The 144,179-nt window shown below is 40.1% G+C and overlaps 2 protein-coding genes across 4 annotated transcripts; one reads left to right on the plus strand and one right to left on the minus strand.

The window, feature by feature from the left end:
• Positions 1–5,675: 5,675 nt before the first annotated feature.
• On the plus strand, positions 5,676–89,760 carry LIN28B (lin-28 homolog B). 2 transcript variants are annotated; one of them, XM_062488700.1, is made up of 4 exons: positions 5,676–5,709; positions 12,570–12,757; positions 52,093–52,277; positions 88,894–89,760. In XM_062488700.1, exons 1-4 carry the CDS (start codon positions 5,676–5,678, stop codon positions 89,264–89,266), a joined length of 780 nt encoding a protein of 259 aa, XP_062344684.1. In that variant the 3' UTR covers positions 89,267–89,760. The 2 variants fall into 2 exon arrangements, with proteins under 2 accessions (XP_062344684.1, XP_062344683.1); XM_062488699.1 differs by lacking the exon at positions 5,676–5,709 and adding an exon at positions 12,222–12,300.
• Positions 89,761–109,578: 19,818 nt separating this feature from the next.
• Positions 109,579–131,122, minus strand: BVES (blood vessel epicardial substance). Of its 2 annotated transcripts, none has more exons than XM_062488702.1 (7): positions 130,900–131,122; positions 128,610–128,734; positions 122,747–122,934; positions 121,729–121,837; positions 119,568–119,735; positions 117,319–117,460; positions 109,579–109,697 (listed from the first exon to the last, which is right to left on the minus strand). In XM_062488702.1, the coding sequence occupies exons 1-7, from the start codon at positions 131,120–131,122 to the stop codon at positions 109,579–109,581; spliced, it is 1,074 nt and encodes a 357-aa protein (XP_062344686.1). The 2 variants fall into 2 exon arrangements, with proteins under 2 accessions (XP_062344686.1, XP_062344685.1); XM_062488701.1 differs by having other exon boundaries at positions 109,579–109,703.
• Positions 131,123–144,179: the final 13,057 nt, after the last annotated feature.

The raw sequence follows: 144,179 nt of genomic DNA on the forward strand, positions 1-144,179 counted from the left end.
TCCATATGCAGTAATTAGACAGACCTAACACCTGACAGTTTAACTAATATGTGTATATTACTTCTATTATATGCACCAAAATTCAGTGTTCTAACAGTATGAAGGTTGATTCACTTTTTATATCAATAATATCACATTTAGAATAAACCGAGATTTCATAAATATTCAGAAGGTATTTAATAAATATTCTATAGGCTGCTCATATGCAGTAATGAAATAACTAAGGATAGCTACTAAAAGTTCAGCAGTTAAAATTTGTATACTTATTCACTAGTAATTTTGTATCACATATGAGGTTTTTGCTTTTCTTTCAGGTACTGTATGTCCTGTACCTACTTCAGCTACTGATGTAAAATTTCCATCTTTTCTTTTAGAGATTGTGGCTTTTTATTTATGTATCACTGATGTTCTTGTTTAATTTTTTTTTATGGTTTGAATGAATGACCTATCTCCACTAAAGTTTGTAAAAAATTACCGTTGCATTACTTTATTTTTTTGTTTGTTTTAAACAATGGCTCAGTCAGAAGCCATTGACATACAGGACTGATGTCCACTGCAGTTGAAATGGGAAAGATGTGCCCTGTACTATCCAATCCTCTAGGAAAGTGAATATTGGTGTTTAAAATACAGACACTCATCAGCTCTGTAACCTCTACAATGTTTGATTTGATTATTTTAATGGATAATATCCATATCAGTACTTAATAAGCATATTAAAAATATAAATGGTGATAAAATCCATCATTAGTAGTGCTCTCAAGTAATAATTCAGTGATTTAAGAAACCCAACAAAAATAAAGAAAGAAGCTTCTGTGGTTTGTAGGCAAATAGCACATGCAAATAAGACAAAAGTTCTGTACAAAGGACAAGATATGTGAAGGGTGTGTAAATTTCATCAAAACAAGTGTTAATGTAAAACGTCTCAGGAAGGTGGTCTGAACAAACCATAATAAAGTTGTTATAAAAGTAAGTAAAAATTATTCACTTTTAAAAATAAAACTTGTAGTGCAATCACTTTTGAGGGGATGATATTAAAATCCTACTTGGCTGCAGTATTTTTATAAAAGTTGTAAGTTATACTGAATTCAGCTTGTCATAATATTCGTTCTTAATTTGACCTTTAGCAGGTATTCTTTTCAGTACATCATTTGGCATTGTTTTGTTTGCAAATAGTTATCAAGTGGGGAAAAAAAAATCTTATGTTCTGTAGGTAGTTTCTCACAGAAATAGACAACAAAATAACTCAGTGATCAAGCACTGAAAAACGTTACTTACCTATGACTTGAGAGCTAATGCTTTTAAAGCTCTTTTCCTTACAAAGTACTGATATGAAGTAATTTAAGAAGTACAAATAAAAATCCATCTGAAAACATGTAATAAGACCACAAGATAGTTTTCTCATTGTTTCATCTGCTGTATAGCAAATCCATGTGTGGCAATTTCAAATACCCTTGCTAACAGTAAACTGGAAACAAAATACTTTAAATATGTAGGAAGTAGAACAGTACTGATCCATTTTAATATTGTGTGTTTAAAAAATTCATATTTGAATCACAAAATCTTGTTTGAAACATCTGGTTTACATTGCTTTTTAATTAAATAATTACGATCACTGTTTAGTATATGTATATTCAAATGCAGACCATAAGAAATTGCAGATTTTACTAAATCAAATACACTAAATATGAGAATTGTATGCAAGTAATTTCAATCCTTTAAACAAAAATAACCTTGTTGGGCATATTCCTTTGTTATATATTATCAGTGTTTTGAACTAAATAAATGCTAAATAATTTTTATTGCTAAAACAGTTGTCACTATAGTAGTAGCGCTTAATTTTGAGGAGAAACTCTGATCCTAGAGTTGTCAGACTTTACTGATTCCCATTCTGATATTGTGGAGTTCATTACCTTTTTTATTGCCAAAAAAATCGGATTCCTAACAATGGTGGAAGCATATTTTACCTTTCTTTGTTCCTGTTGTCACTGTAGTCGAATGCCATTCTTACACAAAATTAAAAGGTGCATAACTTCCTAAAATTTCCTAAAACCTAAGGTATGCTTAGCCTTTTTTATATCAGGAATAAAGCATATCTGGGCTGTTGCCCAGGTGTATTATTTACTTGAAGCTGTAATTACCCTCCTTCAGATCAGTGACAAAAGTTAGTGAAATTAGTAAAGAAAGACTAAGTTTTAATTTGCTAGTTTTTCAATTTATTTTCTTAAGTCAGCACTGTAAAAATATTTTTTAAGATTTCACACTTGCTTGCTTTCATCTTCACATGTTAGATAAACAGTGTAATGTTTTATAAAGGATGGAGGAAAAGCAAAGAAAATTATGGCTAAACAAAGAATAAAATTGTGAGAGCTTTCAACTTTATCCACCCTGTAATTACATAAGGACATTAACACTTGAGTGTACCTTTTCAGGAAATCTTAATTTTTATTATTTATGCATTTCAAAGTAACTATATTGAATGAATGAAATTAAAAGGAAACTGAATGAAATGAAAAGGAAAAAAAAAGTTTTAACAATGAAAACATCTCAGGATGAAATCCATTATTTAGAATTGCATATTGAGGAGTCTCAAATAAAGCAAGTAAATTCAGAGTGTCAGTCAACTCTCATTTGAGATGTTTGAAATCAAAATACTGTGTGCATAATGCTTCTATCAGCAGTATCAAGAACAGTAAATAAGGTCAGTTTCTACTGACTGGTTCAAATGACAGCAAAGTTTGTTAATGTATCTGACTGGTGTGTGTGTATGTGTGTGTATGTGTATATAGATACATTTTAAAAGCTCATGTTTTATGCTCTTGCTGTGCTTGGGTTCTGTCCACAGAGTTAAAATGTGTATACTTTGCAGCATTCATCCATGTAAGACTTTACTCCTGATGAGTTAACCAAAAGAGGATCCTTTCAACACTGGAATGTTTTCCCCTGTTCCTTTGCATCACCATTTTCCTTGTTTGTTATAAAATAAAGGATTGCTGGGTTTTGTTTTCTAGTTCTTCTACTCTCTAATCATACTTACAGTACCCAGCATTCTTTAAAAAAATACTGCTGGCTTTACTCTGGAAGAAAACAGTCCCCTGGCTACCACTGTGAAAGAAACAAGTTTAGCATATTAATTTTTCTTTTCAACTTAGTTTTGGAAGAAATCGTGTATCTTACTTAAGTGGAGAAACTATTTATGTCTGCTTTACTTTCTTCCGAACAAATTATGTTTCTAAAACCATTGGCAGCAAACCTGTTTAAGCTAATGAATTCAAAACAATGCATTTCTCAGGGAATTCCTTTTAAATTGGTATAAGCTTGCTATTATTTTTTACTGATCAATAAGTTGTCAAGAAATAGACTACCTAGGCTGTTAAGTCAGTTGAATTACAAAATGTGCTACTTGTAAGGGAAAGTGGATTACTTTTGTTGGGTGTCTGTCAGTGTGCCTTTAACTGATACTGCACTTTTCATGGCATTTCCTATCCAGCAATAATTCCATATGGTGTTCTCTTACATTATTTTTCATGCTTACTGTTACAGTGTCCTGCTGTGAATGCCTAGTTAAAATAAGGATTGCTTTCAAAGGTAGTAACTTCTTCTCTGAAAACATCTTGCTGTCTAGTACAGTTTCTCAGCAGCATTTATTTACTTACTTGCAGTTACAAAGTTCATGTAAATGCCAAGATAGTTTCAGAAGTAAAGTACCAAAACGCTTTTTTGGTTTGTACAGCCTGAGCAGGCACAGAAGAGTTCACTGTGAGCCATTTCAGAGCCCAAACCTTTTTTCATTTAAATTCCATTTCCATTTAAATCAGGGGCTGATTTTTATGTCTTTCAGTAGGATATGGTAAAATACGTGCCAGAATAGTTTCTCATTTAAACTGTCTATTTAAATGAGTTCATATAATTGAAATGCCCAGGCTCTTCTACACTAACCCATCTTATACCAACCAAGCTTTAGGTATTGTATCAGGAAGCTTTTTGTAATAACTATAAAAAAACCCCAGATACCTGTTTTTTCTGCTTAATAATCTACTATGTGACCCTCTAGAATATGTGATGCTTAAAAATGAAGAATACTGGAAACAATAAAAATTTGTGCTGTTTTCTGCTACAGTTTTTAAGAACTGTACTTTCCTCCTCTGAATCCCAACACCACTCCCCCAAATACTTATTTTTAATCCCTCCATAAACTGAAGCAGGCTATGTTCCAAAGCCAAGAACGGATCCTTTACTGTATGCTTGCATATTTCATTATGTTGCATAAATAATGGAGGTAAATCTGAAAGGCACAAAAGCCACATAGCCACAGGTTGGCAGAACAAAGAAGCAGATACAAGAGACTGGGCTTCAGTGCTTGAAGGTGTAAAAGCAGAGTTAGGTTTAAAACTAGACAAAAATCCACACAATCCCAGTGGAAAACTCAGTTACTACAGAGGAACTGAATCAGTTTGCCAGTGTTGTTGCACTGAAAAGAAAGATTGTACCACCCCCTTTTCCAATTTCAGGCATTGGAAAGGATTCGGGGTATTTGTAAGAGAAAAAAGTTAGAGAAAATTGGTTCTTACTTGTCTTTGTTCATTTTCTGACTTTGCTTACTCCTAGTAGGATAGCAAATTTTATTATTTTTCGTAAGAGAGTAGGACAGCTGTCCAGATGTTCTCTTAAATTGGAAAAAAAAAGAAAGCTCAGATTAATCTGAAACAGGTTGATACTGCAATTCCTCGTTTGTTTTTGACGGGTTTTAGTTAACATAGATTATTCAAAAAAGCAGTAGAGGGTGACAAGAGGACAGGTTTGTGGCAGGTGAGTTTGTGCATGCTCCTATCTAATCATCCTTCATTTATTAAGCAAAGTGGACAACCTAAGTAACAACAAAAACAAGGTGCTTTCCTTAATGCTTCATGCCATCTGCAGCGGGTTTTTTTTTCTGTGATATATTTATTGACATTATACAAAATAAGCCAGAGCTTTTTCAACTAGAGCAAAAGTAAAACTTTCATGAATTTTCATGAAATTTTCAAGTCACACATCAGTATTTCTATGACTGATTCTGTTTAGATTGAGACCTAGAATTTAATATCATTGCATACTATGCTCTGCAGTTTTATCAGTCATAACTAAAAGCATTTTTCTGTTGATATTCATAAGTTGACACTGAGTTACTATTTTGACCATGAAACGATCCTGGAGAATTGTTTTATTGGCTTTTCTTAAATCATACACAAAGTATGACTTGATTGTTTAATATGTACAATTTTAGCATAGTAAAGACAACTCACTAGTTCTTAGGTTACCTACTGCAATTAAATATTGATAAAGGAAAAAACCACCTTCCAGTATTCTGCAAATCTCTGTCTTTTTCCTCCGTTGTCATCAACCGTGTAGCTTTCATTAGAAAGGCGCAATGCTTTTACTGGTGCTGGGGGGCGGGGGGGGGGAAAGCAGCACTTGATTTTTTTTCTCTTATGCCTTGGTTATCTCATTGTGGTTCTGATGAGCTAGGTTAGTCTCAAACAGTAGGTTTACAGGTCACTTCATAGAGTCAGTGCCCTGGCATTTTATGGCCTCCTAATGAGCCGTTAAACTGCAGATGAGGTAATTAAATACGGTATTCTGGGACAGTGTACTCGGTACTGACTCCAGCTCTCTGATTTTAGGTTCCTCAGAAGACGATGAGGTCATTCAAGAAGGTCTCCTCAGGCTCAGGTCAGTCTTCTCTACAGCGTCTTACGTGGCTGACTGTGTGTCTATAAAACTGAGGTACTTCAGCATTTCTGTTCCGCTGACTCTCACTAATGTAGTCGTTGGGTGGGATGGGGAAGAATCGCAAATTTTGTGCACAGGGCTTCAGAGTTCTTGTTGGATGCAGTCTTGAGTGTTCTGCTTCTGTAAGAAAAATAAACAATTACATAAGGAAAGTTTATTTACAATAACCCCATGTCACATACCTGTCGCAAATTATGGGAGCCCACGGGTTTTGTATGAGCGCTGCCGCACCACCACGCCGGCAGACGCGCCGGCGGGCGCACACACCTCAATCACTGACTAACTAAAATTCATACTCGTGGAGTTATTTCAGTGCCGCTGTCACGCTAACCGCCACGCACCTCCTCCGATCGCGACGCCTCAGCAGTTCCGCCCGTCCAGCCCCCCTGCCCGCCCGTCCAGCCCTTCTATCCAGCCCCTCTGCCCGCCCATCCAGCCCCCCCTGCCCGGGCACCCGCCGTGCCCTCCCGGTGGGCGGACATCCCCGCGGAGCGGCGCTCCGCCCCCGAGGGAGGGACGCGCGTCTCGGGACCCCCGGGAGCCGCCCGCCCCGCGGGACGCGCTCCCTGCAGCGGTGGGCGGCCCGGGGCGGGCGGTGGCAGGCGCCGGGTGTTGCCTGTTTACAGGGGCGGGAGGAACTGCCCGTGTCACCGCTGGGTTGCCGCAGGTCACAGCGCCTCGGCACTTGCCCGTCGGGGAGGGTGCGCTCCCGGCTGGGACGCGCGTAGACCGGGGTGCGTCTGACCCGCTCCCGGCTGGAGCGAAAGCGCCCGAGGCTCGGACCCGCCCGTTCATCGTCCTGCGCCTGCCGAGCGGGAGGAGAAGCAGTGACACTGAGCCGTGCGGCCGGTCCCTCCTTGAGGGCCGGTCTTCCCTGCGGGGCGTTAGCCCTTGTCAGACGGTCTCCCGCAAGGACTTCCAGAGCCTCCTTAAATCCCCCTGGGAAGCGGCCGCTCTCAGTTGCAAATCGGCAGCTGAAAGACGGTTAATGTACGTGAGACCACATCCTGCATCCGAGCTCTCCCAGTGAATGCCTCCCGCGTCCTCCTGGCCGCGGATCCCGAGCGGGGTCCCAGCAATTGACAGTATTTTCGGAGTCCCCCTGAGGCGCACGGACGGCAGGGCGGGCAGTTTCAACACAAAGTCTTCGCAAAGCTCGTGCTTGAAACCGCGCTCCGACCCCGGTTCGAGCAGGGGCGGCTGCCAGCCTCAGCGAGAGCTGCCCCGTTCCATGAGGGAGCAGGGGCGGGCTCCGGGGCATCCAGGAGCGCCCGCCTTGAGTGTGACGGCTGAGGGGCGCCGGGGAAACTAAAAAACAGAGCTCCTGCGGCTGGCGGGAGTGAGGGGAGAGAGGCGCTTTCTGCGGCCTGAAACTGCATTTCCCGAAAAGAGCCGCGGTTCGGGACGGGCGCGGTGCGAAGGCGCCTCTGTAAAGCCTGTAACATCATACCCCGCAGTCGCACGTCGGGCAAATCCCGTCCCTGCTCAATCTGAGCCGTGGCAGCGCGCAGTTGGGCCGGCGCTGTGTTTTGCTAAAATAAAAAATTACAAATTGCATGTTTGCTACTATTAATGGTCGCGATTTAAAGCGAGGGTAGTAAGCCGAACCAGGGGAGCTGACAGTGTCCTGAGCGCGTCCGACCCCGATCTCCCGAAGGCGGGGGAAGGCACGCCGCCACGTCCCCGATGGGAAGGAGTCGCATTTTCTGGGAAGTGTTAAACAAAAGCCCGGCTTTAGGGTAGGGTTGCGGGGACAGATCCGCCGCCTCCCGGGCCCTGACGGAGCGCGGCCGCTGGACGGGCGGCGGACGCGCAGCGGTGGGAAGCGTCCTCTGCTCCCCGCCGAGCGGCACCCGCCGCGATGCTGGCCACCCCAGCCCTGCCGCTGGCCACCCCGCCCTCGGCCCCGGCGCTGAGCGGCAGCGGAAAGGGAAAGCGGCTTTGGCGCCCAAAATGTAGGTGAGAGGGTTTTGGCGGGAACCACCGCAAAAACCACGGCACAGCCTCCCGGCCGTAGGACCAGCAGGACAGGCCCCCCACCCTCGGACCACACATCTAGGAAGAGCTGGTTTCGCTGGAGACCGTGTAGAAAAAACACGACGGGCATCTCATTCGGTCCCAACATCGGCGGGGCGGCGCCGAGCAGCCCAGCCCGGGCCGCGGAGGAGAGGGGGCAGGGGCGCCGCGGCGCCGTCCCTGCCCCTCCCGCCTGCCCGTCGGCGAGGAGCGCTGGCTGTGCTTTGAAATGGGAAGTGGTGGCAGCACCCCGAGCTCTGCTTTCAAGTGTAAAACACGCGTTTTGTTTGGATTTTTGTGCTTTCAATCCGTCGTTTGCTTGGAATTTTGTGCTTTATTTTTTTCCCAGTTTCTTTATTTTTTTTTTTGAGGTGGGGGTCTTTTTTGAGAGGGCGAATAGTGTGTTTGGGTGGGGGGGGGAGTTGTGCGGATTTTGTCTTGTTTTGGTTTTGTTTAGGGGAATAGAATATACCGAAGTTATGACTTTAAAAGCTTTAGGAAGGTGACAAATAGGAAATCAAACACCACTGGTTTTGGTTACATAGTTTCAAGAGAGCTCTTGCTGTGCATGTAGAAAGACAATGATTCTAGCTTCCTATAATTGTCCTTACCAAAATTAGCATCTGTTTAGCGAAATGTAAGGATAGAAATAGATTTTTTTAATACATGTAAACTATTACCATTAAACAAATTTTTTACACAAATTGACTTGTTCCATGGGCTTTTTTTTTTTTAACTCTTTCCCCCCCTCCTTTCAGAATGAATTTTGGAAGGGTGTAGGTTGGAATTCCTTTTTTCTTTCTTTTTAATTTTTTTTCTTTTACCCGGAGAGTTCCCAGCTGGCAACAGCTCTCTACCTTCCACAAAACTTGAAAGGCTGATGTCCCTTGCAGGAAATGAATGAGTCGATAACATCTGACACCAGTGACCAGTCCAGTGACCCCAACCTTAATTCCACTAATACTGGAGGCCTGAAAATCTCAGTAAAGACACATTGCAAATCCCACCCCCTCTCCATTTTATAAAATCTGCACTTATTTTGCCACCTAAGAAAAACTTTGCAACCAATATATTTACATTCATTTATTTACGAAGTTTGTAGTCTTTCATTTATTCGTCGAAGAACATATAGTGAATTTTCTTTTCACTGAAATTTGCTTACAAGGCATTTTGTCCATTTAATGAAGTCAGTGTACTTTAATGAAACTTGTCTGTTTAACCAATATTGTACCCTCTAAGGAGTTTTTTTCTTACAGGGAATATCGGCAAAATGAATCAATATTTTAAAATAAAGGCTTCAAAAACTTTACAAACCGGTATTTTCTGTCTTTTCGAGGGGAAGGGCAGATGAATCTTGTATTTCATAAATGTGCCACCCTGCCACAAGATATGTAGTCTTGGGCAGTTCAAGAGGTGCAAGGATTGTTTTATTCCGGTAACCTTAATTTCTTGTTCATAACTGAGGTTTCACGTGTATCAAAATCTCGTACATTTATTATATAGTAGATATCATCGGGGTCATAAGATCCAAGCATATTAAATGACTGGATATTTAATATTGTAAAATAATCGCTACTGTAAGGAGGAAAAGGAGGTTATGAGCCAAAAGCAGTGGTATGTTGCACAAATGCGTAAGGCAGGTCAGTGTCGACCTCACTGTTGAAATAACCGATAGGAAATTTACGGTTGGAGACTGCAAAGGAATTCCAGGATTTAAAGCTTCTGCTCCACTTGCCAGGGTGCTTGTATTTGTACACTCTTGCCCACCCTCGCCTCTTTCTTGCAAACGATCACACGGAGCCTCCACCTTGGTGTTTCACACAGAAATGAGGCGCTAGCAGGGGAATTGACGCTTTCCTGGAAGGCAACAAAAGGAGTAAACAGGCCCGTGGGGGCAAAGGCGTTCCCCTTAATTGGGCAGACTGATCGACGCCACTTCCCAAACAACAGCAAGTGCTTTGCAAATGCATAAGCCCCTTGCATTCAGGTTCTGCACGGATCAGTTTGTTGCCTTGGCTTTTGTTTGTGTGTCCTTGGGATAAGAGAGGATGCTGGGGGAGGAGGGGGAAGGTTAAAAAGAAAGTCAGAGTCCAGGTTTTTACAAGATAGGGGCAACGTTTAGAGCACACACACACACACACTCACACACACACACACACACACACACACACACGCATATATATATATATCGCATGGAAAGACAGGTTAATGCGAGTAGGTAGTGATGAGGACAGAACACTTTCATCTATAACGTTACAAAAAGAGATGGACAGATGGAAAACAAAACTATTTCTCCCCTAATTGTTCGTTTTTCACGTTTCTAAAGTATTATTTTAAAAGCGCTTCCCGTGCGTACAGCAGCGGGAAGGGCTGGAGGGCAGGGCCATGGCTGTGTACCTGTGAGCGCGGAAGGGGAGTGCCTTTGCAAAAGGGCTGTTACCAAGCCCGTTACACATCACACATTTCTTCTCCGAATTGGATCCCCCCCTCCCCCTGGCAGTGAAGACTTAAAACAGCAACCCCCGAGTACTGTTACTTCTCCCCTCTTTGTCCTCTTCCCCGAGGCTGCTTTTTTTTTTTTTTTTTTTTTTTTTTTTTTTTTTTTTTTTTCCGCCCTCTTCTCCAGTAAATCCCAGTCTCTGTCAGTCCTCACCCAACTGCTGGTTGAGGTTCACTCCAGTTCTCGGCTTGAAAACTGGGTTCTTATTTAGGAAGTCATTAATCACATCCCCTCCCCCGGAAAGAGATGGCGGAGAAACCTGTGAAGTACAATTCCTCGCCCCATCCCCCCTCCAAAAATGTTGTGAAACGCTAGATCTCCGCACATTCTGTGGCATATTAAGGTGACACCGCGTTTCCGGCGCGCTTCTGATTTGAATGCGAAATTAGTAACGATCCCGTTGCGGATCTGCCCGCGTTGTGCGCAGGGGGTGCCACAGGCGCCTGCCGGCGCTCGCCCTGCGTGTTTGCACACACGTGTGTCCCTGTCCGCGTTTGCACACACGTGTGTCCCGGTCCACGTTTGCACACACGTGTGCCCCGGTCCATGTTTGCACACACGTGTGTCCCCGTCCGTGCCTGCACATGTGTGTCCCTGTCCATGTTTGCACACACGTGTGCCCCTGTCCGTGTTTGCACACACGTGTGTCCCCGTTTGCACACACGTGTGTCCCTGTCCACGTTTGCACACACGTGTGCCCCTGTCCGGGAGCATCTCCTCTTGCTGTGCGTACGCGGAGCCCGCCTGCGGCGGGCACAGACACCCCCAGTCTCCTCCGCCCGGCCGCCCCTGCGTGCAGCTGTTATTCAGCGGGCTGTATCCAGAAACACACGGATTTCTGCATGCACGGGAGGGCAGAAACCCCAGAATAATACGTCATCTCGATTTCCCGTAAAGAAGCGTGCAGATTAGCTGTCCGAAAAGGAAGGGGAAAAAAAAAAGAAAGAAAAAGAAAAAAAAAAAAAAGAAAAAAAAAAAAGCGCGCCGTGTTGGAAATTTCTTGTTCATTCATAAATTATTTTGGTGTGTCAGGCTACTTGAAATGGCGATTGGCTGCTCCTGCCTCCTGCCAACCCCTTAAGGATCCGATGCGAAATTAGTAGCAAGAAAGCATGTAATTGACCGAGTCACGTGTGCGCAGGGGGCCAGAAACGGAGCGAGAGAGACGGGGAAAAATCAAAAGAGGGAAAGCACATTAGACCATGCGAGCTAAATTTGCGATCGTTCAAAATCAGGATGTTAGATTAATGCAGAAGACCACTTCGATCCACAGGGAAAGTTTTCATCTCACGAGTTTGGAGCAGAGGGCCCGTGGGGCAACATGGCCGAAGGTTAATTTTCTTTTTCTATTGTTTTACTCTGATTTTCGCTCGCTCGCTCGCTCGCTCGCTCTCTCCCCCTGTCCCCCCTCCCCCCACCCCTTTTTAACCCAACTATGCATTACCCTTTTTTAGCAGCTCGCGCAAGGGGGCTTTCTCCAAACCCATTGTTACCCAGCTCAGAAACTGTTCCGTACCGCCCACACCGATTCACAACTTGAAAAGCTTTCAGGGGGCTATTGTTTGAATTGTTCCTGTTTGATTAAGCACAGTTGCAGTGGTGGGATGAGAAAACGGCCGTACACCTGTCCCAACTTTAATCGAAAGTTTATTCCAAGGAGGGATGGATACACGTCGGAAAATAGTGGTTTCGGCGCTGCATGTGCAATAACCAGTTGTGCAATCTACCCAATTTTGCTTATTCTCTCTCCTCCACCCCTCCTCGGCCGGCCTCCCCCCTCGCCCCCCCGGTCCTGCGCCTTGCGAGGAGAGACTAATTGGGCTGAGAATTTCTGTTGAGAAATGGGATCGGTCTTAAACCAGCAATATTCAAGTAAAGTATCGCGTTCCGTGCTGTAATGTGGCTGAAAGATGGAGTTAAATGGAAAAATACACGTATGTACAGAAACGTGGGCTGCCCTGGGCTCGGAGAGAGGGAGAGCCTCCGTGCGCAGTGTTTCCTCTCTGTAACCTCCGGTGATTTTATTTTTTTATGTATTTTGGGGAGAAGGTTGTTTATTTTAGTATTTAGGGAAAGAACGCACTTTTCACCGTTTGCTTTTTGATTTTGTTTTGTTCACCCCCTTCCCCCCCCCCCATTCCGTTTGTAGTAACTCCTTTATACAGCGGCAAAAGGATGTTACCAGAATTTAACTCTTTGCTTTGCATCTTGTCCCTATCTTCCTTCTTTTTCTCCCCCCTTCCCCCTCACACCCCCGCACCCCCCGCCTTTCCCTCTTCCTCAGCAGGGGCGAGTAAAGGTGGAGACGAGCCCGGGAAGTTGCCGGAGCAGGAAGAAGAAGAGGAATCCCAGGTTTTGCACGGAACCGGCCATTGCAAATGGTTCAATGTGAGAATGGGATTCGGGTTCATCTCCATGAGCAACCGAGAGGGAAGCCCCTTGGAGTCTCCAGTTGATGTCTTTGTACACCAAGTAAGACCCGTTTTTGTCTTCTATCTCAGCCTGCCACAATTGTTTGAGCTCAGTTGGACTCCGGTTTTATGTGAAGTAACCTATTTTTTCTAGGTATTTAAGTACATCTGTAGTTAAAGAGTTGCCTTAGGTAGTGGTTTTGTTGGCAGTGTACAATTTGAGTTAGATTTTGCTTAGTCTCTGTGGCTGGTGATTTGTGCAAAGGTATAATGTTTCTTCGTATCTTCCTCCTTGGTTAGAAAAGTCTCCTGTGGTTTTTATTTATTTTCAAATGTCACACTTTTTAACAAGGTTTATCATTTGTCACCAGACTGATCGGGAGCAGATATGCCTTTCCTTGGAAACTGTTTAAAATTAAGCTGGGAAAAAGATAAATTAATGTCGGGTTTCATTCAGATAACATTTGAGTACAGTTTTAAACGGTTTACTTGTAAACCTCGAATTACTCTTTAAAAGCTCATCTGAGATTAGTTAGTGAAATTAAGACATAATTATAGTGTTATTTTGCAGTAATTCAGGCCTGCGAGTGTCCCTGTGGTGATACTCTGAAGCGTGTATGTGGTTTGGTTGGTTGATTTTTAATTATTCCTTTCTAGAGAAAAAAAAAAAAAGTAATGATTAAGTATTCAGACCAAAAGCAGGGTCTCCGTAAGGCTGTTGAGGAGACAAGGGGTGTATGGCCCATGGTCTTAATTTTAAGCACAGCAGCATTTATGTTTTCGTGTTTTGAACGTGGAAACTGGTATTAATGCCTTAATGTAAGAGTTACAGATGCAAAATAGGTACAAAATAATAGGAGAACTTTTTACGAGATCTGTACTGTGGTTTGTGAAGAAGACCTCTGGTCCTTCTCTAAGTCTCCAATTGTAACAACGCTATTTTAAATTTCACCCATTCTTCTGTGATCAGAGCAGAGAAGAGAGGTATCAGGTAAAGAGACCATTTTGGGGTTGGCTAGGGCCATGTTAGGGAGGCAGAAGGCATCTTTTTAAGTGGCTGTCCGTTTTCTATGACGTTTGCAATGACGGTGAAGGGGGTGTTCCATCATTATATAGTGACTGCCTTTTAATGTTGCTCTTGGTGGCCCGGCTTTATTCTGCAGTAACTTTATCAGGCTTTTTTAAAGCATATACCTTTGATTAGGTTAGTAAAAAGGTGGATGAAACTTCTAAAGAAACTGCTGCTGTGGCCTGTTCCCTTGCAATGCAGGGTGGGGTGGAATTCTGGTTTTGCTGCCTTACATGTGCCCTTGCACCTAAGGGCCTACACTTCAACAGAGCAGCTTGCATTTGAAATTATGTACGAAGCATAGAATCCAGTAGTGAACTCACTAAATTCCTACACTTCCTGCTTTGTACTGGCATATAAGCTGCCCACTCTTTGCTGCTGCTTGTTCTCTTTAGAATTGAATGAATGAAACATTTATCAAAGAAGGAGCAGTCTTCCTCCTTTCCCCCTTTTCTTCCCTTCTTTGTATCTTAAGTCACAAAGTTGCTCTTTACACTTTTATAAATTTACTTTAAAGATAAAACCCCCTCTTTCTTAATGTAATTTTGTGTTAATGTATGTAATTTTTTTTTTTTGCTTCCTGAATAGTAGAAGACAAATATTTGAAACATAGCAGTGCTGTTAATAAAAAACACATTTGGAAACAAAGATATTCTTAGAGCTGTGGAAATAGAGAAGTATTGAACTGCATGATAACCTGATACATTTAAGTAATACTAGACAAGGTTTTTGGTTTCATAATGGAAAGTAGTCATAGAAAATAATAAAGTTGTAGTAAATTTGGAAGTCTCTATTGAGTTGTGTCCCCTAAAGGAGGGGAAGAGAAGGAAATGTTAGACAAGTTTGTTAATTACAGTTTAATAATCTACAACTTATCCACACCCTTGGGTTTCTAAGATAATCATAGTGTAAAATGAGTGAAAAATGCCATGTTTCATTGCATGTCAACTGTGCGCCTCAGTCATTTTGAGTTTACTTAGAGATATGTCTTACCGAGTGAAGTTATTATTAGTATTATGCAGTGAATTTGCTCTTGCAGCAAAGAAAGTACATTTCTCATACTTTTCATCCTGATGAAATCTAAACTTCATGGTGACATTAATCTTCTTTCGTTTTCTTCTTCAGTTTTCTCTGTCATTTAACAGGGAAAACTACTATCTATTCAGATATCTATTCTGTTTCAGAGTACACTTTGGATAATTGATTTTGCTACATAGAATGCTTTGTTACCTAACTAGCTGACCAGTTCTAGCAGTAGCAGCCAGAGCATAAAAATGCCTTTAAATCTGTAATGTTATTTAGCACTGCTGCTTGTACAACAGAGTCTGTTGCCTAAGCAGTGATTGAACCCTATTCCTGTTAGTTTCATTAATTTGAAAAAATTTGTCATGCGAAGGGTCCTTTTCAAGGTGAAGATATTAGTTTATTTATCTGCTGGAACAAAATACTACTGTTCAAAACTGCCTTGAAAACATTTCATCATTTAAGTGTGTGCACGTAGTGTTGCCTGTATTCATTCACTCATTCTGCAGTAGTTGTAGCTACTAGTATAATTTTGTAGAATTTGGCAGTTGAGCAGGGGAGAGAAGCTTCTAGTTTACTTAGTCAAAGTCCTGTCAAAGCTAGCTTGAGCCCTGTAACAGCATTTTTACTTTCGTATCTTACCCTTTCTTGGTGAGGTTGTGCCCAGTTTAAGAGATCATGCTATGAGCAAAAACTTACTGTATGTCAAGTCAAAATTCCTGTAATAGTTTAAGCTCATTATACCTAGCCTTTTGAGCTTGCAGTAAATAATTTTGCTTTCTTCTTGGAGTTCTCCCTTAGCTATGTGTGGATTGTAGTCACCTTTTTCTGAAGTCAGTGCTTTGTTAATTGTATATATTGGTAAAGTTTTAGAGGACTGTGCTTTTGTTTGGACTTTTCTTCCCCTCCACCCAATGAAAGTACTGTTCATGGAACAGCTGCAGTACTGAGTTTTTAACCCTGCCTTTTAAGTCCCTCCTTTGGTGTTAATCATTTTGATTGATCTCCTCTGAACTACCTTCAGACTGTTGTTACCCTTCTGGTAATGAAGTACCTAGAGCTGGATGCATTATTTAAGGTAGAAACACGTCAGCCATTATATATGTGCATCTGTGTGTCTACAGTGTAATTTGGTACACTTACACACGTCCACAGTCTTCTCCTTTTTAGCTGTATTTTGATAAAGCTTATATCTTTAAGTCTTGTGTTTGAGTCATTCAGGGTCATATAAAAATTATGAGTCCTAAAAACTATTTGATTTTTTGAGCAGAAGCAGTGCTCAGTGCAGCAATGTCCCAAGCCAACTCTGTTTCTTCTGAAAAAGAATGGAAAGAGTAGCAACGGTAGTCCTTTGTAACATTTTTAAATCCAAGGAATGTGCACCTTACTGAATTTAGCTCAGTATTGTCCTATGTTCTCTTTATAAGTTACCATGGAATGAATTATACAGCTTGTTTCTCTTTTGTGATGTGAATTCTGGACCTAGTTTTGTGCGAGTGGCTCTTATTAAATTTTAGAAGAAGATCTATTTGTCAAAGGGTAAAGCAGACTGGAGAGGTGAAGTGAGGGAAACCTTTTGTGGTGCACATGAATAAAGGTCTTCAGTGCAAAGAACTCAGAGGAACTGAAGTTCTCATAGAATTAGAAAAGGATGATTTGTTAAGACTTTTTTGCACATTCAAAATTAGACACAAATATATAACACATTCTTTTGGATGCTGGCAGTAAGGCAAAAATGCTGTATATTCTTTTTCATGCATACTTTGTACAGGCTAAGTTAGAAATATGTCTCTTTTCCTTTGCTTAGTGTGAGGCACAGATGTTAAAGATGATAATGAGCTGTAGGGTGCTGAATGTAAACAGTTGCAATTACATGCATGTTTGTGAGTATCGAGGGTTAAAAATTTATTTCTGTTTCTCGACAATGTGTTTTTTCAGGATGGGATGTATTGTTCTGTTTAGATGGAGTTTGTTTGGACCTGGCTCTTTAATCCAAAATTCTTACCATAGTAAGGGATTGATGCAAGATTTCTGAACCTTAAACACAGTCATTCTTTGGGATCCTCTTTTATGAGATGGGGAGAGGAAGGAAGGGAGGAGCAGCATGTAGGAGCTGGTGTATTTTGTCTTCTCATTAAAAGGAACATAGTTGGCTTGAAATTTTTCACTTTCATCTGAACTTTCTTACTGTTACCGTTACTACAAAAAATGGAAAACAACCTTTTTTCTTGCATTGAGTCCTTCTGTACTGCGCTATCATTTGTGTGTTATAAAGATTGCTCTTAGTGTTCCAAGTACCTATAACAAAAGGAGGAAAAATTACTGAGATTGTTTTGACTGTAAACAGAAGAATAAATGGAAAATGATATACATAAGCAGCATCTGAATAGTCTTTTCCCTTAATGTGACCAACTATACTTTTCAGTGATGAATCAGATACCTGTTCTTTGAACTCCTAGTTTTTAGGCACAGTTGAACTACTTTTTTATGACAGGGCATTATGTGTGTATGGCATTATGCACTCAATGCTGACTTTCTTATATTGTGAGTGCACATGATCCTGTGCTTTTTCAGGGATGCATCTTGGGGATCCTTTAAAAACTACTTAATTGCTCAGGATAACTGGAAGTCCTGGGCAAGCAAGTGGGATCGGTATTCCATTGCTCCTTATGTTTAATATGACATAGGTATGCCCATTTGGAGTATGGAAGTCCCCATGCAGAGTACTCTTTTACAGACTTGTCATCTTTGACTTCTGCTGGGGTCCAGGCAAGCCCAGTCCTAATCAAAACAAAAGTGGCTAGCAGGATTTAGGGAGGGAGGCTGAGGAAGGAAGCGAATGAGGAGTGGGGAGTAAACGTGTGTCTGCAGTGAGCATGTGTGTGGAAGATCCGGCAGGGATCAGACCAGGGTGTCAAAGTCTGCTCAGCAGCCTCGGCGCGTGTGGCATCCGTAATGGGATGGAGCTGCTGGAGACATGGAGCCAAGCTTTGGCACTCACCAGCTGTGCTGCAGCACGCAGAGAAGTGATGGGGACCACTGATTGTGATGTGAAGTGCTACAGCATTGGGATTTTTTTATATATTTATATTTTTTTTAAAAATTAGTTTTGGCTACTAATTGGTGTATAAATTAGCACAGTGTGTAGACACACAGACAGATGACAAAATAGTTCACTGACAGCTTGATGGTTTAAGATGAATGTCTGAAGAAATTTATAATTTGGTTAGTTGAGTTATGGAGCCGCCATCTTAATCTTCCATGTTTCATATTTCATCTATTTGCATCTAACCCAAACACTGTAGTCAATTGTTATTGTCAAACCTATATCGTATTTAAGTGAATGGCAGCACCATTATAACTAAGTGGTGTTGAATCAGATCGGACTTTGCTGAAGAGTTTTAAACCTTGCATGTTGACAAGTAGAAATCACAAGTGACTCAAAGGTAGAGGGCTGTAGTGGGACAATTTTGTTTTAAGAGGTATTTCCCTCTTTGGCAAAGCAGTAAGTGCACCCTTTCCAGAGCATGCTATTCTCCTTTTCTCCAAGACTGAGGAAGTTGTGCACAAGGGTTGGGATACTGGAAGGAAGAGGATATTTTGTCTGGGGCACAAACACAAGATATCAAAGCAGATATATGAACCAAAGCTAAAAGGAAATGAATTGTCAAATTGGGAAAAATGTTATTGTTGCTTGTTCTGGTTTGCAACTACATTACGGAGGTAGTAGGTACATTTAGAACCATCCAGAGTTTTGTTTCACAAAGTATACTCCCATGTAAATATTTTTCGATTAATCTTCCTTAAGTAACCCATTGCAGTAAAGGCCTGCCTTATTTCCCCACTAATTCTCAACAGAAGCAAAAATTAGGACCACGAGTTTCTACAAAGGTGTATAAAAGTGACTGTAAAAGTGTCATTTAAGAATGATCCCACGAACTAAAAACTAGGGGGTAAGGACCATTTATAATGCTTTTTAAAACCAACACAAATTAATAAGGAGACGCTGTTTAAATGTTTAATTCCCTGTATGTAGGAGTGCTTTTTTTTCCCTTTTGGAAATCAGCTGAAAGTAACCAGGACTGTTACAGAGGTACTATGTGATGCTTGGCTCCTTTTAAAGGACAGTTCTTCAGGACAGATATGGACTGGCTTTTGCCTGATGGATATCACTGGTGAAAGCAGTGATCCTTAAATTGCTTTTACATCAGCAGAGTATCACTAAACACCTCTGAATGGAAGGTGGGGAAGTGTTTCTTATTGCTTAAGCCTATTCAGTTGAGGAAACTGGTGCCCATGCTTTTCCTCAGACTAGTCTGGCTGGTTCTGACTTAAAAAGGAGGGGGGTTAACTACTTGGGAGATGGCTAAAGGGAATTCCAGATCCTCACTCCAGAGATGGTTTGGCTGCTTGTGGTGTGGCTGTGGACCTTGCTGCAAGCTTCACAATCTCCTGTATTATTGAAAACTGGCACTGAATGTGATTTTCTCCTGAACATGCAAAGATGTAACATGCAGCAATTCAGCAGCTGCTGTGCAAGCAGCCATATAAGGCTTTGCAGTATCAGTGTGGGGTGGAGGCTTAAACTTTTACAGCCACCCTTCTCGATGGGAATCCTATGGAGATGACTTGACTTTTACATTTGGCAGCAGTGCTGCTGCCTCAGTAAGTTTCTAGAGCTTTCGTATCACTCTTGGTGTTAGACTAGGATAAGTGGTTGTGGGGCTGCATTGCAAACTCAGCTGGGGAAGTCTTCAGGCTTGTATCTTATCTTTGTATATTTTTTCATTGAGAATCCCCATGTTCCCCACAAATAAGGGTGGGCAGTGTTATCACCACGGAAGGGTGGCCAAGGGTGCAAGCAAGCAGCAGCCATGGTGAGGTGAAAGGTATTGGAGGAAAGAGGTGGAAGCTGTTGTCACAGAAATGTGATGAATGAAACTGCACTCTCCTGGTGCAAAATAGCAGAGTTCTCACGTTGCTGCCTTCAGCTGGGGATGGAGAAACAATGAAATGATAATGACTTTTCAAGGAAAAGGACACTCCAGTGCATGAGTACAAGCATCTGAGCTCTCTCTGGAAGTGAAATGTTTCAGGAATCTTTGTGTCACACTTCAATCTTCCAGTTTCTCCTTTTCTTGTTTAGTGATTACAGTTCAGTGGTGGCACTGAAGTATATTGATTGCTCTTTTTAAAAAGCACAGTTTATAAGGTAGACAAAAAAAAATAATCAGGGAAATTTTGACTCATATAAATATATGGGTTTTTTCTTCTACAGAAAAGAAATAAGCATATTTACAGGGCATCTTCATGATTATTTGGATAGCTCTTTTTAGCAGATAGATGAGTCTTAGTGAAATTAGTGGGTAATCTGCAAAGTACAGCTCCTTAATTATTCCATATGTATGGAATTTCAGCTTTGAAAATTAAATGCATCAAAGCATTTGAGATTATTTTTCTGAGAGTTTGTAGAATATTTTTATTCTATTATCAGTGCAGGAGCCAAGAAAATCACACAGTTTCTATTCCAAAATGCTGATCTGGCACTAGAATTGCGTTTTTTGGAAGGAGGAAGGCTGAAAAGGCTGGATTCATTTTTTAGCATCATAAGTTAGCATTTTCACTGGTTAAAATTGTTTAGCACTTAAAATCAGAGTAAAGGCATATGTAATCAATATTTGGAGTGTATGACTTTATCTACAAAATTGAAGTAGTATTTCGTGACTATACCAGTTCTTGTTCACTGCCAGAAAATGCTAATGTTATTACATTCATAAATGTGTAATTCTCATCAATTTAGCTGATAGTGGCTTTCCCATCAAGGAGAAGAGAGACCTTCTTTTAATTAGTCATGTTAATTTATAGGTATGTAGTGTTGAGAGAATTTCTTTTTCTTGATTGTTTTTTATTACCGTGCCACATGAGGCTACTTTAACGTTTGTGTTACAATTCTCTGTTTATGGTCATATAAATACACAGACCAAAATAAACCCGGGTCTGAAACTGAGAGTAAAACTGGTAGCCATTGTGTATTTTAAGGAGACCAGAATAAGCATCATTTAGTATATTTTTCAAAGTACAGGTGCCTTTAAAATCCCTTAATTGTGCACATATGCTATAATATATATTTTTTTAAATTTCATTTTATAACTGTGTTTTGCAAGGTAGTAATCAAAATCTTTGTTAGTTTTATGAGCCATTTGTAATAATACAATCTTAGAGGAAATCGGGGGGTTAAAAAGCCTCTGCTGACCACGTGTAGTAATTTCTGAATATTCTTAGACTCATTATACTGGAAATACTGGAAATATATAAAATTAGTAGTATCAAACATGCCTAATAGACCCAAGCTGACTTCTCCAGATGTTGGATTTGACCCCCAACTGCATCCAGTATTCAAAATACATATCATTATCTCACCCAGTTTAATTACCTGGTCTAAGACATGCAGATGATACATCCTGAGAATCAGCCATTTTTGACACTGAAGTGGAATAAGATCCAAGAATTATTCACTAACTTGTTTGCTGCCCTCTTCCCCAGGTATTAAACACAATAGTACATCAAGTGGATGGAAATTTGAGAATTGTTTCAATAGTGAAAAAAACCTCTCCCTTAATGCAATGAAATTATGATATCCCACAGACCTGGTGGGCCAAATTCTGCTCAGTATTCTCACATGAAGTAGTCCTACTGACCTGTGAAACTTAGAAGTGTATGTTAAGACTCTTACACGAGCGTTTTTACTGAAACTATGTGGTTCACAGGCTTTTGTTTTCATAAGGCTGTAAGAGTGCATTTTGTGCTCAAAAATGATCTGAGCTGTTCCCAGTACAGCACCTAAAACGTAGGGTAGCAAACGTAGGGGTCGGGTCACTGCTGCTTAATTTAAAGTTGACTAACAGTGATAGAACTTGTCAAGATCATGCATACATATTATGTTATGTATGTAATTTGTATATACTTTTCACAGTGTCCTACTTTTTTCCTCCTGTGAATAGGTAATATTTAATGTCTTACCTAAATTCACCTGGCCACTCATCTAGCAGTCTGTTCTGATGCTAAGGTATCAGGTTGAAAATGTGTCTTTCTTCCATTTTCCTGTTGAAAAATAAGTTTCTCACAGTAGGAGGAAGTGGGAGAAATATGTGCAATGCTCCTGGTGTGGGAAAGAACCCTCGCTGTGGGCACAGGCAGGTTCTGTTGGAGGTGAATGTAGTTCACCCTTGCAGTGAAAGTGCCTTTGGGGTGCTGAACAGTACCTGAGTCCTGTGCAGGGCCTTTGATGTCTGGCAGGGCTGATGGGATGCAGTAGGTATTGGGAATTTTTTTTAAAAAAACCTTGTAACTTGCAGTATTGCATATCTGTGTTGATGAGGAGGAGGATGGGAGTCCTACTGGCTGGATCCTTCAGGATCTGTCTTATTCCCAGCCCCTGGTGTTAGGGATGCAGAGGTAGCACTCAGAGACAAGGGAGAACACTGACTGGTGAGGAGCAGAAGTGGCTGAACCTTCTGCTTAGGCAGGAGAAGGTGGACGGTTCACGGATTTGGAAGCACAGCATAGTCCTCAAATATTTGTAAATGCAGTTAGTCAAAAAGTTTCCTTTTCACCACAGTGCTCAACAGGTCTCCACTGCAGTGAATGCAATCTCATTTGGCTGTGCCAAATCGGCTTTGTTCGCCTGCTTTGCTGTTTAGTTTTGGATGTTTGTGTGCCTGTGTGTGCGTGTGTTAATTAAAGAAATCACATTACATCTGTAATAGCCGTTTTACATGAGTCAAAATCGCATTTGTTCAAGGTTTTCGCGTAGCATGTTTTGCAGAAATTGTTTGTTGGATGGGAAAGGTAGGGTAGAAGTGAACCCTGTAAGGAATGCTTGTTTTCTTGTGTAGGGGTCAGTGTGGCTCTGGCATGCAGGCTGATCTTAGGGCATCCTGCTTGTTGTGTGTGATTCTGGTTTAGAAACTACTGCAACCTGGGGGAAAAAAAAAAAGATAAAATAATTTTTACAAGTGTGTTTAATTGGCTTCAGGAATTAGTGATAATTGTTAAAAACAGGTATTACTTGAGGGTGATTGATCTAGATGTGAAGGAGATGCATTAACAAATCAAGAAACTCTTAATTTCTGATACTGTAGAGAACTTTACTTGTCGCCATTGACTTTACAGCACTAGTCACAAAGATGGGATAGTGAGATTGAACGGTAGAGGATAAGAGAGCAAAAGATTTTAAAGGTGCATTGTTAAGATGAAAACAATATTCAAGAGTTTTTTAGGCAGAAATATAGTATGTCTGAAGATAAAATGTTTGCTTAGATTTGCAGGAATAAGATTTTGTTAGTGTTAGTTCCTGCTTCTGCAAACATTGAATGGAGCAGTAACTACCATATCTTTCACTAAGGAGTGCTTAATTATCCTGGACTATAGTCTATTATCTACACTAAGGAAGTAGGTTATCAGATTCTCCTCTTAGCAATGCCTTCTCTTCCTCAGGAATTAAAAAAAAGAAGTTTACAATATTCCAAAATACAGTCTATTCGTTTTGAAAATGTTTAAAATTATATAAATTCAAGACACTGATTGGGAAGGTTCCTTAAATTTGATCTGTGCCTACATGGTGTTCAGTAGAAATTATTAAAGACTTTTATAAAAAATAGAAATGCATATTCGATTTTATATGCATTTACATTCAATAACTACATTTTTCAAGAACGCAGATTTTTTAAAATTAATCTGCAGTCTGTTTTGAGCAACATCTTTGTGTGTTTAATAATGTAATTGGTAGATCCAGATTCTCTGAAGAATTTTCACAGTAATGTTCATTAATTTATTTTAATTGAGCAATTACAATTTCTTTTCAAATGGCAAATTAATTAATTTTTGTAGTACAGTTTCTTTTTTACTGACAATAATCATCAGGAGTTTATTGGGAAATGATAGCCCATTCCATGCTTGTGTGGGTTTATTGTTAATCTTCACACAGTACTTCTTTGGATGATCATTCTTTAATTGGTGACAGCTGTAAATGGACTAAGATTTAGACTGCTGAAGTGGCTACAGCTGGAGCATTTGGTGAAAGATGAATTATTTTTCATATTCATTATTAGATAGTATAATCAATGTTAACATTTTCTGTGATCCACCTATTAATATATTTTTATTGGGATACAGTATATTAAGAAATATAGATAAAATGTTACTATGTTTTTATAGTTATAATTTGATTTCTTTTTATCTGAATTTCTGAATATTATCTCAATTACAAGGCATCTGAGGCAACATGACCACAATAGGTGTCATGAAATGCACCTATAGTATATTATATTCTCTTGAGTGAGCTAATGGCATAAAATGGTTGATTTTTGTGGCAGTATTTCTGGTTTTAGGATGGTAATCTATTTGTTAAATACTTAAAAACTGGTAAACCTTAGCTTAGTTTCTGTTTTCTCCCTCTATCTAATGTCCATTTTGAAATTTCAGGATGTTTTATCTACATTTCAAGGTCCACATTTTAGTAAGAGATGAAATGTTGAACTGGATGAAGTCAGTGAAATAGTTGTCAAGGAGTTCCAGTGCATATGCACAGTTTGTCTCAAGGATTTGTTTTCTGATAGCTTCAGTTGGGAGCTTATATACTTAAACCAGAAAAGCTTGATTAAATAAATGAAATGGAGTTTTGTGTGTATAAACTATCATTCAGTGTACTTGTTTTTTACTATGTTTGTGACAGCTTTGCAATCTTTAAAATGCCCCCAAAACTAATTATGTAACAGTATTATTTGTATGAACTTATCATGCAAGAATGTTCATCTGAATGTCTTGCAGCACATTCAGCAGGATCTTCATTAATTTAAGTGTAGCTGTGCCACTTTGTGGACAAGTTTGAAATTCCTGTCATTTCAGCTCTGAAAGAGGATTTGGCAGATAATTATTTATTGATAGTCTGTGAGAAAATAAAAATGTGTACTGATCAACTATTTTCCCCACTTAAGTGAATATCCTGAACATTTAGTACAGGGGGTTTTTTACTGTTAAATTCCAGGGATTTAACAAAGTTGATGTGAATTTGTGTGTCTTGTGAGCGCATTGTTCTGGCTACACTAACATCTCACTGCCAAATCTTTAAAGATGATGGACAGAAAAGCAAATCGCTACCTTTTATTAAATCTGTTTGGAAGTAAATTATCCAACATGCTAAATACAGAAGAAAGATATTAATCCTTTCTTCCTTTAAGAATTGGTTCGTTGAAAAACACTGATTACATTATTATAACATAATTTTTGCACATTTGCTAAACAAAATGCTGTTGTGTCAAAAGCAGCTGTTAAGATTTTGAAATGTCAAGTTTCCATTAATTTAACAAGTTTTATCAAAAGCTTTCTGGTAGCAACGTTGCTACTAAAATGTTACTATTAAAAAGGTACATTCAAGCGTTAAGTAACCAAATCAGAAATAATAATTTAGACAGTATGCGAAAAAACCCGCAGTGAAATCATTAATAGAATAGGAAAGGCAAGATCCCCGAGATGTCTGCGTACATGCTTTGTTTCATCTTCCACGGCATTCCTGCGTGTTTCAGGAAACAGGTTTAAGAACGTGGGTCAGTTTGGACCGTGCTGCGCGGAGGAATGGCAGAGAGCGATGCGGGCTTGAACCGCGGCTTTTGTATTTGCCCGTCCCCTTCCGCATCAGCGCAGCGGCATCTGGAAGGGGCCGAAGGAAAAAAGATTCCGCGCCTTAATCATCCTGCTGGCCGGCAAGATTTGCCGGTCAGCTGTTGCGTTCCCTGGCGCTCTGCAGCTGGCGGAGATCCCCGGGCGTGGCAGGGGAGGGAGCCGCGGCTCGGCGCGGGCGCGGTGTTAACCGCGCGGTCAGCCGGGAGCGCTGCAGGCAGGGCGGGCTGCTCCGGCCACGGAGGGAGGCACTGCGGGATGGAGACGGGAGTTCGTGTGGGCAGGGGGTGCTCGGGGCCGCGGCGGCGCCGAGGAGGGGCCGGGGCCTCCCTTGCGGCGCCCTGCTCGGCCCTGCCCGGCCGCGGCGGGAGCGGCAGGAATTTGCCCCTTCCCGGCTCAGGTTGCGAGCCCCGACCGAACCGGGGAAGCGAGGGTCAGGGCTATTCATTGCCTATCGCTTCCTCGGGCCGTTTATAAACTGGTCCTCCCCGGGCAGCTGACTGTGGTCCAAGGAAGTGATTGATATGAGAGGTTCAAAGATTTTGTTGCTCTGGATACAGTTTATTTATTTATTTATTTATTTATTTATTTAAATAAGAAGCTAATTTGGCAGAACGATGCAGAACTGCAAATGCTGATTAATATCTTTGAGGATCAAAATAATGATAGATAAAACTGTCCGAGGGGCAGCACTGCTGGAACTGATGGGTTTAGTGCTGCACGCGCCCCATCACCCCGGCAGTAAGACACAGCCGTGCCCTGCACTGGGGTGAGCACGGACGATCGCAGCTCCCCGTGCTGAAGGACAGGAACCACAGAATAGTCTGAGTTGCCAGGGATTCACAAGGATTGAGTCCAGCTTTTAGTTTTGCACAGGACATCCCCAAGAGTCTCGCCATGTGCTCGAGAGCTTTGTTCAAACACTTCTTGAACTCTGTCAGGCTTGGTGCTGTGACCAGTTCCCTGGGGAGCCTGTTCCGGTGCCAAAGCACTCTCTGGGTGAAGAACCTCTTTCTAATATCAAACCTAAACCTCCCCTGGCACAACTTCAGGCCATTCCATCAGGTTCTGTCCCTGGGTATCAGAGAGAAAAGATCAGTGCCACTGATCTCTGGGTCAGGGATGGGTATTACATCAGCCATGGCCAGTCTACCATCAGCCGCAGGGCGCACTGATATACAGGCAATGTGAATAAAAGCACTATGGAGCAAGTGCTGTTCCCTGGAGCTTTGCTATGGTTTGTGGCAGCACTGTTCATACTGGGGTGTGGAAGAAGCTTAGCTGGGGTTCCCTGAGCCCCCACACCCTGCTCTCCCGTGCCCGGCCCGGCCGTGGCGGGAGCGGGATGCACCGAGATGGCAGCAGGGGCGACATCGAGAACGACTTTGAAAAGAAATGCAGCCTCCCTTTAAGGAACCATTTGTTTCCTTCACTGATGCTCGGAGGAAGAATTGAACTTGAGTAATCACAGACTATTCTGAGTCAGCAGGGACCCACAGGTATGATCGAATCCAGCTCTTCAGTGAATGGCCTTTGGTCTTATCACCACCCTGCTCTGACCAACTCAGCAAAGATGATAAAAAATTGGGCACATCACTACTTTCCATGACCTCTCGGGCTTGCCCTCCTAATGATCAAGCAAATCATGCTACTAAAAAACACACCAGCTTGAAGCAGTCATATTTACAGAAATTAAAGGAAATAATTTTAAAAATTTCATGTAAATATTAAATTTCTTAGAACTTTTCAGGGGTGTTTTACCTCACATCTTACAATTTCTTTTTAACTTCTCAATGCTGTAATGTGACAAGACAGAACTTTTGAAAAATATTCAGTAGAATTATCTGCTTTTGTTTATTTGGAAGGACAGCAAAGTCGTTCATGCTAAAAAGTCTTTCAACAAGATTAATGATTGCGGGATTCCAATCTTGCAAGCACTTGTTCTTTAAAGTGAGACCTGTTCATGTAAATAAAAGTTTCAAGATTAGGACCTTAAATATGCCGCTTTTATATATAACTAAATGGTCTTCTGCTTGTCTGTCCTTGGGTGAGGTTCTACATGGACTTGGCAGGATATTTTTTCCTTGTGTTATGACTATAGGTTTACTACTTAAAATACTATTTTGAAAAAAAAAAAGATACTCTATAGATTTTATATTTGTAAAAAACACAAAAAGTAGTGCATATACATACTTTATATACTATAGACAAAATACATGTACTTCTTCACAACAACAGTTTTGATCTAATGGAAAGAAAGTCAAGCAATCTTTCCCAACACAGGTGACAATATGTTGGTATTTCAGTCCCTGTGGGTGAGTTACGCAAAGCTTTTACAAGTTTTTTTGGCTGTAGTTTATAACAGCATAATTGAAACCAGTATTTTTTACATTCCTAAATATAGAATGTACTTCCAGGCTGTCAGCAGTATTTAATGATTCACCCCTCTGAGACAGTCTCTCCTAGGGGATGGGCTTGGTGTAATGGCATGGACTATGATACATTTGTGTCAGTTGCTCCTTCCTCCCCCATCAGCGTCCTGCTTGCTGGAATCTCATGGTTTTTTTCCGATAACATTTTTTACTTCCAAACGATTTTTTTTAGGTGGATGCTAAGAAAAGAATTTTTACAGATGGAACCCTAAGGTTGCTTTGGTTGTTTCAAAATAGTACAGGGATTAAAGGCTGCTTTACTTTTATTGCTGCCTTCAAATAGGTGTTATGTGCTTTTTGAAAGTGCTTTCCAAGCAGAAGTATTTAATGTTTCCAGTACAAAGTATGTTGGTTTTCTGTAGCTTTAATTAATCGGTGTGTGCCTTATAATTACATATTTTCAGCTAAACATGGGGTTGTTTTACAAAATGTACATGTTTTTTTAATATACACATTAGATAATTGGAATATTTAAATTATTATTTGTATGAAGTTAGCTATTTATTTTAACCTTTATATGTAAAATTCTTTGTCTGTTTTTAACATATCTGTTAATGTTACATATTGTTTTTTCAATGCCACATGGGAGAAATGCTTTTCACAAATCTCAAATCTTGGAGATCCCAGTAATTGTCATTCTATACACCAGTGCATAATTACATTTGGATGATAGATGTTAAACTTTTCATTGCTGTTGCTGTGAGCCCCTGAATTATTCTGCATGGTTATTTTTAAATTTAGCAAGCATCTCTATTAATCTTGAAGAAAAAACTGCTGAAGATATGATCCATGCTAGGCTTTTGCAATTGTTTGGTTAAATTTCTTTTGTTGTTGTTGGTTCTGTGCTGGCTTGTTTGGTTTGTGTTTTGTTTTTGTTTTTTCTACTCCTGGATGAAATCCTTGCTTGTTACAGCCCTGCAGTTTCATTAGTGCCTTAAGCTAGTAACTGAAGACTTATTCTAGGAGAGGCAATCCTTCTCACCCCTTCATCCACCCTGGCTTCATGCTCCCACCCAGACTCCCATGTCAATTCCACTGCTTTGTAACTGCAGGACTTACAATACTTTGCCCCTTAAGCTGAAAACTAGTAATTTATTTTCTGTGTTTGGGTTTCATTTGTATCATGAAACTCATAGAATTATGGCTTTTCTCCATGAAAAATTGAGCTAACTTGAGGAAAGCAGTAGAGGCGTGCAGCCTGAGGAAATGCAGAATACACCATTCCATTTGGTATCAGTACAGTTGAGGAGTGTAATTTTTGAGAAACTGAGCCAAAATAAAATGGGAGGTTTTGTTTCCCAAACTTCTTGTTGCTCTCATTGATTTAACATGCTAGCTAGGAGAAAAATGGCAGAGAGAGACTTCTCATGGAGCTGCCACCTCTGGCATTCATTCCTCAGAAAGAGATGCTAAGAGTCCAGTCCTGCAAATAGTGCACATGTCTATTTCTTTAACTTAAAAAAAAAAAATAGAGCGAGTTTCCTGCATATTTAATTTGTGACTGCCCTTCTGGTGTGTAACTAGAAGGTATAACCAAACTGTCTGCTTTTCTGGGCACAGGAGGATCATGTTAAGTTTCCTGGAAGTATCTCTATGATTTGAACTTTTCTTAGGGGACTCAATGTAATGTTTATTAACTGATCTCAGTGGCTGCTTCAACTAAGGTTCAGTCATGAACAGCTTCTCTCCTGACATCCAAACTGCTTCAAAGCAAACTGTAGCAGTAATTTTCATTTTTCTTGTAAGGACATTTGAAAAATATTTTCACTGAAACAAACCCCTGAACTGTCCTGAATGAACTTAAAAATGTTTTTAAAGAAATATTTCTCATGTGCATGCACATGTTTGTCATTCACAGTGTAAATTCAGTGCTGTATAGCACTGTGCCACACTTACAAAGTCTCTTGGATTTCATTGGATTTGGCTGCTGAGAGTGAAGTCTAGAACTAAGCTCTGTGCAGGACTCCCTTGCGTGACAAGCTGCAGGATGGGTCCTCAGTTTGTCTGAGAGCAAGTGGGACTGAGTTTTGTCTGTGTAGGGACAATGAAATTATGCTGGGTGCTGCATGCATGTAATGTGGGCAAACTTAGTAGATACATTAAAACATTGAATGCTGCTTGCTGCTAATTTAACATGAAGTCAGAAGCATGGTGTATTTAATGAAAAGCAAGAATGGTTGTCTTGAGATTGTTTATTGGCACAAGTTGTGCTGTGACTGGCTAAGGTGCGCTGTACTACAGATAGAGAGTGTAGTTCTGCTTATTGTATGCTAGTGTTCTCCCCTGTCCCCAAGGAGATTGGTGAGGAGGCAATACAGATGTAAATAAATTGAAGGAGCCTTTATTTATATACATATATTCTCCGTTGTATGTGTGTGATTTATACATACACACACACACACACACACACACACACACACATATGTAATTTCTGTCAAAGTGAGTGGCCTCAGGCAGCTGGGATGGACAGCGTAGGAGCTGTTTTTAACTGAGCAAAATGTATGTTCTGACATTTTAGGAAATATTTCTCTTCTACAGAGAGAGATTGCCACTGATGAATGGAGCCTGTCTAATGGCAAATCTCTGTGTAATCACATTTGATCAGGATCCTCACAATGAGGTTGCCTTTCATCCATAAAATTTCAGATGGTTTGAATTCATAGCTACTTTTTTATAAATGCACCTAGGTATTTATTTTAGAAAGAAAAACTGCTAAACTAAAAAAATCCTGTTCAAGTGCAATGAGTAACTGAGAAGATCATTACACTTTTTAGTAAGCTTCATTTATTGTGTGGATTAATGGTTGAATAAAGTAATTTGTCACTTCCTCTTGCAGACAATAATCTGTGTGCCTTGTGCACTGATATTACATGAGCAGTCTAAGATGATCACAAGTTGCCTTAATATAAGGCTGGCCCAAGTAGATATGGATGTTTCTGGTACACAGATAAGAATCAGGAGAATATCAATATTGGGCATATTGTAACAAATTAAATTATTTGGCAAATGATTCCAGCAAAGAGTGAGTTCAGTAAACAAAATATCATTTATCTTTATTTGCAGGTTGTTCTTTGAATCATTATTGATTACCAAATTTCAGATAGTTATAATAATTTACAACACTGACATGAGAAGTAAGCATTTGTTTTTTCTCCCAGGGCTTGGGGGAGGGTATGTTGCAAATAATTGGAAAATTTAATGTAAGAAAGAATAAGGTGTATGTGAGAAAACATTTTTGAAAGGACCATCAGTTGTGAAAGTAATATTTGAAATACTACTGTGAAGTGTAAATTTATTTCCATTTGAAGGTATTTGCATAGCACAGTTTTTTTATTTAACAAAATGAAACAATGTCTACCCTTTCTGAGCAAACATGTATAAACCACTAATTGCAAGAAGAAGCTGTCAAAACTTATTTTCTGTCTCATCATCTTAGCATTTGGGAGTCAGCATTTTACAATAAACTCTAGATTTCTTTACAAGTCAGATATAACCCACAATAAATAAATAATTTCCAATTTGTTGCTGTAAATTCGTGAAGGTTGGCCAAGGAAGAGATTTTCTTTAATATCTTCTTTTTTTTTAAAGTTCTCAGGTAGTGATAAGGACATGCTATTTCATGAGGACTGAGAAAAATGCTATTCTACACTGTAGACATTTCTGCTGGCTTTCCTTCATCTCCTGCGGGTGCCCCTCCTCCATTTTGTTTTCCTTTTTCACACGTTTTCTGGTTGTGCTCTCTCTTGACCTCACTGTGTGAGTTTGTAGCCACACAGGACACTGGCAAGATCAGAAAACAACTGTTGGATTAAAACAAGAGTGCACCAGTCAGGAAAGAGTCTGCAAAGGCAGAAAAAAGGAAAGTGGAGGTGTGTAGATTTTTTCTATAAAATAATGCAGTAGTCTTAAAGCAGGGCTTGAGTTTTGTACAGATTGTTTGACATTTGATTTTGAAAGATAGCACAGATATTTGTGAAAAATCCCTAAATAGATTTCGTTAAGATCTGGTTTTTCTCTTGTGATTTGTTATTACAATTCAGAAAATATAAGACTAGAGAAATAACAGTCTTAAAAGGCAAGCAAGCACCAAATAGAAAGATTATTTTCTTTGTATTTTTTTGCATTGCAAACAAGTTTCCTCCAATATAGACCTTTGAAAATGATGTGACACAATTTAAATATTAATTCGTCCTTGCAAAATAATGTATTTTATTTATTCCTCAAATATGACATCTCTGATCTGTGTATAAATATGCTTTTTTTATTCAGAAATTGACCATTTGTAATAATGATATTTTAGAAGCTTATATTAATATATTTGACCTATTTCTTGGCATTAGTATTCTAGGTTCCATGTATTGTAGAATAGTGGTGTGTCCAAATACAGAATGTAAGCAGAAGGTACTTGTACTTTTGTAATAAAGTGTGCTTATTCCTGCCTGGTGAGTACATGATTAAGCTCTTCAAAAGTGTTTAGAAAGTGCTTTTTGAGACAAACATAAGAAACTTTCATTCCTCTTGTCCTTACGTCTCCAAAGTCATTACCCATCTTTAGTTTGATTTACATCTTTCCTTTGATAGGATTTTAACACTACCATTTGTTAACCTTGTCATACACCTGGACACCAGGAACGTGTTCTGCAGTTGGTACTTCATTTCCATGTTTATCAGTCACGATTCTCTGCTCACAGTGAGGAGAGTCATTCACAAGTTTTGTGAATATCTGATAACAGAATTTCCTTAATACTGTGTTCAGTGGCTCCGAGCAAGTTTTGTAAGAGAAAGGACGTGTTGCATTACTTTATTTTGCTGTACCTGTGGGTCTGATTTGTACATATCTGACTACAGATTCAGTTTCTTGGCAACTGATTGTCAGTTATATTAAAAAGTAGTGCAGAGATTTCTCTCAGGATCCAGAGATGAGCAAGGAGCACTGCTGAGCTGTGCTAACAGATACCAGGGTATAGGTTTTTGCTTAAATTAAGGCATAGGCCAGCTATATGTAATTTCTGCAAGCACCTGCCCGACCAGTAACATAAACTCTCCCAGTTAAGAAACCAGTATTGCTCACCCTGTGGACTTTTAAGACTGCATCTAGTGATAAATGACCCCGGGTCAGGAGCAGGCTGAAGAAGTGGAGTGTGATCCTCCATCATCGTGGGAGAGGTTACACATTGTTTTTCCCTCTGTTGGTTTCTTCCCCTCCCCACAGCAGCATTTGGCACACAGAGGAAGGCATTGCTCCCATCAGCAGTCAGAGCACAGCCACCCTCTCTTTTGGGAATGGGGCAGAAGTGAAGAAGGAAAGAATGTTGCCAGATCAATGTTAAATTATGCTGTGCCACCTTGCTTCAGTACTGGGAAATGATGCCCAAGCTGTTAATTAGAGGCACGTATGTAGCCTGAGACCGCAGAGACTTGAGATGGGTGTGCATGTTTCTGCCAGCAGATGCTGGCAGGAGCCAATGAATCACCATGTTTGTGGTAATGGTAACATCTTTGTAACCCACACATGTTCGTTGATTTATTAAAATTTATTTATCACTGTTAATGTTCTCCTCGCCTTTAAATTTAATAATAACAGATTGCAAAGATGGGTGGTTTTGTTCCCTTTCCAAAAGGAGTTGGACGTAGTAAATTTTAGAAGATGAAAGGCACACAATGGGTAGGTAAACCCACACAGTGGTTAGTCTGTACCTGGTTAAAAGGTGGGATAGAGGCATTTGATGGCAGTGTGGTGGCTGGAACTGCAGGTGAAAGTGTCCTGAGCTGTGTCCTCTTTAATGTGATTGAGCAAAGTACTTGTGCCATGTGGGAGGTAACAGCAATTCACTCAGCACACGTGCAAATGCCATGTGTGGATGCACTGACTCATGTTAATGTAATTACCTCACTGTAATTGAGTTAAGTACAATTGATTTAACAGTAGTGAAGATGAGCCCACAGCTACAGTCTAAAATGTGAGTACATATTTGATTGTCAGGTTTACTCTTTCTTGCAGGAGGCTGAAATTTTTCTTCATAATATAGTGAATGAAGAAAGTGCTTAACTTTAGCCCCATCCACAGTGTGAGTGGAACTTAGAATGGTAGTTTTTGTTTTCTTGCATGTATTTTCCAAATGCTGTGTGAGCTATCGATAGTACATCTCTTGCAGAGCAGGAGGAATCAGCACAGTGTGCTCAGCACCATTTTATTTATCAGCTGCTCTCTAGGCTGGGTTCTGATACTGAAGTAGGATGTCTTTTCTTGTCACTTAATTGCTTTTTGGGGTATCTCATGGCAAATGTTTTAAAACCCTGTGGTTCGCTGCTCCACAAATTTGGTCTTTTCTCAGAAATGTTTTTAATTCCTGCTGTATATTAGTTCTTAGCTGCAAAGAAGCTCAACTATTTACTCTGACTTAATCCAACAGTTCTTGCCATCTCTAGTTCAGTATTTTAGCACTTACTAATCCATGATTTTAGAGGCAATAGAAGTGTGAAGATAATATGAGAAAAGGTTTGAAAAAAAATAGTATTTTGATTGGCTCATTAGTTACTAAGCTTACAAGATCTTAATTGCACAGATTCAGTATATTATGTTACTACAAACATATTTACTTCCAATGAAGTTCAAAGTAAAATTTGAAATTTTTTTAAGATGTCCTGAATTGGTCTTTGCAATTATTGATAGAAAGGCTTTGTGACAAATTCTAAATTTTCCATGAAGAGTTCATCTGTGTCCCTCTGAGTTACAACCACAGCATGTGAATACCTAAATGAAACATCCCACAAAGAAAAATATTTCAAAATTGCTCTTAAATACTGAGCTTTATTTATCTTTTAAAGCTAAATTTAGCTGACACTCTAATTGTCTGATTTGACATAATTTAGCACATTTAGATTTGCTGCATCAAAAGGAGCCGTCTTACTTTCTTTGCTCTTTCTGTGCTGGCCCAGGCTCCAGCATCAAGCAGTTCAGCAAGCTAAACTTGTTTTAAAAACAAAATACAACCCCACCTTTTTTTTTTAAAATTAAATTTGTGTGTACATTGCTACCTAAGTCAGTGATGACTCAGATGATTCCCAAACCTGGTACGGTGGGTAGAAGAAAGAATCTGCATCTCCAGCAGGGATGAGCACAAGGGAGCTTCTCTTTTTTTTCATGAAAAGGCCACTGTTTAAATTTAAAATTACATTAATGAGTTTATATAGTTTTAGTTGTGTTGTCATTTCAGAAATAGTGTCTGGAAACCGGATATTCTGAAAATAGGGTAGTCTGTATCTATCTACACATAGATACATCAGTTTCCCTGTCTTTGTCTACACATACTGATGGAATTATATAAGATATTATAGATTCATAGGCCACTGTTTAAAGAGAGAACTATTTTTATTTTATGATCAGTTCATTTGCAATTGGGTGGTTGGTTTGTTTTTAAGAACCAAAATGTCATATTTGGCCAAAAAACTTGCCTGGATGGCTTCTTATATTAACTTTATTGGAGCAGAAAAATATCAGCGACTAACCCACAATATTCCATACAGTTGTGATTAGAGGTTGTTACAGCATAAAATACAGTTAGTATATCTTATAAATCTGAGCACATTGCTAAGCATACTAGCATTTCTTTATTAGAAATTCCAGTTAAACCCTGAAGTGGAAGCATGTTAAGGAAGCTAAAAATAGTCTTGGTGTTTAGATGATTGAGTCAGAAGGTTTTCAAGACTTGGGAGTAGGCTGTATCAGAAATAATGCAGTGCTACTATTTGACATAGAAAAGCACAAAACAGGTACGGCAAATATTTTTTTAGTATATCACAACATTAATAACTCATTCTGGTGGGTGAGAGTTCTTCAGATTTCAGAAAAACACTGTGGATGGCCATCTATCTAGTAGTGATAGTTTACAATCTGAGATTTGGTGAGTGAAGCTCCTGTTGGCCCCTCTGAGTTTTATCCTGGTTTGAAGCATAGAGCTGTTTTGACCAGACAAAAAAATACCTTTTCTATGAATTTAAGGGCTCAGATAGTTGTTCAAACACCATTAACTTTAATTGAGACCAAGCCCTGTGTGAATCTTTGTATAAACAAAACCAATGTTTTTGGCTTTATGTCCTACTGGGGTTTGAAGGCAGAAAACCCAAGGCACCAATGCAAGGAAAGGGACTTTGTGTGTGACATTTGAAGTGCAAGCAATCCAGACCTTCAGCAAGCAAGCTCTGCACTCTGTATTTACAAAAACCTTTATCAAGATGTAAGAGCCAGTACCTTCAGCAAAACTTTTTCTCCCTAAACAGGGAAGAATTATGTGTTAGCAAGCACGGAGGCAGGCTGCTTTGGTAACCTGGCCACCCTCTCCCAGGCTGAATCCATGACCCAGCTGCTTCCTGGTCCTGAGCTATCCTGTCTCTCATAAAAGGACCCTGTGATGTTCCTGCTCAGCAAGTGCAACTGGGCTCATAGCTGCCACTTTTTCCCTTTAGAGCAGTGATGTGTTAATCAGTGACCAGAAATTACCTTCAAACAGACGTATAATTTTTATAGAACTAAAAGCAACAGAGGGAAAAGCATCTTAAAATCACAAGCCACAGAGTGCGAAGGCTTGACCTTCATGTGACTGAAGGGCTGTGCTATGTAATTTCCTGGGCTAAGTAACACCCATTTTCTCTGGATGGCTGCGATGGAGTCTCTTTGGAGTCTCTCAGAATCTTTCTTGTTTCTGAGCAGGGGCCCTGCCCTTTCCTTTGAGAATGACCTCTCTCATTCTCCATTGTTAATTTTTGCTTTTTAGGGCTAGAAGATCCACGTTACTTTATCCAGGGTGCTAGGATTTGTCCCAGGTGTTGCATGTTGCTTTGCTGGGCTGTTCTTATGAGAGCACTGCTGAAGAGCTCTCTTTCAGTGTCCTGGCCTTGTGCTTACTTGGCTGATCGTACACAGTCAGTTCTGTGTCCTTTTCACCAGACAACAAATGGCTTTGCTATTGGTTTTGATTTTATATGTGATAAGCCTTCATTCTCTATCATATCAGGCAATGAGAAATGGATTGGATAAGAATGTTATTTCCCAGGAGAGATACCTGTGACTTAACTATCTGTAAGTACATTCACAGTACGTTTTCTTTTACAAGAAAAGTTTTTAGATGCCAGTTTTTCTTCTGCACCCTTTGGAAGACAGGACAGCAAGATTTTTAGTTTTTAAAAGCTGCATCTATGGGAAAGAAGTTAATCCCCCTTTTACTCTCTAAGAAAGCTTCTCATTTACCTGAGGTCTTGAGTCTGTGAAAATCATGTATCTTCCAGCTCTGTATCTATTTTTATTGTGTCTCTTCTCTATATTTAAATGTTTTAACTGCCAGGAGCTGCCCCTCTCTCACTTTTAAGTTTCTCATATTTGTTGTTAGCTTCAAGGGCTTATTTCTCTGGAAATACTTGAGTGTGATTAATCAAGTTAATATGCATTAGCTATATAAAAAAAACCCACCCAAACAACAATCAAGGCTTTGAAATTTTGTGGTCTTGACTTTATGTTTTCTTGTAAACATTCTTTTTTTCCAATTTCTTATCTCAGAAATATCTTGCCTGTCTATATAACAGACATTTATGCACCTGGATATTCTGAAAAATATTCCTGTGTTTACAGAACAAAGCCAGTCATAAGAAAACTCACATGCTATATGAACTGCAGAAACCTGACAGGCGACTAATCATGAATATAACCTTATTATTTCCTTGCTTTCTTAAAATAATTATTCGCATGAAGTAGCGGTCACACCTAAGCGGTCTGGAATGTGCAAAAAGTACCATGTAGCTATAAAGAAAAAAGGCTGGTTTGCTGATTGGTCCTTAAGATCTGTTGAATTTAACTGTTTAGGAAAGTGAGATAAATTATGTCAGACTGGTCTCAGAATTAGTCACTATCCTAAGTTTTGTTTGTGTTTTTCTCCTCTGTACATTTTGCTCATGAGTAGAGTGATAACCAAGCCTACACAGTCCTGTAGCCCATGATACTTACAGTTCTTGGAGGAGGTGGTTGTTTGCCTGTGGTTCCCTTTCTGTGTTAGTTTTTCACCAGGATGTGGAAACATATGCTAAGTACACTTCATGCCCATGGTGTCCAGTCTCCTGACCAGCTGTGCTGTGTCACAGTGGCTGTGGGTACATTGCAGCACAGCCTGCCAGCTCTTCATGCAGTCTGATATCCACTCCTGGAGAATCATTCTGTTCTCTGACACAGAAGAGGCAGCACAAAGCTTTGTCATCTTCTTCCTGCTGTGTAAGGTGGTTGTCAGCTTCTGGAATTAACACACCATTTCTTTGTGCACACAGACGTTAGTAACTTTTTTTTTTTAGCCTTCAAAACACCTAAAAATCTGCCAAGAAGCAGATTTATCAGGTTACATTTGTCAGCATAGTGAACATAATTGCAGTATGTTAGTATTTACTAATCCATTATTTTGTGCAAGAGCTCTACCACAGAATATTTTTGGCTGTGCCTGTCTAATTAGACATATTTATTGCATTATTCAAATTTGCCGAAACATTTTTCCAGAGGAGATCATGGCATCACATTGATATCTTCATTGGTTTTGGTTAATGAAATGATCTGCTCATCTGTTTATGCCTTTTGTCCTTTACGTGCTCTGTAAGAGAAAATGAGACTCTGTTGTTCCCATCTGGCCAAGGCAAGCAGTTCTGCTCACCAGCTTAAGCACCCTCTGTATCAACCCCATGGCTCTCAGGTCTCCTCTTGCACTGCAGGAGGGGGAATCTACAGTTACAATCTGTATTTCCTCACTCTTATTGTATGGAGCCTGGATGAACCAACAACTTGTTACATCCTGATCATCCCCATTCTTACCTGTAGCAGTCTGGAGTCCCCACCTGAAGGTGGAGATAGTTTTCAACTGAGTGTGCAAAGTCTGGCTCGGATTAAAAACTGTGTTCTCCAGCTGTCCACACCTGGTAGAAATAGAGCACAGCTATTTCACATAACAGTTTCACCCACCCTCCTTTACCAAAGCCTGAGCCATTCCCACACACAGGTGATTACTCCTGATTTACTTCCCAGCATCTTCACAGCTATTTATAGCTATAACTGAGAGTCAAAGACTGCACAAATGGGTGTTGGCCCATGCTCAGGTGAATCTATTGATAATCATTAGAGTTAATTTAAGGAGTACTTGAGCAGAAGTCTTGGTCAGCAAGTCTTTCTTTTACTATAGCTTTCTTCCTCATCTTGCTTGCTTCCTCTCCCAATGGATACTTCTGTGGGAACTGCTGGTATAAGAACTGCTGGGCACATGCATCTGGTGTAGGTACTGCCTGGACTTAAGCCTTTATGGTTAAATATTGTGACATACCTGTTCTGCCATAGCGTAGTATGTACAAAAGACATCTGCAGAACTCAAGTTACTTGACAAATCACTTCTTCTACCAGCAGGAGCTTCCTAAATAACCTTTATTATACTTTGTAATGGACGCTTTGTGTGGTTTAGTATTTAATTTGGTTGCTGTTAGATTATCAATTTGATGAAGCTAGGTTACGGAGTTGGCTTTAAATTACACGTGTGCTTTCGTGTGCTCATACACATGTATATGAACTGTGGTAAGGGAGTACTGAGTTTGTGCAGTCAAGTAGGAACACACAGATGATACTGAAGACACACACCTAACAAGTCTAGCCCTTTTTTATTTCTCTCGTTTTAATTTATACTCACTTGATTTTTATGATCACCTACTACTTACCCCCTTCCATTCCATAATGTGCTTTCAGCTACAAGTGGCTGCATCTTACATAGTAGCCAGAAAATAAATGTTGTAGGGTCATGTGTCACTGAAAGGAGTCTAGAAAAAGAAATAATGCACTGAATTTATTGTTTCCCACAACTCAGCTGGGTTTTTGCATTACAGTTACTATATGATGTAGCTCTGATTTTAGCCTTTGGAGCTTTTTTTCTTTCAAACAGTTTAATAAAAATGAAGCCTGGAATTTGTTTACTTCTGGTATTAAAAGCGAACAGGCCACTTTTATTGGACCTGTAAAGGAGTAATATAGATGGTAGAGATTTCAGGCTGCATTTTGTTTATTATGGATTTCAGTTGTGTGGGGGTACCGAGCTGTTGGTGTGGGTAGGAAAGGGGAGGGCTTGACACTTTCACTGATGTTATGACTGGCTGTGAGAACAGGCCATTACACTATTGCAGCAAAAAGCCTGAATGGAAACATAAATATGTTGCAGTAAAAAAATGCAATTTTATATAGTTCTGTCTTTTTTCTCTCATATGAAGTATAATGTTATGAGGAAGAAAAGTCTTCTGCCAGAACTAGGAGGAATAATGTAATTATGGCTGTTTGAATCTTACTACAGATGGATACAATAGAAGTAAATTTATTGGAAGTTAGGAAAATGTAAATACTGCAAAGCCTGGTCTTGTCATCCCTTGGCTTGGAAAGGGTATCTGGAAGAGAATATACTCAATCATTGTTTGTGCTCCCTTTGTCAGCCAGGATCTGTGCCCCTGTCAGGCAGGGGAAACCTCAGTGTGCCATCTATGCCACCGGTGCCCCGTGAAACAGCAGGCTTCTAGTATTGAAAGGAGGACAGATATTGGAATGATGTTGCTAGGTGAGGTAGATAAACCATAAAGATGTGTTTGGGAGGATTTCTCCTGTGGGTTGTTTGCCTTACAACTGCATCAGAACTACTCATCTGCCTGGGTTTCATAATGAGATGTGTCTGGCGTGTCTGAGGTGTAATCAACCCACAAAGCAAACACATTCAGAGTTAGCAGGCTGATACTTCTGGGTCTGCTCTCCTCCACGAGTGTTGATGGGAACCGTGTCAGCACACTGCAAGAGGAAGGACTTGTCCTTAAGGAACCCCTTTGTGTCTTCCTGCTGCAGCTGGTCTGACCCTCTTTCAAGAGGCCTCAGAAAACATTTACATTCTTTGCCAGTGCATGCTAAAATTAGGACATAAAAATGACAGATTCAATAATGGAGTCTTAAATAATATTTAAATAGTCTTGTATTCTCCGCAATCTGAGCTGAAGCCAACATTATTGTCATTTGTTTGATGCAGTTGTATGCATGATATTTCAATTTCACAATTACTTCCTACCTAAATAATCATAACCGTAGTAATAAAATAGTATTTTAAAAGTAAAGTTTTGGAAACATTTCTTATTAACTCTCCAATACCTATGCTAACATTAAACAATCTATCTTTTATAATTAAAATCCTTAGCCCTCTTCCATAAAAATAACTTTAATCTGCCTTCCATTTACTTGAGAAGGGTTTTGCATTAAATGTTGTTTTCTCATTTTTATCACTGTAAATTCAGAGGTGTTTCATTGAAATGCAGGTTATGTCTTTTGTAACAGAATATAGATTTGATTACAGAAGTGGCTCCAAACCAACAATTTCTGTCCGTTTTTAAAATGCAGCTGTTTAGGGAGCTAGTCCACAGTATAGTTAAAAATTAAGTATTCTCCCAAATACTTAGTTAAAAGTGCTGCTATGTTCAAGTTACTTTTTGAATCTTCAATGCTATCTCCTCCCACTACTATTTCTAAAAAATAGTTTGTCAGCCACTCATTTCCTTTTACATCCAGTTAGACATTTATTGCTAGTTTCACTGCTGTCTTGTACCTTGATTGTCGTGTATTTAGATCATCTGCCACTCCCTTCCCTCAAAAAAAAGAGGTGATTAATATTGGAAGTATAAAATACCCTTGTGCTCATTCTTCATCCAAACCAAATGGGTTCTTTTGTTCAGTTATCTGAACACCTTATAGATATTTGCAATTCTGACAAATTGTGTCAAATGAAAATATAGCTGCCTATAAGCTGGTAGAACTGGTATCATGCTAGATTATCTCATTCTAAAAAAATTAAAATTAAAATTCAAGTAAATGTGTATAACCTGCTGTACAAGAATAGCTAAAAAAGCCACAATTAAGGAATCATAGAAGTGCTAGGGACCTTGAATCATAACTTAGGAATTGTTAAGATAGTATAAATGTTGCTGTTAATTTTGCTTTTATTGTAAAGGGAAAGGGGTTTGCGTTCTACAGTGCAGATACTGTTGTGAAAAGAATTTCAGCCTATTTATTGCTTTATATTGTTTTATATTCAACAACATTTAAACCCCACCAATTTTGTCAGATAATCTTGTTTTATTCTTGTGTGCATAACGACTCTGATTTCAGTGAACAAATATTCTAACCAGTATTTTATTTTTGTGTTTTGCTTGTATATTGGCATATTATGTAAATGGAATTGAAAAATAGATGGTAAATATAGGTTCTGACCTCCAGATGGTTTAGCAGCATTGATGCATTGCCTGTGGATAGCTTCTTTTGTCACCCAGCATAGTGCACAGTGAGTCCCTGGTGGGAAGCAAGGACACCTGTACCATAAAAGTAAAAACTCTACTTGCCCAAAAGCTGGTGAATAGTTCAAGAGAGGTGTCTGTTTACAAGATAATGGATTTTTATCTTGGAATTGCTTAGGGCATGGTTGCTCTCAGTTGGCTAAAATACCAAGTATGTTCACTTACTCCCTCGCTCCCTGGCTCAGAGGAGCTTTCAAGCAGACAGCGTTTTTCTCTGAAGAATTAGAAGAGGCCATTGAAGCATAGAGGAGCCCTGCACTAAAGCAGGTGATGGCAGTTTTCAGAAAACATTCTCTGCAGCATGATCTCGGGTTTCTGAGGTGAAGTTACAGTCACGGTGCTGTGCTGGGCTGGGCTGGCAGGCTCCAGCTCTCAGCCCAGCGCCTGGAGAGGAGGGTGGAAGTGATATGAGGACAGTTCTTCAGACTCCAGCCCATAGGTAGCTGGGGAGGAGGAGAAAAAATGAGGTAGGGGACTGCCAGCATGGCCCAAGTCAGGACTGGCCTGTAAACCTTCATTCTGCTCCCAGTACTTGACTGGCAAGAGGGGGCAGCTGTCTTGTCTGGGGCTTTGAGAATCTAGATGCTGTAGTTACCCACTACTTCTTTTTCACAGCTTAGCTTGGTTTTGGCTTCAGTCCTCAGCCAGGCCATTGCCCTAGCCCATACCTTGTAAGGTACCAGCCCTGGCTTTTTTGGCATTACCAGCCCTTCCACCACCCTGTCCCTGGCCTGTTGGGAAAGTCCAGTTGCTACATGCCAGCAGGATCCAACAACCATCCACTCTCTTAGCTCCATCCTTACCACCCCAGAGTCCTACCACGATTTACTGCTCACAAGTAAGATTCTTTTTGTCCTGGTTATTAGCCTGTATCTACAAACATAACCCTGCTACCCTCACCCTAGTCATCTGATCCCCTTTTGGACTGCAGAATTGTTGGTGGCTGCCTGTTACACCACACTTCAGGAAGAAAGAGGCAGGTCAGGATAACTGGGATGTGTCTTGCCATGAGAATAGGGTGAGATGAACAGGTTCAGGACTCCATATGTATGCTGATTTGCTGATTTATTTGTTTAAAATGCAGGAGGTTTTTAGTGTCAGCCTGTGGCTCCTGTAGCTGCCCACAGTGTTAGCCATTCTTCTGTTTACCAGTGAAGTGTGAACTTCCTTAACCTTCACTTAATTTTCACATGTGAGGGGTTACAAAAAGGTGGGTGAACTGCTTTCTCAGAATTTTCCTGGTACTAATTTGTAGCAGGTATACAATTTAAAAGTTAAGAACAGCTTCCTCAGAGAGGGATGTTAAGGGTCTATAGTAATAAAACATTACTCTCAGGCCACTTTTATGCAGAGGAGGAAGGGAAGGGTGCGTGTGCAGAGACAACCTTCTGCATCTGAATTAGCAGATCACAATCTGGGCCTAATTTATTTTTTTAATTATATGCAGTGTCTTGGGATGGTGGGAGGTGGTAAGAGAGGTAGATAAGAAACCTTTATATAGCTTAACCATCTCTTGACACAGCGTTGTCATTCTCATGCATGGGGGTGTACAGAGGAGCACAGAAATGAAGCTCACAGACATCGTAGGACAGGCATGGAAAATAGAGGTGCTGCAGTTGATTCTGGAAATGTGGTTAACGACACCAGAAAGGTGTAGTATATGTGGAGGAAACTGTGGTTTAGGTGACATAACTCTACCATTGACTCTGCTTTCTACCAGAGTACATTTTGGGTACTTGAAAAATGCAGCAGACTGTGAGTTGTACATTTTGCCTTCCTGTGCTTTTGATTTCCGCCTCTGTGGAATGATGTACATTGAAGTTGACTAATTTTTAGATCTGCTAGAAGAGAACTATGTTTCAGTATATTCAGCATGCTTTCTAAAATGAATCAGGTATAGACATGCTGTGTTCTGTCCTCACCATAAAAATTAAAGGAGAGATACCTGACAGGAGACAGCTTAGCCAAATCCATCTTTCAGGTTTCACTGTGTTTGTATCCGTTCTGGAAGAAATGAGAGAAGTGGACTTGGTGGTATTTATGGATTTTTTGGTGGTCCACTCTTTTTCTTCTTTTGTGGTTGTTCAGTTTTGTTTTTTCTTGTTGTTGTTTGTTTTGTTTTGTTTTGTTCTGTTTTTTTTCCCCAGAAGGGAAAGAGAAAAGGTCTAGGATTCTGTATGATACGTCCTTTCTTCATGTAAGAGATGGGCTGCAGGAGTGGCTTGTTTTGAGCTCTGCCTTAAAATTTTGTGTTTTTAACAGAGAGGTGGTTTGAAAAATACTATGCCTAGGTGGACACTACAGAAGTATGCAGCTCATTAATTTTTCAGGTTATTGCACATTGTTGGGGGAAGAGGTACACCAAACGCATCTGATGATGGTTTTCTTTCCTCTTGGGAAGTTTTCCACTTGGAAGCATCACTAAAATGGATTGAATATCAGGATGCCTTGGAGAGTCTGGTCAGCTGGACATCAGGGCCTCATATTCTGGAAGAATAATAGATGGGGGAGGGGGGCGGGGAAGAAGAGCCTCATCCTAATGAAAATAGAAAGAGCATAATCTGTCCTGCTTATTGATTGCATTAAAGGTCACGTTTGTTTGTTCCTAATCTTTGTAGAAAAGAGCCTTCAGGTTTCTGCAAAACTGTGTTACAGCAGATGAGTATTTGGAACAGAGAATGAGGTAGTTTCAGTTGCATGAGTGACTGCACTTGCCTGAGGGTGAAATATCTCAGTGGTGAGTGAAGGAAGGAAAGGGCCCCCATCCTGGGGGGGTCTGTGGGGCTCCCAAAAGCAGTACAGTCAGCTGGTAGCAAGGGAACACTTGTGAGGAGGGAGCTTGGAGGTGTTTGACCATTGGGAGACCATCAAGAGAAGAAGATGCTTCTCAGTGGGGGAACTTCTGAGAGTCTGGGATTTATAGTGTGAGATTAAACTATCTGAGTTAATAGTGTGGTTTCAGGAGATCACGGAGGCAATATAAGTGTTGGCAAGGTGCTGCACTGGACAGCCTTACCTGCCATGGCTGCACATTCACAAGGCTTCTTTTGGGGTGTGCTGGTGGATTTTTTGACTGTGTAGAACTTATTCAGGGAGCAGAAACAAAGCAGAAATCTGGCATTGCCAAGAAGAGCTAAATGGTTGTCTTCTTGAGTCAATGTGAGACTTTGGTGGGAAAAGAGGAACTTCCTTTTTGAAACTGACTGATGTGAGTCCATTCTCTCTTGAGCCTAGTGTGACTGATGAGAAAATACTTAAACTAAGCAATGAGAGAAGAGGCTGAGTTTGGTTTTCTTGCCTGGTATTAAAGCACAGAACAAGGAGAATTGGGTGAATGATAATTGCATATGCAGTAACATAAATGGTCTATGCAAAGGAGAAAAGGATGAAAATTACTAGCAGAACACTAGTTGTGTAGGTGCTACACTAACAAAAAAACCCCACTTACTATAGCAAGAACAGAGGTTTAGGTCAGGAAGGAGAAGCAAAATTTATGTTTATTGTCCAGACTCCTTTTATTAGTGTACAAAATCAGAACAGCCACTACTGAGTGTGTAACCAGATACAGAGACAGTGAGAACACGGTCAAATAGCATTCATGGCCTGAGCACAAATACCTAAAATTGGGCAGGAAGCTGGTAAAGTTTCGTCAGTGAAGTTAGCAGGTTGGAAACAAAGAGTAGCATGGACAGAGTAGAATCTATTTGGCCAAAATCACTTTGTGAAGGAGTTTTGAGAGATTTGTTGTCGATCTCTATCTTAGATTTATATACAGACAACATGCCTAATACTATGATATCATGATATGTTTTTTCTGTACACAACCCTCAGTAGTTTTCTTACCAAAAGAGTAATTCAGAATAGAAGTTGTGTTATTTGGGGCTTGAAAGGAATTGCTGACCCTACAGAAAACATGATTGTTTAAAAAAATGAAGATAAAACAGAAACTGTGCTTACTTGGTTTAAGTTAAATGAGATGACAAAAAGTTGGTAATTTTTTTAAGATGAACTTGTGTTAAATTTAAGAGAACTGTTCAGTAAACATAGGTGAGCTGAAGTACTGGAGGCTTAAACAAAGAAAAGGTTCAACTTGAATCCCAGTAAAGGAAAAGGAGAAAAGGAAAATTACCTAATCATTCTAGAGAGACCCCTTTCTTGGGAGGGATATTGGGTTGAGAAAAGGCAATGCAACAAAGGAATAGATTATCAAAAGAAATCACTTCCTGGAAGTTGTGATGGAACAAGAACTGAAAGTATTAAGCTGAGTTAGAATTAATGTAAACTTCTTAAAAGTTAAAGCAGTTAATAGAAGTTTCTTTAGATACATAAATTGAGGAAGAAGAAATCCTTCTGTTGTATAGGGAGTGTGGGTTTGAATTAGAGAGAACCTTTTGTTCAAAAGTTAAATAAATACCTTTGCCCACTTCTCAGTAAGAAAAACAACAGTGTGGGGACAGCGACAGGATGATGAATGGAAACAGGGTTATGAACATGACTACGGTCATGGTGGAAATTCAAGACAGAAACAAATTCCAAGTAAATAAAGGTGTGAAATTGCAGTGTACCAGCTGCCTGTGGTTACTGCCTATGTACCAGTTCTTTCCCTACTGTAAAGTTCCCTACTGCAGTAGCTCAACCTTTTCTCATAAATGTTTTATACATATTGTGCACATGGCTCTTCCTTGTCTTAGAGCTGAAGTGCAAATCTTTGAGAAATAGTGTTTTGTAGCTTTTAAAAAGCTACTTTGTGTTATGTTAAGCTTTAAAAAAAACCCCTGTAATGCTGTAGAGTTTGCTTTTTTTACATAAAATATTAAAGAGCACATTCTCATCTCAAAAAGTTGCTGTTTCCACTGTGTATATCCTGAAGCTCGTTGAACTTTTCTGTGAATAGATTTAGCTCACTGGAAAAACAAAAATCTATCTCTGTTTCCTCTTCCTCTTATCCTCCCCCCTTCTTTTTAAACTGAGTTTGTTTCCTGTCAGATTAGTGAGTTAAATTGGCTTATGGGGAGGACCAAAAGAAGTGCAAGATTTGGTGCAAGATAAGCCTCTAGGAGCAGGAACAAGCCCTTGAGAGTCAGCAGGAGCAGTGCTGAGGTGTTTTGTGAGTGCTCAGTCTTCAAATCCTGTGTTAGTGCAGCAGAGCTGCACAGTGCCCTTGGAAAGGGCTGTTTTTCAGGGTAGTTAATTTTCTGTTTGCTTTAACGTTCTGCCTGCAAAAATGCACGGTCTTCACAAACCTCCTATAATGAACTTTTGGTCAACAGCAAAAGTCTTTGTATCAGGACTTGTATCATGCAACTATTCTGCATGGGTTTTGACCTAATGCAGGGAAGACCACTATTATCCATCCAGTCTAAATTGTTTTGCTTCTGGGTCCTCTCACTGTGTACCCTTGCTTTACTCAAAGGTTGATGGCTGTTGATGGAACTGTATGAGGTTGTTTTGGAGAGATTTTCTTGCAATTTTTATTGTAGTTGGGATTTAGAATATGCTTTCCTTCGTGTCTGGATTTAATTGTAGATAATTTTGGAGGGAAAGCAGTTTTCTTAACTTTGGGAAACTCAGCATACTAGTGGCGTCTGGTCATTGTACTAAGCAATCAATCAGTCACTAGATAAAAAGGGGCAGAAATGAGAGATACAGAAAATAAACGAGGTAAGCAGAACACCACCAAATAACTTTTTCCCCTCATCCCTCTAAGGGGTTTAATGTCTGCATTAATGCAACAGCAGTTTTTCACAGCCCTAACTAGAAATGGCAAAGCTGTGATGAGGCACTTACTCCCCACACTTATTAAAAGTAATGCACACATATCTGAGGCAATCGGGCCCCTGTAATGATCCTTAATTCCAAACTTCCTTTCTTTTGTAGAGCCTGGTGAAAGCTGTAAGCACTCCCTGACACTGCCCAGGAATGGGTGCATTTCTTTGGGGACCATTTTGCTAATACAGTTTATACTTGTTAAGTTTTCCTTTTTGTCTTGTCGTAGAAAATGCTTTCCACAAACTTGTGATTGTGCAGTTTTCTATTCATATTTGTTGTTGTCAATACTACTACAAGATTGCCAGCATTTTGGACCAAGCTGTTGTTCGTAACAGATGTATGAGATTTTACATTAGGATATCTATTAAACAAAAAACAAACAAAAAAACCGCACAAAAAGCTCATGATAAAGAGTGCTGTCAAATTTTAAAAAGAGGGAAAAAAAAAGCTCTGGTCTGAAACCACTGTATTGACTGCTGGTAAAAATAACAGTAAAGTCTCTGACAGCTGAAAGAGAGAAACGAGGAAAAGCATGTTGCTTTTAAGTTTTTCTCTTTGTTTGTTGGCGGAGTGCCCATACACCCCATTCAGGGCTCTAGAAATGGTTCACTGACTTGAAACTCTGGCTGCTTTTAATTGTGTCAGTTTTATTTGTTTAAGTAATGTGAAGAAAATACTGAACCAGGTCTCTCAGAGTTAAATTATCAACTTTACAGACATTTTTTGTCCAGCTCTTTGGACGAGTTAAGAGGGATTCAGGTTTCAGCTTTGTTTTGCTGGTTTCCAAATGCCATTTTTTCACAATGGCTTTGAATTGTTACTGCACCCTTGGAGAATTTCACCATGAGCTATACATTTGCACAGTAAGTCAAGACAGCACCAAATCCATCTCTAACATTTAAAAGCTGTTAAGATCTATTCAAGGAGAGAACTGTGCAAATAATTCGAAGTGGGGTTTTTCAACATTTTTTGTTGTTAAAAGTGCTCAAAAAAAACATGCAAAAAATGTACACCTGCATAACGTGATTCATGAAAGCATGATTGTTGCTGTACTTGGGCTTTTAAATATGATAAAAAATCTTTTGTAAATAGAGTGCTTTGTTTAGAAATCAAGTTCTGTTGCTAACAGTGAAATGAGAAGAATAAAAACATTCTAGAATGCTAGTAATGCCCTTCTTTAAATTACATTTTAAGCAAGTATTTATTTTGAGGTAAAGTAGAACACAATGTTATGTGTATCAATTGTTAACCTTTTGGCATCTTTTAATAATGGTGAAACTCAGGAAAAAAAATGCATAACTCTTACTGAGACTCAACTGTATCTTCATTAAATTGTAATTAAACAAGTAGACAAGCATCCATGCTGTGTTCAGTATTGCAGGAAAATAAGGGCTTATGCCTTTGAAGTTCCCTTGTGATTAGCACCCATATGTGTTGTACTGATTGTCTAGTTTTGGAACATTCAACTGTGTGCTTATTTTGGGGCAGAATACACATGGTTCAAGTTATTTCCTTTCATCAAGATTTCCCTGGTGGCCACTGAAGACTGAAGAGTTGTGGATGGACCCAGAGATGGACTCATGCCACAGGCAGTGTCTGTTGTTTCAGCTTAGGAGTGGTGGTGTCTTCTTTTGGCATATTCTGAACTTGGATGTTTCTTCTTTTTGGCAAAGATCCCCTTATTGCTATACTGGTATTTCAAAGTGGAGAGCTTGCTTGAAATACTGCCTTCCTGGGTGGTTTGTTTCTTTACTTTGTGTATAATTATTGTCCTCCAGTTGCATTAGTAAGAACATTTGCATATTTACTTTTTCATGCCTTAAATTTTTCACTTTTTAAGAAAGCCAAGGTAATGATTCAGGGAACGGATATTATGTATTTCTTCCTTCTTGTGTCCCACAGCCCTCCCATGCTGTTCCTCCCACCTTTTAAACAGTGCACAGCCTCTAGCCTATAAAATCAGCAATTTGTCTTGTGTTTCACACTGTTACATTACTGTTACTGTAGCCAAGTCTACTAGAACTGCACAGCTAGATAAGAAAAACCAGCATTTGTCCTGAGTGAGGCTGTGTTTTTGATTACTTTTGTCTGCTGGAAAAATTATAAACACCTGAACCACTCAGTCACACCAGCAGTGGTAGTGTCTTGTGCTGGGTACACTGAGAACTTGGACTTTCAGGAAGCTGAAGCATATTTGCTTTCACATGATTTCATTAAAATAAATACACCAAATTATTTTATAATTATATTATTTTTATAATTCAGTGTAATTAAATAGAAAATACTGCCATGAAAAATAGACTTTGCAATGGCGCCCCTCTTCAGAAAACCAGGGAGAAGCTAAGTGACACAGGTCCCCCAAGGTAGCTCTGCTGCAGAACCAGGAGCTGTAATCCTGTTCTCCAGGCTCACCAGCGCTGGGCTAGGATATCAGAATCACAGGAAAGCCTAGGTTGGAAGGCTCCTCTTGATTTCATCTGGTTGAACATCTTGCTGAAAGCAGAGCCTTGGATTAGGTTATTCAGTGCCCTGGTAAGTCAACTATTTCCAGCAAAGGGAACTATTACTTTGGGATTTTCTGTTTAATTCTTTTTATAGTGAGCAATTTCTCCTTGAGTCTGTAACTAGTTTGCTCTGCAGCAGCTCGGGGGGAACTGCTCTTGCTCTTGGTCCTGTTCTCTGTGCATCCTTGTGAAGAAACCAGCTCCCTCTTTGTGTGCTAACTATGAACTGTGTAGGTGTCAGTTCTTGTGCTCTGCTAAAACAGTGTCTTGGTGCTTCAGACCTCCCATGAATGGCTACAGGGAGCCCATGTCAGGGATTGCCATCTGACTTGTACGTGTTCCTAGTTGCACTTGTCAAGTAACAGATGCGAGCTGTATGTCACTTGGCTTTTTTTGACATGTGACTGATTTGGGATGGCACCTGCAGTGAAGATTTCCTTCTTAAAATCAGCCAAGTGAATGCTAGAGAATGGATTAACAATCAGTCAGGATACTTTTTTTTTCTCTTTTCTCTGAGGAATTCATGAGCAAAGGAAGAAAATATGTGTTATAACTCTCCTGAAAGACCTCTAAATGTGTGTAAATTGAGGTGTTTTGTGATATTCTCTGAGAACCCAACCAATCTCATTCATGTACTGTGTAATTTTTAAAATAAAAGTGTACTGCAACCACTTCATCTCCACCATCCCCAAAAACCTTACTGTCATTTAATTCAATGATCATTTTAAGAGTTTGATTAATCAGATTTGTCCTGGAATGCTTACTTACTATTGTGCATAATATGTTTGGAATTGTAATGAAAGTTTTCATTGTATCAGAATCAATGGTAAGCTCCTGTTGAGTTCAGCTTGTCCAAGATTTTTCTACTGCAGTGTAATATTAAAATATTTATCAGTATTTATTTCACTTGCCCCAGTGATGAAAATTTCCTTTTCTGTGAATGAAAATACAAACCCATGTATAAATCACGCTAAGTAGATAAGATTTTTAATGTAGTCAACAGAAATTCAGCAGCTCACTAGGGATGTTTGAATTGCCCATGCCAGCATATTTTGTTCAGAGTGCCTTCCTCATCCCTCTCATGCTTACCGTATTTCTGATTCATTTTCAGAGCAGCAGACCCATGTGTCATATATATATATATATATGTATTAAAACTTTGATCATAAATTAATTTGCTTTGAAGTGAACATTTGCTCTCATTCCAGACCTTTTCACTTCCTGAGACCTGTTAAGAATTTTCAAGGGTTTTAAGAATACAGCATTTCTTCTGCTTCATCTATTCATCATGGAGAAGGAAAATGTTATTTCAGTTTTGCTGATACTGAAAATAGGTTCTTTTTACTTGTTAAGTGTTGAAAGGGGTTTTCAGTGTATCCAGGACTGTAATTTGTAGTATCATCTGCTACAGCTTACGCAGAGGAAACTGATACTCAACTTGTGTTTTAGGGTGGTAGATGGGATAATTTGTCCTGTTGGTTATAAATGTAAATACTGTTTTTAAGGCAATGGTAACCAATAGTATTTTTCCTATTTACAGAGCAAGCTTTACATGGAAGGATTTAGAAGCCTAAAAGAAGGAGAACCTGTGGAATTTACTTTTAAGAAATCTTCCAAAGGCCTTGAATCAATACGGGTAACAGGCCCTGGTGGGAGCCCCTGTTTAGGAAGTGAAAGACGACCCAAAGGGAAGACAGTACAAAAAAGAAAACCAAAGGGAGATAGGTAATTACCTTACTTTGCTATTCCCCTGTATTTTTTCTTTGCAAGTGTTTAATGAAATTATGTTTTCAGCATTTATTTGTTTGTGAAAGGAAACCCTTCTATGCAAATTTGGCTTTTACATGTAGCTTAGTAATTTAATTAAAGCTGTATCTATACAGGTACATCAATCACCCACTGATTAGTTTTACTTGAGAAGGTTTTATTAAATTAGAGGGAGCCTGCAGAGGAATACAATACTATTTTGAAGATACTGCTACTAGACTGGAGAGAGAGGTCAGTCTGAATGCAGGTGAAATAATGTCATGTTTAGGTGAGAATTGTGCATGCTAAACAGACTATCATGTGCAGTGGGGCTTTAAACTGCATCAGTAATTTTATGTAGAAAAAAATGTAGGTGCTGCAGTAAGGGTTTGAGATGTATCTAATTTGATTAATTATAATTTTACTTAGTAAACAAAGTATAAGGTGTTTCCAAAGGTTTTAATTCCTAGTGGTCTAAGGGACTGTTGTAATAATAGTTTACAAATTTCAGGTTAATTTTGATTGCTGCACTTCTCTCTACACATGTCCAGCAGTCTGACTTGCACTGCAATGTTATGTATTATTTTCTGATGGCTTGAAGAAATTTTGAATCCTCTTCACTACAAAGCCACCTGCACCTAGTTCACCTTCCTGCTCAAAACACTTATCTATATGTTTGTTTGTTTATTTAGGCGGATTCACCCTTTTTTCCTCATGCCATTGCCCAGCCCAGTCGCTATAATGACTCAGGCCGAGGGGAATACATACTTTTTGAGGATCCTAGTAAGAACATCCAAACAGCCAGGTTTTGCCTGCAGTATTTAATGTATGGCATGACTGAGAGGTGATGGCTCTCTTCCATTGCAAAGAGTAGTTCAGGAAGACAGAGTCACCTGGAGAGGTAATGTAGCCCAGGTTTAAGAAATTTTGGATCAGAAACCTTTACTAGCTACAGATGAACTCCTCTCGTCCTCACCTCTGTTAAAAAGCCTTTTATTGTCCCTCCCCTTTTATCTTTATAATTTTTTTTTTTAGTTAAGGGCTGGAGACAACATGATATTTGCCCCTTTTTCACCTTCTTTATAAAAGCTAAAGGCCATAAAGAAAATTTATTGCTGCTGTTAACAGATCAGAGTTCATAACCACAACAAGGAGAGGTTTTGTAAGCTGGACAAAGCTTTCTTTTTGATTGCTCTCCATATCTTGCCTTTTAGAGTCGCATTGCATGCAATGGCTGGTTTGTTGTTTTGTTGTTTTGTTTTTTTTTTAATTTCACGATAGGCTTTCAGTATTACACTTAAATAATGGGTTTTTTCCATTAATTGTAATTGCTGATCTGTTTAGGGTATTAGCATTACCACTGTTCTTGATGTTTCATACTTTGGCAGCAAATAAAAGGCTACAGTCGTACTGGTGCGATCCCGTTAACCTATTTGTTGCACATGTATATGAAGGAAGACAGTCCTTGCTTCAAAAACCTTGAAATTTAAGTGGGCTGGTTGTAAGCACTCAGGGAAGACTAGATATTGAAAGAGGCAAGGATTTGAGCAACCTATAGTACACAGTGTAGCAGATGCAAGGGGAAGCAGTACTTTCCAAGTGCAATTCATCTCATCCTAGGGAAGCATCTAAAATGCTGGGGTTGAATCTTGGCTTACTGCTGTTCCTCTTCCTAGGATCCTAGCTCCAATCTTGTAGATGCTTCCCTTACAAGTCTCTAAAATGAAGTGAGATTAATTATGCTTTCAATCATATTTTTTCATAGCTGAAGCATAGAAAAAATTTAACAGATACACCCTGAAAAACAGTGCGGAAGGGCTGATCTATGAGACAGTGTACTCTCTAATGTTCACTTGCCTTTTAAAAAAGGGAAAATTCAAAATTAATTTGAATTAATTTGAATGTGAAAATGTGGGCAAAAACATCTACCCACTTCTGTCTCAGAATTCTTACACTTAAGTCATAAGACACCAAAGAGCTGAAATTTGAAATGTTTGAAGTAGCATTGACATTATCACTCAGTGAAAAGCAGTGTCTTTGCTTGAAGGAAAATTAGTTTTGAATGCCTAGACAATAAAAAAGGTGCACCTCCAACATGTCTAGTGAAAAGTTTCTTAAAGATTGCTGTTGTACTGTGAGTGAGAACTGCCTTCATTTATGAGAGCTAATTCCAGCTTATTGTATTAATCTCTTTTTATGTTACCAATGTAAGAGTGTGAGAGCCCAGCTTCAGTGCATCTTTTTGTCTGCATCCCATTTGAATGGATTGTTGCTCTAATTACTGAGAGGAGCTAGAGATAGCAGAGATAGGGGGAGGAAAAAGGGAAAAGCAGCAACATGTGCAGACAGGGAGAAAGAAAAAGTGACACTGAGTGACAATATTGGTGGATTTTGTGAGGCTTCCACAATAGACTCGGGGTCCCTGTAATTTGCAGTGTTGTTGCTGTGCAGAGCTTGCTGTGATAATATTTCCCCTTCAGTATTACTTTGGGCCACATCAGTTTTATAACATAAATGGGAATTCTTTGTAATTGCTACCAGTGGTAGTGGCCACTTGGTTATTCTTTCTCAGTCAGTGTGTTGGTCAGCATGTGTGAGGAAGGGAAAATTTGTGGTCCGTGTGGAATGAAGCTGTGACTGAGCAGCCTGAAGGTTCTCAGACCTTACTTTTTATCTATTGCAATATGCGTATGTACTTTTTCACAGTATTTAGAGAAATCTGGGCTAAATGGGAGGTTTCTAAATGAAGCTCAGCTGGGATTTCCATCTGGCAAGTTCTGAGTTCAGAAGTGGTGTTTAATGGCAGAGATGCACAGTGGAGGGGCTGGTCTCTTCCTACCTGGCTAAGCCAGGGGATGAATTTGTGAGAAGTTGCATTGTAACACATGCCAAACACAGTATGCTTTGCTCAGTTTTGGCAGTGAGCTGACACGTAAGTATGCTATGGTGCTTTCTAGGAATGACTATGGGGTCTGATGAAGAAAATATAAAGTACTCTGAAATCACACTTAATCAAGTACTTAGTAATGTCTGGACAAGTCTGTGATTTAGAGCAGAACAAATGAAATCAGAACTTAACCCATCATCTCAGAGTAAAGTTGAGAGGAAAAAGGGAAGAAGGAAAAAATTATGCTTCTTTTTAATTTTTTTTCAACAAGCACTACCACTGTTTCTATGTCACCTAAAATGAAACCTTATAAGGGACTATTTTCTGAGTTGTAATTATTTATAGAGATGGGACAATATTCTTTAGAACAGTGTATGTTTAAGTAATTTGACATACAGACCTACATTTGGGACGTTATTAATAAAGGTGCATGATGCTCACAGGACTAGAAGCTAGAGATATCTTTGGGACCTAGAGGTATTACCCAGTATCTGTAAATATTCCTGCTAGGAGCTCAAACTTGGATACTTTTTCAGCAGTGTCTGTTATGCGGTATTTGCTAAGTTTGGTGTTTTCTTCATGTGGAGTGTTTTGGGGGAGATGGGGAGGTTGACAGCTGTTTTTCTTTTCCTTTTTTAGATTTTGAAATTTTATACCAAAATGGAAGCAATAAAATTAAGCAAGAGGAAGGGAACAAGGAAGAAATAATTAAGAGTATAACTCCATCTCCCAGTTCTAATTTATGTCATTTCAGTCCTCTGATACCTTCTGCCAACATCACACTTGTGGCAGGGAAACGTTCTAGTACAGGTGACCTACATCAGTAAGTGGTTTAGATTTAAACATGTAATAAATAAGCACTACATTGTGAGATTAGAGGTTGACATGAAACATTTAACTGGCTTGGTTTATAGTGCAGCCCTGCAAGTAAATGGTGAGGAAGGGATTTGGGAGCTGTTTAAAATGATGAAGCTCAATGAGCCATTGCCACTGGATAAATGGTGATGCTGAATTTCACCCTGGGATATGGCTGGTGAAACAGCCATCTATTTGTAGCTCACTTGGCTAAACAGCAATGAGTACTGCAGCATGGCTGTAACGCTTTGATAACTTTTCCAATGTAGATAAATATGAAGGAGGAACAATTAGAAAAGAAGTGGATTTGTATTAAGATGTTATAAGTGGTGTTCATCAGTAACTCTTGAATATGACCAAAACCATAATTTTCAAATAAAGAAAAACATAATTCTAACCCACCCACAGGGTGGAAATACAGCTACTTAGGGAAGGGAGGGTTGTAATTAAATAATATATTTCTCCCCTGATGAACTGTCACTTAAAACTACTTTGTGTCTGAGTCAGACAGAAAATGGTTTTAATATCTGAAGTCAGACTATATTAAGAAAACCTTAAAGGTCTTCTTTAAAAGCTCATGATCTGCACAAACAGCCCCTACTAAGCTGGTTTGATGCAGGAAGGAATGACACACGATGGCACGCCATGGAGGACACTTGCATTAAAATTTACTGGTCTCAGAGAGCTAGTTTAGGACAACAGAATTACATAATACTAAGTTAGTTAAAATTTGATATTATATCAATTCCACATCTCCTGACTGAATCACACTCAAGTGTGTAATGTAACTTTCATAGAAAAGCCTCCTATGGCTTGAACCAAGCAGATTTTTGTGAAGGAGATATGAGTAATGGGAATGGAATGGTCAGGAGAACCCTGAGCATGCTTAGGAGATGGGTGAGGAAAGCCTATCAGTCCCTTCTCCTGAGAGTAAGCAAGGCCAGGCTGGTTGTCACCACACACAGCTGCAACAAAGGGGATACATCCACTTGGCCGGCCCCAGGGACCTGCTGTGGGCAGGTGCTGAACAGCATCAGGGTGAAATGGGGAACAGGCAAACTGAGTCATCCAACCAGGGAAATGGATGACAATTCAGGGAGTTGTAGCCTTTGGCACAAAATGGTGCTGGCATGTTATTGTCAAACAGTGAAATTTCCTTCTCCTCTTCAGTGTAGCTCCACAGTGCTGCCATTTTCTAAAGGGGAAGCTGACACATGAGTAATGTAAGAATTGCATGGTTTACACCCATTTCTTAGAAATACAGCCTCGTAAAAGGACGTTATGCGAGGGCGATGTTTCAGGAATTAGAACATGAACACCTCCTCCCTGACTCCTGGTATTAGATGGCAAGAATCCCTTCATTCCAATTTTCATTCTTGCTCTCCCTGTTTTTCAAGCATAGGGCATTTCCTTGACTGTTTGCTCTTTTCCTATCTCATAATGATTTTGTTGGGTGTTTAGTTGCTCTTTCCAGTGTTGTCTGAGACAACCTTTTAAACTTAGAATGGAAAGACGGCCATCATTTTGTTCTCTTATGTGAAAATTGCCATGTGAAATGAGGTCCCTCTGGCCTACTATCATCTTTCCAACAAGGGCATGTATTTAAGGAGAGACTGTAAAAAATAGGGAGGTTTAGCTTTCTGTCTATAGCAGTAGTGGTTTAAGGATTCCTTCAGTATTGACAATTGATCTGCAAAAGACCATTAGAGGAAGTTATAAGTACCTAAGTTGCAGGATGCCACTTCCTTTTGGATCCTCAAGCAAAGCTTGATATTATTTGTGCGGAGTTTTATGGAATTAACAATTTGCATATTTAGACAATAGGCTAGAATAGGAATAAACACCACTCTGAGTTACGTTTCCTTACATGATTTTAGGTTTGATATTTGCTGACTGTGCCATAATAAGCCACTAAACTGGCATGAACTTCTTGTAACAGGAATGGCAGAATGCTGAATTTAAAAAAAAAGAAAAAAGAAAAAAAAAAAAACAAACAACCAAAAAAAAACCACCTAGAGACCTTTGCAATACTCCAAGTACTTTAAAAAGGTTTTATCTTCACAGAGCTACAAACATTAGGGACAAAGTTTTTCATCCTTGCTCTTTTTCTCAGGCTGGCAACTCTTTGGAAGTTTTAGCAACATTTGGGATTTGCCAGGAGTGAGATAAAACCAGAAAACCAGAGGGCCTTGTTGGTAGGGTTAAAAAGTTGGTAACTTTTAAAAACAGCTCCTACTTGGTGCTGTGGATTGGAGGCTTGAAAGCTGGCTTGGAAATGGATCTCTAGGGCAGGAGGTTAATCTTTGCTCGTCTTTGTGCAGATCCATCCAAGTCTTAAGTCAGAAGCCTCTGAAAAGTGTTACTGCATATATTCATTAGACTGCCCTTGTTAAAATCTACATCATCCATCTGTGTTTAAAGGGAGCTCAGCAGTCACAGCCCTCTTGCATAACAAACACACAGTGTGCTTCCAAGACTTGGTCTGTCCAGTCTGATTAGAATAGAATCAGATCTTCAAGAACAAATATTTTTGACATGAAAAAATGAAAAGAAAGTGGCTTAAGGTAGAAAAGAGAAAAGAAGTGCTGCTGCCTGGTGTGGATAGCTCCCAATACCTGTAGACCACACACTACGTGTCAAGATTTCTTCTCTGGCATAGGGTGTAACTAAACCAGTCTTCCTGAAATGCCTGCTGTAGAACTATGGGAAAGTGTTCCAGAGTGAGAGCATAAGCAGGAAAGCCTCACCTTTTGGAAGACAGCAAGCCACAGCTAGGCTAGTTTCTACCCCCGGATCCAGCATACAGCACTGGGAGCTGCCTTTCTCAAAACGTACTGGATTTCTCTTCCATAGTTCTGTAGCTCAGTCAGGAGCCAGGATGCAGAGCTGAAAGATGTGTGCTTGCGTGTTGGAGCAAAGTGTAGAAATGGTTACAGTTGTGCATAACAGAATGTATAATATTTGAATATTAGCTTTATGTCTTTCAGAAAACATGGGAGAAATCCCATTCAAAATTTTGAATGGAGAGAACATGGTTAGATTTGCAAAGCCAAGTGCCCATAGTTAGATGCAAAGCTTAATTTGATCCAAGGTCAGTTAGATATTCTGGAGTACCCTGGCACACTGTAATGTGCTGGGTGGTTATGCAAACGATTCCTCATTCTTTTGAAAGGCCGTTTTCTGGTTTCAGACAATTTTGCTACCAAATTCATCACAAGGCCTCTTGAAGTAAGATCTCTTTTCAGATCCTCCATTGCTGGTGAACATACATGACTGTGCAGTGTTTCAGCCTGCTCACTTGGGTGCAGGCAGGAATTGGGCTTTGTACTTGGGCCTACAAATCATCAAAACATGCAAAAATATGTCCTGCTTTTCCATCATGTGTCTTCTGGTGGGGCTTTTCATGTGCTTCAAGTAAGTGCAAATACCTGTGCCAAGGGAAGAGCCTAGAACCTGGTAGCCGTGATAGCGCTAAGTAATATCCAAGTGTGATTCTCATCATTGCAAGCTTGTATTAAGAACAGAGTAGAGCCTGGAAAAAAGTTTTTTGGTATCTGTTTGTATGCATGTACAGTTAAAGAGAGTGTCCCCAAATTTTTCACAGTGTTTATAATAAGAAATCCAAATTTGATGCTAAAATAAGTAGATTCAATTCTGAAAACGTACCAGGAACAGATGAAGTGAGTAGGAAGGTGTCATTTTTATGCAGCCTCATGTAGAGTAAAGCTGTCCCTGCACAGCAGATGGGTTTCTTAAGTACATACACTGTTTTTGGAATGCAGAATATTTTTCTTTAATCGGCTGTCTTCTCTAGGCCTCATGTTTTCTGACTATTCCATTCTCTTTCATCAGGGGGTGAGCTCTCTCTCACTTGTGGTAAACTCTCAGCATATATTCAGGCCTTTGCCTGCACTGATATACCTAATGATCCCACTGCATTCTTACCTGTACTAATGATTACACATACCAGAAGGAATTTAGAAGCACAAAGGAATGGAGAACTTTGCTCTATTTAACAGACATTTTGCATAAATCCAATAGAGTATATGTTAAAAGCATATCAGTAAATAATTTTCAGAAAATCATTCTGTTCCTAAAAAAAATTCTTCCTGATATAACTGGAATCTTCTTTAATTCAAATTTGTTTCTCAGTGTTTAATTTCTTACTACTAGACTATTTTCAAGTAGACAAAAATAAACAAAAAACTTGCATACATTTTCAGGGGCCAAATCAGTGAATACTTCATCTTATGCTTTGAAAATAGCAGGGAACAGAGTATTATTTGAAGATACTTTCCCAATTGTGAAAATTTCTGTTTTAAGTTGATACTGATCCTGACTACAGACTGTGCTGCTTTCTGCTCATGTGACATGCTGTAGCTGTCAATGAACTGGGAACAGACTTGCTTACAGGATAAGCTATCTTTTAACAAGACTGCCTATGCTGTATTTTATGACAAAAATATTCAGTGTAACCAAATAATTAAGCCTCAACTGTTCTATTTTAGGAAAACAATTGCATTTCGTTTTGGTTTTTTTAAAATGTATGTTGCACTCCAGCATCACCTAGCAAACATATTCAAAACATGTAATAAATATACCACACTGAGGGTGGATTATAATGGTGATTCCAGATGATGGAAATAATTGTCATATTGTTTGGCCTGTTGAAAAAGATACAAGAAACTTGAAAGCTGGAGAAAAATGAATTATAGCCTATCTGCTAAATCAGGTATCCCCAAAACATTGCCTCTGATTTAGCACTGTGGATGAATCTGATGTTCTTTAGAAGAAATTAAAGTTCTGGAGCCCTTTAACTTCAAATTAATAAAGAATTGTGCCGTAATGTAATTCCAAATCGCTACAGCTGTTTCTTTTATTAGCTGTGGATTCATGTTTCTGTCCTTGACACTTAAAGATCAAACCTACTTAAATATGAATAATTTAAAATGTGAATTTACTTCAGTATCTTATTTTGCCAAGAAGCTCAGCAGCTCATTATATAAGAGGAGTGTGTCACGGAGTAGTCATCTCTGTAGTGGTGGTGCAGGCACGATGCTGCTCTTCCCACTGTGCATCCCCCACCCCCAAAAGTGCACCTGTGCCAGAGCATTTATTGAGCAGGTAATGACACACAGGCTGTGTCCTGAAAGAAGTCATGAGTTTGTAAGGGCATATTTACACCAGGAAAGGGAGGCTTGTTTCAGGAAAAACATACCAGTTGAAGCCACCCCTGCAAAGCAATGTGGCATCCTCCATCCAGAAGTAGCAGGACTGAGTGGGACTTGTAGTTGCTTCATCTGGTTATGACAAGCTGCTCAGTGAAGAAACAGTGGAGCTCAAATAGAAACGCTCTTGTGGTGTCCACTATTCCTCAGACAGGGTCAAAGGAAGATATTTCAAGGATAAAAGGTAGGGTGAAGATTAAAAGAAGCAGGAATAGGAAAACAAACACAGGGAAGATGAGGAAGGACTTAGGGCAGGGAGAACAGACCATTGAAAATAGTGCCAGTGTAAGAAGCCCAGATCTTTTCCAGGCTCCAAATGGTTACCTCAGTGCTGGTAGTTCTGCCACTCTTCAGGGACTACAGAAAAGCCTGAATCTCCCCACAGGCACAATGAGGGATTCAGCTGAATTTTCCTCCATTTTCTCATTTCCTCTCATTTCCTCCAGAAAGATTGCTGCAAGTCAAGAGCTAAAGCACGGGGAGCTGAAGCATAGGTGGTATGTGAGCTCCTGCTCTGCAGCCTTGCAACAGCTATGGTGATTCCAGTGGATCTGGGAGGGTTGACCTGGAATGGGACTCTCTGCAGTATTCTGCTTATTGTGTATTCCTTGTTTACCAAGTGACAAACGTAACACACCTGGAGTTTGTTTTGCAGAACTACCGAATGCAACCCTCACAGTTGCTCAGTTTGAGCTTTGCCTTGAATGTATCAGGTGCTGTAAACCAGTAAGTGCTCCATGGGCACTGGTATTTCAAATTGGGCACTTAGAATAATGCTCCTCTGGAAAATTATTTTGTCTTTTTTGTTGTTGTTGTTTTCCAGAATCTTGTGCATTTCTCTGAGACCAAATAAGCCATACAATTTCGTAGAGACACTGCGTGAAGAGATCCTAGTGAGAGCCCCAGAATCAGTATTTTTTGTGCTTGCAATTTAGCTGGTTTTGGTGGTGAGTTCAAGCATTGAATTCAGTAGGCTGAGGAGGAAGAATACAGTAACTTGTTTTTCATGCAGCAAATGAGAAAAGGCCATAGAGGACAATGCACATGTGGGTTCATAGGCTGTTACTTTGAAATTGTTGCCTTCTCTTTCAAGTACTGAACTGGTAGATAATGGTATTTGTAGAAATTGGCCTGCACACTCATCTCACTAGTTTGGGGATTTGGACTAGTTTTTGTTTGTACTATAGGATGAGGATGAAGAGAGTTTCATGGGGGAAGTGGAACACTGTGCAAGGGAGAGCAGAGGTGCTGTGGCCAAGCTGGAGGAACTGCGAGCTAAGTTTGGCATTATTGACTGGGAGGAGGGAGCTGGGTTTGCTCAGTAACAGCAGAATGGCTAAGGAGGAGAGTTGTGAAAGTTCAGTATGAAATATGGGAGTGAGCTAAACAGTTTATTTTCTTTGATCTCCATTAATTTATAATCTTACAATGTTGAGTCTCCTGGCACTAGAACTTTTACAATGATTAGCTGAAAGTACAAAAATTGATTTAAATTGTACTGGTCTTGTGTTGAATGACTGCCTCTGCTCTAGAAGTCACTTGGAATTTTACCCTTTTAGCTGTTGGACAGTTTAAATGCTAAATATTTAATTTACTTTAGACAGCTCTGCAAACAACAGCAAACTGCAGACTGCTCAATTAAGGTTGCAACAGCCTTTGCACCAAAGTTTAACCAGAATGCTTTGATTTCTTTTAATGACAAATGAATATATTCTCACCAGTATAGAAAGCCGAAATAGTTTCGTGTTTCAAATTCAATTTCTGTTTTGCTAGTGTTTAAAATTAGTATCTTTGCCTTTTTGTTAGGCTAAACTAATACTGTAAAACAAAGCAATAGAGAGTGTGTGTCTGCCTGAGTTGAGTTGTACTGCAGAATTATGCAGTCTTGCTTCTTCCATCAATGAGAAGGAGCCATCAATAGTTGCAATAGGATTGGAAGTTGTATGTAGCTCAGATGTAAGCCTATTAATTAGCCTTTTTAAAGGTTTCATTTTATTTACATTCTTTTCCTCTAGTTTTTATAATTCACTTCTTTCTAGTGAGTAAATGAAAAATCTCTCCTGTTTATCAGGCTAATTTTTTTTAAGTTCTTGTGTTTTGATATGCTTTTCTAAAGAATTGTGGTTAGCTGGTCAAATAATAATTGTTAGAAATATGTGCCTACACTTCCTTTTAATAATTGCTTAAAATGTGTAAGCACTTTAGTTTTCAAAGTCAAAAAATAATCCTCAGAGTGGATTTAATTTACTTGGTAAATAATTCAATGTGATTTTGTGTTGTTAAATGTCGGACTATTATTATTCACTTCGCTAGTGAGAAATTTCAGAATTCTTGTCCTTACGTTCATTGTGTAACATACAGATTTTATTTGGATGCCAGAAATAATTTTATCAAATTGTTCTTTCTTATTATCTCTGTATTTCTAACTCCCTGGAGCCTCCTGAAGTTATCTTTCTCCTTTTCAATTTTATACATTTCTCTTACACATAGAAAAGAAACATCTGGCATTTTTTTTTTAATGAGAGCTGTATGCTCATTGACCAAACAAGCAGCAAGGAATCTGTGGTGTGGTTGATTATTGCAAGAAAATGAGGTAGTAGTCTCACTAATAATCACTAAAATTTGTATTAACTGGTGCTGTTTCATTTTCTGAGTCAGCTAATCTCATACTTTCACCCTTACAAGAAAACAAATCGTGTTTAAAAATGCCTGGTGTAGAAAAATGATACTTTCAAATGGAGAGATTAAAAACATTTAAAACATACATATCTGTGGTTAAAGATGCCGACTCTTAATTCTTCCCTGTCTAGAGGTTTCCTTTTTTAACTTTGAAGTTCAGTCTTTATTCCATGTCTATGCCATTGATTTATTTTTGTATCCTACAGAAATTAATTCAGACTGTTTAGATCCAGTCTTTTTAGAATATTTATGAATGCAACTTATCAACAAGTTTACATTTTATGCAGCCTGTGGAGTTGGATTTTGGAATTTGCTTTTTTAGTAATTCTTTTGTGGAAGAGAAATCTTTCAGGCATGAATTGATAGTCCAGATCTTTTGAGGTCTGTCTGTGCTAACCTATGACCTCTGTTCTTAGGAGGTCAACATCTGAGGGCAGGAGATTAAGGCAGTTAAAAGATTGGAATGGGAACTGGAATGGAAAAATTAGCCAGCACATTTTGGGTGGAAAACATCAAAGTCATCAAACAATTTGCTTATTTTAAACTCAGTTTAAGGGTAACAAGCTAATTGTACTGTGTTTGTTGATGCAAGCAATTTATATTATTTGAGTACATTAACACTGAAGAATTTTTTTTTAATTGGAGAAACAGAATGCCTCTTCAGTATAAATGCACTGCATATTTTGTGTTCTAAAGGCTTTTGTGCAACATTTTTGGATAATAATTCAGGATTTGCTCATACAGTCTGTGTGCATTTAATTAGCTGTATTGCTTACAAATAGCAATAGTAAGTGTTGTGGAACCTGAAACTTGCTTGTAGTCTGCTGAAGACCCCTTGCTGCCATTGGAGAATACAGGTGCTTTCAGTACAAAGGAAAAATTATTCCCATATTAAATTTTTCTAACTCCAATGCTTAAAATCGTTTGTAAGCATCTCTCCTTGTTTCAGTTTTTGAAAAGTGAATTCCTTTCCCATATAAATTTGTGACCAAGACATATTCTTTTATAGATTATAAATTGACTTACAAGAAAAGGCACCATTGTCTCTTTGTTCTTGTCAGCCATAGTTCAAAATTCATTAGTGTGTGTTTTTAGAAGAGTGACAACTTCATCTTTCATCTGTGCATTGATTTCAAAGATGTTATTATCTAGAAGAAGATACCTTCCTACATCTGAACAATTATGCAAGTTCAAGGATTTGTGTAAGCAATCACGTTTTCTTCTTACTTGTTAAGTGCAAATGAAAGTGGTTTCAGTATCATAGGCAAAAGCCAGACTAGCAAATAAGCCCACCTAGCAGGAAAGAAAACAGAAGTTCCAGGTACCTCTCAGGTCAGGCTCTGACTAACAGCATATCTATTATGGTACTTCTCCTGTAGGTGTGGCTGCTAATTAAAGTACTGTAGTGCAGTTAAACTCGAGCAGACAGCCGTCTGTAAACCTCAGTGTAACCTCCACATGTTTTAACTGTTCTTTGGATAGCGAAGGATATGAGATTTAAACCCCTTTGCAAGCCTACAACTTTACAAACTCTTCCTCTAACTGTGAAAACCTTCTTTTTCAGCTTTTAGCCCTGATTTGCACCTGAGGGAAAATTGAACAGAATTATCACCATAATTTCTTGTTCTTCCATGGAGGGAAGAGAAATGAAAGCAGGAGGAGCTGTTAAGGATTGCAGCAGCCCATGGACTGCTCCCAGGGATGCAGGCACTGCTTTGTTTCCTTCCTGCCATTGCACTGGCTTGGCTGGAGAAGCCCTGCCAGCTGCAGGGGTGGCCAGGGCTGGCTGTGCTCTGTGATCCCGGAGGCACTGCTGTTCCTGAATGTGTCCTGCATCCTCACTGCTGCTGCCACAGCTGGCTGTGGCCTGCATCCCTAGGAGTGCCACAGGCACTGGGAATCAGAGAGCGTTGGAAGGGGCAGAACCAACCCTGAAGGTTGTTGTGTCTTGGAGACCTGTTCCCTGCTTGAATTCTTGGGATAAAATGGAGTAGCTTCTGATCAGGCATTCTGGGATTCTTGCTTGTCAGTAATGTCTGTGGTTAAATAATCGATGGTTGGAGAGCCAACTCTCTTTTACAGGATGGTTTTGGTTACCTACTTATGATAACTCCTGAATCCTTATGAAGGAATGAGGATTTGTTAATCAGTGAAGAAAAATGGTTAACTATAAAGATAATGTGCCTGACATGACTTAGGGCAACTTTCTTGTTTGCCTAAGCCATTTCTGTACCTTCCTTCTGCTCTGTATGTTTGCCAGTAAACTCTTCAATGCAATCCTTCTTAGTCCATATAATACTTAAAATCACTGTCATTTTTTAGTACAATAGTAATTGTGATTCTTGGCTATTTGAATTATTAGTGAGCAGTCATACACACACATTTTTGACCTCAAGGCCTGTTCCCTGGGATTTTTGCTGGATATGTGTAGCTTCTTGTTGCAGGACATTTGGTGATAAACAAGCCTGCTTTTCTTAGTATCTTTTGCCAACCTTTAAAGGTAATCTGTAGATACCTGAAATCTTCAGATCAAAAACTATTCTAATGCATGCTTTCAAGGTGCTGGAGGTTTTTCATCCCTTTGTAATTATGGCATTAGTTCTAAATGTGCTAAGACCTGCCTCCAAGTTTTAATGTGCAATAGCTTGTAGGGCAGTGTAGACTGCTTGCTGCTTTTGTGGAAGGGTAATTCAAAAATCAAAGAAGTTATAATGCAGTTTTTGAATTAGTTAGAAATTAATTTGACTTACTTATGACAAAACCCTGCTTTGTTTTTGCTTAGTCTTTTTGAGAAACAGCTAGAGAATATATCCTCAGTTCCCTCTCATCTTTTCATAACAAACAAATGCTGTAGAGATAGACAAAATTGTTCAGAATTACTGCAAACTGTATTTTTCAGGTTTATGTGTTTGTGAAGGTTGAAATTTCTGGCAGTGCAGCTGTGCCAGATTCCTGACTGCAGACCCCAGTGCTCTTGGAATCAGTGTCACCAAATGGACTCTGTAATTTTCCTCAGCTGAGTCACTTCCTTACCATGAACTGCCATAAAGAGATTATTCCTTCTGCTTTGCTTTCTAGGGTTTAGCCTGCACCGCTCCCCTCCTTTTCAAAACAAGAACTCATCAGAAAACACCTTTTGTAGAAATGCCGTTGAGTTCACAGGATTTCAGAAAACAGGGTTATTGGTGGTCTTTTTTTAAAGGGTCTATTGAGATTTGTGTTCCTCATCTGTTTCTAGTTGCTGATTTGAATAAGAAGCCAGCAAAAAAACCGTGTTGATTTTGTTTCTAAGTAGTGGTTGAAGTTGTTTCCAACTGGCAGGAGAACATGAATGTCTATAAGATACTTCAGGTGATAGCTATCCATAAAATCTTTGGAAGTATATGGTAATAAATCTAAGATATTGTATATAAATTTCCTTCATGACCCACATTTCTTGCTCAATTCTTGCATAAAATACAAATTAGTCAAATCTGAAAGCTTTTGAATTTGTCAGAATAAGTCTTTACACCAGTGTAATGTTAAGATGCATTTTATAGATTGACTTTAATTGTCAAGAGGAAAAAATAATTATTAAATCCATTGAATACACGTTGTACACACATATGTAGTATATACAATAGATTTATGAAAGATTGCCTCAGTTGCATTGAAGAAAATGGGTGCCAAAAGAAAGATGACTTAATAAGTTACAATGTATCAGACAAAATGAAGCTATAATAATGTAGCTGTGTTAACTTGCTCTCATTAGGCCAAGTAACAACAGAACTAAAAATGTCACGTTGCCCTTTTATCATCTATAGTCTTGCTTATGTAAGAAGGCCAGTTGAGAGTTTCCAAAAACCTGCAAAAAATATTGAATTACAGATTCTGGTTGAGACTGTTAGTGAAAAACTCTATGAAGGTGGTATTAGTACTGGAAATTAATTGTGACACTGTATGCACACTAATCACTGTCGTGAAACATCTGGCTGCAATGATGAGATGCTGTGTTGTGAACAGGATTCCACTATGTTCCCTTGCTATGGTAGCAGGTGGTAAATTTGCTTAAACCTGCATATTTTGTTACATTGTGAAGTACTACAGTTTGTGTGTGGCATATAAATCCCTTTTCATTTAGCTTGAAATGTTTTCTTCAAGCAGATTCTTATTTAGTCAAAGAAACAAAAGTTTACACAGAGACAGGTTTATGATTAGACAGGTTTATGATTTTTATTATTACTATTATTGTTATTACTAATTAAAACAAATATCTTTCTAAAAAATAAAAAAGGCTCTGCTTTGTTAAATGATAGTTCAGGTTTTTCAATTTAAAAATCCTTATTTCTTCTAAGTAGCCAGCATGCCCTCTGAAATGGTTCATCCCAATCCGTGTGTAAAGGCTAAACCAGTATGTAAAAACTAAATGTGCCTATTAGGAGCAGAATCAGGATGGAAGTGAAGGTGAGGGTGTGTGAAGAACTAGGGCTGAGAAAGAAATGTTGTAAATGAGATTAGTGGATATGAACTAGAGAGTTTGTGGGACTGGGACTGACTGAATAAAGAGAAGTGGTGGGTGGGCAATATTGACCCCTTCATGATGGATGGAGGCAGGGCTGCTTCTGATCTGATGCTTTCTGTTGACTGATGACTTCCAGTGCTTGTAGACAGATCTTCAACATGCTTCTGAGCCAAAGCAGGCTGTCTGTAGTGCTCACTTTCCCTTTGCCCCCATTTCCCCCGCAGAAAGCTAGAGAAGCTTCTTTAAAGCACGTATTTCACGTGGTTCAGGAGAAAGGGAGTACCAGACATGGGCTTGGTGCTGAGAACCAGGCTCCCTGTAAGCTGTGGTGTGACTGGAGTCCCAGGGTGCTCCCTCCTGGGATTGGATGGGCTGCACTGGGCTATCTGTGACAAGACAGGCACTTGGAAAATTTCCCCTCTTGGTTTTCAGACAGACAGCACTCATGACATTGCCAAACACAGGCTGAGACTGCTGAGATGGTCAAGCAATGTGGCCAGGAGAGTTCTCCTTAGGATGCTGTAATAAACACAGCCCTAGACACCGATTTGGCAGAATGTGCCAGTAAGATAATTCTGCATATGCCACACTCTCTTTCCACAAGGGAAATGAAAGAAAGACAAAAAATGGGGAAGCTACACAGGTGGCCTTGGCCCAACCCTAGGCCATACCCTTTCTCAGTGGTATTCAAGGCAGATTCTTTCAGATTCAGAGTTAACTTAAAGTCTCTTGCATCAGTAAATGTTCTTAAATGTGCAGTAAATTGAGTACATCTAGGTTATTGTCAGTGGAGGCAGTGAATATCCTGAGATTTTTTTTCCTCTGTATGTACTTGTAAATCACATATGGATTATCTAGAGTGTAAACTTTCATCCGGTGGTTCTGTATCTCATGCCTGTGTCCACTAATACATAGCTGGGTTTTGGGACTCTCCTTTATCACATGTTGACATTCCTTGGGGACACTCAGCTGGCATTTAATTAGGCCTGATCTAAGTTTGCCAAAACTCTCCCCAACAATTACAGCAAAATTCTTCAGCCAGAAGTGCAAGAGGGACACCATTAAGTTAAAAATAATGTAAATTTCAGAAAGCAATGCTTCTTCAAGTGTAAAACGTAAGAGGATTTCTAGCTGTTGTTGATTTTTCTACACTGCACTGTACAAGCTGAAGTAATGGGAATCTCCAAGGTTCTGGACTGCATTAACCAATTGAATCCCTATTTATTATTTTTTCCCTGAAGGGGAATGGTGACTTTAGAAGAGAAGGATGCTGCCCCTGAATCTGAAGCCAGGTCTCTGCCAGGGTGCAGTTTCAAATTACTGTGGTGGGGCAGCTACTATGGCACCCCTGCACCCACAGCCAGCCTTGTGGTCCCCTGCCTGCAGGGTCACCCGTGCCAATCTAATTCCTCAGGGAGCCACTTCAGGGAGCGTAACTTAGAAAAGCCGAATCCTGCGAAAATAAAAGGTACCGAGCAGCAAAGGGATGGAGAGGTGACGAGTGGGGGACGCCTCTCGGGAGCAGCTCCATGTTCGGTGGGTTTCTGTGGAATTCCCACTTTATGTTTCTTTTCCCTACGGGCAGCTCGGCATGAAACAGGTTGTGCTCCCTGCTCAACGTGGCGGAGGAGATGTTCCCTGCTGGCAGCAGCTTTTTGGCCTCTGTAGTAGGAGCGATAGGAAGTCTGCCCTCACTGGTGGCAGGTGGTGATTTAAGAGCCAGCAGGGTTCATTGGAGGAAAGTGTCAGGAACACAAAACCCAGCAGGGAGTTGGGTTTGGCCTCCAAAAGGCCAGAGGTATAATTAGGCATCAGCAAGACCTCGCAGAGGGTTTGGGGAATATCCCAGGCGAGGTCTTTTCTATCTGAGCTTCCTCTGTCAGATTGCCAGTAGATCCCGCTGCACAGGGCTCCCCACAAGAGCAATGGTCTGTGCTTTTTAGCAGGGCTGCAGCTTGTGGTTTTCCCGGCCAGGGAATGGAAACAGGGTGCAAAAAGCAACCCTACCTATTTTAGATGCTTTGGTGCCACCACACCATTAAGTTGCCTCTGAAACTGTACAGTACCAGGAAGTTGGCAGCTCTTGGGAAGGTAAGCAGCATTCCTCAGCTCTGTGCCTAACATCCCTGTGGGGCTGGAGACCAGCCTTTAAAAGCTGCAGTGCTCGCTTAAGTCACTGTTGACTTCTAGTCTGGTGTTTTAGTATGTATGCAGTGGTCATTTTTCAGTTCCCTTCCTGCCTTTCAGCAGCTGCTCCTCCAAACTTTCAAAATGCAAACAGTAGGCTTGGAGGAGTCAGGTGTGGTGTCATCATGGCTCTTTCTTTCCTGCCAGCTTCCCCCTAACAATCTGTTTATTTTTTTTCTGATTCTGTTGCATTATTTTGATGTGCTGTGGACGATGTGAAGACAATTGGAGATATGTATTAAGACTAGCATTTCCTGTTGTACGGTTCTGATATTTCACATCAATTGTATTATCTGAAGCGTGTTACAGTTTCAGAGTTTCAATGGGGAACTTAAATGTACTAAAATTGTAGCCTGCCTTCTTCATGACAAGGAAAAAAATAACATAAATTTCACATACAGTAACAGAAACCATATTCTTTCCATCTGATTCTACCACATGGACCAATTGCACAGTGTTTGTATGTCATACAGCAGAAGTTAATGTTTCAGGTTTCGTAATGACAGATCTTCAAATGAAGTTTTCTCACCAAATGGGAAGGATTATATAGAATCAGCACTTAAAGTTAGTAGTACTGTAATGCTGAAAGGCAGACCTAAGTGTTAATCTTTTTGAGACTCTGTCTACAATTCACTCAATGTTGAGTTTTCCAGGCTTCCAAAAAAAGGGAAATATATATTCCCTGGTATTTCTAGATATGAGTAGTTTCCTAGTCTTTGTTAGGAATCAGTGAGTTTTCAAAGGATTCATAAATGCTGCTCAAGTATAAAAGTAAGTTATAAAATGCTATTTTGCGATGTTGAGATAGTAAACTAGCATTATTGTGAATCTTTCAGTCACCCTCAGTTACTAAGAAAGTTGAACATGTGTCTTTAAAAAAACTCCAAACAAACAGTTAATTTTAAAAATCCCCTAAATTTATGGTAAAGCTCTAGAGTGATATTACTGTTATTCAGAGTTGCTTTTGTACAGATAGTGTAGTACTGGCAACTAAAGTCCTGATTTATTGATGACTTCCCTTTCTATAAGATAGCTTATGGTTTTCTTCTTGTTAGCATCAACAGAGGAAGGTTGCCAGCTGAACTAATTAATTCTGCAAGACTTCACAGGAAAAATAATTTTACAGCTATTTTTTCTAACTGGTACACATGTGATTCAAGCTCTGGTGGCAAGAGGCAGGGTAAGGCATGGAAAGGGAGACAGCCGCCTCTGAAAGAAACAAAGCTTCAAGGAAGCTTAACATGCTGAAATAAAGGGGGGGGGGGCACATAATCTCCAACCTAGGGTGCTAAAGTACTGAGTGTCACATCAGTCCAGTGTTATTAACAGCTTTTGCTTTGAGGTATGGACTTAGGACTAAAGAATGTTCATGAAAAAAGGACATAAGAACTGCAGGCAATGGCAGTCAATCCTGTCAACCTCAAAATATTTAAAACAACTTTGCATCCTGCTAGTGGAGAAGACATGGGAATATTAGAAAAAGTGGATGAAGTGCCATGTTAGCTTACCAGTTCCAAATTGTGCCTTATTTTTATTAACTTTATCTAGTATTAGTATTCTGTTAAATAGATAATTTTCTCAGACAATGGAAACGTACTAAAGGTAGTCTGGCCTTCAAAAACGATCTGTTAAAATATGTAAAGGAAAATTGTTAGTTCAAAGTCCAATACATGAACTCTGAAATGGGTAAAAAATAGTTTACTGAGCTTTACTTGGTTTTGAACCTCCTGTGCTTCCCTATAATTTATTATGTGGAATTAGAAATTATTTTAACAACACAGTGAATATAAAAGTTATGTGCCTTGTGCAGCATCTCCCACTGATGCCAGCACCACCATGTAGATAGCCTTTAAGGACAACCATATTGAAGAAATATTCAAGTTTAAAATAATTCTCCTAACTTGCACCCTACTATTTATGTAAAAGATAAAGGGGTAAGGGACAGAATTTCAATTTGACATGTGTGGGGGAAAGCAGAAGTTATCAAGTCCTGCCTTTCCTGCTGGTGTGTCTCCTGTGGTTGTCCTTGGTCATTGGGGAGCATTGGGGTAGATTGGTCTTTCCCTTTGCCTGCCAGCCATGGCTGCCCCAAAGTTTTTGTGTCAGGTTACAGGAACCCTAGGAAAGAGTTTGGCTGAAATTTTGCAGGTTTTGGGGAACCTGTAGAACAGTGCAAGAGGCTCTTTTGACAGCATCTAGAGCAGTTTGGGGGAAGAATAGAAACTATCAGGTCCTTGATTCTTTACTCCAGTTCATGCCTACAGCAGGCTAAGCACTGCTGAGCTTTAGGTGCCTCCTGACTCCCTTCCCTAAAGGCACGCAGACTAACTGGGAAGGGCAGGGGTATACTATATTTCAATGAATAGCATGTCTCCTATACCAGAAGAGCCACTGACCTGAGAATCAGGTAGTAGGATTTCCTTCCCTTCCTTTCTCTGCCAGCCCAGTACGAAAGCAAGCCACTTTGAATGGATCAGGGAATTTGCTCTAAAGTATTGATTATGGTTTCTCAGCTCTTTTAATAGCCTGATCAGCCTCATTGTTGCCACAGCCTTTGTGTAGTTTCTGTAAGAACAGATAATTGTTTGCAGCATCCCTCTAGTGCCATTCACAGGTTGTGCTAACTGCACCATCGAAGTCCTCTGCAAGAGGGAGACGCATTGTCTGGTGCTCAGTGGTGCAAATCAGTAATTCCTGGCTGCTGCCTCCTTTTCCTGAGATGCAGCTTGCTTTCCTGATGGCAGGCCCATTGCGGAGGAAGGGCTGGAGAGATGGCTTTGTGCTTTTCTCATCCTGTGCGGAACAGCATGCACCACAGCTGGAGTAGACTGGGAGAACAGTGCTCCCCTTTCCCAAAATTATGTTATCTTGCACAGCAACTGGAAACCTGCTAGGCAGCCATCTGTAGTCTTGTGGGTTTTCTATTACCTCTGTTAAGTCATGTGTTGCAGCTTTTCATCAGCAAATGTTTGACAATTCTGCATCATTGCACAGGCACTGCGAGGTATCATCTTCTACATCACAAATGCTGTACAAACAGGTCTTGGCGTGTAACAATTTGCAAGCATCCCCTTGTTTCTCAGGCTGAGTCATCTGCTGTGGGCTGTCTTTGCTCAAATTCCTCTTACCTCTTTTTTCATCTTAAAGGCACAGAAGAGGTCAAGACTGGGAAATTTTACCACATTTTCAGAAAGCAACGGTCATTACCAAAAATGATGCAGTCACAGCTTACCTGGGTTTGATAGGAAAGAAATTACAACCCGACTGTTGATGAAGTCAGTGATGATTACTTGGGTGATTAAGAACTGCTGGGACAGGGTCTGAAGCTGCAAGGGAGGGAGAATCTGAGACTTTTGATGAATATTTGGGGTAATGACCCTGAGGTAATGTATGATGTGCTATATAGGTCGGAGTTAGGGTTTGGTTTCCCTCAAGAACCGACAGATCAGGACTTTAAGAAGGGCAGAGGAAGAATAGGGGAGTAGAATGGACCTGCTGCTGCTGCTAACAACCATTAAAAAAATACAAAGCCAGCTGCTCTCACAGCAGAGCTTGATCCTTTCAGTGCCTTTAACAGCACAGTATATATTCAGAGGAGGGGAATTCATGAGGCCCTATGGACCTACACCATGGCATTACACAAAAATGCAAACCCGAACAATGGGTGGCCTCAGCGGTTCCATCTGGCTTGCCATTAACAAGGTTAAAGTAAAGTGGGTTTCCTTGGCTGTGTCACACACAATTTACACTTCAGATGCTTTAACTTTGGAGCCAGACCGAAGGGAACACCACTCTAAACACACACGACAAGAGTCGCCTAAGATGGGTGATAAGCCCATTTGGTATTGATGCTCTTTCAAAGATACAGAATGGTAGCATTTAGATTATTTTTAAGTACTATTTCCAAGGGCAGATTATTTTTCCTAAATATATATATATTTAAATCCTGTCAACAAACTAGAATTACAGTCAGATATTGTTTACTCCAAGTAATTTACAGACACTGTAATATTAGAGGCTGGATTCAGTAACAGCAGAATTTATTAGATGCCCTAGAAATGTTGCCACCAGCATTTTTGATGTGAAAACCCCAAAATTTCAATATGCTTTGAAGCTAAAAGGGATATTGATGCATATTAGTGTAATCTGTTGTAAAGCATTCTGCTTTCAGAACCACCAAAGTACTTAGCTACTAGCATAGTTAACTATGGCAGATAATAACCTTTAAAAAACTTTTGCTCTAGAGAGGCAGTGGTATGTCAACAGGATATGTTGGCCTGTTAACTTCTATGCCATTGAGTGTAATAAGGCATGGGAATTACCCCAGCATTTTGCAGAAATCAGTTTCTTTGTCTCAGCTTTGACGTATTCACAGGAACCCAAGCATCCTTTATTGGCGTCCCATTCTTGAATAAAAATCAGTTGTATTGAATGGGTATCAAAGTTGATGATTTAATTCCAAAGCTGTCTTATCTGTAACACAAGCATTTGAGCGGTTAAATCTGTGGTAAAGAGCTAAAGTAATTTTCAGAGCAAGGATAGATCTATTATTGCTGCAGAGGTGTTCAAGGCATTCCGCAGAATGGAGTGAGTGCTGCCCTGGATGACAAATGAACACACTACAAGAAACCTGGCCTTCTTGGCTGCCTTTGACCATGAATTGTGAGTTCAGTAATGGAAGAGAACTTAATACTGAAGTTAAACAATTAAACTTGCATACCATAAAACCAGCCGACATCTTTGACTCGCAGTTGCCCTGGCAGTGTCAGTAGTCTCACATAAAAGGCCTTTAGCTCATGCCATACTGAGCTTCCTCCGTGGTGAGCTGTGCAGTACCACTGTGATAGGACACACTTCCTCTTGGGCATGCTGTTGAAAGGTTGGCATCACCAGGGTTGAACAGTTGCTTTGTGCCTTCCAGGCTTTTTCAGCAGGTGAGACAGTGCCATATATGATGGCCTCCCATGCCTTTAATTAGGGGCTTGATGTGGATTACCTTCTTCTTGTTTATCCCTCTTCTTACTTTGTTGTTCGGTTTTCTCACATACCCTTATGGCCCCTCCGTGCTGCCTTTTCATCTCTTTTGCCAAGACAGGAATATCCTTGAACATGACACTTGAGTTTCTGACTATATGCATCAGTCCTGTTATCACAGCCATGATTATTGTAATATGCAGTAATTTTACAAATTCGCAATAGATTTGACGGGCATGTCAAGTCGCCAAGCTCCCCTCAAAGGTTTTCTGCCCACTGCATTTGAGACAACTACAGGCAAAATAAATTGAGCTGAGAAGTCATCTCATTTAATTGGTGACAAACCATTGACATTCCCTTCTCCTCTCCCTTTTTAGTTGTTGGTCTGTCCATGAGCAGCAGCTTTTGACTCAAGCCCTGCCTTAACAATAGCCTCAAAAAGAAAATAAAGAACTATTCTTGCTGAGCTGTGACAGGTGCAGTGCTTCCACATGAAGCTTTGCAGTGGTAGGAAAATGAAGAAAGAATAACACAGCAAGGCAGAACCTGTGAAGGGGTAGAAGGAAAATAGTCCGGCTGCAAGTAAAAGCATTTGTCCAGCTGCAACTTGCATGAGCATGAAGTGGGAAATGCCCCAGCTATGCTCTGTGTGAGTGGAGGAGTTCATTAAAAATAAGCATTAAATAGCCTGCAATAGGGCTGGTTGATTTATGGGGAATATGTAAAAGAATGGTGTAAAAACCTATTTCCTTAGAGTAGGGATAGTATGCATCTCTCTGCACTATATTTAGAGTGTATTTAATTCAAAGCACACATCTCAGCTACTTTTTAGTTAAGTTCTTTCCAGATCATTATCTCTAACTCAAAGGAAATTCAGTCACAGCTACACAAAACTAAAGTGAACATCTGCATCTTCTGCCTGAATTTGGAGTGTGTGATTCTTTCATCCACTCTTGACATACACATACCTACTAGTGGGGGTCAGATGGAATATTATGATATTGACTAATTCATGAATCCAGATAGAAATCCAGTATATTTTTGTGTGAAAGCCACATGTGTGCTGTGGCCAGGGGTAAATCCCAGGCAGTGTGCCTGTTCCACATTGTAGTTCCTCTGCAAGAGTGTTTGAGGACAATGGGAATTTCATTGCTTAATCTACTCCCTCCCACATCCTGACAGTGTTTATCACACCCACAGTTGTGCCAATGCAATGATTTATGGTTTTGTCTCAAAACTGGAGGTGTGATATGAAGCAAGCTAAATAAACGCTACAAATTGGAAAAAAAAAAAAGTAGGTGAATTAACTGAAAATTTTTCTTTTGAGAATTGGCTTGCATTTTAGTGACTGCATGGATCATCACAGGGTCAGCCTTAGGAGTTTTTGAAAGCAGATCATATGCCTTTGGAAGCATTCTTCTTGGAAAGGGGGCTGTTTACTCAGTAAATATCCATTTATTTTTACATTACCCAAGGAAAAGCTGTGAATGCAATGCAAAATAGTTGAGCTGGAGTCCTGGTCTCTTGCTGATGGTTCTGTATGGTTTGCAGCTTTGGAGTGAGATCCCTGACACTCCCTGCATTCTGCCTGGCACAGCACACTTTTGCTGGCTTGTTTTGCAGTACAGAGTATGAAAACAGAAGGGCACCCTGGGAACTGCTCCTGAAGCTGCCAAGACAGCAAGTAGTGGTGGCACTCGCTGTGCAGAGCTTTGCAGGAAACTGGAATGAAATCTAAGCACAGTAGTTTATTGAGGACATTCTAGTTCAGATTTTTTCATCATTTATAAAGTGTGTGCTTTTTTAATCTGATTCTCAAATTTGTGCTGCCTGCCAGCAGGGAATGTAAAAGACTTGTGGAGGGGATTTCAGCATTTATGTGAAGTCCAATTAAGTCCTCATTTTCTGTGTAATGTTTCCAATGTAATTGAAATTACTTTTCACAACTTGTCTATGACTTTTCATTATAATAGTTGGACAGTGGTGAAATAGCTGTAACAAAGAGAACAGTTTCAAAATCAGGTATTTTGTACATTGTTCAGGATGTGCTTGATTCCTGCACTAGTTCAGTGAATGGCAGTTTGTGGCCCGATCACTGCATGGTTGTAATTTGTTGTACCGTAACTTTCCTTGGTGTACCAGATATAATCCTGAGGGGCACAGACTCAGATCTTCTAAGCTATGAGAACCTTGCTTACCTCTGAAGTCAGTGGGACATAGGCATTTAAATACCTGTAAATGTTTGATTATACCTAATTGTGCTGCGCGGCTGCCTGTGACAGAGAATGAAGTTACTATCACCAGCTTCTGAGCCTGGGGAGGATGAGACTTTTCATACGGGGAATTTTTGGGCCGTGCTTGAAATCCAGAGTCCTGGGTGGCAGACACAGTGTCCCTTCATTTTGTGGTTATGTGGAATTGTGAATATTTTGAATAGATGGTTTGTAAGGAAGAGAGCTGAGGGGATCTTGATTTAGGAGCAAGGCTTTCTGTCCTTTTAGGTTTTCAAGAGTGAGGTTGGTTTAATAAACAGTTGATTTGTTCCTGGAGGTATCCAGGAATATTGTAGGAAGAGACAGATTTCTAAAGGTCCGGTCCCTTGTCTTCTATGAAAAATACTGTTCAGGTGTGACTATTCCCAACCTTACAAAAGACATTTGATTCCTAGATTTAACATTTAGGTGCTGCCAAGAGATTCAAATGCCAAATTTAACTTGCTGTCTGTGTCTTGTGTCAGTTGGCTTTTTTACTGGACAGCAGCAGCTCTGTGCTCTAGCTTTTGTGGCCAAGTCCTCAAGAATTACCCGGTTGGCTTCTGAGTTCTCTTCACCTGTAGGGTCCAAGCCAGTGAGTACACTTCTAACCTACTCAAAAGGTCCCCGAGTTCACCAGGTACCTCCCCCAGTGTGAATGACTCTTAAGTTTGGATGCAAATCTTCCTTCCACTAGGAGGCTGTTGTAATCTTCAGATGGCTGTTCAGCCTTTTGAAGGATTACTAGATTGTAGGGAAGACCCCTGGGTTTCTCATCTTCACTCTCTGGGGAACCAGGGTCAGTGAGAAGTTGCAAGAGCATTACACCCAGTGATGGAAGCAGTACAAGATAGGGGGAGAATACCCATATATATATGGGTATATATACCTGATGAAGACAGGCAGGCATGGAGGCTCTGGGATTCCATCAGGTGAAGAGGACGAAGAGTTCAGCTACAAAGCAGCTCCTGAGATTGGTGGTTTGGTTTTCACAATGGTGCAGTGATACAGATATCCAACACGGACAGCCAGTACAATTTGTTATCGCGCACACTGAGGATTTGTGGCACCCATGTCCCACCCCTCAGGAGCAGCTGTGAGAAAGGACAATTCCAGTGGAGGACAATGACTAGATGGGTTGGGGCCCTGCTCCAGCCTGATGCTGAGAAGCTCCCTCACACTGCCTGCCAGTGAGCTCCATCATCCCTCTAGCACTGAGTGTTTATCCAGAATGAAAAAAACAATAATTTCAGTTTGCTGTCTAGCTGTGAGTTCAAATCCGCTGCCCCAGCTGTGATATATTAAGGTGTTGTGGCAGAAGGATACTCTCAATTTTTCCTGTGGAAGATCTGTCACTAGAAAAATTAGCTGCTCAATGAATAGTAAGAATTGTCTCCATAACCTTGTAGCAGTATGGTAAATAATCATTAAAGCAGGAAGAAACTGAGTTTCAGTCAGGACTAATGAAGTCCTATGGATTTGACATGTTATATATTCCATTCCTAGCCCCTGCAGTATATCACAGTCACCTTTCTGTGTCTTCTAATATGCCCCAGAGTCTAGGATCTAAGGAGAGCAGACAGGCTACCAGCATAACTGAGTAATCCTTTATTTTACTGGGAGTCAGTATTTTCCTTCCAAACTGGAAGAACTTGTAACCATTCCCCAATTCCTTTCTGTGGCCTTTGCACACTTCACTAAGTGACTGCAGAGACACACGTGCCTTCTTCTACCCCAACAAGTAGTTTTAATTTATCACTAGTAACTTGTGGGCTTGCATTAAAATATGTTGCCCTTTCTGCCTCCATGCATTTCCACCCTTAATGTACAGTGCTCCTGCCTTGCACAGTGGGTGCTACTGGATAACTGGAGGGCTGTTTTGTTCAGAGTATAAATGAATTGTTAAGACACAGACACGATGCTGGCATTAATCATTCCTCTGGTTTGTTACTGCTTTTAAAGTTGTAAATTCTGGGCTTCCATAATTGAATTTGTGGCTTGAGTATGAATTTCTGATCAAAATTACAGGAAGGTTGTTGTGCTGTGTTCCGTGAGCATATCCATTAATGTCCAGCTTTTAAACTGTTCTTCCCCTGCCATGATCACAACTGGGGTGCTCTTAACTGAATTGTTCTTTGCTTTCAGTCATTATATTCAAGAGTAGTGTTGCTGCTTTATCAAATCTCCTAATGCAGACAGGGTTCATCAGTCCTGCCAGAAAAATGGATCCTTGGCTTTAATTTTGAAACATCCTTAATTTTAAAATCATTCATTCTTTCTTAGTCTGAAGGCCTGAGCAAAAATAGGCAGAAGACACATCACTCCTCTATTCTTGCCATAATTCTTTGGTTTTGTTTTTTAAATTTTGTGATTTGTGCTGTGCTCTGCTTTCAAATGTTGCGTCAACCAGCAAACACAGGTTTACAAGTGGAACAAAGGGGCTTCAGCCTACACTGCTCCATGGCCTCACAGCTTGTATCAACCAGCCTTGGCTACTGCAGCGCAACTTTTCAGAATTCATACACAGTGCAAATTTCCTGTGTTACATTATTGAAGTTAACAGAAAATAAGCTCAGTGAAGTCATCAAAATTTCACTGGATCTGAGACTGAGATCAGAACTAAGACCACTAAGATGCTCTGTTTCTGGGAACTAGCAATATTTAAGAAAACTTTTATTAACTTAATTGTTATAATTTGACTGCAGTGATATCTACGTTATCCTAACCAAGAGGGATAAAGTGATCTAATTTACCACATACAGGGAAACTATTTATCTTCCATTCTTTTTGACCGTACACAGAATTAACAAAATTCAGGGAAATAAGTATTAAATGTGTGCATGAGATTTTGCCATCCTGAGGCCAAACAAGGAAAAAGGAAACACCAAATTATTATTATTATTTCAGAATCTTTATATGCATAAATGTGGTTTTTATTCCTATGTACACAATTAATAGTGAGAATTAACAGTGAGGATAAATCCGGTGTTGATATAGGGCAGAATAGTAGAAAATAGCATTATTTGTCTTTTAATGCTCAGGGATCAGGAAGTGTGGGACAAGAATACCTGCCTCAGGTGGGAATTAAAAGCTTTAAGATATAAGGCTTAATCCTGTTGCAGCCAAAATCCTCTTTTCATGTTTTACTGTTGCTTCTGCATTTTAATGTGAAAAGTTGCAATTCTTTTTTTCTTTAAGATACTAAACGCCTCTTAAAACTGTGTTACAGAAAATGCTCAGTCCAGGCATTTAATAATAATGTCAGTATATGAAGCTAGTCCATTTTAGACATCTGAAGATGCAAGTTCAGAAAAGTGAGTAAGGTTACTGCTTCCTTTCTCAGTCAGTGATGCAGATTTTCCTTACCATTAAAGTGTGGCTGTAGAGCATCTGAATTATTTAATTGTCCTTGTGAGTATTGAATGCATGAACTTACAGGTGCTGTTTCAAGCAAAACCAAGCACCATGTTTGATTCCCTTTTGTTCCACATTTGGGATAGGAAGTCCTACATGTGATTCATGTGACATGACTTTATCAGTGCCATGAGCTCTGGGAAGAATCCCTATAGAGATAGCTGGCGTGGTCTCCTCATAGGGGGTGTGTCAGGCAGTAACCATCTCTTTGTTTCTCAAGAATGAAATGAAAATGTGAGCTGCTGGTCAAATCCTGCAGTCCTTAACACTCATGAAGCCTATATTCATGTAAGTCATCTAATTTGGTGTATGTAACAGGAGAATGCATTTCAGGGCTAGGATCTTAATCAGTCCATACTCCTGTCACCAGATACTTCTGAAACTTTGTGTGTGATACTGATTTATATGAGGCACCTAAAGTCATACCAGTCTAAACTGGTATTTGGGGAGGAAGAATAGGTTATGAACTTCCAGAGCAACCCTCTTCCTCCTCTTTCTGTACTGTGGCTTGCTTCAGTGCTCCAGCCTACTACCAGGATGCCATTTGCTGTTTCCTGCTGGTGTGAGTTGGCATCACTTGTATTTGCTGTATTTGCTGCTTAGGTTAGGGATGAAATAAGGAACGAAATGGAAAAGGTGATTTTTAACAGCTGATTCCCAGTTACCTACTGCCTTTTTATGTCATCTGTGGATTAACTGATCAGTAGATGTGGAAACCCTGGAACCAGCTCTGCTGAGAGGCAGATAAGGTCAGGCAGGCCTCTTAGCTCATGACCAGCACCTCACTGACCCAGAAAGAGTTGAGCTGGTTTTATGCAGCGTGCATCCTTATCCACATGGCCAGGAGGCTCAAGCCACCACTGTGAAAGGCTTCTAGTGTTAACGGAGCTAGGCTTCTGTGAACAGGGGCAAACAAAGTGTTTGCGTGCGTGGTTTCGTAGTGCAAATAGATTAACAGTAGTGGACTTGCTTGAAATCATGGTATAACATTTGAAAACATGTTTGAAATGAATATGACTGTTTAAAGCATAACTTCCTTAAGCCATCGCTGATTTTGTATCTGCTTTATCTGGATGGATTAAAGCCATTAAAATACCCATCTTTCCATGCTGTATTGCTACTAGAGGAGCAAAAACATCTTTCATGTTATTTAGAAAAAAGACTTCACTTTGTAAATTGTTATTTCAGGACTTTTTAGCTCTTAATATAAAGAAAACCCTTTTGTTGCAATGAATGAAAATGCATCCAAATCAGTCCTCCATGAGAATACATTTCCTAAGGATTTTTATGTGATTGTGTGAAAAAATAATTTTCCTCCATGTCTGTAAAGGGAGCTGAGTGGATAGTAGAGATAAGGTTCCATGGAAGGGAAGAATGGAAACAACATTGTTGAAGTTATTTTTAAGAGCTGCTGTCTCTGTAGTCCTTTCCATTTTTGTGGAGTAAAAGCTGCATTTTGAACCACCCTTCTGTTTCATTGTTGTTCTTGGTTGTAAAAAAAAAACCAAAACAAAACAAAGAAAAAAAAAAACCAAAAAACCCTCATCACCTTCCAGTAAAATTGTATTAGCAGATTTTAAACAATTTTATTTCCCCATGAACTTAAGCTAAATTGTATCCTAACAGGCCTGATTTATCAGGCAAATGCCCCACGTATTTTGTCAGCTTCTTTGTTGGGATGAAGGGGGAGGGGAAACCCGAGTAACAAAAGACCGTAACCTATTGATATTACTTCTGTGATACACTGGGGAAAATAAATTGATTTAGAACTAACCACATAAAACTAGTCGATCTGATGAGTTTACAACAGAGCATTTTTATTTATTTATTTGTAACAAGAGTAAACATCATCAATATTCCACTCTGTGTTATTGGAAGCCTTGCAGACAGTGTGGGTTTGTGTCAGCGTGCTGGGGCTATCTGTAAAATGAAAGAAGGCAAGCTTAAAAAATGGAGGGACCTTGTTTTTCTCACAAAATTGAAAGTCTTGGATCTCTGGTGCCTTGTCATGAGTCATAGGATTCACAGGACAAATAGATAGGTGAGCATTTTTATTTTATTTCTTTTTTTTTTCTTTAAGAGGTTATATTTTTTTAAATTGTATTTCTGTTATTTATCTCAAAAAGCTAGTAAAGCACAGGAAATATTCTAACTGAATTTCACTGAAAAATGCCAGCCTGCAATTAACTTTCCCAGCATGTTGCCTCTGCACAGTGCTTTGCATGTACAAGGAGTTCAGGGTAGCAAATACTCACAGGACCAACACAAACCTAAATGTGGCACCAGTGTGCCATTTTCTACATTGATAATATGCTGTTTTACAACATTCTTGATTAAAAATACTTACAGTTTTAAAATTAAACTGTTTTTTTTTTTCCCATGGATTGGTAAATGAGGGGGCTTGTGAGGTTTTCTGCCTCATTGTAAGCCTGCCTGATGGACAAGCCATAAATGCTCTGATGAAGATTCCTTTCTCTAGTTTATTTAACAAGATAATTTCACTTGACCTTAATTATTATTTCAATATTCACTACTTTAAATTATAATACCTTTTTAGAGTTTTCAAAGTTGGCTGTATTCTCTCCTACATTCAGCTAGAGCTTAAGAATTAAACGTTGATAAGCCAGAATGGTGTAAACCCCAGCAATGCACATCTGAGCAGAAACATCCATTCATTTCCCTGTCAGAGGGCAGGAGCAGAGTGTACATTCCACTCATCTTCTGTGTGTCTTGTTAGCTCACCAAAATGCTTTGGGTTGAAAGGAGCCTTAAAGACCATCCAGTTCCAACCTCCCCTTCCACTCGACCAGGTTGCTCAGAGCCCCATCAAACCTGGCTTTTCAAGCTGCAACAAAGACAACTTGAAATTAGCAGATCCTCAATAGTCCAGGAGATCCTTTCAGCTCTGTTGAGGTGTTGGAGGTCTTTCTCACTTGTTCCAGGTGGTGCCTGAGCAAGCACACTCCACCCTGAACTTTTCTAAGTGTCAGATCCAGGTACTGAGAAGCATCCATTTGCAGTGTTTCATGGCCTTATTTTCCAAACAAGTCACTGAAGCCTTAAACAGTGAAAATCTCAGTCTAAGACCCATTTTTCAGTTTGATTATGGATAGTCTAACTTCCCTTTACAACTATTTACAAAATAGAACAGTTGAAATGAGCTGCTGCCTGTTCCCCCTGCCCTTCTTTAGGTATGTTGTAAAAGTAATGGCTGAAGAGGACAGCACATTTAGGTACAATTTTAAACATTTCCTTGATGCTTTAACTGCACAATTGCATTCAGTGTATTGTAACAGCATCTCACTTGCACACACTGCTGGAATTCCATGCTGTTTGTCAAGGCATTAGTTGCAAGATGGAGTGTTGTTAGCCAAGAATCTTTTTTTTTTTTTTTTTAAATAGTGTGATAGCATTGAGAAAGGAAGAACAAACAAAAGAGGAATTGGTGTGGGGTATATCCTGGTGAATTATTTTAGTCTTCCTCTGACTGTACCCCTTCCATCCCTTTCCTTTCCCTGTTAGATGTTAACTCATTATTCCCTGCTCCCCTCCCCCAAGTCAGTCACTAGGGTAATTTTACAGTTTTTTCACTCAACAGATAACAGTCTGGGGTTACACATATTATTCTCTACTTGGCATATGTGTTGGATTATCATCTAAATTATATTATAAAACATCTTAAAGAAACAAACAGTTGTGTTTACCTAGTGCTGCTTAACCCATCTGAGATTTTACTGTGGAAAACATATTTGCAAGGCAAGGGTATTGTTGTCTTAAAAAGTTTGGGGTTGGGGTGTGTTTCCTGAATAGGAGTATCTGATTGCTGGAATAAGGAAAAAAGCTAAGGACTAGATGGCATTATTTGGTTGTGAAACTGAATACTTCTAATCAATTTCAGTCATCAGCTTCTTGCAATGAATGCAGCATAGTCTATGTTTGAATCTATACACTTCTGCTCCTTCATGTTTCCTTTAATATGTATAGATTTATGCAATCAGAAATCCGTAGTGAAGGAGAATTTAGGAGGTTTTTTTTTAACCTTGCTATATGCTCTCTTCTTTATTCATTAGTAGGTATTAATGTTACAGGTTTTTTGAGAGTATTGAAATATAATGCTAGACAAGTTCCTCAAGGTGTTCCTCTCGTAAGATATTCATCTTTTTCATATTAAAAAAATCACCGTGATTCACTGTCGTGTCAGCGCTGTAGAGAAGAAAGGATTTCCCGTTAGGATAATTGCCATCTCTTTGTACTTTTGAGCCTGAAGCTAGCTAGCAAATCATGGAAGCCTACTGTGAGAAATACAATCCTTTTTTAACAAATCCTTGCTTTTGTTCTTTGTAAGTGCTGATTCTGTTATAATTGTACATTTAAGGGCTTTTTGTGCTTTATTCATCTCATGATAGAATTTCCACGTAAACTTGTATTTAAGCTAACATACATTCTTTCTGTGGTGCTTCAGAAGTGAAGAGATATTTGCTATGGTTGCACTAATCTAGAGTTTCTGAGAGCAGAGTCAAATGAGAATTGGTCCGTTTTCATGGCAGGAGTCAGCTTGTGTATTGTTCTGTGTGTATAGGTAGGTAGAGATGTGAATGTGTGAGCCCCTGTGTGCACATTGTGCTGTCTGCTTCCATGATGTTGTAACACAGGTACACGCAGCAGAGAGGAGCAAAGGGCTGAAGCACTCGGGACAAAAGGGTTAATGCCATGCCTCAATGCCTGGGGATGATGCCATGCATCATTTGTGAGCTCTGAGGTGGCTGACCACTTCCGTTTTGGGATAAATCCCTTGGAAAGGGAAGACATTTCAGAGCAAGTGATCTGTTCTCCTGGTAAGAGTGATTGACAACGAATGAATAAATAGTTAACCTAAAAAATACCACCCTCCTCTGTAAGTCCAAGCATACCCTGGCTGTCACACACACACACACATATATATATGTGTGTGTGTGTGTATACATATATGTGTGTGTGTGTGTGTGTGTATACATATGTATATATTTATATTCTAAAGTAACACTCTACTCAGATGCTTGAATTGATAGGTAACAAGAAGCATCCCCAAAAAGCCGAATCAGAGTTTAAACATGACTGCTTCTGACAGAGTTTTTCTTTCGCAGTTACATTTCAGTGACAATTTAAATAATGTTACAATAAGAATTATAGTATTTTATAAATAGGATGCATTGACTGAATATATATGCAAAGGGTGACAGAGGCTGCTTGAGTGGGAGCAGGGGCCCTGTCAGCAGGTTCTTTGCCGATTGGTGAGGTGAAATGGTCCACTGAATTGGATAACACAGAGCATACCACAGTGACTGATTAAATTGATTTGTCCATGGTTACTGCCTACCCTGCTACTGAGGCCCTTTACCCTATTTTCAAAATTTGCCCCTTTTTTAACCATTCTAAACAGATGCAATATTAAGGGAGAAATGTGCCGATGCATTCACAGCCATAAAATTCCATTTTCTGAATTAAGATCAAAAACACAATTTCCAGAATGTCTGCACACTCCTATACTATACTATACTATACTATACTATACTATACTATACTATACTATACTATACTATACTATACTGTGTTACAATGCATTTATCCCAGGATCAAGTACACTGCCAGGAACCAATGACAAAGATAAATATTGTTCTCTAATATAACCTAAATTACAATTAGTACCATTTCTGTGAATTCTTAGCTGTATTTATTGGAAGAAGAGAAAGTAAAACACTTAGACTTTTACTTTCTGCTGTTGCTTTGTTTCTCTAATTGCAAGACTTATTTCCTTACTACTTTTTCCAGAGGGCGTTTAGAAACCTTGTGGTGGAAGCACAGCTGAATGCCAGTTAGGAAGACTGAATGCTGAACATACTGTCAAGTGGGGGTCACGAATTTGAAAATACCTGCAATGATTTGGCAATAAGCAGTTAGAGAGATACTGTTTAATAACTTGAAAATTATTTTTTTAACTATAGGAGAAAAAATCTTGATGTTTTGGTCTTAGATCAGGATTGTTTGGATTTTACAATGTACTTAGTATGTCATTTCCCTTCCTGTGCTAGGGAAATCAATACTAAGTGATAATGGGGCTGGTACATGTTATTTTCTTTGTGATTCAAGGGAAGCTTAGTCTGCAGTATATGCAGACAAGAGTAATGTAAGCATAGTCTTCAAATTCCACTGAAAAATCACATCAAACTTCAGTGCAGTGGTGACATCAAAATGGAACTAGTTCACCTAAAATACGTTATTGCAATTGTTGTAGAAGTGCAGAGATCATTGTACTGGGCTTGGTTTCTTCTTACTCACTTTTTGGGAAGATACAACAGTATCACAATACTTTCTGAAAGGATAATGAAGTTCTGTTCATTATTTAATTTCTTTAAATTAATGGTCAGTCTTGTAGGATGTGATAGCATGCACTGTGCCATGAGCAACTTGTGCTGTTTTTTTCGTTTTTTTCATTTGTCTGTAGAAATGAAGGTATGGTTGGTATCTTGCTACTAGTACTTGCTATATGGTTAGTATCTTCACCAGTGTGAAGAGATGTGAAGTGGAAGGTGCTAGGGATTGTTTCTTGGAGTGGAATTACAAATGTTGATATTTGCAATCTTTTTTTTTAAAATTACACAGTTTTTATCAATAGCATTTCTTTGCAAGATAAAGCAAATTCAGTAGGTGAGACTCCAGCAGTACATAAGCTTTGCATGGACTAAACTTCTTGATATTGTAAAAGCTGAATACTAGGTGAAATAGTCAAGCAGTGCTTTGTAACTTTCAAGGAATCTGAAAATGTGAAATACCTTTATGTGGATTTCATCCAGAACACTTTTCAGTATTTTATACATAGTTATAGTTACAGTCTGTCTTTTAATCCTTAAGTTGATTCCACAGACCTAAGTATTTGTGAAATAATTTTTAGTTAGATGGTGGTTAAGGGAAAGGACCCCCCCCACCCCAAAAAAAAAAAAAACCCAGAAAAACCAGTTTAGTTCTTTCCAGTAACATGTTTGATTATTATAAATGAAACATCAATGCATTCAGAGCAAGTTTTATAAATCAAACTCAGTGGTGTAATTATTTCTTTGTGTCTTATATTAGAATAACATAATCCAGTAAGTGGTGTTCCTGGTGTGTGTTAGAAGGGATTCACTAAGGAATTGATGGAGAGTTTTTCAGGACTCCCCTGGCTAACAAGGTTAAACAGAAGAGGTTTTGTGAGCTCCGGCCATTTCTGAGAAGTGTTGGAGAAGCCCTGTCCGTGTGACCGGAGGGGCTCTCCGCCCGCCTCGGCTCCCGGCATCCCATGGGAAGAAGCGGCATCCCATGGGAAGAAGCGGCATCCCATGGGAAGCGGCACCCCGGTCGCAGCCACGTGCACGGGGCTTGGGAGTTTCGAGAGGAACCAAACAAAGCGCGGCTGTTGCCGGGGCTTGGCTGAGTTTGTTTGGGATCCGGCCCGTCCTGTGGGATGCCATTGCGGATCCCGTGTCCCCGCGGTGAAGGGAGTCCCGGGGCGGGCATGGCTGGAGATCTGGTGCCCTCTAGCGGGGCCGGAGCTAACCTTGCCGCTCGCATCCATTGCTCCATCTCTGTCTCTGCTCGGTTTCAGATGCTACAACTGCGGCGGCCTGGACCACCACGCGAAGGAGTGCAGTCTACCTCCGCAGCCAAAGAAGTGCCATTACTGTCAGAGCATCATGCACATGGTGGCTAACTGCCCCCATAAAACTCTGTCGCAGCAGCAGCCCACCAGTTCTCAGGGAAGACACGAAGCCGAACCGCAGCCTTCCACTTCTGCCTTCCTGAGAGAAGGGGGAGGAACGCACGGCTTCTCGTCTCCATCGTACCCTCAGGAAGGCAGGTCGGAGATCTCGGAGCGCTCGGGCAGGTCACCGCAGGAAGCGTCCTCGAGTAAGTTGTCTGCGTCGCCTGAAGAACCAAACAGAAAGGGGCCTTCTGTTCAGAAAAGGAAAAAAACTTAATGCATTTGTCATAACGTTCCGTTTTCTTTACCCTCTTGGGATGTCTACCTCATGCAAGTACAGGGGAAATATTTCATTATCAGTAGCTGACCTGGAATTTTAACTACTGTTGAGGAACTGTGAATGTTTTTTGGTTTTCTTTTTGGTTTTTTTTTGTTTGTTTGTTTTTGTTTTTTGGGGGTTTTTTTTGTTGTTTGATTGTTTCGTTTTGTTTTTGTTTTCTTTGATAGACAAATCACTCCAAACGAAATACATTTGAGCAGGGTGCATTATGTTTTACTTTCTGTGTGTATGTATGAGTGTACATGCGCGTGTGTGTTTGTGTACATATCTATAAATATATATCTTTCCATCAGACCATTCTCCAGATCCCACCAGACATTATTGTGAAGCAAAAGTTACAATACCCAATGTTTCAGAACTCATTTTTACAACCTGTTTCCAACTGTGTTCAAAAAGCAAACAAGAAAACCCAATTTTCTGAAATTTCACTCAGAAACAAACCAAACCAGGTAAAACCACACAAAGAACTGAAATCAAGACTGTTGCCTCTCTTGTGAACCAAAGGATACCTTCATGTTTTAAAGCTGCCATATGGTACTAAAGATACTAAGACATCCCCCGTACCATCAATTTGAATTACTTCCATTTTCATCTCCACAAAGTATCAAAACCCCTCCCCTCCCCATGCCAGTGCAGGGGAATTTCATGACTCAAGACAACTCTCATTGCCACCACCACCCTTTGTTGGTGAGGAGTGTAAAGCTCCAGAAAAGACAATGAATGTGTAGTTTCTGTGATGGTTTCTGAAAGCGTTTTGTTAAATTAATATGATTGTAACTGTAATTTAGATGTCTGTTGTGTAGGGGAGAATGTGTAAGTTGTTACCAAACAGACCCTATTGATTGGTGTCAGGATGCCACCCTGGTTAGCCATTTGTCTACTGTGAACATTTAGGGTACCTTGGTGGCAGTAGTAGTCGCAGCAGCAGCAATTTCTCTTGGTCCCAAGTCGTGTCCCTCAATTTAAAAGGTCTTCCCCCTTATTTCCTGTTGAAATACCATGGAGAGAACTCCCCAGGGATTTTTGTTGTTGTTGTCTGTTTGGGTTTTAAAGAAAGCAAAATGCAGAGCTAATGAGATTCTGGGCTAAATAGTTTCTTAAGAATAAAGGTTGATGGGTGCTTGGGGTTGCTCAGCTAGCCTCCCTAGATGATGATGATGATGATGATGCAGCATGGGCGCAGACCAGCCCGAGTGAAGGGACTTCTGCAAATTTGCCAGAAGCCCTGGGCGTTATCTACTTGTTGTGAACTGGGGGCCACAGCTGACCAGCCTTGGTCCAGAGTGCCCTAGGACCACACACTTCTGTGTGAAAGAAGAGAAAGATTGGTGGCCTCAGAGTGAGACTCCCTGGGCTGCAGGCCTTGCTCGGGGTTAATAGAGTTGGAGCCTATCAAAACTTCGAGTCGCTTTCCATTTGTAGCTTTTGAATTACCAAGTCATACGTAGGATAACATACTCTGACAAATCCCATTGTGGATGTAAGTTAATTAGAGAAACCTGTATAATCCTTAACATTGGCAATAAACACAGGCTGTTAAAGCTTGAAAGTGTCAGGTAGGTTTAAGCTCGGATAATCAAACTAAAGAAACAGCCTGCATGAAAGGCTACAGTGAGCCAAAGTCTTACGGTGGGAGCTCCTCTGCAGCCGATGGGTACAACAGGTATGCAGCTGGCTTGGTGCGTGGCCTTCCCCTTCCCGCTTGTCCTGCCAGATGAGACTTTTCCTGGTGCTGCTGCTGCTTCAGTGAACAGGTAGTCATCAAACTCCTCAGTGAAGGGCACAATTTTGAGAGAATTATTTTGTGTGAATTCTTTGCCAGTGTTTGCAAGAATCTCAAGGTTTGTACTGAAGTTCTCAGTATGCTAATGCAAAGCTTACCTTTGACGATATTGAATGTGATATATCTATAGAGAACTTCCTTGCCTTACGTAAGGATAGTAAACTTATTTAAATTATGTAGACAAATCAAAGTGGCATTGCTTAACCTTCTAGTCGGTGTAAAAACCAGGTTAAACAGCAAAGATGCAAAACTTAGGTCACTTTGAAAATTTAAACCAAAGTTCCTTGTAGAAATAGGCAACTGTGGATTTGAAAACTGGTCATTCCCTGTTTATATGTAAGAAGTTCAGAGCTGAGATAAGGAAATGTTTTCAACATGTGGATTTTTACTGGTGCTGTTTGAAATCACTGTGTGCACCGAAGTCAGACTGAACTGCTAAGAGCACATACCAAACCCTATCTTGTTGTTGAAAGCTTGAGGTTTTATTTTTATATATTAGAATGTTATCACTGTTACATAACATACTCAGGACAAAGAACTTTACTCAGGGAATAAGTACCATGTAATGTTTTTTCTTTACAGAATAGTCTACAGACCTGCTTACTCAGAACAAACCAAATAGTCTTAGACCTTTTTATCTCTATATAAGTATTATGTACTGATATTAGTAACTACCTCTGAGTTGACGTAGACCTACGTTTCTGATAATCAGATCTCAGCGTTTTGTATTATAAGTTCCTGTGAAATGATGAAGTGGTATTCTGTACTGGTTGCTTATGTGAGCATTTGTGTCTTTACATTCACAGGGTCTGAGTTTTCAGAGATGCTGGGCAACCACAGCTCCCACTGACTTCCAGTCGGAGTTACTGGTGCTTAGCTTTTCTAGGAGGGGAGGGATGGGGGATGGGGGTTCAGGGGGAAGAATAAAAACACAAAAGCATCAAGCCCACTTTGTTTACATAGGCGACAATAAAATTATTATTCTGTTTACAGCAAAAGGCTACCTCATATCTACTGCATGAACACACCTTTGTGCTGCTGTGGCCTTAAAGGTGGCTGTTGATCTATGGTACATACTTTTTATCTGTACTAAATATGTAACTGTTAGTTCACCACTGCAGACATTATGGTAAATACTTGTTTAAGACGAAGCATCCATTTGAAATGATGAGACCTTTCCAAACATTTCTTTCAAAGTTTTTATTTTTCTGTCCAAAGGATTATGGGCACTGTTCACGGGAATAAATACAGCTCCTGAAGAGACAAAAACGTACATTCCTAAGTTAAACATATAGCAGCATAAGCTGCAGTAGGGAACTACTTAGCACTGGGCTGCAGTAGGAAAAAAAAAATCTAGTTATACTCCTTCAATTGTCTGCTCCAAATAAGCAAAGAACCTTTTAAAGGGGGAAGCACAGACTGAGTTTGGGATTCTTCCTTCATGTCTAAGGACAAAATTAATATTCAGCAGCATTCGCTCTGCCTAGATTTCCCCCTATTCACCAGCCTGTCCTTGCCAGAGCACTCCACAATAAAACTCGTTTGAGTAGAAATAGTTCAAATATCTGCTCAGACAGACGTATTTTTCTCCTAACAATAGTGGAGATAAGGTTCAACCTGAAGCAAGAATCTCTCCCCTTCCCCCACCCCAAAACACTCAATGTGATTTAATTGCAAGGGACATTGTGAGATACTTTTTACTCTTCCCCAAGGAGAGGTCATGATATTTAATTACACGCTACAAAAGATAGGTCATGAGGAAGACTTGTATTTGGAGGAAGAGCCAAATAACTTTTTGCTGCAGTTAATGGTAGATCTGGCATTGTAATACCATTTGCAATATTTTGCATTTAGCCAGCTTTCAGGGAGTGCCAAACACCACATTAGGATCCTATCTCTTCCCACTGCAGGCCACCTTTTCCAGCCATTTTATTCTGCACCAGTGTTATCCTGGAGTTCCTGCTTGGTTCCTGCTAACTTAGTTTTGTTAATAGAACCCCATTAAAAGAAAGTGCTTATAGATCTTGTACCATTCTTTGTAAGAAGAATTATAAAAGAGCATGGGAAATCGCATCGAGTCTTAAATTTAATTTAATTAATTTATCTGTAAGAAATGTTTATCATAAAAAATATATATGTATTCCCCTGTGCTAGATATAAAAGTAATTGGGAAGATATGTACATGTGCAGATGCACTGATTTTAATTTCCTAGAAGTCTTAATGAGATTTGAGTATTGTTTTAGAAACAAGCAGAGCCTTGTTAAATGCATTGATCTTATTTTGCTTAGTTTATCAACAGCCTCTTTAAGATCCAGTGGTTGTGTTACCCCTGTTACAACTGTTGACTGATAACAAGAGGTTGATCTATGAACACACACTTCTTTTTTTTTGTTTGTTTGTTTGTTTGTTTGTTTGTATAAACCAGAGCTGTGTATCAGCAGCTGTGGCAGTATTTCTCTGAGAATGTTGAAAAGTAGCAAGGTATTTGTTGCCATTGTCATTGAACCAAATGTATGAACATCTTTGCAAAGGACAATGGTTTTGACTACCTCTTGGATTACTAAATTAAGCAACAACTGTCTGACAATTATCACCAGACTGGCTTTAACTAGTATGTGTTGCTTGTGATAATAATAACAATAACCATACTAGAGACCAAAGTGAACACTGATTTCTATATGTCTTTAATACTGTGTCTTATCTAGTGTTTTTAAATTATCTTCTGTAGTATAGATTACCTCATTGTCCATTTTGACTTGTATGTTGTTTACAAGGTGAAATAAAAGAAAAATCACTTGAATTTTATGTTGTAAGAAAAAAGCCTTGAGTTGAAGTTTTGAAGGTCATTTCACCTGTTTACTGTCTTGAGGGACTAAAGCACTGATTGCCTTTCTACATATCTTGTATTTTATATTCGCATTTCATGCCTAATGTCTTTTTTTTCCTGTCAGTCATGGATATTGTGAGGTTTAAAAGAATTACTTGATTAAAAATAAAACATATAACATTGGCATTTACAGTGAGCCTTTGAAATTTGATTTATTTGCACACTGCATATCACTGGGGAGTTTTCTTTTGCGCCTATGCTCTCTTAAGTTTTGGGATATTAACCTTCAGAAAAAAAATAGTTATATAAGCTGTTGTTGGGGGGAGGGAGGGAGAGAGGGAGAAATAAATGATGCATTCATTCCTGGATCATACTTGAGGTGCTGTAGAAATTGTACCCCAAAACCTATTCAGTTACTGAAATTAAACTGCAGGATTATAGCTTTTGGTACTTACTCTTTGTGAGAATACACTGGACATTAAAGCTATCAGACATTTAAACATTTTGGTTATTCTCTGGGCTGAAAAGCTTTTGATATTTAAGCCTCATCCCATCGTTATTACTCCTTCCATAATCTGTAAGCTTGCATATATCTTATTTCATGCTAATTTAAACTGAAGAGGGGTTTCTTTTTAGAAAGTGCTGTCATTTTTCATTACCTGGAAATTCCTTCCCTAACTTACACAAAGTGTTATTAGTGACTTGGATAACATTAGCTCATCATTCTGTATTGAAATATTTGAGGACTCATATATGCCAGCTCCAGTGCCTCTGTTTTAATGCAGGGCTATGCATGCAGGTGATCAACAGCAAAATTTAACAACTTCTGCTAATACAAGGCAGAATTTTTTTTTCTATTTGTGCAAACACCTGCATGAAAGGGTGACTATCTACTACTCTTCTAGTCATAGAAAACTTCCATTTACTTCCCCTCACCTCTCTAATGCATGCCCTCAAAAAAGAATCAGCTATGAAGATGTGTCCCAGTCACATGTCCAGTCACATCCAGTCATGTCCTCACATCACTTCCAATCTGTAGCCAAATGGTTTCATCACTCTCCTGGAATGTGGAAGACATGCCTCTCAATCCCCTTGGCTAAGATCCCACACGTGTCCCACTTCTGGTGTCAGTCATGAGGAGTGAGGCTGTCTGAAACATCTGATGAATGCTATGTGAAGAACACAATTCACACCAGGTGCCATGAGCTCCTGGCCTACCTTGCCCCAGTGTTCCAGGGAGCAGGAGGGAACACCTTGGGCATGCCACCACCTAATTCCTGGAGCACCCTGCAAGGTGACACAGGCAGGAGGAAGCCACCTCTGGGAGCACTGAGTAGCTCTGGCCATGCATAGATGTAGGAATCCCTTGGAACAAGTGAAATGGAGAAACCTCATCTCCAGCAGTGTATGATGCTGACTGAAACCAAAGCACCTGGAAGAACAGCAGCATCTAATTCCTCCCACCTCATCTCCCAAATGAGCAGCCCTCCTTCCCAGATCCACTAAAAGCATTTTTATCCTTTCAGTAGCTGCCCCGGGACAGTTTAGAACTATTGTCATCATGTTGAAGACAGGAAGCCTTGTCTTGTGCATTAGGCAAAGGCAGAGCATCAGCAGTACCTAAATCCAGTGCTGCAAGCCAAGGCCCCCTTCCTAACCTTTCAGAGAAGTGGTCATTGCCAGGCAGCATTAATGACAACATTGCTCTGTGCCAACAAGAAGAAAGCTTTGGGTTGAGACTTCTAAATTACTCTAAATTCAATAGAGTAACATCGAAATCACAGAAGCTTTTTGGAATAACAATAAAAGTAGCAGGTTTATTTTCTTCCCTGTTTCTGTGGGTCCTGGGACACATGATTCCAAGCTCTGGCCTTTATGTAACCCTAAGTTCCAAAATAAATGTAGACATTTTTGAAAGAATTGCATGTGTTCTTGCAATCTGCTGGGAGCAAGAGTTTACACAAGCCATTCATTTCAAAACTACTTATAATTTGTGGTAGACTCAGCATACCTATTTCCTTCCCTCAATGCCAGTTGACTTTTCCCCAATAACAAAAATATCCCAGATGCAAGTAATTTAACATACTTTCAAGTTCTTCACATAATTAGCCCTCTCACTTCCTGTATACTTGCACAGGAAGACTGTGGTGGACAGGAGGCAATTAATTTTGTGGATGTCCTGCTCCTGGTATTAGTATAATTCAGGTGATGTCCCAATTAATTAATGTAAACACCATTTTGGCAAAGTGCTCTGCTGTTTCCAGTGTTGTCTGCTGCCTGCAATGCTGTTGACCTCTAGGATGAGCAGTCCCCTCAAGAGCATGTTACTCTGCACCAGTTATTATTTTTTGCAGTCATTGGCCGCTGCATGATTGCAGTGTAGCTGCCATCGAGCCCCAGGCACCTTTTCAGGCTGCTGATGCTCAATTAACATGCAGCTGGTCGATTTTTGTTTGCTGGATGTTCAATATTTGTCCCTAGGCATGACTTGCTGCACAGCTCTTAGCCTAGATATTCAGGGCTGGAGCAGCTAAACAGTTCATAAAGCAACAGTGATGGACTGGGGATGTTTCTAATATTGGGCCAGCCAGGAGAAGGCAAACTAGGCAGAAAGTGAAATGACAAGCACTGATCTTGGGTATCCATCCAGGTTAAGATGCTTGCAACCCCATTTATTTACAAATAATCCAGGAATCCAGGCCAGGAAGTACCAGTTGTTTATCTAGTTTGACCTGCTGGACTGCACAGGCTGTTAAATTCAGGGCAGTTATTCCAGCATTGAATTTTAGCACTTGGCTTTAACTGGAGCCATGTTTGCTTGGGTACTTTTAATGTATTTTCTAATTGGGCTTTAGATCAGGCCTGAATGATTTTGAGGAAAAAAAAAAGAGATGCTGTGCTCCATGACAGCTTGTTTTAATCACCTGCTGCTAATAAGTAGTGCCTCATTTCCAGTTCCACTGGCTTCAACTTCTAGCTCTTTGTCCACTATAGTAAAAAGTCCTATGTGCACCAATAAGGAAATAAGGAAATTCAACCCTCTTTTTTTTTTTTAGTTTTTAAAATTATAGACAAGACCCTGTATATATATGTGTGTATATATGTATATATTTTATGTAGAGTTGCCTCCTCCTTTATCAGGATTTTGAGAAACCTGCTACTTGCCTCATTCAGAATCCTTTAACTTCTATGCTGGGATAGCATAGCAGCTCTGGCTTTAAAATCAACCTCGCTGAGCTGCCAGTGTTCATCTTCAATGTACTAGAAAACTGGTTCTTTTGTCTTCTTTCCCTTTTAGAAATGTGCTGGATTATCATGCACTGGGTTCTTTAAAGCAATTAGCTAAAAATGCCGCACCAAAACAAAATAAAAAAAAAAAAATTAAAAAACAACAATGAACAACCAAACCACTTCAGTTGGAGCATCCAAAATATTTGAGGCAATCAGGCTAATCAGACATTTTGGAAAATACTGGCTGAAAGTTGCTAGAATAATGTATAATAAGTTAAATTTGGAAGTGTTTTGGGAGTTGCCTATAAAAGAAAGCAGCAATGCGGTTTCTCCCCCAAGGCAGCACAGCAAGGGTGGGGGCTTGGAGTGCAGCAAGTTCCTTTCCATTCAGCCCCCTTTTCTTTCATCTCTCCTTGACCTACACTGACAGCTGTGACAAAAAGTCACAGTCAAGCCTGCTGAACCGTAACTTCTCCAGAGTTTCAAGCCTGAGAGTTTCTGAAAAGCAGCTGTCTTGCACAAAGCTGCTCAGAGAGGAGCAGAGGCTGCCCCCACAGAGACCCTCTGCTCAGCTGCTGCAGTGTGGGAGGGTGAAGGGGACAGGCACAAGCACTATGCCAGCAGTCCCTGAGCCTTAGGATCTGTTTTGCTGTCAGCAAAAGCCAAGAGGAATTAAAGCAAAAGAACTGCAGGAACGGACATATGGTTTCAGCACCAGGTGATTAAAAAAAAAATAAGAAAAGAAAAGGAAAAAAGGGGGCAAGGTTTGCTAGCCCCTCTGACCAAAGAATCTGGAAAAAATAGGATTAGTGGAAGCTCCTGGAGTTTGGGGACAACCTACCAGAAGGTTTCAAAGAGCAGCAATAGGCTCAGGTGCCCTTCCATCTGTTTCAGCAATGCTGCATTTTCAGATCAGTGATTGGGATTGTTTCTCCTGATGGCTCATGAAGAAGTGGTGGCCCTGAATTGACCTGAATACTAAAAGCTACAGCCTTGTTCCCCTGCCCATACTGGGTTTGTTGGCAAGGTTTGGGGTTAGGGGGGGACGGGGGGGGAACGGGGGCTTACAGGGGGGGGTCTTCTGTGAAGGTACCACCTCTGGGATAACAGATTTAAGAATGAGAAAAATGTTCTTCTCAACTCTAGTTGGAGAAAGGAGTGAGAATCTGTGAAAGAGCTCTACAGACTCCAGGGTCAGTGTAGAAGGAGGGGGAGATCCTCCTGCAGCCCTTGGTGAAGACCATGGTGAAGCAGCTGTGTCCCTCCAGCCCATGGAAGTCCATAGGGGAGCAGGTGGATGCCCAGAGGAGGCTGTGACCCCATGAGAAGCCCACCCTGGAGCAGGTTTGCTGGCAGGACTTGTGGCCCCATGGAGGACCCACACTGGACACTCTGCTCCTGAAGGTGTGCAGCCTGTGGAAGTGATCCACACTGGAGCAGCTCATTAATAACTGCAGCCCATGGGAAGGACTCACTTCACTGGAGAAGTTTATGAAGGACTGTCTTCCTGACAGTCCTTCACCACTTTAGAGCAGGGAAAGAGTACGAGGAGTCCTCTCCCTGAGGACAAAGGAGGAGCAGAGACAACCTGTGATGAACCTACCACAATCCATAATGCCCATTCCGTGTTCCCCTGCACTGCTGGTAGGAAAGAGAGAGATTTTGTGAATAAAACTAAGCCCAGAAAGAAGGGGTGGGGGGGAAGTGGGGAAGCCGTTTTTAGATTTCATTTCTCATTACCATATTCTGATTTTATTGGTCATAAATTACGCTAATTTCCCCAGACTGAGTCTGTTTTGCCCGTGACAGTGCCTGGAGATTGATGTCTCCCTGTCCTTATCTCGACCTATGAATCTTTCATGACATTTTCTCTTCCCTGTCTGGCTGAAGAGGGAGTAATAGAGCAGTTTTGGTGGGCATCTGGTATCTAGCTGGGTCAGCACACCACACTGCCCAAAGACAAGAGAGGCTCAGAGTATTTCACCATGAGCCAATACTACTGAGAAACAGCCAGCTCTGCAGAACATCCTCTGTGTGCTGCGCTCTGCATAAGAGTCACCACAGTCCTGCTGGATAAAGGCCATGAACCACAAAGAGGAAGGTAAGAACTTGCTCCTAGAAACCTCACATGGCTTCCTGGAAACAGCAAGGGAGGGGCTGAAATTCCAGCTGTTTGACTAGACAGCATCATCTCTACAGGCAGTGATATAATACCTCCCTTATTTTGTCTGCTCATGGTTTCCTGCTATTCAGCTTGACAAAGTGGCGAAGGTGAGCCTAGGTTTCTTCACAATTTTTCTGCAAGGTGAACATTTTCTGAGCGCTCTGGCAACTGGCAGGTTTTTCGGACTGGGAATGACAATATGCTGATCTATCTCTGAGGCTTAAAGCACGTATTTTTCTCAAAAACCAAGAAATTTTTCAAATCAACAGCATTGACAGGAATTAGGACCGATTTCCAGGTGGATTTTTTCAGTGAAAACAGCCCACCTGCCTCTTTTTACATGGATTTGAAGCACTACAGCAAGACACACACACACAACAGGAGCAGGAAAGGTAATGGAAGAAAATAGACCAATCAGCACAGATCTGGAGCCCCTAAGTAACACAAGGTATTTATTAGCTCACAGCTAAGAGCTACAAGCAGTTACCATAAAAACCTTGTCACCCTCATGAGTCACACAGGGACACGCTATACTCACTCAAAACCAAAACAAAATCATCCATTTCCTGGAACGCTACCAGCATAAAGCCGAAGTGAAGTGACAGGATACGAGAATAAAGGGCTGGTAGGAGAATGAAGAAGGTCAAGAGTCTCTTTCAATTGTTTTCCTCTCGCTGCAGAGAGGCTCTGGCAGGTCCCAAGAGCCACAGGGCTCCTGGGGTCACCCGGAGCCCCCAGTTGAGCTTCCCAGGCCCGTGCCGGCACTGCCAGGGTCCACCCGCACTCAACACCCTGTGCCTCTTAAGTGTCCATCTAACCTACGGCTTCTGAGCCTGGCTTTGTCCCCACTGAGTCAAAGGGGGAAGGATTTGGGTCACTGTGAGCTTTTGTTGGAAAGGTTCCCTAAATTAGCTCCTCTATTTGAGATAAAAGAAGAAAGGGGTCCATCTTTATTTTCCCTATTCACCCACTGTAATTACTCCATCTCATCCCTGTCTGCTATTCACTGGCTCTCAGCAAGGCCCCAGCAGCCAGGTCACAGGTCAGCAGGGAGGACAAGCCCCTGCTTCCCTGAAAAAGATTGAAATGTCTTAGTGCAGCTTCAGCAGCTTCCAGAATATGCCAAGCCTTTCTGAAAAAGCAGGCTTGGTGAACCACACCTGCAGTGACATGGTGAGGAGACGACAGGTCTGGAAATCTCTGCTCCTGCACTTCATCTTCTGGTCGTCACTTGGTTTGCTCAGGTTCTCAGGAAAACAGTTAATGTACCCCAGGTCTCTTTATATTGCACTGCTTTATTTCTTCAGACTACATAGAAAGGTGCTTGCCTTGTGAATTTTCAGATCTGCTCAGCTGCCTCGTTTGCATGTTTATTTTTAATTCAATGTGTAATTTTGCTGAGTTAGACAGCTCTCTACATGTCAAGTACTAGCTCTTATAGGAAGTGTACAGGTAAGATCTTCTTCCAGGCCTTAGAGAAAAAATGCAATTACCCTGTGACTATTTGTTTGAAAAGAGACACAGCAAAACATCATAAAACAGAAACTGGGGGAATTTTCTGTGTTCTGCCCAAAGATCCAGATGGAGCCGCTTCTCTAGTTGAAGGTACCACACACCGTAAGGTGACAACTTCTGGTGCAAGAAGTAAATGTAAAAAAATACAGCTGTGGGGGTGGGCTGAAAGAAGAAAAATATCACTCTTTTAGCAGTTTCCTTTTACAGGGAAGACCGGCTCAAAGGGATTAACAGTTGTTCTCCAAGTCCGAAGGAGAGGGGAAAGACCCCAAAAGATTAAACCCAGTTTCCTTTAATGGCACTTTTAAACAGGTCTGGAGTAGGTGGGCACTGAACACCCACTTCTCTGACCTTACAAGAGTGGAACCCTGGGTTGGACCTGGCAAGACAGAAGAAGGGGTTTTATGTTTTCCCAACCTGTTCTGAAGGGGTAGGGATTGTCGAGGGAGAGAAGAGCCAGCTGGAATCTTGAATGCCTCGGGACTGCTACAACAGCAGTTGCAAAAAAGAATCTGCTGCCTTCCTGCTATATTGCACAATGCACAAAATACAAATGAGGCAGTTTTTGATGAGAAATATCCCATTTACCTGGCCATGAGGGTAGCACTCACTCTGCAAGATCTGTATTGCAGATGCCAAAATTTTCTGTAATAACAGCTCAGTAGATGTTATCATTTTCTTTTCACAGTACAGCCCAGAGCTGGGCTTGGATACTAGTGCATTACAGCTGATGTACATGTCATTCAGTCAACAGAACTGGTAAGCAGAACCAAAGGAGGGTAAGAAAGCACATAAGAGGCTTTGATTTTCAAACTGAAGTGCTTGGAAGTGCCAGATGGCAGTGGAAATTCTCCCAAAACATTTCCCCCTTTGGGAAATGAAGAATCATTTTTTCCTCACTGCAGGAGCCACTAAAATATTCCTCATAATATTTATATACAACACCTTCCTTTCATTCAGATAGACTCTATTGGGGATCTCCATTAATTTCAGCAGTCAGTGCTTTTTAGTGCTTGTAAATGCACTGTGTAGCATGATAAATATGGTGCTGGACAAGAGCAGAACTCGGATCAGCTGCTTCAAGACACAAACAGCTGAGCGATCATTCTTTCCATGACATGATTATGCTAGTGCATAATTGATTTTTTTTCTCCTTGTGTTTCCTCAGTAGATTCTACTGCACCTGTCTCAGAGACACAGAAAAAAAAAATCTCCAAGAGGAAGACAAGAATCAGAATAGGAACATCTGTCTGGGAAAGTTGTGCAGGGGCAGCTCACAGATCTGCCACATATCAGCAAAATTCTATTCACCTTAGTAGTTTCCCCCAAAAGTCTGTTATCACAGTTATACTTAAGCACCTCAGCCTAGAGCAATGTTGCCTCCATTGCTTACTTTGGCACCAGAAGACATACCCTAAGCTCAACTGGCTCATTCCCAAGCCTGAAGCTTGCATACACTACCACAGTCTCTGCCAAATCCATGTCTTTCCAATTAAGTGGTTTGGGTTTTTTTTTTTTTGGTTTTTTTTTTTTGCCTCCCCCACCGATATTGACAGCATTTGCAAAAAGCACAGGAAGTTTCTCCCCAGCAGAGGTTGCTGTTTGTCTGCATTCTTGTCTTCCAACATGAGCAACTTTTAAGATTCCTCCTCCGATAAGCAAAACAGCACAAATTCCAGGGTGCTCTCACACACTGCAAATTTCTGTAACAGTGACCGACAGTCAATCAGAGCTCATCTGTGTTCATGCCATGAAGAAACACTTGTGCTGGCTGAGTGAACTCTAGAAGCAGTTCAGGGACAGGCTTGGGCAAAACATAGCCTCCCAACTTCACCTTCCCTGACCCTGACAAGATAACTGCAGCAGAGAAAAGGTACCAATTCAGCTCTCTTTGCTGCTTCCATTTTTAAGGCAACATTCAGAAAGCAATTAGTTTTCTGAGAGGTTTGTGTTGAGTGGAGATACAATTTAAAAGCAGGCTCCATCCATTAAGAAAGTCAATGCAAAAAGAAGCTGGTATGAGCTGAATGCAATGGAAACAACTTGTGGACAGACTGTAATTAGCTCCAAGTGCCTGATTTAAATGAATGTCACAGAAAAATTCTGTGGCAATAACCCACAGATAGACACCACCTGTGTGCCATTTAGGATAAAAATCAAATATGCTGAACCCAAAATATTGTTTGTTCTGCAAAGAAAACCACGGTTCTCAACCCACTAAAACAAAACACAAAACCAAATCCCATTCATTTTGTTAGAGATTTTCTACCACAGGTTATTTTAGGGACCTTTATTTTTCTGTTGTGTTTTCACCTGCAAAATTTCAGATCCCCTTTTTTAGGAAAGGCACCAGAGGGAGTAAACATTTGCTGCAGTGTTAAGAATCCCAGTTTCTCCAGGAATCACACATTAAAAGTGTATTTTCTTGGCCTGTTACTTGTCCCACCCTCTTCAAACAGTACTACATCTCATAGCACTAGGTTTAAGCAATTAAAGGATGTCCAAGACACACCAGGAGAGGACACCTTTTTTTCCCCTAAAGCAAAACCCACATCTTTTTAACAAACTCTACTTGTGTTTTCTTTAATCCTATATAAGTACAATGATTTCCCCTTTGACGTTTAAGTAAGGATTTGAATTTAAACTTCCACATTCTGTAGGATGTTTTATAACATAACCCATGCACATAAAAAAAAAAACATTTTCTATTCAATATACTCTAAGTCAAAGAAGAAGTAATCTGTTAGGCACTTATCTATATTAGGCACTCCAAATATAATGATAATTTATGTCAGTACAAGTCCTTTTTTCCCTGTGGCTAATTGTATAGTTCAGTGGTAAGCACACAAAAGCTACAAATGAACATAATGAAGTTTCCTTTGATAACTGTCTCTACTGCCAGATGTGTTCAAAGAAGGAAGTAAGGAAGGCATCAGGAAGGACACAGGGAGTCAAGTAATCCCCACAATGCTTGTATGAGCTTAATTTCTCTGTGGGATTTCCAGAAAAGCAATTCCAATTGTGTATTGTCACCACAAGCACCTTTGTATTCTGGACAAAATTGTGTCATTCCTCCATATGCTTACAGAGATGAAATACCATCTGGAAGACAAGACTAAACCTGCCTTAATTTTCAGAAGAACAAACCCCTGTAGAAGTGTAAGGTGCAGGGAGCATGCAGACTCTTTGCCCTGCACTCAAGACCCCTTATCTCTCCTCAGCTGGCAGATGACAACCACATACGCCATTGCAGCAGCTTAAGCACATCCCAGAAATGCATTTCAGTGGATTATTTTCCCAACCACAGAGAACTGTCTCACTCCAAGAAAACAGAGATTGTCTCTTACACACCTGTATGCTGGTTTTATCCTGCTGACTCTCACTCCTCTTTTCTCACACCCAGCCAAATGAACCAGCTGTCTCCACCTGGGTTTCCCTGCTGACACTGGTCCCAGTCCAATCCCAGTGCTGAGATAGAAGCCTGTTTCCCCAGTCCACCTCAGAGCTCAGTCCTGACTCTGCTTTGGCACAGCCTAATGATGTGATCCAGGGAAGGGAAATGGTGGAGGTGTGATGGGAGCACGTCCACAAAGCAGTAATGCTGTGGACTTAACATTCACTGATATTTAAAAAGGTGCCTCTGAAGTCCTGCCTCTGAGCAGGTTTCTGTCTCCCTCCCCTGAAAGTGACTGCATGCCTCATGCTCCACACTCATCCCAAAGCCCTTAGAGGTCAGGACAAGTCCTGTTTAGCCAGGAGCAGGTATATTACCTGCCCCTTCTAAGACTGAAGCCAGCCAAAGAACAATTGTCACTGCCAGCTTTCCTGCACAGAAAAGTAGCCTTAAGGAACCAGGTTGTGGACTTGACTGGAAGATGAAATTTGCAGCCTTTTGAAAAAGATTCCTTCTTCTCTTGTCTCTTCATGGACCTATGGCAGATTTTGAAAAATTAAACAAGAAAATGCAGAGAAAAACATAGATGGCTCTTTGGTTTTCTAAGTAAGTTGTAGTCCTCATAAAGTGCCCCTGAAAGCCTAACAAAGCACTTGCAGACATGAATGATGAAACCCTGGAAATTTTTAGCCACAAAAAGTTTTTACAGAGAAAGCTTTTCATAAAGATTTGGACAGAAGCCCAAGTACACTGAAACATAAAAAAATTTACAAAGTAAAACTCCAGGGGGTGGTGTGATCAGGGAAATTATTTTGAAAAAAGCTACAGGAGAACAGGCATTTAAAAGTTAAGAAGATTCATATTTCTTCACAGTATTTTGGCAGACAATGTCTATACTATCATTAAATCCCTTCATTTTCTGGAACAAGATGGAGCACTGAGTGACAGTGAACACAAGAATGTTGATGGAATAGCATACAAGTGGATGCATGTCAAGAGGCACTGCCTTTGATCTGTTCTTTGCTATGCAGGATGACGGGGAGTTGTTATCCCAAAAGCACTTTGCACAGGAAATTAAGATGTGGCTGTAACAGATATTAATCCCCCAGGAGAAAGCTAAGGAGTAATTCAAGCACGGTAGATTGCAGTGACTGAACACTATTCAGCTACAGTAGGTGTAATACTGGAGGTTGTAGTAATACTTGCACTCACCCCTGTGCAAAGCCCTAATATCTACTTTATCTCTGACCTAGGGGTCGTAAAGAATTCTTGGGGAAAAAAGGCTCTCAAGGCTTCTGTAAGTATTTAGCAAACACACAGGCATGGCACCATTGTAACTCAGATTTGCAACTTATGTGCATTAAATGCTAAGTAAATATTCTTCTGAACTAAAATCCAGCTAATATTTAAGCTCACTGGAAATGCTTTGTTCTACCTGTAGTCATAATAACTTTATCAATGGCAAACTGAAATTTTGTTCTGTTAAAATGGCCCAAAAAGAGCCCATCAACTTTTGCAGTGTTGTTGAGCCACTCCATATTGCTGTCCTTACTAAAAAAAAAAAAAAAAAAACAGTGCAGGGACCATATTGCAGTCAATACCAAATGATCCCACAACTTTTGCTTTGTATTGCATTTCTGCATTCTCTAATGACTTTCATATTATCATCAGCATGCTCTCAGGAAGTTTACATGTCAGGGCTAATTAACTAGGATGGTTTGTCTTCCCTTCTTAATCCCCTAAGTACTGAAAACGCATTCCCCTTTGAGCAGGAGCAGCTGTGACCAACACGGCATCAGAGATGTAAAGCCAGCGTTTTACTCAGAAGCACTTGCTACAACATTTCTGGGAGAATAATTAAAGTAACTGTTGTTGTAATTCTAGTAATAAGGTTAAAATGTGTCTTTACGATTTGATTTCCCAAATCAGTTTGTGAATGTGTATGTGATAGCCTGTCATGCACAATGTTGCTTTAAAAATTGCTGCTTTCCACCTCCAAAGGAACTTTCCAAGTCTGTACTTCTGCAATTAGGCTCTACCTAGATGCCGAAAATTTACTGAAGAACCAAGCCCTTGCCTTTTAATTGTATCGGTATTGCTATTTCTTTTTGAACTAAATCACTTCTTTTGTTAGGTCTTTGTTTTGCTTACTACTGCATATATAAAGTAAAGTAGCTTGCTTTCCATAAGGAGATTATAATTCTGTTGTCCTCATTTCTTGAAGGGAAATAGTATAAGAAAAAAAGAAGACATTTAGAATTTGCATAACAGTTCAAGTTTTTTGAATTTAAATACACTGGGCTTGTTTGTAAAATGACGTTCCAAAACAAGGGTTACCTTAAGTACATTCATATTATTGAAAGAGTTTTGGTTGCTGAATTAACCTTTTCTACACTTGCCATTTATTGAGATGTCCATCACAGACTAGAACCAGAGAGCTGTTTTTCAGCCTGCAGAAACATCATGTAATTCATGGCTACCATGTTTCTTCATATTAATTGAGGTCTAGTGGTTCACCAGCTCTGCCACTACACACCTGACTTCCCAAGTCCTGGGCTACAGTTGATTTTCTGAATCCTCTCTAAATACTCAAATTAATTTTTTCCAGCTTAAGCCAGTTTCTCTGAAGCAGACTTACCTCCTGGGGTAGGAGCACACAGGCTCCTGTGCATGTGAGTTACAGCTCAGTTAGCTCCACGTGAAGTTCGTTCTACAAAATCGGAGACAAAAATGATGCTTTGCTATGAGAATGGGACAGAGCCTTAAGTGTGTCTCTAAGACAAGCACTATCCTTGATAGAGCTAATTGATATCTTTTAGCTCTGTCTCCCTGACACACGTGGTATTCCAGATGCATTTTTATATATATAAATTAATTGAAATCACAGAATTCTCAAAAGAAAAAAAAATTGTGAAGTATCTTTCATTTATTTCCCCACAGGCATTCTGGTTAGCAAAGCCAAACATCTGCTAGTATTGTCACACCTGTGACTTAGTTACAGTTATGACCAAGAGGACATGATGTTCTGATTTTAAAATATACGTTGTTTTATGTTTGATTTGATAATTGAAATTAGTATTACCTTGAAATGATTGAACCATGTTTTTACAGCACATCTTCTACTCCTGTACACAAGCCCTCCTACAAATCTGAATGATTACAGGATGCTTTTCCTCATCTTCTGCAGCAGCAATGAAAAGGGGTACCTCATTCAATATGGAAAATCAGCTTACAGTCTGTTTTAACTTCTGTTGTCTGACAACAGCTCTATTTGAAACAGCAGGGACAGAAGAAAACAGACTGCAAGTTGTATTTATCAGATAATCTTATTTCCTATTAGTTTTACATATTTATCAGGAATTTAAAAAAAAATTCAGTTACATATTTTTAGGTAATAAAATTTAACACTTTTTGGTAAACTGACATATTTATTGTTGTTGTTTTTTTTTTTTTTTTTGCAGTGTTATTGCTGTAACATCCTTAGCATTGGTGATAACTTGATTCATGCTCCCAGGCACCAGACAAGGGTTCACAGTCCTGAGCCAGGGGTGCATGGTGGGCTCACAGAGCTCAGCTCCTGCAGGCCCTCCCTGATTATTAAGGCAAATTCTATGATCATTCAGGAGACGCAGTCTCTCCAGGCATCGCATATTGATTGATTTGGCAACAAAACACAAGGAATTGTCCCAGTGGAGAAGGAGATGTAGGAACTGCTATTTTTACTTCAGACACTCTGTTATTGCTAAACTGCATGAGTTCTACCCCACCAACTTAGTTTTCCTCTTTAAAGGAGTTTGAACACTAGAAGTTTGGGAAAATGACATGAGGGCAAGGACATTACTCCTTGAATCTCCTCAAAAGTTAAAGAGCTCCTTCCCATTTCCTCTCTTATTCCTCCAGTAGCCAAGGGGCAACCTCAGAGACACGGCCACTGTCCCTGAGACATTGACCTAACCATGCTCTTAGACTACTCCAACACCTCCACCCAGAGTCACTGTGCTGCCTTTTGCATATCTATGCTCTAAAAATATTTTGCATCTGTTTGTATATGTCTTAGCTCTGCGTGCCATTAATAAGAATGCAAAACTGTCAGAAGCACAAGTCATAATAATGTAATATTAACACTAGTTTTATATTCCCAGAAGCAAGGTCAACACAGGTCAAACTTCAAAACACTTAAAGTGTGTCTTGATATTGCATGGGGTTTTAAGGAGGGAAGAAGTGGGTTGTATAACTTGGATACAGGCTTATTCAAGGAAGCTGTCAGGATAAATTTTAGAAACAATGCAGAATAACAAAAAAACCCAGACTGTGACACTTCTAATTGTTATAGAGTTGACACAAAACTTCTATTATTCTATGTCAGTTTTGTGCAATTCAATAAATGGAGGAATAGATATTTCCTGTTATATTTAGCTAAAATACTGTTTCTCCCATGATTTTCAAGAGTTGCCAAAGCTAAATAGTACAGTTACCATCTACATGTCTCCACGTATCACAGACAGGACTGCTACAAGCACCTCTTATAAAAGCTTCCCAATGTCTCCCTTTATGAGACTGGGCCTTACTGAACTTGCAGCTACCCAGTTTCGGGGTTTGAACAGCATTTCCTGCATCAAGTGTTATTTGTGTGTCTCTTTGGGGGAAGGTTAATTCAGAACAGCTCAGTCAGTTCATGGCTAAGGCAAATCATGAAACTCTGTATAATACAGTTGCCTAAAGAAGAAAAAGTTACGGTTGAAAAGGTAGCATTAAATTTAAATCTTTGGTCAAGAAAAACTAAAATTGAAGTCCTTACTACAATTGTGAAGTCGAGCAGAGAAACTGGGAAACACTAAAGGCAAATACCTTTAAAAAAAAAAAAATCGAGGCAGAAGACTGTGTGTTTTTCACCTTAGACTGACGCAACAAGGATGGTTGGTAACAGGAACATGGCTTTGGAAACAGAGTTTCAAAATGTCCCACTGAAAACACTAAGATAAAGGCTTCAAAGGAACATAGGTAAATATTTATTTTAGGGGATATTCTCCACCAAGTAAGTACAGAAATTTCTGGCTAGTCAGCAAAACAGTACTAAATTTATAATGGCAAAAGTTAAAGTAGAAATAAAGCAACCAAAAAGAATAAAGCAACAAAAAACCCACACAAGTTTTTATATATTTTATTTATCAGTAAAATAAAACATGACATTTCCATCTAGAAGCCACTGGTATATGCTGCAGTAAATTCAAACGTGGAGAGGTGGGCTTAGCTTTCAGTTTCCTCCCAAATTCAGCTCCTTCCTTTTGCACTGGAGCTTTGTGCAAGCCCTGATACACCTGCAGACACAACAGTTTAAGGCAGCCGCTGGAGTTCAAGCTTATCAGCAGAGGGTGCTTCAAAGACATCATCTTCAACACTTTCTTCTATTGGCTTCATCTTTGCTGAAGTTCTCAGGTAAGGAGATGTCCGGCCTGGGCCTGCCACAGGTACAAGGAAATTACCAGTTAATTCAAGAACATACACCTGCTACGTAGACCTATTTGTGACAAAGTGGACACAATCTGATGATCCTGCCCTAGTTGCTTCACATTAGAGGATTTCTAAGTGAAGGTTTCTTTGTTATCTGGCCAAGGGCACCAGGAAATTCCAGACATGCAACATCCATGCTGCTATGAACCAGCAATGCCTGTTGCTAACCACAGACCCAGCATTCTCCCCAAGTTCTCTGACTGCACGAGGTGCCCAACATTTGTTCCCTGGAGATCATGTTCTCACCATTACGCTCACCCACTGACTTGTCTTCATTAAATTACAGCAACATGAGTGGCTGTCCCAAGTACAAAAGGTGTGTACATCTGCACACTTGCCTGGCTGCAGGGAAGATTCCTCAGTGCACGGGGAAAATTTGGATGGGTACATCATCAAAGCCACAACTGCCTTTAAAGCATAAAGTCATGGAACATGCTGAGCTGGAAGGGGTCAGGGTCGAGCCCAGCTCCTGGCCCTGCACAGGACACTCAAGAGTCACACCATGTGCCTGAGAGCATTGTCCAGACACTTAAGACACAACACTCTCGAACTCTGCCAAGTTTGGTGCTGTGACCCTTCCCTGGGGAGCCTACTCAACCTCCCCTGGGTGAAGAGCCTTATCCTAATGGCTGGCCTAAACCTCCTCTGACACACTTTTCTAAGCTTTACGCAGCATGGTAATGCCAAACTTATACCCCCATAAACAGCCACAGAGAAAACAAGATTTACGGGCAAAGGCCACATAACTTTTGACTGACAGTGATTTCACTGCAACAAAACTACCTTTTAGAAAGGCAGCAACTTGTCTGCCAGAGCAGAGCTCACACCACAGCTATCACTGTCAAGACATTAAATGGAATTTCTGTGCAAGTTACCACTGCAAATGATCTCTATTGCAGTTAAATTTTCAGCATGAGGGTCAAACCAGAGAACTCCTTTGACATGAGCTGAACAGCTCTGTTTTCCACTGCTCATTCTGAAATCAAGTCTGCACATGGACATGTATTTCTCTCAGTACCCTCTTCTAGATTTAGACCACTGCAACAGTTTGAGGTTCTAAACAGCTGTATATGATGATCATAAAGATTATGGAAATCCTTGAAATCCCGTTTGAGAAGAAAACAGCAAGAGATAAAGGTCATGCTAACAGACTGTTTGCATACAAGCTAAAAATTTAAATATTCTCAGAAAAAAGACTGATAGCCATAACACACTCTTATTTTTTAAAAATCAAAAAAGTTTTTCAGATATAAAGTGCCGAGGTAAGGAAGCCACTTAGGAAAGATTTGTTTGCACTGCATGTGTTACACACAGAGAACAATATATAGCCACAGGCAAGTTACCATACTACTGCATTTTTAAGTCACATTCACAAAGACACTGTTTGGAATCGGTTTTTCAGAACCTTTTATGTTCAAATGTATTGGTATTTTCTTTTTTTTTTTCTTTTGAGATTCAAAAACTATTTAAACTGCCATAATGCAGTATTACTCAAACACATCTTTAGATACCAAAATTGTTAAGCATTTCTTCCCACACAGAATGTGTTTTATGGCCTAAGCAAAGGATAACTAGATCAATTAATTGGCTAATGTGCCCCACTCTAAGTCTGTGGGTACATTTGGATATAAAATTGTTTTTCCTGGGAGACACCCAAAGGTAAAAAAGGGTGCCAGAAAATGCTGAGTTACAGTTCCAGCTTGTATATTTTTTTTTTTTTAGGTCTTTGTTTTAGTGTAGTTTGTTGTTATTTTTAAAATGGTTTTCTTCTGTTTAAAACCAATGAATTCTCTCCAGAAAACAGAAGTAAGCAGCCACAAGTTTATACAAAAGGATCTAATATAGGGTCTAATTCACTCAGCCTGTTTGTTTTAGACATGCTCTTATCTGCACCAAATACAAAATTTTGTCTACTGATGCCATAATCTGGTGTTGGACAGATGTTCAAGTGACTGAGTCAGACCTTCCTTTCACTACATTTTGTTGCCCTAAACCAAAATACATGTTAAATTTCCTGTGAAATCTAATCCTGCTTTTAACCGCAAGTGGGGAGCATATAATTTGATAATACCACTAAAAGCATTACCAAACTAAAACCTTTTTGCATTCCCACTCAGCTTAGAATTTAACAAATACAGATGCATAGACCAGCAAATCTTAGATGTCTAAAACAAGTACCACAGAAAAAGAGACTGTATCTCTAATAAATATGTGAAAGCAGTAGAATTACAGAATTGAAACTAAACCAAAATACTATTTAAAGGACTGAAATTCCTGAATTTCTGATGAAACTAGGCTTGTGATCAGGTTGAATTATTTTTGCTTAACTCAAATTTTGGAAAAAGAGATGCCTGTATTTCACTTACTAATGAATTACATACAGATGGGACCATGGATGTCAAGCACAAGTGTCACATGATAAACAAACCCCACTTTAATACCTTTTTGAGGATGCCTGCTGAGTTAATGTGATGTTATCAACAGAAAACATCATGCTGCAAACGACTCACTCCGTAAGCATTATAGAACTCTTGTTGGTTATTTCCTTAATATAAAAGCAAACAGTTAGTTGGGTTTCTTAATTAATTAAATGCAAAACATACTTCTGTTGGTAATTGTGGTTTGGGACCTACTAATTAGTAATTTTAACCCTTTTATTACTAAACACTTTGAAAAAGGATTAATATTAATTTCTTGAGAAAATTAGTCAAAGCTTATCACTTATAGCACTGATAAAAGCATAATTTTATAAGACGGGATTGTACAAAAATATAAATGCTCATTCTTTCAAGAATATGGAAATTAGGAGAAGAAAATATATTTGCATTATAATAGCCAAAAATTATCTTTGTAGTGGGAGGCTTTTGTGCACACAACAATCACCTAGCAATGACCAAACAACATTCCTGTAGAATCTCTAAATTCCCTTCATTCATTTTTTATTCTAATTAAAGAAAAAAAAGTTTGTAATTTTCATATGTTTCTCACAAAGTCTTTTGAGGATTATGGATTGTGTTTGTTTTAAATAAACAAATGTATGCCTTTAGAAGGAGGATCCAGGGAACAGCACTGGAACTGTAAGCCTCAGCATGTGCCTTATACTAAATCTTAAAGAAACAGAAAAAAATACCCTAGCTGTTGCACTTAGAGCACCCAGCAGAAGATTTTTGAAAACACAGCAGTGGAAATGTAAATGGCAGATATTTTTTTTTCAATTTTCCCTGTGATTAGAATAAAAGTGCATACAATCCACACTGAATACAAATCTTTAAGCAGAGCAACCCCATCATTGGCAATGACAGTGCCCAGGAACAACTAACAAGCTCTCTTGGCAAAAACAAGGATTGAAGCATTACAGTTCAAGAAGATGAACAAACCTTTTACAGAAATCAGAAATTTCACAATCAAAATATGAAGAAGAAATAAATAACAATACTTCCCAAGGTGTATGTTGCACTGGTGTAGGGGCAATCCCTCTGCCTCCCCAAAAGTAGGGAAAAGTTCTGGACTTGGGAGGCTGCTGCCTCAGCTGGGCTGAGGAATTTCAGAACATAAAAGACACAAATTCCTCTCTGGGTGAAAGCTCTCCCCGTATATCAAAAAAAAAAAAAAAAAAAAAAAAAAAAAGGTACACAAACCAAGGAAAACACAACAGAGAAAAGTACATTTATCAAGTATGTGCTAAGCACAAATACATCTTGGGAACTTGTATAATTACAGCCGAACTTGTCATGCACTTCAATTGCTTTCTCCCAAAGCTGAAATACTGGTGCAAGAGTTTTGCTGTTAAGCATGATAGAGACATTTTAATTCTAACTAATCACACAGAAACAGTTTTACGATTTTGTTCCAAGTGTGCTTTGTGGTCTTTCACCCAAAGGCTCTCTGTGCAAAGGAGTGGCTTCAGTTTCATGGAAGTTTGCTGTGCCTGGAACAGGTGAAAAGCCACTCCAGGGTTTAAAGGTGAAGATCAGAGGACAGACCAACACAGGAGACTTCGTGGCAGGAATCTGCTACAGGCTGCTGCCTGAGCAAGAAGATCAAAGAAGGAAGCCTTCTTTCAGCATCTGGATCACAGGCTTTGGTGCTCGTGGGCAGTTTTAACCACCCTGGTATGTGGTGGAAAGGCAACAGGGCTGGCAGCAGGCAGTCCAGGAGATTTCTGGAATGTAGCAGACAATTTCTTCACCCAAGTGATTGATGAGTCAACTACAGAAGGTGCTCTGCTGGACCTGTCACTGATGAACAAGGAAGAACTCATCAGGAAGCTGAAGGTTGCTGGTAATCTTGGCTGCAGTACCCAGGAGCTGGTGGAATTTAAGACACTGAGTGGTGTGTAAGACAAATAGTAGAATTACAACCTTACAGGACAGGGGACTGTGGCTTGCTCAGGGCTTTACTTGGCAGGAACTCATGGGACATGGCCTGCAAAGGGACCTAAGGACAGATGGTTGATCTTTGAGGACACCTTCCTCAAAACACAAGGACAGTCCATTCCAGTGCATGAAAAGCTGAGCAAGTGTGGTAGAAGGCTGGCACAGGTGAACAGGAAAGTTCTGACAGATTTCAAACAGACACACACAAAGTGTAAGTGGGGATGATCTCCTTGGAGGAAATACAGAACAATGGCCCAAGCATGCAGTGATGAAATGAGGGAAGCCAAACCTCAGCTAGACCTGGATCTAGTGAAGAGAAACAAGAAAGGTATCTACAAATAAATGAGCAACAAAAAGACCAGGGTTACTGTGAGGCCAGAGCTCAGTGATGCACAGGACACAGGAACATGAAAAAGTCTGAGATATTGAGGCTTGCTAGGGCTCTGCATCCAGTGGTAGAGACAGAGAGTGATGCCTGACTGACAGGAAAGCTGGACTGAGTTAGGAACAACTTAAGTCTATAGGGTAAACACAAGATTGTGGAACCACATGGGCTGCATCCAAGGGTGCCAAGCATTGGCTGATATAATTGCAAGGCCCCCTCTATCATCTTGGAAAGATGATTGCAATCAGGGGAGACAAATGAAAATGTCAACATCACAGCCATTGTAATGAAGGGGAATATGGAACACCCAGGGAGCTACTGGCCTAGCAGTCTAAATTCATTTCCCAGGAAGATTATGGAGTTTGTCTTCCTGGAAGACATATCCAAGCATACAAGGGATGGGAAGGTGACTGGGAAAGCCATCACAGATGCTGATTGCATCTGATCACTCTGCCCACCTTCCACCTTTGGTGGTGAGATGACAGGCTCTCTGTAGGAATGGAGTACTGTAAATGTTGTTTACGTGGATGGTAGCACAGCCCTCCACAGTCTGCCACTGAATCCTTCCAGACAAAGGGGTAAGAAATAGACTGGATAGATGGACTACAGCTTCAGTGGAAAATTGGCTGTACTGCCAAGCTCACAATGTGGTGAACACCTGTACAAAATCAAGCTGTCAGGCAGTTAGTCACCAGCAGTATCCTCAAGGGCCAATGCCAAGGCCTGTAGTATTCAAGATATGAATGACCTAGTTGATGGGATGGAATGCACTCCTGCCAAGTTCCCAGACAAGAGCCAGGTAGTGAGAGAAACTGCTGACAGGCCAAAGGGTAGGGCAGTGAGTCTGGACAGGCCATTGGAAAAAAGAGAGAAGAACTGAAAAAAGACAAGTTGATGAAAGGCAAATCCCTGAAGCCAGGACATGACACACCTACACAGCATTACAGCCTAGGCCCCCGCTGGCTGGAAAGCTGCTTCGCAGAAACAAACCTGGGCATCCTGGTGGGCACAAAATAGAACATGAGTCAGCAGAGTGCCCTTGCAGCAAAGTGTGCCACCCATACATTGGGCCACATTAGCAGCAGATATTGAGCCATATAAGCAAGAGCATAGCCAGCAGGTCAATGAAAGAGATTAATCCTCTCTGTCTGGCAAGCGTGAGACAGGATCTGGAGTACTGCATCCAGTTTTATGCCTCCCTGTGCAAGAAAGACGTGGACATACTGGAGTGAGAGCAGTGGAGCACAACCCGGATGGCCAGAGGCTGGAGCAGGGATGGAGAGGCTGCAGGAGCTGGGTGTGTTCAGCCTTAGGAACAGAAGGCTCCCAGGGGCTCTGGCTCTTGTCTTTGTCTGCCTAATGGAAGGCAACACAGAAGAGACAGACTCTTCTCAAAGGCATGCACTAAAGAAAGAAGGAAAACAAGCATGAATTGCAATCAGGGACGTTTTTTCACTGTGAGGGTGGTAAGTGCCTGGCACAGGTTGCCCAGAGAGGCTGGAAAATCTTCCAGCATGGAAATATTCAGAGCTTGACTGGACATGGCCCTGCTCCAGCTGATCTTGCTTTGGATACGAGGCTGGACCTGATAACGTCCAGAGGTCTCTTACTACCTCAGAGGTACTGTGATTCTGAATGTCCTTGCAGGGAACAGAGGAGAAAAAGAAAAGAATACTGTAATTTTCATCAAACTATATCCCAGGTGTCACCCTTGATGTTCTAGTAGGGTGAAGCACTAGCAGGGCTTTTGCTTCCCATCTATCTGGGCATGCAGACTACACCAATGTTAAGGAGTAAAACCAGACAGGCCCTCCAGGTCTGAAGGTGATACTGGATGAGAACTGTGAGGAACACAATGGAAAACAGATAATTAAACAGAAATATGCAAATATTTGAAAACATTTCCTCTTCTTAGCAGAAACAAAGAACTGGCAGTGTTTTTTCCTCATATATTTGAATTCTAATCACTAAAAAATAGTATTTAATAAATCAAAATAAATAATCCTATGTGATCCTTTTAAATGCTGTTAAACTAACAGCTTATACCAAATGCAAAAATTGAGCATCCTCTGTGGTTTTTTTTGTTCAAACACTGCTTTCAGAATTCAGGCTAATGTTGATGTTTAGATTCAGACGAACTAAAAACAAATAACAGCAACCTAGAAAAAAAGAATTTAGAATGCTTACATAAAAAAATAAATTAAAAGAATAGAGGCAAAAAGGTCAGACATGGTTTCTTCTCTCACTTCATCTGCTCTCTACCACTCCTGTCATACAAAGCACAGCAGAGGAGAGCCTGACAGGGTACTTGGAGATTTTCCAGGTGACACCAAATATTGGTTGCATACCACATTCCCCCAGACCCTGCCAATACAAATTACCTCAAGAAGAAAAGTAGAACACCAAGTTGCTGAGGGAAAATGTTTTGTTTGGGTTTTTAATTTCTACAGTCACCAGTGACAGACCAAAGGACATACTATTACAACCGGCACTGTTCCTTCAGTTTTGCCTCATTACCATAAACATTCCATTTTATGTCTAAACATAAACATCATGCCAAAGATTATTACCACATGTGTTGGGGTTTTTTTCTGGCATGTACGCGAGGTATCTTCATTTAGAACCCAATGAACTCATGCACCTAATGATTGCCCTATAATTAGGTCCCTTCACTAAGCTGATACAGCTGCACCCAAAAAGCTACAGTCTGTTCCCACAGAGGGCAACAGGAGGTCTGCAGTAGTCTCTAATGGTCAACCTGAGCCGTGTTCAAGACTGGCACAAATTATTCTGAGCACTCACGAAGAGAGGATGCAGAGGAAGTCCCACGAAGAAACATCTGCAAGCCATCCTCACTGTCACTGGTACTGGCCATGCTGTTCCTCATCTGCATCACAGAGAGCTGAGAGCAAAGGCTGGGCTGCCGGTCAATCTTCTTTGAAGCCTAAAAAAGAAAAAAAATGACTTAAATAAAAGATAACAAGCAAATTAAAATAAAAATGGAAAATTACTACTTCCCTTGTAATAGATGCTCTGCTCTCAGCCATGATTATACAAGAAAATTGTTATAGGAGAAGATTCTATGCAGTGTAGATCAATTTAAATGACAATAGAAAATGCCACAGTATACTGGAATTGGAACATTGACAATTATGAAACTGCACATTAATTATTCAATTTCAAATTGCTTTTGTACTAAAATTTTCATTTATTTCCTTACAAAAAGCTTGGGGTTTATTATCTGGTAATTCATTATTTAAATATGATGCTCTGCAATTAAATGTAGCCTTTACGATGAGGCTGGTCCTCCTTGCTAAACAAAACAGCATGCTATATATAGAGGCAATTTATACCTTAACAGAAACATGCTCATTTTCCTGGCTTTTCCTTTCATCGTGTTAGAAAAGTGGTGAATATCATTCCTTCCTAGCAGATGACCATTTGGCTCTTGATTCTATTGCAGACTAAATGCATCAGGTGAACATTATCCTCTCACTGTCAAATGGTCTGATGAGCACCCATTTTGCTCTGAGAAGCCTTCCTGAGAAGCCTTTATACTACAACGTTTATATGAAGCCATACATCGTACCTTGATAGGTATTACTGCAAGTCAATGTTATTTTAGGTGTATGTGAAAGGTAGCAATCAATAACAAGAATATAATGGGTAACTCCATTTTACTGAATTTTAGAAGTCAGGAACTAATGTCCTATTTCACGCAGAAAGTTTCCCAACATTAGTGAAAGTCTCCTTAGGCAGGAGAAAATTCACAAGAAAATTCACTCTTACAAATTAAATTATTACTTTTCTGTTTTCCAATAAAAAATTATTTTATAGTTTCACCTTCCTACTATCATCTTGAATATGAATAATCAGTAAATTTATTTCCGTAGTCCCCTATGTACAGAAGTCAACCACAACATTTTCTGATGAGGCTGACACCCGTTAAAAGACATCAAAGGCTCCAATAATATTTATATTTGAAAGTGAAGCTTGTGAGAGGTGATACATACATAGAGTGCTGGCAATGGGAAAATTAAGAATTTGACAGTTCTCATGTCAAGTTATGTAGGAAGAGCTCATGCAACGGGATTTTTTATTTTAGGAAGAATGAAAAGATACTACAAATTTCCCCACTGCTCACTCAATTTTTACAACATACATTTTCAAAACTTACTATAATAAACTAGCTACAGTCATCTTAAATTTATGTGACCATTGCAACTGAAAACAAAAACTCAGTACAAACTGAAGTTAAAGCGTGCAGCTGTTAGGCCAAAGGAGGGGCAAAATTTGTTGGATTTTTTAAATTATTCAAAATTATGATAAGGAGTAAGTAAGGAAACAAAATTAAACTAAACCAAGATAGTTCATATACCCATGAGTACACCCAGACCACTTACCAGGACACCTAACACCCACTCCCTCTTCAGGCAAAGGATGAGTTATATTCAGACTACATAATATTTTTTTTGTAATTATATTTATTTATATTTTATATGTATTTCATTATTCCTTTCACTAACTGCTTCATATCAACATAGTGTTTGGGGTTTATTTTTGTTGGTTTTTTTTTTTTTTTTGCATTTGTAACCCTCAAAGACACATTGAAATTTTTCTTCCTAGCAATCAGTATTACACAATTGTTTGCCCCCAGTAAGACTTTTTTTTTTTTTAAGAAAAAAGAAAATCTGAAGCTCCTTTTTACAAAGGCACTCATTTATTAGTGAGAGAGAATATCCAGGGAGAAGCATCTTTTTATGTACTGGCCATCATGTCTAAGAATTAGCTAGAAATATTTCCACAAGATGATCAGTCCTGAAACTCAGTTACTCATCTTTCTTGTACATTACTGTGCTAACTTTAACAAATACTGCTTCTGACAGAAATGTTGCACTGACTCACACCTTAGCACTAAAAGGCCATGAGTGTGCATCCAGCAACTAATGGCAGCAAGTTGAAATAAGGTGCTTTAAGAGCATTTAAAATTGAAGTAAAAACACATTTGTATGTGGGAGGAAAATTCCCAAACAAAACTTAAAGTTGCTTACTTTGTCATTTAGGGTTGGGTCATTCAATGAATAAAGTTTATTTGTAATATCTTTGCCAATAAGGTACTTAAAGATCTCATACAGAAATGGCTCAGACTCCAGAAAGTAAGTCAGCCGTTCCCTGGACCAGCACAGGAACTTGCAGTTATCATCTGCAACAATGGTGACCTGAAAAAAAATACATGGTAAGAGTTAGCACATTTAAAAATGTTTTAAGATGAGCACACTTACACATGCTTTAAAAGAAGTGGCAGCATTTTATTTGTGAGTCTAGGTAAAATAACTCTTAAAGCTATAAAGCTTTTTTGTGTCCCTTTGTTATGAATGCGATATTTACAAATGTAAAAATTCTCAGCTATTTAATATAATTATATTTTTAAATCATATGTGTAACCAGGTAGTTTTACAGAAAAACTGGGAGAAAACAACAGGGGAAAAAATCTCTCATGAGTTCCCAAACTGTAAAAGCACTTATGTAAGAGGAAATTTATATATGAAGCCAGTCCTATAGTGATAAATACTTGCAGTAGGCGTATATGTAGCTTGGTTTTATTTTACATCACTGTCACCAAACGGGGACAGCTAACATCACCCAAAGGTCTCAAAGAGTTTTTAGTGATTAAAAAAATAATAAATTTCCACCTTCCTCTTGTAAGCCCTGCTGATCCCACAAGTTCAATCTTGTAGCAGTTGAGCCAAGGCTCTGTTTGCTCAGTTATTGATAATCCAGTTATGGGTAGTTTCAGGGGAGCTTGCCCCATCTCATGGGAGGATGGACCTGCCAGGTTCATCTCCCTGTGCCAGCAGAGGGCAATGCCACACCAAAACTCACACCGGTCATACCCGGGGGCAGGCTCTGCAAGGGAATCAGGCATCTATGAATAAATCAAAATTAGGTGTTCTCTGCTTTTACAAGATAACATGACGTCCTGAACCACCAGCACCCCCCTCACACCCCCCAAAAAAAAAAAAAAAAAAAAAAAAAAAAAAGTCCTAGAAACAATGGAAAACTGTCATATATCCATGGATTTTTAACTACACAGACTGTAATACAAGCCCACAAGCTGAGGAAGAATTCACCAGCATTGCCAGCAGATGGGGTCCTTAAGACTGAATCCGTGTGAAATCTTGAAACGGCAAGGCTGCCGCTATTCACACGGCAGCAAGAAGCAGAACCCACGAATAAAGGATGCACACTGCTCCAGATTACAGTAACTTCCAAGGCAGGCAGAAGCTGAGGCATGACCCTTTTCCCTTGGGAAGGACCCATTCCTATTCAGTTGCCTCCAAGAGAAAAGGGCTGTGCCAAGAGGGCAGCCAGGCTGCGAAGTGAATGCATCTGGAGAAGTCTCTCCCCCTGGCCCTAAGCCCGATGTTTGACTGGAACATATGACATCAATCGCTGATTTTAGAGCCTGCACCACTCTGCCTCCCTCCCCTTCTGCCACGGTATCAGTGTGGATGTACCAGTCAGTCACAGTCCAGTCATTATGACATTTACCTAGCTAAAGAACATCAAGTAAGAGGTAGCAAAATAGCCATTTTTCTCTAGGAAAAAACACCCTTCTCTAAAAGTACTCCACCCCCCCAAACTATAATAAAATATATTTAATATACTAACATAATTACACCGCCAGAGAAATATAACGTTATTGTTCCCCAGATGAATATTTTTATTCAAAACACTGCGATAATTTTCAGCTTATGTTGCTTTAACAAATTGCAAAATGACAGGAGTATTAATAAACTTTTATAAATACCAATTTCCAATTACTAGTGCTTGAACTTCTAGACTTTCATTATTAAAGTAGTTCTTTTGCCTTTTCTTTTTTTGAACCAGTGATGAGACCTGTTCATATCACCCTTTTCTATCAAAACTGCCTCTTAAATTACTTGTCCTGAATAATCTCTTAACACAAAATAAACTTGGAAACAGTAAAAAAGAACAGAATAGCAAAAACCAGACTGCTCAATACACATCATTATAACACTGTTTTGCAGCATTTAAAAGTTATTATACATAGGGTCCATCTTCAAACACCTATACTAGAAGGATAGCAAGATTACACAAGTCAACTAGTTCACTGCTGACCAAATTTATGGTCTGTTTTTCAAGTGGTGTCACCAGCTCATATCCACTGACATTTAAAACAAAGTGTACCTGGAATTTCTCACCCCGGTTCATCTGCGTTGATCGAAATTCAGGAGAATCTATAAAGGCACAGGGGTAAATATTATGCAGAAAATGCCCTCGATAAGACACCTTCATTCTGCAAACAAATGTATGAAACAACATTTTAAAATCACAGAGGCTGATTAAGTTAATCAAAAATTGGGCAGGACTATTGACAACAGTAAAGCAGTAGGTAACGGGAATAAACATGTTCATCTTCTGGAGCATCACTCCCAAAGCTACCCTGTTTCCTGCCTGATTCCAAGCAGAACAGGCTGCCAGACAAATAGAGACCTGACGAATGTGGCACGTAGCAACAAAACATTGTTATTCAATATGAGAAAAGTCATGTTACACAGCCAGACCAGGATCAGGCTTCCCTTAGATAAGTAGCTTTGTGGTAATGAGTAAGAAAACCAATGAAGCCTGACATCACTGTTGCTTGTCAACAGAAACTTTATTAAAATATTGGCCAGAATTTAGTATGAGTTTCAAGATTACAGCTTGGCTGTGGGCATGTATTTTATGCTTTCTCACCTGGATTCTGTCTGCCTCTGGGCAGTGCACCTGCCCTTCTCTACTTGCATGTACAAGTGCAATTAATCAATTCCAAAGGCCTGTTATTTTGAATCCTACTGGAGAGATACTTCTTCCCTCATGCACCATATTTTTTAACCTTAAAACCTGAGAATGGACTGTGGAGACAACTGGGATATCTAAGACTCAAATCTCTTACTTATTTTGCAAGATACTGCCTTTGGTGTAACACAAATATAATTCCCACTAAAATCCATGCAGCTGCACACATGGATACACAATATACTCCCAGTGAGAGATATCACTGTCACCTGAAAATGGTGTCACAAAATAGTCTATAAGTGTTGACTATTTGACTATAGATTGTAACATACTACAAACAATTGCAACCTCAATTATTTTCTGATTTATTCAACCATGACACAAAGCATACCGTCCCCAAGTTTTATAGAACTTTTATGGAACCTACTTCCCCTTCAGCAGGATGCTTAGCCTATCATCAACTGATGTTTTATCTTCTGCTGCATAGGCTTGACCTGTCTTCAAAGTCTGAATATTGCAGAATTGTCCAGTCAGTCTTTGGAAGAGCTCTGGAGGCACATGGAGGGGTTCAAACATTCTCTTGTAGAGACTGCTAAGCTCCTTCTCTATCTTGATCTACATTGGAAAAACAAGAGACATCAATAAACACAGATGCATTAGTTTAAAAAGTGTAAGACTGCACACACACTTTAGCTTGAGGGACATCTTTGGCTTCATTATGCATAAGCAAAGAATGAAGTGGTAAATGTGTGATGTCTATCCACAAACACTGCCTATGACAGGGTGACCAAAACCTTATCTAAAATTAGCCAGGAAGGCACACTGGTGCTTTGGAATGCGGTTCCATTCAAGTGGTACATTAAATCACACACAAGGAGCCTTCTGAGATATCTGTTGATGCAGTAGTGAATAGGACTTGAGCAAGAATTATATAGAGGAAAAGAAATGAGGTTTTCTTTCACACTGCATGCACCCATCACTGTGGCTGGCTATCTCTCAGGCTCTCCTGGGAGACCCTCTTATCCCTGAGCTTCTTGGCTTACTTGCAGTAGAAAAGCAAGTCCTGAAAAACAAGCCAATTATATTGAAACCACATGTGATGAGGGAGGAAAAAAAAACCAAAAACATTGCCAGCTGAACATCCCACATCTAAGAGCCCACCCAAACTCAGGCAACAGCAATGAGGGAAAGGATGTTGGCTGAAATCCTAAGCCTGGAAGTCTTCCCTGAATGAAGAAAGCAGGGGATGAGACAATATTATAGCCTTCCTAAAAGCAGAGGCAGCCTGAATAAAGCCTGCATATTGCAGGAAGACAAATGAGGAAGACAAATTAGAGCAATAAGTGTCAGATGATGAAAAAAATAAATACAAAGAACAGAATAAGGAAAAAACAACCAAGAAATAATGGCAAAAAAAGGAAGAGAAAGAGGCAAGTTTCTAACTCATGTTCAACTCTTCCTGCAGGGCTTTTTCTACAAAGCTGCTTTCCAGCTGGTCAGTCCATGGCACATGCTGATGCATGGGTTTACTCCTCCCCTGGTGCAGTACTCCACACTTCCTGTTGAACTCCATGAGGCTCCTGCTGGTCCATTTCTCCAGCCCACTGAGGGCCCTCCAGATGGATTCCCAACCTTCTGGCCTATCAGCCATTCCTTGCAGTTTTGTGTCATCAGGGTTCACACCTGCCCCACCACCCAGATCACAAACGAAGCTGTCAAACAGCTCTGGGATGAGCACTGGACCCGAGGTTACACACCACACACTAGCATAGGTGTAGTACACAGCTCCAACTGGATTTGTTACCTCTGACCACCACACTCAGCCCTACCATTCAGCCAGATTTCAATCCATCTGACTGTGTCCTTATCCAGGCTGCACTTCAACAGGTTCTCTATCAGGATTTTATACAAGACAGTGTTGAAAACCCCACCAAAATTGAGGATTATCATCTATCCAGCCAGTCATTTCATTGTGAAATGGCTTGGGTTGAAAGGAACCTTGAAGATCACCCAGTTCCAACCCTCTCTGCTATGGGCAGGGACATCATCCACAAGACCAGGTAGCATCAGAGCTTCAACTTGACCTTGAACGCTTCTAGGGATTGTACATGTACAGCTTCTCTGGACAGCCTCAGCTGTCCTTCCAGGGCCTCAGCCCCCTCACAGTAAAGAACTTCTTCCTAATATCTAATCTAAACCTACTCTCAATTTGAAACCATTCTCCCTTATCATGTCATGTACATGCCCTTATAAAAATGTCCCTCTCCATCCTTCTTGTAGCTTCCCTTCCAGTATTGGAAGGCCACCCCAAAGCCTTCTCTTTTCCAGGCTGAACAACCCCATTTCTCCCAGCCTTTCCTCCTAGAATACCTCTTCTGTCTCTGTGCTGGGGATCCCAGAGCACTCCAGGTAGGATCTCCTCAGATCAGTCACTTCCCTCACCCTGCTGACCACACTGCTTTTGATGCAGCTCAGGATGCAATTGGATTCCTGTGGCTATGAGTGCACATCGCCAAGCCCAGCCTCTCATCTACACCCAAGTCCTTCTCTGTAGGGCTGCTCTCAATCTGGCCATCCCTCAGCCTGTGTTGGTATTGAGGGCTGCCCCAACCCAGGTGCAGCACCTTGCACTTGGCCATGTTGCATTTAATGAGATTTCCATTGGCCCAATCCTCAAGCTTGTCCAAGTCCTTCTGAATGGCATCCCATCCTCCAGGTGTATCAAACAACTCAGCTTGGTGTCATCCATAACCTTGTTGAGGGCACCCTCAATCCCTTTGTCCATGCCATTAATGAAGACAGTAAATAGAACTGGTTCCAATGCAGACCCAAAAGGGACATCACTTGTCACTGATGTCCATCAGGACTCTGAACCTTTGACCTTCTGGAGCTGACCACTCAATTAGTTTCTTATCCATCTATTATCAGGCTGGTTAAGCACGTTCCCCTTGGTAAATCCTTGCTGACCACTCCCGATTACCTTCTTGTGCACAGAAATGTTTTCCAGGACTATCTATTCCTTCTTTTCAGAGATCAAGTTGAGGCTCAACAGGCCGCAGGTGCCTGGGTTTTCCTTCTTGGCCTTTCTGAGGAAAGGAGTGAGCATTTTCTTCCTCTGTTTCTCACTCACTTCTCTCAGCCACCACCATTATTCCATGACTATCAGGAACAGCCCTGCAATGACATCAGCTCTTGGGGCAGTGTGACATCAAGGCTCCTGGACCTATTATGTCCAGTACATCACCTGACCTAAAGTTACACTGGTTTCACACTGAATCAATTACTACTTAAATATTCCACAAGCAATTACACTCATATGAAATTCAGGTTTTGAATTTCCTGTATGTTCCTTATGACACAATATTTAATCCCCCAGAGGACATCTACACAGACAAAACAAGGATTAAAAAAAGCATGTAAGAGTAATTGTATTATGTAAAGGACTGTCCTGCGCTGTTTGATTTCAAAGTATGTCCCATATACCCATAAAGTTAGATGACTGTTTTACCAGGTTCCTGTTCTCCAGGAACTCCTTCATTTTTAACAGCTGTACCAATTTAATTTTTGCCTCTTTCTATACACGACCACTGCAACTTAATATGTTTTCATCTGAAAAAGGAATTTACACATCTCCCAAGATTCCTGAACCCATAACCAGGCACACAGACATGAGGGCAATTTTTGGCCCTGGAGTGTTAATCCAATCCCTTAACTAGCCCATGGTTCATGTTTCATGATCTTCCTCTAGTGTGTAATAGTTTGAGGGGAAAGCAGGTGTAGCCACTTTCTTAAAGACCGATCAGATTGCAGGCTGTAACTGTGCTTTAAGATGGGCTCCTGACCATTCCCCCTTCCTAAGCACAGCTGACTGCTCCTCCAGTCATGCTTGTGGGTCATATTCCAAACAAGCCATATGGGTAGGTGTAATGTTTTGTTCAGCAGGGGTTGAAATATTCTGGGATGCTGCCAAAACTCGGAGTCAGACTGATTAGACTCTGATTCCACTCTGACTAAAAAAGCCAAATTTGTAAAGCTCCAAGGAATCTAAACCACTGAAATAATCTTCTGGTCAGAAAAGAAACTGACTGTGATTTTGCATGCTCTATTTAATAAAATAAATATTTAACAACTGAACATATCAATTATTCATTTTGTAATATGACTAACTTGTAATTATTCTTCCATTCCTTTCTTTCCTTGGAAAAATTGTTTGTGAGCATTACCAAAACTGATTGAGATGGGCAATACAATAGCTGCAGAGAGAAAATCTTCAAAAATAAGTTCCCAAGAATTTTAATTTTTTCCCCTATTCTTTGTTCCCCTGTAGGAAAAACACTTAAAACATCCTTGGGGTTCATAATAAACATGTTAGACAGCTAAAAAGACATATGTGACTATCAGGCATCACTTCAAGTATGCTTGTTGATCATAGTTTATAAAAAAGATTCATATATTTTTTAATAACTACTGAAAATATATATTACAGCAATTACAATAACATTCTCTAATGTTCATAAAAAAATGCAATTTCTCAATGGAAAGAAGACTATTGAAATTAAGCCTTAATATGCAAAGAAACAGCAGTACCTGGCTATTCTATCAGATCTAATGTTTGCATAAGCTCTTAAGTTGCACAGGTCACAGCACAGTTGACAGCAATCTTTGGGTAAATCTGTGTTCCATATTGGAGGAACACTGCTGTAGGTAGAGCCTCTTCCTTTTTTAACACATGTACTCAATTTATCAACTTGTTGTAGACAGATGCAATTTAACCTTTACCCTCCTTTTCTATGCTGTGGTTGCCTGCCAGAGTGTGAGCAGTGCAGAGTTTATGGGAGTGCCAAGCACCTCGCTCCTGCTGCAGTTACCATGACAGTGGGCAAGGATACAGGAAGAGAAAGCAAAGTTAAAGGCAGGTGCTCCAGCCCTCCCTCTCTTAGATGCAATTTTTTACTAACTTTGGTGACTGAGTTTATCAGTTGAGTTCCATGTTCTTACACAATCCCTTCTTTTTGTATCCACCCACAGAGTACTTCAATCACTTCTACCACTTAAACCTAACTCCTACAAATAATTCTGCTAACAAATTTGCTAGAGGATTTAGTGAAAATAGCTGCCTCTTCAATAGGATTAAATCTATACCATAATGCACTAATCTATGCCAACATAGCTTTTAGTAGACATCTGTAATTATAAAAGAATGCATTTCTTTCTTCACTCAGTGTTGATTACACATTGCAGGGTGATTTTTTGTTTGGCTGGTTTTTTTTACTCAAGCCCATACCAGCACACCATACTCCCAGGATGCTTTTTCACTCACCAATAACCTATTAGATTTTTGGAAAGGGCTGGACAGGTACAGACTCAAGGACCACTACCTATGTTTAAGGATGCTACAATTCACTTTTAAAATACAGGTAAGTTTGCTTGGTTTCCCAGGGAAATGAGTTTCTATCTGCTGAGCACTCCTACCTTTTGCAATAATTTCTGACTTTGCTGGTCATTTCCTGCCCCACCTGACAGAAGATTAGAACCCTCAAGATTTATTAAAAAGGCTTAATTGGTGGGGGGATTGAAGAGAAGCAGAACATGCTAATTTGGTTGAGGGGAAAGACTGTAAAGGAGTTTATCCCATATTAGAAACCAGAGTACCTGCATGGGGCATTTAACTATGGACAACTACAGAGTAGGTAGAGTCTGGCCTCACTGGCTCTCCATTATCACAGCTGCTATTCTGTGTGTGCTGGAGAGCACAGCCATGTCTACCTAGCAGAAATACAATGCAGTGCCATCATGTGCTGCATCTCAGTAGTGACATTAATGGATTGAATAGGCTGAAAAAAATAGCATTGGTAATACTAAAAAAGGAGGAAGTTACCCTTTAGGTAGTGAGATGACTCTTCAAGAAGAATTTGAACTGGAAATGTTTATTACACATCTACAACTGCGTAGTGACAGATCAGTCTAGTTGGTTTTAAGCTACTTTCAGGGTAAGACAGAAGTCAAACTTGATCCTGCCTTGCCAGCTCATTTCTTAGCTGCTTTCTTGCACAGGCTGTGTTGAATTGGCAAAGAGCTTATTTCCAGTTGGGTCTTGTTTTCTCCTTTTTTTTGGGTGCAAATTGTTGCACACTTCCAAAGTGTGTCCAGAGTGTGATTTTTTGGCCAAACACAAAAGGATTCTGCTGAAAATGTATACTAATCCATTGGTTTGCCCAGCAAACATGGGCAAGACTTCCTTTCTCTTGCTTCTTACTAGACTGCTTGTGAAATTTAGCAGTTATACATACCGGTCTTCTTTTGTACACTAGGTATATGAAATGCAAAAGGTTGACAACCAAAAACACAGAATTCCAGATCATTATGTCCAAGGCACAACGATAGAGTGTAGCCCAAATGATGAATAATGCACATCCTGTAAAAATTAAAAAAAAAAAAAAAGTTAAATTTCACCAAATAATAAACATTCCTAAAATACCATCAAGAGTATGTCCACTGAGTATAATTACCCTGAAGAGCAATATATTCCACAAACTTTAATACAGCTAAGCTCTCTGGATGAAGGCATGCAACAATAGCTAATCACTGCAATGCTGCAAATGGGAACTGAGGGCAGGCTGACAGACTGCAGCCCTACTACATGGAACTTCAATACTGAAATTACAGTAATTCAGATCAGGATGGGGCAAGCAGAAAAGTGCAGTCCATGATGATTTGTTACTGAAATGAAGTAGAAAAGAGATGGGGGAAAATCAGGCAGCTCACAAAAATTTGTGTTGTATTCATTTGACAAGAAAAGGCCTAGAAATGAATATTCACATTTAATTAGCAAGGAAGAGTTGCATAAAAACTTCATAAAGTCATACACAGATATTTTTGAAAATTAAAACAAACTATTACTGCTGATGTGACAAGGTCACATCAGGAACCTGAATTCGCCTGTGTAATATCAAAGACAAAATTTCCAAATGCTTACTCCCTTTTTAGTTGCTTTACTTTGAATAATGACACTTGCTTTGAAAGATAAGGCATCATGTATGATTAGGGATTCCATTTTCAGCCTACAAAGACAGTATTTATCAAATGATGGATTATGTATCAGTGAGTCTCTCCCAGATAACTGTGAGCCTACCATCCAAAAAAGATGGCTGGAGAGGTCACATATATTTTCCCTTAAGTTTCCTGCAAAGACAAAAAGGAGAGTGTGCTAAATGAGTGTTCTTACCCCCTTTCTCCCTGAAGATGACACTGACTTAATGAACCATCTAATCTGTCTGGGCTGTTAACTGATGAGGCAGCACTTATGTATGGGTTAGAAAAATCAAAATACAGTGACTCTTGATCTGCCCTATTAGTTAGAATGCAAGGCACAGGAGGATAGGATGTCTGGCTGCATTGAAGAGCAGCACAGAGGTGGGGCAGGGTCAAAGCAAAGGGAACAGGTCCCTAGGAACCAGCACTCATTACTTCTTCTGCCCACTGAGTATATCTGCTTCCTGCTGTCACCCCAGCTTGCAAAACTCTGATTGCCTGTCTGCTCAAAATACTACAAGACCTACAGATCAAAATGGCAGGCTCAGCAAGTACAGAGCTCCTTTTGCTTTTAAAGCCGAGACAAAAGGTCTTGCAGTGCCCAGGCCAGTGCAGTCTGTTTTAAGAAGCTACCCTATAAGAACTATAAAATAGAAAATGCAAGAGCATTGTAAATTCAAAGAGTTCTATCATGAAATTGACCCACACTACAATGCCAATAAGAACTCACTCAAAAATACTTAAGCATGCTCTTGTTGGATTGGATTTATCCTTCTTACACTAAAGTGAGTCACTATTCCTTCTTTGATCACAAGGATCTTGTCTCACACAAGGTACAGAGGCTTTGAAATAGCTGCAGGACTGCAATGTTACAAATTAAACCACATTTTCTCAGTCTCAAGCATGCCAAATTTAGGTTTTCCTCTCAAATCAGACTCCGGTGTCACAAGATTCCCACAGTGGTAGAAGAAACATGACTGATATCAGAACACAGAATACACTCCCCGCCAAAAGGGTGCACTTCTAAATCAGCAACAAAAATAATGCTGGTGACCCACAAGTGCCACATGTTTGAATCCACATTAAAAAAAACACATGGGCTCACTGCAAGCTTCTCAAGGAAAATCTCACTGACCTCAGATGCACCAAGCACGTGCACCTGCCAATACACAGTCCCAGTACTTCCATGAAATCTAAAATAAAGGTCTTAATGACCAGACATAAAATGACCAGTGATTTGAAATAAGTGGGTTTAAATATCCAGTTATATCTGAAATAAATTATGTCCACTTCTTTTCAAGCTGACACCTTCATAGGTTTGGAATTGCAAATTACAGTTCTAGGAAGTTTTAAGAACCAAGGGCTATATAATCTTTCTAGAAAAGGTATATCATGGTCAAAACAGGTTTTAGACCAAAACCACCTTCATCAGAGCACAACGGCCATTAATAGAGGCAGTAATTTCACCATAAGCTGCAGGGACCAGCTCCATAATGGTCAAACCCAACCACTTCTGCCACATTTCTGTCTCCAGAAAAATTCTCCTACCTATGGTGAGCAGGCCTCTCAGAAGAATCATATGAAGATTCAAAGTAGTTGGAATAACCAGTCCAACTGCAAAGCAAATGTTTGCCACGTGGAAAACAAGATGATGAATCTCTTTCCAGTTTTCACATGCAGTCTCATTGAGAGGATCAAGGGTGGAATTTTTTAAGTCTGGAACAAAACCTAGTGGCGTAACAGTGAGTGGGCTCATTGCTGTAGTATTCATCTTTGAGACTCCTGCAAAGAGAGGGAAAAAGACTTAGCATGCATTAAACTGAAACATAGTAGACATACACATGGATTTTTGGGTCATTTTCTCTCTTCCCAAGATATATTTTCCATTATCATTCATGGAAAAAGAAATAAAAATAACATTTTAAAAGGGTAAGCTAGGTCTGTAGTTCATTAGTGCTTTGCTATCTCTTTCACCTAAATCATAGCAACCAAAACAGAGGCTGCTAAGTCTGCTGCCAGTCTTTTAGGGAAATCCATTGGTCTACACAGTTTGAACAAACTTGTAAGACCATTGTCTGTGTGTGGAACTACTAGAGAAAATGAGACAACTAAAGACCATTTCTAATCTAAATATACATAGGATGTTTTTGTTGTTGTAATAATAAATATAGCATATATGCCTTTTGCCTCAATTAAATGGAAAAAAAAATCTGTGGGCAAACCCCAATACCAAGCAAAAAAATTATAATTTAAAAACCTACAGGGAGAAACTGGAAGATTTCAAGAGGCCACCTTCAGAATGTTAAAATCTGGTCTCTCTGGGTAACTGCAGTCAGTGTTACAAGTTCTGCAGGTCTTCTCAACCCAGAGCAGGTCTCAGCTGAAGAAGCACAACTGCTCCTAGACATGCCTGCTGTCAAACAGGAAAACCCTGATTCCAGCAAGGCATATATGGTCTTCCACTTCCACAGCAGTAGAAACTGTATGGAGGTGGGCTTGAGTCTCAAAACCATATGCACCTCACCACTGAACCAACAAGCTCCATAACATACAAGGCAGCAGGATTTGCATTCAGTTAAATTCTGTAGAGACAGTGCATGTCCCTGATGTATGTCATCACTAACTGCCATATAGCTCATCTGCTCAGCAGACAATTTTGGGTCACAGTTAATACACTCTATTTCCTGCAGACTTGACTAGACTTCAGACTCTGAAGCATCTCTGTTAATTCAGAGTGTTTCTTAGCCTGTGAAATAAATTTGAGTTGCTTCATCCCTTCCTTTCATTGTTTTCTTGTGACCAAGGCATAAGCAAGCTGGACAATTTTCAAAATCAGTGTTTCAGACCCCTTCTGGAAGCAGCAGGAAGAAAGAAATCAATCCTCAACCCTCTCTAAGTTGGTTCAATTCCTATGCCCAGAGCCTGTCACAGCTAAGGTATGCTACAGAATGGGCAGGCATCCTGCAGGATCAAACACTAACACAGATATGGTAGATCTATATCTGGATTGAAATGATTTTCAAGGAAAACAAAAATCTAATCCTAATCCTAAATAGCTAATCTAATTCAAAATATGCAATTCACTTATTTCTTAAGATATCACTTTCGTCTTTTCATTCTTACATTAGTTACTCACGAAGATCATTTAAAATGTGGGGGGTTGTCATAAACTCTACACTTAACCCTCAGCAAACGTCAGGCCCATGCAAACACACTCCTACTTTCTTTCAGCTCTTTCACATGAGTTCATCAAGAGAGTCATTAGAGCACTTTCACTGTCCTGACAAAGCCACTCACACAGTGAGCCAAAGCCTGAGCCCATGCGAGGCTGCAGGACTGGCATTTTAACACACTCATAAACAGGAGGGAATTGCTAACTGGATAACTATGTCTGTGCTTGTTTTGCTCACAGCTCATCTGGTGCTCCTGTTGTTTCCAAACAATATAAACTCCTTACACTGGAACTGCAGGATAGCTAGACCTTTAAAAAAAAAATAATCGGCTGAGTTTCTACCTATATTCAGCCTTTCACTGCCCAGTCATGTGCCAGTAAAGGCACCACTTAATATTCCAACAGAATTTTAGTAAAGACAAGTAAAGCCAACAAACCTCACACACAGATATAGAACAACCCCCAAGTCCTTCAACTCAACATCAAAAGAAGCTGCAAGAAGTAATTTCAGCTGAATCTGACCACAGATCCAAGCAGCCTTCCAGATGCTTGATATTTTTTATTAGCAAAATTTTGCACTGCTCCACTGTGGGACTAGAGGCTACCTTACCCTTCTGACTCGGCTCTAAAGAATCATACATTAGAAGACTGGAAAGCCAATGAACCAGAATAAATATATAGCACCTGACAATTTCATTCTTCTCACAGCCCAGCCAAAACACTGCTTCTACTGCTCTTCACAGACACCAAGGCAACAAATCACCAGCCATAAACTAAAACAGTTTAGGGAAGGAGTTTCTCCAAGTGTTGATCAAGCAATTTAAAGCATCCACAGTTTTAAGAAGATGTTCAACACTTTTGAAGGTCAGGCTTACCTACTAGATTGCCTAAATAACAACCCAGGAACCAAAATCTATGCACCTCCAGTTTTTATAAGCTTTGTTTTTACATTAATACCTTTGAACTTCACTTAGTACTCACAAATACTAATCACAGCTCCCCTAACATAGTGGAAACAGCAGAAACTAGAACTTTTCCATCATGTTGGTATTTAAAAGTTGACAGAAATGGATTGATGCTATTTGCAAAATGACACAAGGACAGACTTAGACATGGGCTCTGAATTTCAACTAAGGAGATTTCTTTGTGGCTCAGGAGAAAAGGCAGACAGGCAAAGCCACAAGCTGTGACTTAAAGTGTTTGTCTACAGGTAACACCAGAAAGACAAATATCCAAAATGTCAAAAAAACCCCAAAACACTGTAATTTTTAGATCTATTCTTTAGTCCTATCATCTGCTGTTGCCAAATAATACTAAACAATGAGGAAAAAGTCCGCAGTTCCACAAAAGAAGTAATTATCATTTTTTACCTTCTGTGACTTCAGAAAGCCAAAAAATAATTTTTAAACTACAAATTCAGGCCTTTAAAACTTTAATTACGTCTACTAAGGAGTAAGTCATATGCTTAAGTATTCAATACGAAGACATGCATTCGTATCAGGAATTAAAAAAAACAACAATCGACATAGTCAAATAGTTTTGGAAAGCTTTATGGGGCATATGACAAATCATGAAAAGAGCATTTTTTAATATTCAGTACATATACACCACATGGATTTAGATTTACCAAACCAAGAACTTGAAAATTCAGATGATTGAAAACTCAAGCCGATTTCTTGTTCAAACAGGAGGGGGGGAAAGAGGAAAAATATATATATATACACACACTCACTGCCTCTTTATTATTGAATCTAATAGAAACAAGTGTAGTAAGGAAAAAAATACCATTAATTTTTTTTTTTTTGTGCATCAACTTAATAGAAAGTTAAGTTAATACCTGGTGGTCTTGGGTCAGAAAATACAAATTCTCCAAATATAAACGAGGTGAGCTTACTCTAGGATTTTGCTGTACTCAACAACAGCTTTATACAAGAGACCAAACTTCTGAAAGGCATCCTCAAAAGATTTAGTCCACAAATATTCAGACACCAAGATGACTTCAAAATAAGTGTGAATTTTATGGATACCTAAGTAACAGTCACAGAAGACAGACATAGCAGAAAATTGCAAAGCATTTTGTTCTACTATGAGAACAAGTCAGCCAAGTCAATACAGGACAGTGCTGAGTGTCCCAGTCATGCCATTACATACTTGATTGAGATTATTCACATCCTACAGCTTTACCAGTCAACATTATTCAAGTGAGTTTCTGAAATCTTTGAGTGTGTTTCTATAACTTTACAGTCAGTACAAATTTAAAAATTAATAATTTAATTAAACCTGCAAAACTTTAGACTACTTTTCTATGGTCTTACAGCACAGAAGCTGCATAGAGATTCTAGGCAATAATTCTTTTGTGAGCTGAAGACAAACTACTAGAGATAGTAGCTGAGTTAATTAGTTTAAGTTACCAATTTCCTCTTTTCAATGCAGTAGGAACGAATGGGAAAGCGGTTTAAGAAAAATATGTATTTCAATACGCTCCTTGCAGCAAGTCTTATTCAATTAAATGCGATAACAACTACAGAAATTTGTTACTCTCCTTAGTCACTTTAATCAAGAGACAGCTTAACAACATGTTCATCTTTCATAGTCAACAAAGTACCCACACCGTAAGAAAACCTTCCCCCTCCGCAGCGCAGCATCCAAGCCGAGCGGACCCGAGGTGTGAGCGCCTTCGGGCTGGCTCTGCTCTGCTCTGCGCTCCGCTCCGCTCACAGCGCTCACAGATGCGCCGAGCGCCCGAACCCCGGGCGCGACCGCAGCCGCCGCCCCGCAGCTTCACTTTAGCCCGCAACGGGCGAACGCCAAACCCGCCCTTTGTACAAAATCATCGAGAAAATAATTGTTAAACGTTGAAAATAATCGAGCAGCCGGCCCCTTTACCAACCAAAAGGGCCACTTCTAAAGCCGCATCCCGTCCCTGCTCCTCGCAGGCAGGGTACAGGAGGACAGCGCGGTCCCGGCTGCGCCCGCAGCCAGGCACGGGGGAGCGCCCGAAGGGAAAGAGAGCCCAGGGACGGGACCGCGCGTTCTCCCCGCTGGCCGGGCAGCCCCAGAGCGGAGCCCGGCACCCGCCTCTCCTGTCGCCGCCGATGGAAGGACGCTCCTCACCTGCCCCGCGCCCACGGAAAAGTTTCCCGGCCGCCCGGACAGGACGGCCAAGGCCCGGAGCTGCCGCTCTTCGGCGCTGGCGGTCCCACGTCCCGCGGCGGGCACGGAGCCGCGGCTGTGACTAAAATAGGCAGAGGAGCCGCGGGAGCTGCGGGCGGCGCCAGCGGGGCCGGCACCGAGCGGCCGCAGCGCGCAGGCGCCTCCGCCGGCACCGGGGCTGAGGGAGGGGCGGCAGCCCGGTCCCGTTCCTTATCCTGCTCCTTATCTCCCCGCGCCCCTCCGAGCATCACCCCGGGCACCCCGCCCAGGCCGGGGCTTGTGGCTACCCCGCGGTGCTCAGCCGAGGCTCCCAAAACAGGTGGGGAGAGGCACCGCGCGGAGGTGCAGCCAGAGCCCCGAGCCTGCCCAGCTGTTGGGTGGTTAAAATTAGAAGGGCCGAATTCTCCCCTAAACCTGTGGCCAGCGGTGTTGCCCTTACATGGTGTGTCAAGGAGCCTCAACAGCCTTGGTGAAACTGCTCTTCTCAACTCGGCACCTGCTGTGGTTGCTTGGTCACGAGAGTGGTGTTCTAAGAAATGTCACCAGGTTTGCTCGTGTGGCAGCTCGACAGCTCCCAGAAACGGCGCACTTCCACGCTCCTGTCCCCCCGTGTCGGCATCGGCTCAGCCCAAGTCCTGTCCGGCCTCCGCCGGCACTACCAGTCTTACAGCACAGGTGAAGAAGCCACCGGGCGTGTGCCTTCATCCCCAGGAGGGATTCTAGGCATGAAAGGCATTCTAGCTCATCTCAAAACCTGACTGTCAGTGATAAAGGAGGACTGCCAAGGCAGAAAAACCCTTTCAATACATTCTGATGAGCTAGCTACGAAGTGGGGTTTTTTTTCAGCAGCCGAGAGCATATGGTCAGCATTATTCTTAACTATTTTTGGGAAGCATACAGAATCCAAACTTGTTTTTGAAGCAACAGCTTATACACGTACACATCAGTATGTGTCTTAGGAGGCCCTGCCTTTGTCACAGTTATTCTTGGTTTTGCACTTTGGACGAGAGATCAGGATCTCTTCAGGAATGTGTGCCATGTGAACAGGAGTTTTATGAATCCTGCTGCCTCGTATAAGATCTGATTTTCAAAAATATATTATGAAATAATTATGAAGGACTTGATTTGGCACTATGACTGTTTCCTCTGACTGGCCAGCCATTTTTATGTATGTACCTTCTCTTTCCTGAGATACGCAGAGTAAGTGAGCTGGAAAAAGAGCAGGAAGAACGAGTCAGGCTAGCATGGCTACAGGAATGGTCATGAGTGATAGCACCAAGCATGTGTTTGAGATTGATAGTATTCAGCTACGCTTGCTGGAGCAAGGCCAAGTAGCTTCCAAAAGCTGCACAAAGCAACCTGTCAGAGAGTTCCTATCCTAATCCAAACTGACGTGTAAGCATTTTCTAGCATGTTTCTGAACGTTATGTGTTGGAGAAGCACAGTTTGTTCTACTGGTCATGTCTTCTATAAAGTCTTTATACCTCTCTCATTATCCTCTAGGTCTTCTCTAATTTTGGGGGAAGCCTGTGGTAAACAGTGTGTGCTTAGCCCAACGCAAAAAATTTTGTTTGTTAGGAAAACTTGGCAACAAACTAATGATATTTGCAGCCATGTGACAGTGCAGAGCTTTGTCCTGATTGTGGCTAGTCTCTTGGGATCTTCATATTCCAGTATGTTCATGATTAAATGCTATTTCCCCTCTGCAGCAGGGCAGGAAAAACCAAAACTATGTGGAGGTGGTGGTATCTACCAGTACAGCTGTCAGCATGAAAAGGGAAATGAGAGAGGATCTGAGAGAAGCCCCTATATCCTCTCTCTCCAGGAAGACCATAAGCAGGTGGAACACATAGACATGGCTCTGATGGACACTAGTCTTCTGCTGTGGTGTACACCTGTGCATAGAAGCAAAATTTTCTCTAGTAGAACCACTGGCATTGATTTTATACAATAGATTTAGTTTTAGCCTTTAGTTTTACAGATAATATTAGATAACAATACCTATATTTATACAGATAATGAACATTCTCTAAGTAAAAAAATGCTAAGTAGAATTTATCCCCTTAAAATAAGGTCTCATGAACTGTAGGAGAATGGGCTGCTTTAATTAAATTAATGCCCTACTGTTAAATCACTATAAAGACTGCTTTAACTGATCTTTGTCAACAAGCTGCAGGTTCTTTGAAGTCTGCTAATATAAATTAATCTGACAGAGGGAAAAAAAAAAACTGTTTGCATTTCCACAGAATGAGGAATTGGCTTTGGACAGACAGATCAATTTTTGGAGATTTGTGTTGAATTGATGCATTTCATTAGCAGAGACAGGCCTAATGCTCTTACAGCTGTTCATTGATGCAGGCTTCTTCTCTTCCTTCTGCTATTAGATTCTTGATAGCTTAAGTCCTTTCTCCAATTATATAGTTATTTTTTCACAGTAATAGTCCACAGTAGAAAATGTCACATGAATGTGCAAATTGCTCAGTCTTGTTCCTTATCTCCAGCAACCAGCTTTGTGATCCTCAGCAATATACCTTAACCTCTTAGTGCCTGCCCATTCTTCTGGATCCCAGGGAAAATATCATCCTGCTGATAATGCAGGAAGGTGTTGGACCTCAGAAGAGGACAGGCAGGAGTGCAGAGGCACAGCTGAGACCTGAACCTCCCTCTCCTGTCTCTCAGTTTAGCCCAGCCAGGCACTGGAAAACTTAATTAAGCAGATGAGTAAGAAACTTTTCATGAAACTGCGAGCACTCTGCCTCTTCCAAATGAGAGCCCAGTGTCACAGCCTTTTTTAGGCAAAGTTTTCACTAAAGGGAACAAATGCTTTGTATTCAGGATCCCAGATGTGCCAGGCTCACAGGGCTATTTTCAGACAATAGCAAGATCTATGAAATGTTTCCATTTATAGTTTCGGGAAGCGTACTCAGCATCTACTCTAAACTAATCTTTTAAATTCCCTCCATAGGCTCTGTAAGTGGGCTCCTTTAGAAAGTAATTCATCCGGTGTGTATTTGACAATTGTTTGGAATGGGACGAAATACACTAGCAAATCCCATCCCACTTGCTGAAATTTTGTGCCATATAACTGAAAAATCACACCTATTTTCTGCAGAAAATTTATTTATATGGGTTTTTCCTGAAAGCATCCTCAAGAATTGTGTTTTATTGGAAGGAAGTTTGTGTGGAAGAGATTGTGAACAACAAACAATCTCTCAGGTCTTTAGCATTCTGGAGGTTTATTTAACAGGAGTATGTGCATTCCACTGCGTGTTTACCTCAGGCCCTCTGACAGACTCTTTCTGATGTATAGTCAGGCAATTCTTCTAATGCAAGACCTGCAGGAAAGGTGTCTCCTACTAATGCAACAAGCGCTATCTTTCTGTTTGAATCCAAGATATAAAACACCACATCCCAGGGCTTCCAGGTATCTGACTAATAGTACAGTAACAGATCGTTGCCAGCTTAGAGCCAGGAGCCAACTTCTTTCTAAAATGATCAGCCAAAGTATTCAAAGTTTAACAGATGGTTGATGTTTATCTAAAGGGTACATGATCCTGAGGTATAAGGACAGAGTAAAATTGTTTGCCATTAAAGTTATCTAAACTGTGTGCAGTAAACAATTTATTCAATCACACTGAACAATTATCCCTGTTCCCAAATTATGCATGAGCAGTTCCCTGCTGACACGTTATTTTGTATGTTCATTATTTGAAATTGATCAGTGTGCAATTTCTGTGAACTGCTTGCAAGTGATTTTTCTGGGACTTGATAGAAGGGCCTGCTGTGCTTGCTCTAGCTCTACCTAAATCACATGATTCCCCCCCAAAAAAACAGGAGAGCAGATATAAAACGGGTTGGATTTCCTAAAGCAGAGCCACAGCAAGATTGTCACTGCCCTGCTAGGGCAGCTTGCTAACGGCATTGGGGAAAAGTGGCAACCTGTCCCAGGGGGTTTGCTTCTTTCTGCAAATAGAAGAATACCAGATATGGAGCCTGACCACATTGCTTGCCTGGAACTCAAATAGTTATCGACACATTACCCTCTGTTAAGGTGAGGCAGCTCTTACTTCACACAAAATTGGAAGACAAGTAACAGAGTGATGTTTTTGCATTGCATCTGTCCCCTCCCTGGGTGACAGCCCATTTTCAGGGGTCCCCACTACAGAAGATTTGGCAACACTGAGTGAACTGGCTGTGATTTTTCTGTTCCATTTTTGGAAAACATCCACGCACAAATAAAGTTCAAAACTATCATGGAGAGGTGTCGGTGCTAATCCTGAAGTAAAGGCACTTCAGATGCAGCTCTCAATATGCTCTCTGCAGAGATCCCTACGAATTTGTGAGAGTCTGTGTGACTGTATAGACCAAAGGAATCACAGATACCATCACAGTACAAATGTATGCATGCTTTTGGGTGTTGGTGACACTGACAATTAATGTTTTGCTGCTGCTGCTCTATTAATCCCTTTTTAGCTGTGCATGTTAATATTTACTGTGGCTATTTTTGAGAAGTAAAGGCTAGGACTGAACCTTCAGAATGTTGCATATTTGCATCATTATCAACTATTTTTTAGGAATTTTAAGAATTATTGATAAGGATTTAGAATTTTATGTAAATATATGAAAACGAACTAAATAATAAGTGTTTAATATCCCCAGACAGACAAACAGAACTGAAAAAGAAATCAAAAAACCTAACTTAAAAACTTGAGGAACAAAGACGAAAAAATAAGTAGGGAAAGGCTGAACCTGAGTCTAAGGAATTTTTTCAACAAGTGACAGAGAAAGCATACAAAATCTAATAGTGAAAATAGTCCACAGTGAGGGGAAAGAAAAGGTAAATAGATTAGCTCAGAAGAACTTTGAAATGGAGAGAGCTTTTTAAAATTTAATAACCTGTGCATAGTGTAAAGGACTGTCAACATGTGCACTGAGTTAGAGCATGCCACAACTGCTCCTTGCTACCCCGATCTTTAAGAGTAAAGACAAACACAGAATTTAAAAAAAATATTTTTTCTTTTCATTTCAATGAATAAATAAGACCAGTCTTCTGAATTATGTTTATTATACATCTTTGTTTTGTAAAGAAAAAAACAACTAACAAAACCCTATTATATAGGGTTAAAAGCAGGGATACAGACTGCAGTAAACATACATATATATGTGATTATTGCTTTTGCATGTATCTTAAGTACGTAGACCACTGCAAAAAGCACTTTTGGAATTAAAATGGCAACCAATATAGGTACAAAAAGATACTAATAGTTTGTAAAATCAAAACCAATGTAAAAATATTTTATGTATCAGTATTGTGTTTTTTTCTACTAATGCTTACTCATTATTTCCTTAAATAATGAACGTTATTTCCTGCAAGAACACTGTATTTTTGAAAAGCTGTAACAAAACAATAAAATGGAGACCCAGTGATAAATAGAGCAGTGTGCTGGATATCTCAGTGTTTTTAAAAAGCACTTAATTCCCCTCACTAGTGAGCTCTGCTTGAAAGTATCATTTGAGAGGACTCAACTTTTCAGTAAATGAAAACAGGATAGTTTTGCTTCATATAAGTATTCAAGACATTTTATCTCTTAGTAAAATAGAATAGCTACTACAGCTGGATTCCATAAATCTTTAAAGATTTCGGTGTGAGAGAGTTAGATGAACAAAGATCAGCAAGGAATTCCAGCACAACAGCTGTTTTATAGGAACTGCTGACACCCATCCTTGGGTATCCTGGCAGATGTGAACTGGTTTGCCTCACTCTTGTTATGGATTGTTTTTCATTTACCCAGGGTAAGAGAACACATATAGGAAGACACTGGGTCATACCTAATGTGTTTTAAACTCATCCCAAATTTTACCTGCCAGTATCTCACCCTTGTACCCATGTCCTACAGTTGGGCATGGAAGTCCAAGCCCTGCCTCAGGTATCTAGATTGTCCTACACTCTTCCTAAAACCCACACATGGGAAATATTAAAGAAATATGTGTGCTTCATGCCCACTGAGCCCAGACTCCTGCAGGCTGCTTGGGATCACCTCACAGAATCCCTTCCTGGGGACAGGAACCTGCTCATCTCCTTTCACAGATCTGAGATGCTTTGAGGCTTGCTATGATGTGCAGTTTCTATAGAAAGGGATGGTGCCCACTTCTATACAATTACATGGTTAGAGCATTTATCCATTAAATGGGATTTTTGCCTCAGTGTCTTTCTTGGCCTAATGTCCCTTTTACTCCCAGAAAATTTTTATATCCCCCAGATTTAGAAAAGTTTAGGTGGAGAGTTATTAATAGACACAAAGAAAAGTATGGGATTCACTGCTGAAATAGTTGTTTATTACCATTATTTTATTGCAGTTGTTTATTTATAAGACTTTGATGTCTTAGTTCTTGGTCACCTACCTTTTATCACCATTTATCTTCAAAACCTCGCTCAAGTAGTGAAATAATCTTGTCTTACAATAAACCACTAAGCCCTCAAATTAGCAGCAGCAGTTCAGTTGACAGCTTAAAAAATACTGCCTGTGAATCCACAGCAGAAGAATAACTGCTCTAAAATCCTTCTGCTCTCACAAGGTTTTGGGAAAGCCCCCCCCCCCCCCCCCCTTTTTTTTTTTTTTCCCCCACTCCAGAGCAAGGTTTAACAACATTTGTAGCTTGCAGAAAGATGGTTTGGGTTTGCTGGCAGAACCCTCTGCCAAGTGACCCTCTAGGAGGGCACTGCTAGCCATGGTATGGGACACAACCCCAAATGTAGAGCTAAGTGATGCCATGCTTGTGCTGCCTTTCTCCTACACACTCCTGCTGATGAAGCTCCACCTACATGGTTTGATTCATCAGCATGAGGTGGCTTGATTTACATGTTAAGTTCAATACATCTTTTGATTCACACAGAAGCAGAATTACAACAAGTAGAAAATGATGGGATAAAAACCTACAAGAAAGGAAAGTTCATCTGAATTAGAAAAATAGAAAGAAAGGGTGTTTTTCCTTAGGAGCCCTGAACCTATTCTATTTAATACATATTAATGTAAATAAAGTAAGCATTTTCAAGAGGGATTAACAAATCAATTTAATATGGTATTTATTTTGTTGTATAGTAAAAAAGTCTATTATGCAGTAACAGCTAGGGAGGAAAAATATGCATTCAATTATTGCTGAAATAGAAAGAAAAATATTAATCTGGTCATGTCTGAATTCAACATATAAATTTTTCCTTTCCTATTTAAATAGTTTTCCTCTATATAAAGAGCTGCAGATTTGTTTCCCTTTTAACACATGGTTTGCAATATTGTTCATATGAGCAACACAATATTTTGTTTTAATTTTCATATACACCGAGACCAAATATGTCTTATATTTATCATTCACCATAAGCAAAATCTGTAGAGCACTTTTTTCCCTAATGTAGCATCAACATATTATTTAATTACTACAAGCATATGTCTTTTTTGTGGTATGGCAAATCTGTGCAATATCATCCAAGCATGTATTTAATCAGTTTAATGCTAGGGGAGGTCATATCTCTGTAGGTATAATTTGCTTTGTTCCGAGGAAATAGTTCCTGAAAACATTAGGTCCTGCATTGCCCTTCTCAGCCACAAAGCCCAGCCTCTGTTATCACAGGCAACTGAATAAAATAACCTTTTTCTTTAAGAGCTTAAAATTTGCCTTGCATAGTATATTAGCTACAACAGTACATTGGGATGCTGGTTATTCCACAGTTTCTGTACTTTTGAATGGAGTTGCATGATGGAACCTGTTACCTGTACTTACACTAACAGTAGTTTAAAAAATACTAAATTGATTATTGCAAGATCAGTCCCATGCTCCCAAGGAGTCAAGATTTGCTTTGAAGCTGTAACTACATATTGCTGCAGCCAACAAATTAATTTACCAGAAGTCCAATTTGAAATAAATATCTCTTGGATAAAATCTGCATGAAATTTAGTTTTCCTCTACTCCTCCTCCCCCTCTGTTTTGAACTGTCCTAGGCCATACAGTTTCTTACCTTATGTAGCAAATTTGAACCCTTCTTCAGGCTGTAAGAGTAATTCCAACATGATGCCCATATAATTATAAAAACGTAGGAAAATCAACTGATGAATGACCACATCATCATGTGCACAGATTCTGCCACTCTTACCTGTAGGTAGCACATAAATGTAGACATAACTCCACAGAAGGTTATGGAACTGGTAAAAATGTAAAATATGAGTAAAGGAGAATCATTGCAGGATCAAGAAAAGGACTTACTGATAGCAGTATGGACTCAAGTATCCACTTGTTTGAACCGGTTATGAAGGAATCTGATCACCTCAGTAACAGTTATTTCAGAGTAGTAACACAGGCATAAATTGGATGATACTCAAGTCAGAACATCATCTAGCTCCAAATGTTTATTAACCTATAAATAATCATAGAATGGTCAGGGCTGGAAAGGACCTTCAGAGGCCATCTAGCCCAGCCCCCCTTAATAAGTGGGGATACCTTCAAATACATC

This window comes from Cinclus cinclus, chromosome 3, assembly GCF_963662255.1.
Source record: "Cinclus cinclus chromosome 3, bCinCin1.1, whole genome shotgun sequence".
Taxonomy (NCBI): domain Eukaryota; kingdom Metazoa; phylum Chordata; class Aves; order Passeriformes; family Cinclidae; genus Cinclus; species Cinclus cinclus.

Excerpts from the sequence above, each read along its gene's own strand:
- LIN28B (XM_062488699.1), top strand. The coding sequence starts at position 12,222 with ATGTACAGAAACGTGGGCTGCCCTGGGCTCGGAGAGAGGGAGAGCCTC. Across the intron at positions 12,301-12,569 it reads TTTCCTCTCTGTAACCTCCG|CAGGGGCGAGTAAAGGTGGA; the intron begins GTGATTTTATTT and ends CCTCTTCCTCAG. Across the intron at positions 12,758-52,092 it reads TTGATGTCTTTGTACACCAA|AGCAAGCTTTACATGGAAGG; the intron begins GTAAGACCCGTT and ends TCCTATTTACAG.
- BVES (XM_062488701.1), bottom strand. The coding sequence starts at position 131,122 with ATGAATACTACAGCAATGAGCCCACTCACTGTTACGCCACTAGGTTTT. Across the intron at positions 128,735-130,899 it reads GAGAGGCCTGCTCACCATAG|GATGTGCATTATTCATCATT; the intron begins GTAGGAGAATTT and ends TAATTTTTACAG. Across the intron at positions 119,736-121,728 it reads ACCGGGGTGAGAAATTCCAG|GTCACCATTGTTGCAGATGA; the intron begins GTACACTTTGTT and ends ATTTTTTTTCAG.